Source organism: Saimiri boliviensis, chromosome 4, assembly GCF_048565385.1.
Source record: "Saimiri boliviensis isolate mSaiBol1 chromosome 4, mSaiBol1.pri, whole genome shotgun sequence".
NCBI lineage: Eukaryota > Metazoa > Chordata > Mammalia > Primates > Cebidae > Saimiri > Saimiri boliviensis.
This window is the reverse complement of record NC_133452.1, coordinates 37,173,635-37,317,813: the sequence shown is the minus strand read 5'-3', so window position 1 is coordinate 37,317,813 and position 144,179 is coordinate 37,173,635. Positions and strand designations below refer to the sequence as shown.

The window sequence follows — 144,179 nt, the reverse complement described above, 5'->3', positions numbered from 1 at the left end:
ATAGATGTTTAAACCTATTAATTTATTGGGAAACAAATTCAGTCAACAAAATCAACGTGTGGGTATTATGGGACTTTATTTATTTATTTATTTATTTATTTATTTATTTATTTATTTATTTACTGCTACCCTGTGAGATCCAAGTAAGGGACATTTTGAATCATTAGCTTGTTGCATAAATTTCCTCAGCCTCCTCCCCTCTTGCATTCACTCAATGGAATCTACACATTCACGATCATTCCTTGAATCTCACTATTTCAGCTTCACTTCCCAGCTTTATTTCCTCTGTGGCATGACATCACTGTCCAGACCCTGGACTCCACAACACACACATACACAGAGCTAAAATACATCTGCAAATTTGTAGTATAGTTCACAACCACGTTGTGGAAAAGCCAGCTGTATCTGCTTAGAAAACACACATGCTCACAGAGCATCTCTCTAATACATAACCCATTTTTTGCAGAAGTTAAGACTCAGTTACTGAGTCAGCAGATTGAAACAGAATATAATTTTCAGGAACATAGTAGAAACTGAAACCTTCTACTATGTAGATTCTTCCTTAGATATTGAGAAGCTTTCGAATATCCTGAAAAATGTGAGGAAATAATCTCTTTATTCCCCCACACTCATAGTCTACTAAGCAAATTAAAATGTCTGATTTAAAGCAGATGCAGATTTTAATGAATTGTTTCTCTGTTTTCAAGGGCAGGCACGCTTTGTTTTGCAGTACGTATAAGATTACAGTGGAAGTATTTTTTTTTCAACTGGCACATACTTTAAATGTATCTTTTGAATTAAATAAACCCAGCTTGTGATGATCGTCGTGAAAGTGATTGATCATTGAAATGTACGATTCTCTATTCTCCTCCCGGTCTCTTTCCTTCCTGTCTCCCTCTCTTCCTCCATCCCTTCCTCTTCCTCTGTATCCGTCCCTCTTTTTATCCCTCCCCGTCTCCCTCTCCCTTCTTTTCTTCCTTCCCTTTGCAGTTTCTATAAGCAGAGTATACCCATAAATAACATTTCATTTTTGAGGAAGAAAAAGAACACGGACTTAGGCACAGGGGATTGTCCGGAACTGGATCTCCGCCCTGCCGCTTACCAGCTGTGTCACCGTAAGAAAGTCAGTTAACTTTTCTGTGCCGCATTTTTATCATGTATGAAATGTGGATAAATTAGTAACTATCTCACAGGATTGTTAGAATTAAAGGAACTTGTATTTGTAAAGTCCTTAGAACCTGGAACAAAGAAGTGCTATGTGAGTGTGCGGTAATAAAATAAATACATACGCCTAAAGACAAAACTCTTCTTCATTTCAGGAAATAATTTCTCCAGAACAAAGCATTGGAAAGTGAGTAAAGCACCTGATTTTTGTTTACCTACCACATTGCACCTGTTCTTGCAAAACAGACACATTCTGTTTCAAGAAGCTGAAATGCCTTCCTTTTTGTCCATCTGAGTTTCCTGTTATTTCTATGTCATGGGTCATTAATGAAAGGCAGGCCTTCTGAAATTCAACAGTGGAGAAGTCAACTCGAAAGAGAGAAAAGTGCAGCAGAAGTGACTAAAAGTGAAATGCAAGAAAGCAGAAGAAAACATTTAAAAACCCTGTAATTAAAAGCATGCACAGAGTCCTGTTAACCTCAGCTGATTCCAGTAACACAGTTACAAGAGAAATGGTCTACTCCAGCCTGTCGTTAGCCATAAATACAGAGGTAAAATGGTCCAGGGCAAATAACATCAAAGGCAAAGGGAAAGTGGGATGGGCAAAGGAGCCCCACCCAACCTCCCTGGATGAGCTTAGTTTAACAGTTTTCCAGCAGACTAACCAAACCAGAAACTTTGACCTTAAATATGAATTTTTCACCATCTCTGGCAGATGAGCCTGTAAGTGGCATCAGAGGCGGTTACTCCGGGGACCAAGGGGCCCACTGAAATTAGAGACAGATTTTTTATTCCCCTGTCTCTTGAGTGGTAACTGCTCGGGATCCTTTAATTTGACTTGGATGAATAAAGGCCCTCTCAGACTTGCAGATTCCCCCTAAGGGTTTTGACATCACTTCCAAAGCACTCGCTGTCAGCTGTGTCATGCTGACCTCTGACTAAATGGAAAGACCTAGTTCCTGAGAGAATTCTGAGATGGCTATTCATTTGTAGGGTAGTTCAAACGCAAGTCTGTGGGCTTAGGAAATCATTTCGAACTACTTATTAATTCTGAGAATTTAAAATGTGAATATGTTTTGTTATTTTGCATTGCTCCATAATTGCTACATTTAATAAATTGCAACTTAATATCTACTCTCCTAAAAAAAAAAAAACCACAAATGAATAAAATGAAAGGAGTGATAAAATGTGAAAATGTGTAGCAAAAGGACAAGGAGTATTTATATTTATATTTATATTTATACTTTAAAAGGATAGTGATTTTGTTTGAGATCAAGGCAAATGTGATTTCTCTGTGATAGAGACAGTTGGTTCCGTACGGCTATGCTAACTATGCACTGTCGTTCTTCCCCTTACCAACAGCCAACCACTGGCCTTGCCCTGGTTGTCACTATTATTTAGCATGAAAAACTTCTAACTGATTAATTTAAATTATGAAAACTTTCTGGCACAAAAAAGGATATAAGGAATACTATAACATACTTCCAAATAAAGGTGTTCAGCTGAACACCAGATTTGCAGGGCTCCCTCCTGAAACCACCAACGTAAGTTTTTGGAGCTCTCAACCCGCAAAGAAAAAGACAATATAAGGAGAAAAAGAGCAGCAAACTTTTTGGTATTTATACAGCCTACGGATCGATGGCAACCTATTTGGCAAGTTAAGAAAACTAAATATTAACTTGGGAGTAGGAACGTTTCAGAAGAAAGGTGATTTAAGTCACAAGATTTTCAGATGATGAAATACTGGAAACTCGAGAGCTTTGCGAGTGGAGTGAGGGAGTGGGGAAGTGTTTAAAAACTTCAGAAGCAATCAGGGAACCAAACTGCCCCCTCTGAAATCGTCTTATCAAACATTATAACAGTGAGAAAATTATGACAGTAAAAGAGATCTGATCTAACCAACTCCATGTTGTCTTTATCCTCCAAACTGCCCTTGTTTATTCCTGGCCAAAGACGAAGCTACCTTTGGAAAGAATTTATAATTCCACTTTGAAACAAAGATGATAGCCCTTCTCCAAAACAAACCCCTTGCTTCTTTAGGGACCAGATCGCCTTTGTAAAACTAACAAATTAGCCATAAGATTAGAAATTATGACTTAAGAGTCATACAGCCAGAGACCACAAGATTCCTAACTTCCCCAGTTGCTCCAAAACGTAGCATTACTATTGTAAAACCTAAGATTGGTGTTTGAGTTATTTTTCAGACCCTGCATTCTGATAGATCAGCTAATGCTACCCAGACAGATAAACTGGTTTATCTAGTCTTGTGGTCCCCACCTAGGAACTGATTCAGTGCAAGACTTCAATGCAAATGACTTCAACTTCCTATGATTCTATCTCTGACACAACCAATCAGCATTCACCATTCCTCTGCCCACCAAACTATCTTTAAAACAAACAAACAAACAAAAATCCTTGGTTCCATGGAGACTTATCATTTATATAATATATAAATGTATATATTTATATATTTATACATTTATATATTTATATATATAAATATATATATATTTATATATTTATATATAATATATAAATGTATATATGTATATATATACTATATATAATATATAATATATAATATATTATACATAATATATTATATATATTATATATATAGTTTATATATATATGTAATATTTTTTATATATATATGATAGCCCTAGCCTCAGAATTTTCAAGGAGGCTGATTTAGGTGATAATAAAACTCAGGTCTCCCATTTAGCTAGCTCTATGTGTATTAGGTTGTGTCTCTATTCCAATTCCCCTGTCTTAATTAACTGGTTCTATCTGGGCAGTGGGCAAGAAGAACTCGTTGGGTGGTTACATCTCTATTGGTGCAACCACTCGTTGGGTGGTTACACCTCTGGTCATTCAGTGCTCCAATGAATGACTATTCCATTCAACTGCTCCAATGATTCTTTTCTATTCCAGGCCAAAATGAAAGTTTATTCTGCAGAAAGGATAACAGAGAAATTTTAATTGGGAGAGAAGGGACCATGCAACATGGAAGGCAGGAGTCCTATAAAGGAAAGAGGGAAAATCAATGAAGTGCTGAATGTCAAATGATTGGTGCCGCCTTCTCCACTAGCGCCTAGACCCTGGGACCTAACTTGAGCCCTCCAGACAGGAGATAGAAGATTACTCACTGGAGGATCTACTCAGCCTGAAGATATTAATCCTCAGTAAAAGTACCAAGTCAGACCCCAGGATGAAGCCCACAGTGTACAAGTTCTACTAGGCCCTGGAACTTCCTATTTTACTGTCCAGCTTTCAATATGAGTGAATTTCAAAGGATCTTTAGGTATTTGAGGAAATCTACTATTTTTAAGTGAAAGTCAGAAACCAAAACAGCAATGAAAAACTAATAAAGGAAAATAGATCATCCAAAAAAAAAAAAAAAAGCCAGCTGAAAAGGAAAGTGGGAAGGAGTAATGAAGAGAAGTTCGTTAACAGGTAAAAATATACACTTAGATAAAAGGAATAAATTCTAGTATTATATAGTACAGTAGGAAAATTATAATTAACAATAATTTGTTGTATATTTCAAAATATCTAGAAGAGAAGAATTGTAATGTTCTCAACACTAAGAAAAGATAAATGTTTGAGGTGATGGATATCCCAGTTATCCTGACTTGATCCTTACATGTTATATACATGTATCAAAATAATCACATGTACACCCAAAATATGTACAACTATGTTATATCAATTCAATAAACACAACAATTTAAACTTGAAAAAGTAGGTACTATGCTAGGAAAACGAAACATAACAAAACTCTTTCATTGATATACTCAGCTAAGAAATAATATGGCATCAGTTAAATAATAGCAGGCTACTAGAAGAAAGAAACAATTTGATAATAAAAGGAGTCAGAAAATAACAATAAAATATCAGCAATGGAAAACTCAAAAGAAGATTATGAACATAATGTTGAAAAAAGAAATGCTCAAGAATGTAAAACAACAACAAAAAAAAGACAGGAAAATAAGATTTTAACTTATTGACCAAATTAGTCAAGTAATTTCTATCCAAATAACAGAAGCTCCAGAAAACAAAGCAGAAAGATTTGGGAAGAGGGGGAGAGAAATAAAGTAATTTACAAAATTCTTATGAAGGTGAAGAGAGGAGTCCACTGGGTCAAGAATTAAAATAAAATTACAGAAGATCTTCATGAAATCACTGCACATGGGTAAATGCCAAAGGAAAAATTTGCATTAACAAAGAATCAGATTAACTGGAACCTCTCAAAATCTCATTGGAAGCCCAAATTCATTAGAATAAAGCCATCATGGGCAGCCGCAGTGGCTCACGCCTGTAATCTCAGCACTTTGGGAGGCCGAGGTGGGTGGATCACGAGGTCAACAGATCGAGACCATCCTGGTCAACGTGGTGAAACCCCGTCTCTACTAAAAATACAAAAAATTAGCTGGGCATGGTGGTGCATGCCTGTAATCTCAGCTACTCAGGAGGCTGAGGCAAGAGAATTGCCTGAACCCAGGAGGCGGAGGTTGCGGTGAGCCGAGATCACGCCATTGCACTCCAGCCTGGGTAACAAAAGTGAAACTCCATCTCAAAAAAAAAAAACAAAAAAAAACAAAAAACAAAAAACAAAACAAAAACAAACAAACAAAACAGAATAAAGCCATCATATTTCTTAAGGAAAGTGATTTCCAGCCTAAAAGTAAGCACCCAGCTGAGTTACCATTTAGTCCATTTTCATGCTGTTAATAAAGACATCCCTGAGACAGGGTATTTTATACAGGAAAAGGTTTAATGGACTCACTTCTACTTGGCTGGGGAGGCCTCACAATCATGATGGAAGGCAAGCAGGAGCAAGTCACATCTTATATGGATGGAGGCAGACAAAGAGAGAGCTTGTGCAGGGAAACTTCCCCTTACAAAACCAGCAGTTCTCATGAGACTTACCCACTATCATGAGAACAGCTCAGGAAAGACCCACCCACATGATTCAATAACTTCCCATTGGGTCCATCCTACCACACATGGAAATTGTGGAAGCTACAGTTCAAGATGAGATACAGGTGGGGACACAGTCAAACCATATTAGTTACCTATTAAGTATGAGAGTAAAATAAAGAATTTTTGAATTTCTAAAATCTTAAAACTTACCTCCTATGCATCCATTCTGTTATATGCTAGAGCAAGAAAGGATTATTATGGAGCTGTGAATCAGAGTCCCAGACACACATGCAAAAAAAAAACAAAAAACAAAAAGAGAGCTTCCCAAAAATTTAAGGAAGGGAAATTCAAAGATGATGACTCAGTCATAGAAAGAAACTGATCTACATTTGCACAGAACAGAAGACTTCATGAGAACTTTCAAAACACTGAAATTAACAGTACTGGGTGTGTTTGAAATATTTCATACATCTGGGAGAGTTTAAGGATAGATGAATGCCAAATACAAAGAAAACTAAGCAAACAACACACACAGGGCAAAAATAATAAGACATTTACCTCTTACCTTTAAATCTATGATCTATTTTAATTAATTTTTGTGAATGGCATGAGGTAAAGGTCTAAATCCCTCTTTTTGCAAGTAAATATTCATTTGTACCAGATTGTTTTTTGAAAGGACTATCTTTTCTCCCAAGGAATTGCTTTGGCATCATTGTTGAAAATACATTGACCATAAACATAAGAGTTTGTTTTAGAATTTAAATTCTATTTCATGATCTACACTCCTATTCTCATGCCAATACAACATCATCTTGCTTACTGTAGTTTTGTACTATCTTTTGAAATCAAGAATTCTAAGTTCTGCAAATTTTTCTTTTTTTCTCAAATTGTTTTAATATTCTGGTTTATTTTTGCATTTACACACACACACACACACACACACACACACATATATATATATATTAGGATGAGTTTGGAAATTATTGCAGTTCTTCCGCTTGGGAGAATTTGAAGAGGATTTTCCATCTTGATATTGAGTCTTACAATCCAGGAACATAAACTGTTCCTTCATATATTTAGATATTCTATATATTCTCTCAGCAATGCTTAATATTATAGTTTTCACTTTTTTTGGTTAAACTGACTTCTAAGTATTTATATACTTTAATGTTGTTGTGAATTCTTTTCTCTTCTTTTCCTTTTTATTTTATTTTCTTTTAAGTTCTAGGTTATGTGCAGGGTGTGTAGGTTTGTTACATAGGTAAATGTGTGCCATGGTGGTTTGCTGCACCTATCAACCCATCACCTAAGTATTAAGCTCAGCATGCATTACCTACTTTTCTTGATGCTTTCCCTCCCCCATCCCACCTCTGACAGACCCCAGTGTGTGTTGTTCCCCTCCCTGTATCCATGTGTTCTCATTGCTCAACTCCCACTTATGAGTGAGAACATGCAGTGTTTGGTTATCTGTTCCCGTTAGTTTGCTGAGGATAATGGCTTCCATCTCCATCCATGTCCCTGCAAATAGAAAGGGCATGATCTAATTCCTTTCTATGGCTTCATAGTATTCCATGGTGTATATGTACCACATTTTCTTTATCCAGTCTAGCATTGGTGGGCATTTGGGTTGATTCCATGTCATTGCTATTGTGGATAGTGCTGCAATAAACATATGTGTGCATGTATCCTTACAAAAGAATGATTAATATTCCTTTGGGTATATGCCCAGTAATAACATTGCTGAGTCAAATGATATTTCTAACTCTAGGTCTTTGAGGAACCACCACAGTGTCTTCCACAATGGCAGAACTAATTTACATTTCCATCAGCAGTGTGTAAGCATTCCTATCTCCCCACAACCTCACCAGCATTGGTTATTTCTTGACTTTTTAATAATCACCATTCTGACTGGCATGGAATGGTATCTTATTGTTTTTGTTTTTGTTTTTGTTTTTTTCATTTATCTGATGCTCAGTGATGTTGAACTTTTTTTCATATGCTTGTTGGCTGCATAAACGTCTTCTTTTGAAAAGCGTTTGTTCGTGTCCTTTACCCACTTTCTAATAGGGGTTTTTTCTTGTAAATTTGTTTAAGTTCCTTGTAGACTCTGGATATTAGACCTTTGTCAGATGGATAGATTGCAAAAATTTTCTCCCATTCTGTAGGTTTGCTATGATGATATTTCTTTTTGCTGTGCAGAAGCTCTTTAGTTTAATTAGATCCCATTTGTTGATTTTGGCTTTCGTTGCAATTGCTTTTGGCAATTTCATCATGAAATCTTTGTCCATGTCTATGTCCTAAATGGTATTGTGTAAATATTCTTCTAGTATTTTTATCGTTTTGGGGTTTACATTTAAGTCTTTAATCTACCTTGAGTTAGTTTTTGTATAAGGTGTAAGGAAGGGGTCCAGTTTCAGTTTTCTGCATATGGCTAGTCAGTTCTCCCAGCACCATTTATTATATAGGGAATCATTTCCCCATTGCTAATTTTTGTCAGGTTTGTGAAAGATCAAATAGTTGTAGCTAAGCAGTCTTATCTCTGAAATCTCTGTTCTGCTCTGTTAGTCTATGTGTTTGTTGTGGTAGCAGTGCCATGCTACTTTGGTTACTGTAGCCTTGCAGTATAGTTTAAAGTCAGGTAGAATGATTTCTCCAGCTTTATTCTTTTTGCTTAGGATTGTCTTGGCTATATGGGCTCTTTTTTGCTTCCATATGAATTTTAAAATAGTTTTTTCTAATTCTGTGAAGAATGTCAATGGTAGTTTCATGTGACAGCATTGAATTTATAAATTGCTTTGGGCAGTATGGCCATTTTCACAATATTGATTCTTCCTATCCATGAGCATACAATATTTTTCCATTTGTTTGTGTCCTCTCTGATGTCCTAGAGCAGTAGTTCCTCTTAAAGAGGTCCTTCCCTTTCCTTGTTAGCTGTATTTTTTAGGTATTTTATTCCCTTTGTAGCAATTGTGAATGGGAGTTCATTCATGGTTTAGCTCTCTGCTTGTCTGTTGCTGCTGTATAGGAATGTCTGATTTTTGCACATTGATTTTGTATACCAAGACTTTACTGAAGTTGCTTATCAGCTTAAGATGCTTTTGGGCTGAAATGATGGGGTTTTCTAGATACAGGATCATGTCATCTGCAAACAAAGACAAGTTGACTTCCTCTCTTTCTATTTGAATACACTTTATTTCTTTCTCTTGCCTGATTGCCCTGGCCAGACTTTCCAACACTGTGTTGAATAGGAGTGGTGAGAGAGATCATCCTTGTCTTGTGCTGGTTTTCAAGAAGAATGTGTCCAGCTTTTGCCCATTCAGCATTCAGTATGATATTGACTGTGAGTTTGTCATATATAGCTCTTATTATTTTGAGGTGTGTTCTTTCAATACCTAATTTATTGAGAGTTTTTAACATTAAGTAATGTTAAATTTTATCAGAGGCCTTTTCTACGTCTATTAAGATAATCATGTGGTTTTTGTCTTTGGTTCTGTTTATGTGATGAAAGCCATTTATTGATTTGCATATGTTAAACCATCGTTGCATCTCAGGAATGAAGCCAACTTGATCATGATGGATAAGGTTTTTGATGTGCTGCTGGATTCAGATTGTCAGTATTTTATTGAGGATTTTTGCATTGATGTTCATTGGGCATATTGGTCTGAAGTTTTCATTTTTTGTTATACCTCTGCCAGGTTTTGGTATCTGAATAATGCTAGCATCACAAAGTGGGTTAGCAGGGAGTACTTTCTTTTCAATTGTTTGGAATAATTCAGGAAGAAATGGTACTAGCTCCTCTTTGTACCTCTGGTAGAATTCATTTGTAAATCTGTCTGGTCATAGGCTTTTTTATTGGTTGGTAGGCTATTTATTACTGCCTCAATTTCAGAACTCATTATTGGTTTATTCAGGGATTCAGCTTCTTCCTGGTTCAGTCTTGGGAGATTGTATGTGTTCAGGAATTTATAAATTTCTTCTAGATTTTCTAGTTTATTTGCAAAGAGGTGTTTATAGTATTCTCTGATGGTTGTTTGTATTTCTGTGGGATCAGTGGTGGTATCCCCTTTATCATATTTAGAGTGCCTATTTGATTCGTCTCTCTTTTCCTCTTTATTAGTCTATCTAGTAGTTTATTTTGTTCATTCCCCCCCCCAAAAAAAAAAACAGCTCCCGGATTCATTGATTTTATTGAAGAAGTATTCATATTTCTATCTCCTTCAGTTCTGCTTTGATTGTAGTTTCATTTCTTGTCTTCTGCTAGCTTTGGGATATGTTTGCTCTTGGTTTTCTAGTTCTTTTAGTTGTGATGTTAGGATGTTGATTAGAGATATTTTTAGCTTTTTGATGTGGGCATTTTAGTGCTATAAATTTCCCTCTTAACACTGCGTTAGTTGCATCCCAGAAATTCTATATTTTCTCTTTGTTCTCATTGGTTTCAAAGAATGTCTTGATTTCTGCCTTAATTTCATTATTTACTCAGGAGTCATTTAGGATCAGGTTGTTCAATTTTCATGTGGTTTTTCAATTTTCATGTATTTGTGTGGTTTTTATTGAGTTTCTTAATCTTGAGTTCTAATTTGATTGAGCTATGATGTGAGAGACTGTTATGATTTCATATCTTTTGTGTTTGTCAAGGAGTGTTTTACTTCCAATTATGTGATCAATTTTGGAGTAAATGCCATGTGGCACTGAGATTATTGTATATTCTGTTGTTTATACAATTGGGTGGAAAGTTCCATAGATATATATCAGGTCCAGTTGATCCAGAGCTAAATTCAAGTCCTAAGTATCTCTGTTAGTTTTTTGTCTTAACAATTTATCTAATATTGGCAGTGGGATGTTAAAATCTCCCACTATTATTGTATGGGAGTCTAAGAGATTTCTTTGCAGGTCTCTAAAAACTTGTTTTATGAATCTGAGTGCTCTTGTATTGAGTGTGTGTATATTTAGGACAGTTAGCTCTTCTTGTTGAATTGAACCCTTTACCATTATGTAATGCCCTACTTTGTCTTTTTTGATCTTTGTTGGTTTAAAGCCTTTTTGTCAGAAACTTAGATTGCAATATTTGCTTTTTTTCTGCTTTTCATTTGCTTGGTCAATTTTCCTCGACCCCTTTATTTTGAGCTTATGTGTGTCTTTGCAGGTGAGATGCGTCTCTTGACCACAGCACACCAATGGGTCTTAACTTTGTATCCAGCTTGCCATTCTGTGTCTTTTAATTGGGGCGGTTAACCCATTTACATTTAAGGTTAATATCATTATGTGTGAATTTGATCCTGTCATTGTGATGTTGGCTGGTTATTTTGCAAACCTTTTAATGTAATTGCTTCATAGCGACTGCTCTGTGTACTTCAGTGTGTTTCTGTAGTGGCTGGTAATGGTTTTTCCTTTTTATATTTAGTGCTTCCTTCAGTTCCTGCAAGGCAAGCCTGGTGGTGATGATTTCCCTAAGCATTTGCTTGTCTGAAAAGGATGTTATTTTTGCTTCACTTACGAAGCCTAGTTTGGCCGGATACGAAATTCTGGGTTGGAAATTATTTTTTTTAGGAATATTGAATATTGACTCCCAATCTCTTCTGGCTGTAGGATTTTCACTGAGAGGTCCACTGTTAGTCTGATATGTTTCCCTTTGTAGGTGACCTGGCCGTTCTCTCTGGCTGCCCTTAATATTTTTTTCTTTATTTCAATCTTGGAGAATGTAGTGATTATGTATCACATGGTTGATCTTCTTGTGGAGCATCTTATTAGAGTTCTCTGGATTTTCTGAATTTGAATGTTGGCCTGTCTTGCTAGGTTGGGGAAGTTCTCCTGTATGATATCTTGAAGTATATGTTCCAGTTTGGTTCCATTCTCCCTGTCTCTTTCAGGCACCCCAATCAGTCACAGGTTCAGTCTTTTTACATAATCCCATAGTTCTCACAAGTTTTGTTTGTTTCTTTTTATTTTTTCTCTAACCTTTTCTGCCTGCCTTGTTTCAGCAAGATAGTCTTCAAGCTCTGAGATTCTCTCCTCCACTTGGTCTATTTGGCTATTGATACTTGTAGTTGCATTGTGAACTTCTTGCGTTGTGTTTTTCAGCTCTATCAGGTCATTTATATTTCTCTCTAAACTAATTATTCTGGTTAACAGCTCCTGTAATGTTTTATCATGGTTCTTAGTTTCTTTGCATTGGGTTAGAACATACTCCTTTAGCTCAGCAAAGTTGGTTATTACTACTACCCACCTTCTGAAGCCTACTTGAGTTAATTCATTCACCTCAGTCTCAGCCCAGTTCTGTGCCCTTGCTGGGGAGGTGTTGCAATCATTTGAAAGAGAAGAGGCACTCCTGCTTTTTGACTTTTCAGTGTTTCTGCATTGATTTTTTCTTATCTTCATGGGTTTATTGATCTTCAGTCTCTGAGGCTGCTGACCTTTGGATGGGGTTTCTATGGCGTCTTTTTTGTTGATGTTGTCACTGCTTTCTGTTTGTTTTTAATGGTCAGGCTGCTGTGGTTTGCTGGGGCTCCACTCCAGATCCTATTCACCTGGGTGTCTCCTGCACCTGGAAGTGTCACCAGTGGGGCTGCAGAACAGCAAAGATGGCTGCCTGCTCCTTTTCCTGGGAGTTCTGTCCCTGAGGGGCACCCAGCGGATTCAAGCAGGAACACTCGTGTATGAGGTGTCTGATGACCCCTGTTGGCAGGTTTCATCTAGTCAGGAGGCACAGGATCAGAGAGACCTGCTTAAAGAAGAGTCTGGTTGCCCCTTGGTGGAGCAGGTTCACTGCACTGGGGAGAATACCCCCATCTGGACTGCCAACAGGCAGTAAAGACCAGGTCTGCTAAACTGTGGAGACTACAGTCTCCTGTACTGCCAGGGGTTTCTTCCCAGGGATATCAGAGTTCTGTCTGTAAACTCCTGGCTGGAGTTGCTGAAATTCCTGCAGGGAAGCCCTGCCCAGTGACAAAGGATGGGTCCAGGTATCTAAAGCAGCAGTCTGACCATGATCTGCCAGAGCTGCCGTGCTGCACCATGGGAAATTCCTCCCAGTCAAGACCACCCAGTCTCCTTGCACAGGCAGGGGAAGAAGCCATTGGAGCTGCAATGATGGTGGCTGCCCCTCCCCTAGGAATTTGGTCATCTTAGGCAGTCTCCAGCCTGCTACCACTGGCTAAAACCTGAGTGGGTTGCACAGCCCTGTGCTTGAAACCCAAGGCCCTTGTGGTGTGGGCTCACAAGGCAATCTCTTGATCCACGGGATGCATGGATCTGTGAAAAAAACATGGTTTCTTGGGCAGAGTAACAGAATCACTCACTGCCTCCTTTGGCTGAGGGTGAGTGTTCCTGTTATTCCATGAGGCTCCCAGGTGGGCCGTCACTTCACCCTGTTTTTCCTTGCTGTATATGGGTCCACCAACTGCCTAGTGAGTCTCAGTGAGAGAACCTAGATACCTCAGTTGATGGAACAGGATTAACTCATCATTTTTGTTGGCCACTCCCCTCTTTCTCTTTTCTTTCTTTTCTTTTCTCTTCTTTTCTGTTTCCCTTCCTTCCATCCTTCTTTCCTTCCTTCCTTCCCTCCCTCTTTCCTTCCTTCCTTCTTTCCATCTTCCTTCCTTCCTTTCTTTTTTCTTTTTTCATTTTTTTTCCAAAATCTCCTCTGTTGCCCCTGGAGTCCAGTGGCACAATCACAGCTCACAGCAGCCTTGAACTCCTGGGTTCAAGTGATCCTCCCACCTCAGCCTCCTGAATAGTTGGGACTACAGGCATGCACCACACCCAATTTTATTAGTAGTAGTAGTAGTAGTAGTAGTAGTAGTAGTAGTAGTAGTAGTAGTAGTAAAGACAGGGTCTCACGATGTTGCCCAGGCTGGTCTTGAACTCCTTGGCTCAAGAGATCCTTCTGCCTCAGCCTCCCAAAGTGTTGGGATTACAGACATGAGCCATTGTGCCTGACCTGAAATGGTTTTCTTAATTTTCAGATTGTTGCTAATATAATAAAAATAAATATTGATCTTATAGCCATCCTTGCTGAACTTGTTTATTAGTTCTAATTTTTTTATTTTTGGAATATTTGAGGTTTTCTAAATATAGGATCATGTCATCTGTGAATAAATACAACTTTACTTTCCTTTTCAAATCTCAAAGCCTTTTATTTTTTGCTAGATCCTCCAATACAATGTTGAAGAAAAGTAACCAGAATGGACATTCTTGCCTTATTCCTGAAATTAGAAAAGAAACATTCAGTCTTTCACAATTGAGTATGATATTAGCTGCCCTTTGGGAAGATGAGGAAGGTTCCCTCTATTTCTATTTGTTGAGATATTTTTTATAATAAGTGGGTATTAGTTTTGACAAATCCTATTCTGCATTTACTGAAATATTCATATGATATTTTGTCCAGATTTATGAAGGGGAGAATTGTTTAATTCCTCACTCTGACATGCTTCAAGTAGGACATTTCAATGAAATTATAATCTTGGTGATTATATTACTTCTTCCTAGTTTGTGGTTGGTATTGTTTTTATTTCTTTTTGAATCTGCTTGATCATTTTTTATGTGTTTATGTCATTTTTAATTCTTTCACGATTTTATCAAAAGTTATGCTACATACTTAACAATTCTGTAATCCAAATTTCTGGGTGTTCAATTCTGTGCTTTTTGTTCCCTTTTTACTCTCATTTATAATGCCTTCTTTTCTTGTGTACTTTATAGTTTAGTACTGTAGTGTATTCTGATGTTTGCTAAGCATATACTACATAGGAATCACGGAGGGCATGGCTTGAAGAGAGGATTTATAATTGTGTCTGGGCAGCCGACACCTCAAGGCTACCCAACTCAAGGCCATGTTCTGTGAATTTTTTAGTATGGGATTTTGCAGGAAGGGTAAATCCAAACTTGAAGCCATACGAAGATCTCACTGTGGCTACAAATTCTTAGGGAACATTTTCCTTCCCAAAACCCAGGCCAATATGGATGACACTTTTTATTATTTTCCTTTCTTGGTAGGCAGATTTTTCTAGTTCTTTTTTTGCAATGGACCTAGCACTTTCAGGCTTCCCATTACATTGTTAGGTCTTTATTCCAAATCTTTGTCTCTCAGGGTCTATGCCTTAGTTATTAGTAACTGCTTTGGTTAGAAGACTAAGCCTTACTTGCAGAAAGATGGATACTGACAAATCTTTTGGGGGTAACTATTAATTCAGTGCTGCTTAGCACTAAGATTTTTAGCTTTTTCTACCTGTTTTTCTTCATTTCTTGAGTGTATAACAGTGTTTATGTGGCAGTGTTGTGTCTGGTTTCCAAGATGACCTATAATAACCTTAATTTCCTGGTACTCACATACTCGTGTAGTCCCCTTGAATCACTGCGGACTCATGTCATGTGAGCATTAGGATAATGTGGAAATGACAGTGTGTTTTCCAAAGTGAGGTCATAAAAGCATGGCAGCTTCTATCTTGGCCTCACTTGTGAATAACTTGCTCTAAGGGAAATGAACCTTATGTGTTAGGGACACCCAAGCAGCCGGTGGCAAGGCCCACATGGGGGTGAATTGAGGCTTCTATTAATAACCAGCATCAGTTATTCAACTCTGTGAGCAAGCCACCTTGGCAGTAGATCCCATCTGTGCTTCTCTTGCCTTCCTGACCCACAAAAACTGTGAGTGATAATAAATGTTCATTGTTGTTTAAAGCTATTAAGTTCAAGGAAATTTATTATATGACAATAGAAATCAAATACAGGTGGCATTTATTATATGATATCCAGCATCTAAAGATGTTTCCAAAGAGAGTGTTCACAATTTTTCAGTCTAGTGTATTCTTAGAAACAAAAGTAATTGGCCAAGAAACAGGCACATCAGGCATCCTCCTGCCTCAAGTCTGTTTCAGTAGATAGTACCTTCTCTGGCCACCCTATCTAAAAAGTCAAGTCTTTTTTTTTAATTTTTTTTGCTACTTTCTATTTTCATTCCCTTCTTTTTTTCCTCTGTCTTATTACTTATTACTATTTGAACATACTAATCACTTCATTTATGTTAACTGTCTATATTCCAACTACAACATATACTCTGTAAGGACAATAATTTCGGTCCGATTACTTCACTGCTGCATCCCATGACACAAGGACAATACTTGACAAATAGTTAAGTGTCCAGCAAATAGTTGTAGAATTAACAAAGGAGTAGATGAACTCTTAGCCGGTGCCTCAGTCAGATTATCCTGATGAAACCTTCCCCTATTATACTCTGCTATGCCCCCAAAGCTTTTATGAATCCCAATAGCATCAAGTGTGAGGCCTCAGTCCTCCAGATTTAGGGTGCAGTGTGCCATGCCCTCCCTCCCATTTATTTCTACTTATTTTAATATCTAGAGAACTCAGTTGGCTCTTAATCACTAACAATTTTTGACTCGTCAAATTCCCTGAGTTTCCCATTTTTCTAGACAGAACTTACTTTAGCTCAAGTTTGATATCTCTTCTTTGCTTCTTCAGTCTTATGCAGATAGAATATCATTCCATATTGAAACTAACACTTTCCAGATCTCTAAAATGGAAAAATAAAATAAAAGAAAAAGAAAAAAGAAAAAAGAAAAACCCAGGGTAAATTTCACAACTGCACTTATTTACCTGGGTTCAACATTTCCTCCAGTACCTCATCTAATTTTTTTAACTTAAACAGTATGGACACTGGTCCTCTCATAATATTCGATTTAAAAAATTAGACACATATGCAATGTATCATTGGAAAATTTAAGAAGGAAGAATTAATACGAGGTTTTTAAGAATTTTATTCGTCTTTAGCCAAAAATTGTCTTTTTGCTAAATTTTACAAAAGCAGTATGTTCATTGGTTATTCTTCACTAACAAGAAAGGTGTGTTTGTTATAAATATGAAAGTGGAGAAGAATGCTAGTTTCCTAATAACAAGAATGTGATCTTATTAGAAATATTCCTTGCTCTTCTCTTACTGATTTTTGTTGTGCCAACACAATTCTAATCAAAGCATGGCCACTTATTGTATTAAAAGAATACAAAGGAACAGTTAATTTAAACAATATTGCCCTAAGAAATATTACTAGGAAATATTTACTTGGACAGAGTATGGAGGGGGAGGTTATTTCTGGTTCGTGGAACATATGGATGTTTTAAATATGCCATGCGACTATCATTTGGCTGACTAAAGTCAGATCTCCACACGGCAACTGAACCTTGCCAATTGCACAGAGAACGCTTGCTGCTTTGAGATGAACTCAGCTGTCAGGGTGGTAGAGCAATGAAACATTCAAAAATCACTTGAAATCCATGGTCTACCTACCAAAGTTGAATATATTGGTAGTTTTCCAGGATGTCTTTCATAATATAGAAAATTTAAAAATGAGACGTGTACTGATTTTTGTAGTGTATTCTGTTAATGAAGTCACTACTAGTGTTATTTTCAAGTTAAATAGAACAGTTAATAGTTTTTACAATTCACAATTACCCGTGAAAATCATAAATTCTCCTTTCTTTGAGATAGCCATATGTTGTTTTATTGAGACCAACTCTAAAATCAGTTTAGGGTCTACAATTCACTAGGGAGAAAGTTTTTGCGTGTGTACAGGGGCAAAGAGCAGCATGTATGTGAACATACTTGGAGGCAGGGAAGGAGCATAGATGAGCCTGCCTTTCTTCTGTCCTTCTAACCTGCAGCTCTGAGATTGAGCTGGCAAGCTTGTAACTTCTCAGCACATGGAACCCATTTTGTTGAGTTTGTAAAAACCTAAGTACGTGTGATTTTCCTGAGAAAAGTTTCCCAGGACACCTGTGCCTGCATATGTCATTCCAGTATGCATTCAGGCTATTGTCTTCTGGGAAATCTGAACTACATTAATTTAATAGTAATTAATGCAAGAATATATATACAGATAATAGAGTAATAAGCAGTTGTTTTGAGGTCACAAGGACAACAGTCACTGAAAAGACAAAGAAACTCAGTTCTCAATGGAAGGTAAGAAGGAAAAGACTACGCTAACTTTTAGAGAATCCCTAAACTTGAGGGAGGAACATGAATTTGAGGTGAATCTCTTTATTTATATACCATTGGAGATAGCAAAGTTGTGTAAGGAATAGAGTATTTCAAGTGAAAAAGGAAAGTCTGTAAGACAAGACCAGAGACAAGTAAGACCCCATGTCCTTACATGCAAATAACTGAGTATTTAGCTCTCTGGTCCTCTGCTTCCTCCACACATAAGCCTGAGAGGAGCTCAATATGCTAATTTCTTAGGATATCTTTTGAAATATAGGATAAAAGAGTTAATTTCCTACCCCCAGGGGTGGTAGCCCCTTATACGTACTTATCTTCGCATCCAACATATCTTCACTCCTAACTCTATCTCCTAAACTGTGGCTCCTGGAATGTGAGTGCCTGAGACACTTCATGAATCATCAAACCCACACAGCTGCTCTCTCCAAATGGAAAACAGTAAGTGTGTATCGCCTGTCTGCATATTACTCACTCAATAAACATTTTTTGAATGTAAAGAGTGAAGGGTGAAACTATAAACATGGGATTCAGTCCCTAATTGAGCAACCTTATTCTGCTATGAATTTGTTAAATTTATTTTTATTGACACATAGTAATTGCACATATTTATGAGGTACAATGTGAGGTTTCAATACATGCATACATTGCTTAATGCTCAAACCATTGGTGATCAAACCACCAATTTATTGTTTCTTTGTTGCAAGAACATTAAAAAAATTCTCTCTTCTAGCTATTTGAGATATACAATACATTATTGTTAGCCATGGTCCCCTTACTGTGCAATAGGGTATCAGAACTTATTCCTCTGACTAAAACATTGTACCCATTGACCAGCCTCTCCTCATCTCCCCTCTCCCCCTTCTCCCAGTCTCTGGTAACCACTATTCTACTCAACTTCTATGAGATCAATTTTTTAGGTTCTACATACAAGTGAGATCTACGATATTTGCCGATCTGTGCCTGGCTTATTTCACCTAACAATGTCCTCCAGGCTCTTCCATGTTGTCACAAATGACAGGATTTCATCCTTTTTATGGCTGAATAGCATTCCATTGTGTACATATACCACATTTCCTTTACCCATTTATTTGGTGATAGGCATTTAGGTTGATTCTATATCTTTGTTTGTTTTGAATTTTTAAAATTCCGATGTCAGACTATAAAACTTCTATATTCATGAAGTATCTTCCTGTACACAAGATTTAGTACCCTATTTTACATTAGAAATTCAATAGATTGACTGGATAAAATATTTTTCTGTGTTTCCGTTTTTGTGTATTCTGGCTATAAATTCACAATTTGCTACTCTATTCACAACTTATTACCAAATTATGAACCTCAAGTGTTCACCTTTTTGTTTTAAAATTATTTTTAAGTGGGGAAATGTTTTGAACTCATGTGTAATGCAAATGAGAGTTAAGATTGTTGTCTGCTTTGGACATATGGCTTCATTTAGCATGTTTATAGCTATCAAACTTTTGGAAAAATATAATTGAAGAAAATACGAACATAGAATACAGTTTACTTAAGTGTTTTTAAACCTCTTTAAACCCATTAAAAACAATATCTACAGTGAATTTTCTTAAATGTAAACAATGTTGATTTTCAAATGTCAAAAGTTGCTCACTCAATCATATTCATTCTTCAGATGGAGCGAAATGGTGTAGTCATCTCCACTGTACAATATAATTTTAAACAAGATCTGAGGCTGCAAACAGAAAATGTCTCTTTATTCTATTGTTCTTTAAAAGTTAAGTGTCAAGAGGTTTAGAAAGCAAATTTGGTGTTTCCTAATTTTTTTTCTTTATGGTCCTTATTCTAGATATTCAATGTCTCTTAATTCTGTCATTTACTGGTTTAAAATATGCTTTTCAATATTTAGATACTGTGTTATTTGCTGGACTAGTTGATTGTATTTTTCTTCTGTGAAATCTATTCATCTTTCCTGTATTCAGTTGAATCAAATTAGATATCAAATAAGGTGAAATATAAAAATTGTTAAGTCATTTAAATATTTTGCTTAGGAATAAATAAATGAGCATGCCATTCAATGTTTCAAGTTCTGCTTTAGAGAAAAATCATGGCATTACAGTTGAAACTAAAATGTGTATTAATTATGTGTTAGGCTTACTCTATTCATCCTGCATCAGCTTGATTATTTGAACATAAATATGAATATAAGTATGTTTAAAAATGGTAATACCACAAATACCCTCAAAACCATAAGCCAATTAAAACAAGTTTTCAGATCCACCAATGCTAAGATTATAAGTGAATATCTGTAAGCATAGCTAAACATACCCACAGTCATGTACCTCCACAGAAGCCAGAAAGCATACCTCAAAGAGATTAAAGCAAAGGTGGACCCACGTGACACACAACAGGCTGGCGAACTACATCACCAGTCTGGTGTCTGGATTGAAAGAAGAGTCAATTCACTCATTCAAGCTTTCTAATGAACCAATCACCTGTTAAATTTCTGGGAGACCCCCTACTGCAGCTGAGAAGAGAAAGCATCCTTATCGCTGCTAAATGCACTGCAATTTTCTCTCAAGTGGGACAGTATATTCCACAAAAGAAATTTCAGTTTTGAAACAAAGGGAGCCAAGGGCTACTTTTAGGTCAATGTGTTTGATTCACTTTTTAAAATTGTTGTCTTATTACCATTATTATTTGAGAAATGATAAACTCATTTAACCCATAATCCTAATTGATACGGTTTGGCTGTGTCCCCACCCAAATCTCATCTTGAATCATAGCTCCCGTAATTGCCACGTGTGTGGGAGGGACTCAGAGAATATAATTGAATCATGGGGGCAGTTTTCCCCATACTGTTTTCATGATAGTGAATGAGTCTCATGATATCTGATGGTTTTACAAGGAGTTTCCCCTTTCACTTGGTTCTTTCTCTCCTGCCTGCCACCATGTAAGACATGACTTTGCTTCTCCTTTGCCTTCCACCATGATTGTGAGGCCTCCCCAGCCATGTGGAACTGTGAGTCCATTAAACTTCTTTTTCTTTATAAATTACCCAGTCTCAGATGTCCTTAATAGTAGTGTGAGAACAGACTAATACACCAACCAAGCACCAATAAATAAGGATGTCATAAGAGAGCACATGTTCACACTGGAATGCTCATAAGACGTGTAGGCGGGAGAGCACAAGTGTGGGACCCAGGTGAGTTCCCTTTGTCCCTGGGGCAGGGGAGTATGGGAGCTGCTTACCCTCAGTCACAGAAACTAGGATGCCCAAAAATATTTTGGGTGGAAGAGAAAAATCACAGTCTAATCTTCTGTTATCAAGTAAAATGCTTTTCTAAACGTATTAATAGATGGAGATGAGAAAATCAAATCTCTAATCATTTACTTTCTGGAGTAATGGGCCAACTTTTGGTGAAAGTGAAAACAAATTATGCCCACATTGTGCACCAGTTCTGCACTTGAATTTGAAAGTGGCGTATATTAGATAACCCCTACCATATAAATATGTACTTCCATGCCCAGATATATGGTGTTAATCTTGATTTTTCATGCTGATTTTTACTTTTGTCTTCCCAGAACATGGTGGATACATGCAGAAAATCAATGCCAAATTTTTCTCTCTCTTTTTTTTTAATAGAAAACCTAACAGATGATTTTTCACAGGGAGACTAAAAGGCAGGCCAATTTGGAATTTGTAAAATATAATTGACAGTCTCTTTCAAATAAATACTATTTTGGATGAATGTTTCAATCAAGAAACAGAAAATATGTTATTTTCTGGAGGTTATGTAAATCTTTTTAATATTTTGGTAAATTAAAATAAAGATAACTTTAACGTATAGTTTATTTGCTTGTTTTTGTTTTTCTATACTGAATTGGGGCAAGATACCACAAATACAGATCAAGAGGAAGAGACCACAATCATATGTCCTAAGAGGATTGCGACATAGAGAATGGTGGTATTTTGGCAGGGAAGTCATTAGTGAATGTTCCTGATCCTTCCCAATTCATCATGCCTCTCTCAAAGGTAGGCGAGCAGAGGACAAATGTGGGGAATGTTTGAGAGACATAGGGTATGGGGTCTCGTTGTTGAACTGCAGAGCTGCAGAGCTACAGCAGAAAGTGTCTTACCAGTATTTTTTGAAAAAGTGAAGCAGTGTTATAGAGCATATCGAAAAGCAGAAGTATAAAATTCAGAAGTCTTAGGTTCCTAATGATCATGGACCTTAGATAGCAAACCTGAGGTGCAAAACCAGGGAGGTATGCAGAGCCAGGAAGGCAAGAGCCAGCTCAAGAACTAGTAATGCAGGAGCAAGGGAGGGGGTGAAGCCTGGCAAGGAGAGAATATGATAGGGTAACACAGTTCTGTCCGTGAAGTTTTCTGGGAAGGTTAGCAAAGTAAGATTCCTTGATCACAAACACAGGGATTTCTGATGCTGTAGGTTTCCTGCAATCTCAGGAACATGTTCTCTTTTTTTTTTTTTTTTTTTTTTTTTTGAGATGGAGTCTTGCTCTGTCGCCCAGGCTGGAGTACAGTGGTGCAATCTTGCTCAGTCCAACTCTGCTTCCCGGGTTCAAGGGATTCTCCTGCCTCAGCCTCCTGAGTAGTAGCTGGGATTACAGGTATGTACCACCACGCCTAGCTAATTTTTGTATTTCTAGTAGACAAGGGGTTTCACCATGCTGCCCAAGCTGGTCTTCAATTCCTGATCTCAGGTGATCTGCCCACCTTGGCCTCCCAAAGTGCTGGGATTATAGACCTGAGCCACCATGCCTGACCAAAAACCTGCATTTTAACAAGCACAAGAGGTTATTTCAACTGAGGGTCTAACAACTATATTCAAGAAATCCTAGCTTAAGAAACCAGAGGCAATATGGCCTTGGTCTTCTGGCAACAAGGTATTCACTTAAATATGTGTTCAAGGAGTGGGAAAAGTTTCAGTCCTAGTCCTTATGCATGATCAATTTCCATCTTTTGAGAGGTGTGTGGTCCATACTCCAGGAGTTACAAAGCTGACACCATTTGCACTTATTTGTAGCTCTGACCGTTTTTCAGCATCTGAGGTAACTACCCAGGGAGGAGAAACTGAATTGGGGTGGCAAGGCAAGGCAGGCAAGGCAGGAAGAAGATCAGGAATCAGAGAGCAGTCTTCTCAGGAAGCTCTTCTCCTCCTTCCAGAACATTCAGCTACATAATTTACATTGCTGTAAGCAAAAAGAGCACACCATTTTGCATATATTTTAATCATACCATTTCTTTAACATCATTTCCTACTTTTATGAAACCTTTATATTTGCATAATGTGCAATTAAGTACATTTAATAATTCCAACAACTACACCACAATGTTGAAGATAACTTCTTTTTTTTCTATGACATATGTTCACAACTGAAATATTTCATGATATAGCATTTTTTTTTTTTTTGAGATGGAGTTTCACTCTTGTTACCCAGGCTGGAGTGCAATGGCGCGATCTCGGCTCACCGCAACCTCCGCCTCCTGGGTTCAAGCAATTCTCCTGCCTCAGCCTCCTGAGTAGCTGGGATTACAGGCACGCACCACCATACCCAGCTAATTTTTTGTATTTTAGTAGAGACGTGGTTTCACCATGTTGACCAGGATGGTCTCGATATCTCGACCTCGTGATCCACCCGCCTCGGCCTCCCAAAGTGCTGGGATTACAGGCTTGAGCCACTGCACCCAGCCCGATATAGCATCTTTTCTTGTTTCCTGGAGCAAATTCCTACAAGTCCCAGGACACAAGTTGGGATACTGGTCAAATGTCATAGACGTTTTTGGTTGCATTGCTAAATTGTGATAGTTGTTTCAGAAAAATGCAGCATAAACTTTTTTTTTCAAGATGATTCCATTTGTAGTCAAAAAGGAGTGTCACAAAATTTACTTTAGAAGACAGTGGTTCATAAGTCTAGGAACCCATTTTCAAAGCTTCTGTGACATTACACCAGATTTCTCAAGATACTTTTCAAGCATCTGGGAAAGGGTGGAGGAAAGCTAATATTCCATCTGGACCCGCACATTAATTCACTTAAATGTTAGAAATTTTTTTTTATGGCAGGATGCAAAGGCTCATGCCTGTACTCCCAGAACTTTGGGAGGCTGAGGTAGCAAATCCCTTGAGTCCAGGAGTTTGAGATCAGACTTGGCAACATGGCAAAACCCTGTCTCTACAAAAAATACAAAAACCAGCTGAGTGTGGTGGTTCACGTCTGTTGTCCTAGCTACTCAGGAGGATGAGATGGGAGGCTCCTATGGGAGGATCACTTGAGCCCTGGAGGCTGAAGCTGCAGTAAGCCATGATCTCATCACTGTGGTCCAGATTGGGTTACAGAGGGAGAGACTCTGTCTCAAAAAAAAAAAAAAAAATTTTTTTTATGTCTTATGGAAGAGTTAGAAAAAAACAGATAAGAATGGTCATATCAGCTATGGGTGTCCTTCACACTTTATTTCAAATTTTTATTTATTTATATATTTTTGGGATGAGCTTTTGCTCTACTTCTCAGGCTGGAGTACAGTAGTGCAATCATGGTTTACTGCAGCCTCAACCTTCTGGGCTTAGGTGATGCTCCTACCTCAGCCTCCCAAGTAGCTGGGACTACAGGTGTGTACCACCACACTTGGCTAAGTTTTTGCATTTTTTGTAGAGACAGGGTTTCATCATGTTCCCTAGGCTGGTCTAGAACTCCCAGGCTCAAGCAATCTGCCCACCTTCACCTCCCAAAGTGCTAGGATTACAGATGTAAGCCACTGCACCAGCCCATCACACTTGATCACCGCATCTTTGCTGAAACTTTCTTATTTTGTGAAGTGTCTTTGCGACAAAGCTCTAAAGCATCTGCATTCATGTTCAGGGACTACACTCAGCTAGCTCCTTGCTAATGCACAGTTTTGCCAAAGTTGCCCAGCATATCGCATATAAAATCTCCCATTTGCGATTTCTGTGGCCTCTGGGATTTTCTCATGTTTCACGGAGACTGATTTCCAGAGTTCTTCAACAAGATGCCCTTTTAGGAGAAGAAATGTTTTTGGCACAGGGAAACATGTTTGAAAACGTAACAGAAAAGTAATAGAGCTGAAGTTTAATAGAGACATTGATTTATCTTAATGCCAAGGTGAGTCTTAAAGGAAAAGTAAGGTGGTCAAGCTTATTCAAAATTATTAAAGCTAGAATGGCCACTGGGGGGAAAATGGAAGGAGATTTTAAGAATAAAACCAAAAAAATGTTTTGAAAGATGAATGTCTCAGTTCATTTGTGCTACTATTAAAAAATGCCTAAAACTGGATAATTTATAAAGAACAGAAACATATTTCTCACCATCTGGAGGCAAGAAACTCCAAGATTAAGGTGCCAGCAGGTTTCGTGTCTGGAAAGGGTCTGGTCTTCACTTCCAAGATGGTGCCTTGTTTCTGGATCCTCCAGAAGGGAGGCACACTGTGTCTTTACATGGCAAAGGGTTGCAAAGTCAAGAGAGGCTTTCTTCAACTGGAGTCCTTTTATAAAGGTGCTAATCCTACGTATGAATGACCAAGCTCCCAAAGGCCATCTCCTAAAGACCACATCTTTTAATATTTGTGCATTGAGGATTACGTTTCGACATGAATTCTGGAGGGAGATCATCATTCAAACCATAGCAATGGAGATGTAGCCCACAGTAAAGGCTGTAGCTGCCACATAGGATGTGATCCAAGTGGGACTAATTTTTGTGAAACACATTAATGATCACTAGAATCAGCAGCATTTATGATCCTTATGAAGGCATGAGGGCAGAACAGCATAGCGATTGAGAACGTGAACCTTCAGAGCCAGGCTGCCAAGAATATCACCATCTCAACTAAGCCCCAAGATACAACCTGAGCCTCAAGACCCAATCTTTGACCTTAAGAGGAAGGAAGACGAGCACGCCTCCCTGCTTGTGGGCCATTATGACCAAGGATTAAATATAATTTTTGTTCCTCTCACTCTTTTTCTAGGATACTGCCCAGTAGGAACAGGGGGCAGCAAAGACATAACAAAAGTACCAGCCATTGGTGTCCATAAGCTGTAATATCAGAGTGGCGTTTTCCCCTTACTTTTCTGAGTACTGCCTGTACCAGGAACTCAGATGTGACATTACCAGTAATGAGTGGTGAACCTTCAAGAAAGCTTTCTGAACTCTCCTTTTCCATCTATGTGCTAGAGAGAAAACTGAATTATATTTTCAATCTCTCAAGAGAAAATGTTATTTTTCATATGAGGAGATAAATCAAAGTGTGCAACCCAAAAATGTAGAAAACAATTGTTACAGAGGTGACAGGGAGTTAATTAATAACTGTTATTTTTCTGAATTTTGTGATGCTTGTGCTGTGTGCTTTCTAAAGTGCTGTATGATTTCCTCATTCTAAATACTCATTTTCATAGCTAATTTTGAATTCATTATTTTGTGTTTTTTTTTTTTTTTTAAACAAGGCCCACCCATCTGGCTCTGGTCTGTCCAATACAAGCTGATATCTGGCTCCCATTTGGGCTGTTACGTATTAAAGGTTAAACTTGCTGGGACAGATGCAGAAGGCACATTTCATCTTTATGAGGTCCAAGTTAATGAAATCAATTTATCATAAATGTAAAGATTTATATCTGGCCGGGCGCAGTGGCTCAAGCCTGTAATCCCAGCACTTTGGGAGGCCGAGGCGGGTGGATCACGAGGTCAAGAGATCAAGACCATCCTGGTCAACATAGTGAAACCCCATCTCTACTAAAAATACAAAAAATTAGCTGGGCATGGTGGCACGTGCCTGTAATCCCAGCTACTCAGGAGGCTGAGACAGGAGAATTGCCTGAACCCAGGAGGCGGAGGTTGCGGTGAGCTGAGATCGCGCCATTGCACTCCAGCCTGGGTAACAAGAGCGAAATTCTGTCTCAAAAAAAAAAAAAAAAAGATTTATATCTGCCCTCTCTAGTCTCTTTCATTGATCTGTGCCAATTCCTGTGCTAATACCACACTTTCTCAATTGCTGTGGCTTTATAGTAAATTTTGAAATCAAATGTATAAGTCCATCAATGTCAGTGTTTTTATTCAGAATTATTTTGGCTACTTTATGTCTTCTGCATTTCCCCATAAATTCTAGAATCAGCAATTCAATTTCTACAAAAATTCCTAAAGGGATTTTGATAGTGATCACATGGCATTTGTAGACCCATTTGGAGATATTTACCACCTTGACCACATTTAGCTTTCAATCAATGAATACAAAATATACCTCCATGTATTTAGATATCTTTATAGCTTTCAGTGTACAGGTCTTGCACTTCCTTTGTAAAACTTACTTCTATAAGTATTATACTTTTTTGATGCTGTGAATCGAGAATTTTTCTCTTAATTTTATTTGTAGAATGTTTGTTGCTGGTATACAGAAAGACGACTGATTTTGTATACTGACCTTGTATCCTACAACTTTGTAAAACTCAGTTAATCTATCAGTTTTGTAGACATTTTCCGATTCTCTGTATAAACAGTCATGTCACATGTAAGTAAGTAAGTTCTACTTCTTCATTTCCCATCCAGATACCTTTCGTTTCTTACCTTATTGCAATGGCTATAATCTCAATGACAATGTTAAGTGAAAGCAGTAAGAATGAATATCCTTTTCCTATTGTCAACCTAAGAAGAAAAGCACTTTGTTTTTCACCATTACAGATGATGTTAGTTTTGAGATTTTTGAAGATGCCCTTTATCAATCAAGCTGAAGAAATTCCTTTCTAGTTTGCTGAGAGGTTTTTTTTTTTTTTTTAATCATGAATGATTATTGGATTTTGTCAAAAACATGGGTTTTTGTTTTATTTATTCCATTAATACATTATAATATTTTCAGATACTGGATCAACTTTGCACTCTTTTTTTGAGACAGTCTCACTCTGTCACCCATGCTGTACAGTGGCACAATCTCGGCTTGCTGCAACCTGCCCATCTCAGGTTCAAGCAATTCTTCTGCCTCAGCCTTCTGAGTAGCTGGGATTACAGGAACACTCCACCATACTTGGCTAATTTTTGTATTTTTAGTAGAGATGGAGTTTCACCATGTTGGCCAGGCTGGTCTCGAACTCCTGGTATCAAGTGATCCACTCACCTCAGCCTCCCAAAGTACTAGGATTACAGGCATGAGCCACCAAGTCCAGCTTCTAACATGTGTTTTTAATGGCTATAGTTTTTCCTCATTTTTTCCTACTATAATTAATTTTTATGAGCAAGTACAGAGCTACATCAACTGGGTATCCTCCAAAATTGACAGTAAGATACATGATGTTGCATTTGCAGGCATGTCCAGGTTCCAATATGTATGCATAAATACTGCCATAGTGATAAAGGGCATTCTTCCCAAGATGATTTGACAACAGCAAATCTTTTATAATTACCTGCTCAAGAAGTATTTGGCAATGATCCTGCCACTTCTCTGAATATTCAATAGAAATACAGATGAAGTAGATGATTTAGTAATTAAAAGTATGATCTCTACAGAAAGGCAGTCTCCCTAGTTCAAATTCTTGCTCTAGCATCTATTTGCTGTGTGACTATGGGCAAGTTACTTAAACTCTTTGAGCCCTAGATTTCTCATCTGTAAAATCTCCCTTTCATAATATGGGACAATAAAACCTACTCCAAATGGACTGATGGAAAGATTGCCAGTAAATGTAAGTAGAACATATAGCTCAGTATCTGGCATGAAGTGCTCAACAAACAGTAGCAATTATGACTAAGACAGCTTCAACATTTTCCTCAGCTTGACTAAACTTTAGATAGGTTTCTTTGTGAGTATAGGCCCCTTTTCTTAGATCATTTACTTTAGAAAGCTTGCGATTATAATTTATTCCTCTGTATTTTTGAGAGGTAAATCTACAACCCAAGAGTGTATTTCTCCAAAGCCTAAGAACCATGCCTTTGAAACGTAATCAGGAAGAAAAATTGCACCTCTATCTCTGTATCTGTGGGAAAGGAGAGGTCTAACTTCAGTAGGTGCCAATTAGCAAACATAGAATAGGCTGATCCCATTACCAACCTCATGTCTAGTGTCTTTCAGTACTTACTAACTCACCTCAACGTTTAAAATTCTCCTACCTTCTGTTTCAGTGATGGAGTTCAATTTCTCCCCTATTGCAACAGTTCTGATCTCTTTTGCAACAGTCTTGAATAAAGTCTTCCTTGCCTGCCTAACTCATCCAGTGTAATTTTACTTACATTACGATGGCTATTATAAGAGGAAAAGCATAGGTTCCCCTTCTGGTTGATTCAGCTATATAACTGAGGTCAATATCCACTGGAGAGAATTTTAATAGGTTAAAAGGGAAGGGCATACAGGGGCAAAATAAGAGGCATTGCAGTTCAATTACAGTGTTCGCATTTCTTCCAAAATCTTCTGGTTGAGTATTGTAATTTAAATGGAACGACTTATCTGCTTAAAAGACTGATTTTGAAAATATTTTCTTTTCCCTGTTAATTGCTTTCCCTTCCCAACCCAACAGCCATCATCATTTTTAAAGGAATTATAAGGGCAAAGAAACTAAGAATCTAAGAAAATGTAATACAATTGATGACCCAAAGAAAAGCAGCACATATTAAATTGTGACGTAAGTGCTATTCAAAACATAAAATTGTGCCATTGTAGCATGTGTTTGCCAGCATTTCTGTGAGTGCCTTTATTTCTCAATGACGAATTATGTTTCAATGGAAAAGAATAACGCCTTCCAAGTAATCTATCATTATATAAGACAATTATGTCACTAAATTTAGATAATTTAGAAATAGTCTTAAAGAGAGAAACAAAAATTAGAGAAAAAGTATTGAAATATAAAGTAAGGAACTGAGATGCAGTTTTCCTCAATGAATATTTACCTTTGTTTTAAGATTCAGATATGACAAAAGTTTTTCCAGTTAAGAATTCATCGATAAAGAAAAAAGAAAGCCAACTTTTTTTTTTTTTTTTTTGCTGTATTCCAGAGAGCTCCAGGGGGTTTTTATATTTCAAAAAGAAAACAAAAAACAATTATAATACTCAAATGTCATATTGGAATCCTTAGGCAAGAGCTGTTGGTCTTTTAGTTTGCTCTTAATACCATGATCAAAGAAAAAAAATTTACAAATCATAAACAGCTTTGAGGATGAGGAAAGAGCAGATCTTCAAGCATTCTTTATTTAGTCAGAAATGCTCAGCTTACTTCTCTGAGGCACATTCCTACCAACTCTTGCATATTAAATTTTGCCAGAGCAATGGGCCTGATGTGGCCTTTTGAGTCACAGTGAATCACAGTGACCCTTACCCAACTGAGTATCTCCTCCAGTCATGTTTGATGTAAACCAAGAATTCTACAGTGCCAAGATTGAAACTTGCATTGTTTCCCTAAACCCACATTACCTTGTCATTGTGTAAGAGAAAGATACATTTAGGATTGAAGGGTGCTCCTTATTAGACCTATTCAGGAAGAAAATAAGTTTAGAGGAGCCAAACTCAAAACATACTCTTCACCATATATAATCAAATTCCTCTCAGAAATAATCTTTTTCTTCTCCATCTATATTTTGGAAAATTACATGAAAATCAGTAGATACTTGTAATGCAATCCATGCTGAATTATCACCCAACAAACTGAGTCTCTGAGGGCACCAGCAAAACAGAGGAAGCAGAAATGACTAAGAAAAGTTTAACTTTGATGAATTTATGTAGCGTCTTGAAATAAAATGTAAAAATGAAGCCATTTTCACTTCAGTATTTATGAGTTTTATAATATTTTGAGAAAGCAAATTTTATTTTGAAGATTTTATAAGTTACACATGGGGTTGTTATTATAATCTCTTCAGTGTTCAAGGCTTCTAAAATTCTCAATTCAGCCCTGGATACAAAAACTCTAAACACAGAGGGTTAAGGCATTAAAGATGAAAGCTAGTACCCTTACAACTATTTATATTGCAAAAGCTTTGCCCTCCTGCAAGAACATGCAGTTTCCCAAACAGTAACCTCTCTTTACAAGGTTATGCTTATTAGCTGGGATTTGAAGCTCAATAGCGACACTGTTCATCCATGGTTCAATTCAGATTGTAATTTCTTTTTAAACTACCTGACCCTTATAATCATATGGTGAGTTGGTCTGATCATTCATCTTCTCGAGGCCAAGTACTTGGTCTGAACACAGAGTCACTTGTGTTTCTGAAGCCTCTCTGTATCATGATGATTGGGGTGAAAAACTGTCAATTGAAAAAAGTTTGAAAGAAACCTTTTATACAATGTTTTCATTGTCTTGTTCTTTTTCTGGAACTACAATTTCTGATTGGGAAAACAAAAGTCTTCCTAGATACAAGAATGAGGTTTTAAGAGATAATCTTTGTTTCTAATTAAGTGTGGAAGCTATCAACTATTCCATTGTTCCCAATGTCAGAATGTGCTGAATAAGATTTTGCTTTTTCTCAGGGCCCAGCATTTATTAAGCACTCAGCAAATGCTTACTGAATGAATGAATGACTCTACCCAAGCTTGTGTTTTTGTCTCAAAGCTGTATCTTCTGTCACAGTATTAAAATGTTTTTCATGAGTATCTGGCTTCACATACAGAGTAGCATATTCCACACGCTGCCCTAGCTGGATCACCAAGTGGAGGAAAGTAAGTCACAAGCTGCTTGCTTAGACTGGGTTTTTGCCCATCTCTGAACCAATCTCTGAGGCAAAAGGAATGCTATTAGGCTGACTGATTTACGTAAAGCAGTGCCTATCATTTCTGTAGTTAGGATGGAGTCAATTCCACCCAAAGCCTGTAGCTAACCAGTAGAAGAGAGACAGTACTCTAAAGGAAAGCCTGGGAGCCATGAGTAACTGACAAGGGTACCACAGAGGCTGGGTTAGACAAGCAAGAAATAGTGACAATGTGACTTGGTTTATGATGACTCAGTGGAAGACTAATAAAGATAACCCCTGTGTTACAAATAATTCCATATCTCCTAAGACTGGAAGAAAATCTTCACATTGGTTAAAAAGATACTGGTAAATTTGTGTGTGTGTAACATTTGATAGCATGCTTTTGTTTTTACGTAAAAAACCCTAAGATGCTACTTACCGTGTAGTTAAAAGAGTGTTACACTAACTAGACATTGATTAGCTGACTGAGCTAGAATGTTTCTGAATCAGTCAACAGAACTATTTCCAGAGAGGTTTTAAATAAAACAGTTGACTTCATGCAGTCAACTTTTGCAGATTTTCTAAGAAATCTTTATCTTTTGCAGATTTTCAAAAAAATCTTTCCCTATCAGAGGTCCCAAAAAACATTCCTTTATCATTTTCCTTCTAAATCTTTTACACATGCTTAAGGAAAATGTGCATGCTCTAATTCGGGGGAACATGATCCTTTATGCATTAATTGGATCAACTCTGGTTATCTTGTTGTTCGATTTACTTTTTTGCTGCTTGAGCTATAAATCAAGTTACTTGAAATACAATTTAATAGTTTTCTGTTTTTCTCTATATATTCTATTTTTTATTTTTTACTTTAATAACTATTTTGAATTGCTATACCTACTTCAGTTTAAATTTCTATTATTTGAGACTCTCTTTATTCCTATGAATGCTTTTCACTTAATATTTGCAAGGCTAATATTGATGTAGCTATTCTAACTAGGTATACTGGCTTGTTTTATTTTCCTTAATTCTACTTTTTGTCTTTTTCTGTTCTTGTATTTTCTGTCTTTTGTAAACTGTCTATATTGAACAAGGTAGATTATTTTTTTATTAATCTGGTGAGATAGGCAGTTTATATTTATTGTAACCATTTATTACATACTATGTTGTTTCTTTTTCTATGCTTTTTCTTCCTTTTTGCGTTTTTTTTTTGGGGGGGGGTCTATCAAAGTTAGGATTTCTAAAGTGTTTTTCCCTTATTTCAGAATGTTTTCTCTCTACTGGTTTGAAAGTTATATTATATTGCTATTCTTCAGGTTATCTGAAAAGTTCCTGAAAGTCCTTAGATCAACAAAGTCTAAAGTCATTCATTAATTTCCATCCTAAAGAGTATCAGGATCTTGGAGCACTCACACTAACTTCTAAGTGCTGCCCCACACTTTCCCCACATATACATTTCCTGAGTCACGTAAAATGTTGCTAGCATTTTAATTATGTTCTTCTTTTTTACTCCACAGAGTAAATACTTCTTAATATAGACAGTATTTATTGACATTTCCCAGATGATTACTAATTCTTTTAGCTCACTGTACCTTCTTGCATCTCAGACTTTCCTCCTACTCATTTTGCTCTACTCTAAAATTCATCCTTATTCTTAAGTGAAAGTCCATTGTTTAATTCTCATTTTGAGAAAAAAATGTTTTTAATTTACCCTTGATCTTGAAAGATAATTTTACTGGCATTCATTCTATTGAGTTATTCTCTCAGTACCTTAAAAGATGTTATTCCATTCTCTTTTGGCATCCAGTTTTGGCACTGAAAAGTCTCCGGTCGGCCGGGTACAGTGGCTTATGTCTGTAATCCCAGCACTTTGGGAGGCTGAGGCAGGGAGATAATTTGAAGTCAGGAGTTTGAGACCAGCCTGGCCAACATGGCAAAACCCCATCTATACTAAAAATATCAAAAAAATTAGCTGAGTGTGGTGGTGCATGCCTGCAATCCCAACTATTCAGAAGGTTGAAGCAGGGAATCACTTGAAGGCGGGAAATGGAGGTTGCAGGGAGCCAAAATCATGTCAGTGCACTCCAACCTCGGCTACAGAACAAGACTCCATAAAAAAAAAAACAAAAAAAGAAAGAAAGAGAGAAAGAGAAAGAGGAAGGAAGGAAGGAAGGAAGGAAGGAAGGAAGGGAGGGAGGGAGGGAGGGAGGGAGGGAGGGAGGAAGAGAGGGAGAGAGGGAGAGAAAGAAAAGAAGAAAAGTCTCTGGTTAATTTATCATTCCTTTATAAGTGGATAGTTATTCTGGGTGCTTTTAAGATCTCTGCCTTTATTGTTCTTAAGTTTTGACTATAATGAATATACATTGGTTTCCTTTTCCTGCTTCATATACATTTGTTTCTTGTATATGCGGATCCACTTTTTTTTTTTTTAAGACAGGGTCTCACTCTGTCACCTAGGCTGGAGTGCACCATCATAGCTCACTGCAGCCTTGAACTCCTGGGCTCATGTGATCCTCCCACCTCAGCCTCTTGAGTAGCTGGCACTATGCCTGGCTAATTTTTGTATTTTTTGCACACGTTAAGTTTCACCAAGTTGCCCAGGCTGGTCTTGAACTCTTGGGCTCAAGTGATTCTCCCACCTCAGCCTCCCAAGTAGCTGGGATTACAGGTTCGTATCACCACATCTGGCTAATTCTTAATATTTTCTTTTTGTAGAGATGGAGTGGGGCTCTTGCTTCATTTCCTAGGTTGATCTCAAACTCCTGGCTTTAAGTGATCCCTCTGCTCTGGCCTCCCAAAATGCTGATTATAGGCATGAGCCACCATATGGGGTCCCAAGTTTTTCATAGCTCTGGAAATCCGTCAGCAGTTATCTCAATTTTTTTCTTTATTCTACTCCTTAGACTCTAATTAGCACAAATTAAAACTTCACATTCTATCACTCAGGTTTCATAATCTCTAATTCATATTTTCTATCCCTTTACATGTTTTTGCTGCAATATGTTGTTTCCTCAGTTAAAACCCGATAGTCAACAATTTCTGTAATTGTGATGAATCTGCTCTTAAACCATTCATTATGTTATATATTTCAATAATTAAATTTCATACCTAAGTTGTCTCTGGTTCTAATAACTGCTTTTCAACATATCTCTTATTTCATGTTCATTTTAATTCATACATTATTTATTCAAACATATAACTGTTACTCTATTTCTACTAATTCCAACGCCTCAATTCCCTGAATATCTAAATCTACTGTTTCTCGATGCAAATGGTGTTTCCTTACATGTTTGATTAATCTAGAAGCATTAATTAGGGAGACTTTCCTTCTGACGCGATTTTTATACACTTCTTAGAGTAACCACCAGAGTTCACTGACTCGGGACTACTTTAATGCTTTTATTAAAGCATTCCTGGTTGTACGAAGGAGTCTTAGGTTCACTTTCTTTGCTTTGCCTGGAGTCCATGGCTTAGTCTCAGTGGCACAATTTTCTTGTTTCTCAACTACTTTAATTTTAGCCCACTCTCATTGGCAATAGCCTTTAGTGATTATCTTTCTTTCTAATGAGCCAGGAAATGAACTAAATATAATGTGTGTTGCATTTTATCCAAGAACAAATTGTATTTTAGCAGGAGGTTCCTTGAGCATACCTTATCAACCATATGGCCAGAAGCAGAAATCATCTACTTATTTATTGGTTAATTTTGGTAATGTGCATTTTTCATATAAATTATTCATTTTCTGTTTTGTGATGTATTAGCATAAAGTTGTTTATAGTGTCTTATTATTTTAAAATTATGCTTGGTTATTTATCTGTATTTTCATTCCAAAAATTTTATGTCTTCTATTTTTTTTCCAAATCCGTTTCACCAAGTTACGTGTACTTTACTTATTTAAAGAGACCAACTTTTGTTTAAGTTGATCCTCTCTACTATAGTATAGGTTTATACTCCAGGTGTCAGCCAACATTTTCAGTAAAGCGGCAGAAATTTTAAAACTGAAAAGTGCAGGAATCAATATGAAACATTTAATTGATAGGCTCAATAGCAGAGTGGAAGTTACAGCAGAACAAATCCATAAATTTGAAGATAAAATAGAAATCACACAGTCCGAACAACAGAAGAAGACAGGCAGAACAAAGATGAACAGATCCTCAGGGACTTACAGAACGATAATAAATCTAACATTTGTGTCACCAGAGTACCAAAACAAAGAAGAAGGCACGGCTGAAAAAGTTATCGTAAAAATGGTAGCTGAAATCTCTCCAAATTTGGCAAAAGACATAAACATACAGATACTGAGCAGACCTCAAACATAATAAACCCCTCAAATCTATAAGATATATCATGGTTAAACAACTGAAAACTAAACACAAAGGAAAAAAGAAAAAAGACAAATGACACCTATCTATCTATAGGGAACAAAACAATGTAAAAAACTGGATTTCTCATGATGAACCATGAAATTTTCTTTCTTTTCTTCTTTGAGAAGGAGTCTCATTCTCTTGCCCAGGCTGGGGTACAGTGGTACAATCTCAACTGATTGCAACCTCTACTTATGGGTTCAAGTGATTCTCCTGCCTCAGCTTTCTAAACAGCTGGGATTACAGATGTACACCACCACACCAGCTAATTTTTGTATTTTTAGTTGAGTCAGGGTTTCACCATGCTAGCCAGGCTGGTCTCAAACTCCTGACCTCAAGTGATCTGCCCACCTTGGCCTCCCAAAGTGCTGGGATTACAGGCACAAGCCACTGCGCCTGGCCAGAAGTGGCAGAACAATTTTCAAGTACCGAAAGAAAAGAACTATCAGCCTACAAGTCTATGTCTAGTGTAAGCATTCTTCAGATATAATGGGAAAATCAAGACATTTTCAGATGAAAGAAAACTAAGAGAATTTATTGCCAGTAGAGCTACAATAATAATAATAATAAGACTAAAAAGGTGCTCTAAATAGAAAGGAAATAATAAATGGAAGAGTTTTGCAATACCAGACTTCAAAAGTCTAACCAAAAATAAAACCAAAACCTCTACATACAAATCTGACAGCTTAGATGAAATGGACTTTCCTTCAAAAATACGAACTATTACAACTCAGTGTGAAACAGATAAATTAAGCAGCCATATAACTACTGTAAAAATTGAAACTACAATAAAAATAACTCCCTTCCCAAAAATCTCCAGGCCCATATGATTTCATTGGAAAGTTCTATCAAATGTTTTATAAAGCACTGACACCAATTCTATATAATCTCCTTTAGAAATCAGAAGAGAAAGAAATACTTCCCAGTTCATTTTGAAGCTATTACCCTGATACCACCAACCAGTATGTTTTATTAATACAGATGCAAAAATCCTTAACAAAACATTAGCCAAAAGAATTACGCTATATATACAAATACACAGCATGATCAAGCAGAGTTTATCTCAAGGATGTAACAGTGGTTCAAAATTTAAAAAATCAATCAATGTATCTACCACATTAATGGGCTAGAGAAGAAAAATGACATGATGATATACATTAATGCAGAAAAAGCATTTGACAAAATTCAACACAAATGCATAATAAAAACTTGCAGGAAAAAAAGGAATATAGGATAACTTCTTAACTTCAGCAAGCGCATCGACTTCAAAAACCTACAGCTAACATTATTATTCATGGCGAAACACTGAATCCTTTCCTCCTAAGACTAGAAACAAGTCAAGGATCTCTACTCTTGCTGCTCTTATTTCTGCTACAATTTCCACCCACTGCATTAAGGCAACGAAAGGAAAGAAAGGAATACAGGTCAGAGATGCATAAATAAAACTATTCAATATTTGAAGGTGACATTATTGTCTATGTAAAAACAAAAAAACAAAAACAAAAACAAAAACAAAAAAAACAAAAAAAACAAGGAATCAACCAAAACCTGCTAAGATGAGTAAGTGGGCTAAGCAAGGTCTCAGGATACAAAATACAAAAAAACACCTTATTTAATATACTTACGGCAGACACTTGAACATGGAAATTCAAAATAAAATGCCATTTACAACCTCTCGCAAAAAATAAATTGCTTAGGTGTAACTCTAACAAAACATGGACAGAACTTCTATGTGAAAATGACACAATACTGATTAAAGAAAACAAAGTTTAAGTGAAGAGACAGCCTGTGATCATGAATGGAAGGCTTAACATAGTAAAGATGTCAAATCTCCCAAACTGATATATAGGTATAACATAGTTCCTATCAAAATCCCAGTAAGATATTTGAATAGATACAGACAAAATCATTCTAAAACTTACATAGGAAGACAAAGGAACTAAAAGGCTGAAACAATTTTGAAAAAGAATGAAGTGGAATAAATCAGCCTACTTTAAGACTTATTACAGTAATCAAGACTCTGGTGTTGGTGGATGTATAGACACATAGTTCAATGGAAAAAAAAAAATAGAAAACCCACATTTAGACCCACACAACTATGCCCAACTGTTTCCTGTTAACTCATTTTTGCCCAACTGATTTTTGAAGGAGGTGCAAAAACAATTCAATGGAGAAACGAGAACTTTTCAACAAACATCACGTTGGAGTAACGGAATATCCACAGGCAACAACAACAAAATGAACTTAGACCCAAGTCTCACATTTCATACAAAATTAACTCAAAATGGAATACAGACTTAAAAGTAAAATGTAAACTATAATACTTTTAGAAAAGAACATAAAAGAGAAAATTTTGCGGATCTAAAGGGAGAGGCAAAGTTCTTGATGCCAGAAGCATTATCCATAAAAAGAAAAACGGGTAAGCTGGACTTCATCAAAGTTACACATTTTTGCTCTGTGAAAGGCCCAGAAAAGAGAAATGAAAAAACATGCTACTGACTGGTAGGAAATATTTGCAAATCACATATTCAACAAAGGACTAGTATCTGGAAAAATACACACACACACACACACACGCACACACACACCCCACTTAAAAACCCTCAACCTCAATTGTAAAAAAATCCAGTTAGAAAGAAAAGACATGAAGAAACTAAAGAAGAGATACAGGTGACACGCATGTAAAACAAAGATGCTCAACATCATTGTCATTAGCAAAAGGTAAATCAAAACTGCAATGAGATGTCACTATACACCTATTGGAATGACTAAAATAAAAAAATGGTGACGCCACCAAATGCTGAAAGGACATAAAGAAATGATTACTCATAAACCACTGGTGGGTATATAAAATGGAACAGCTACTCTGCACAAGTTTGGCAATTTCTTAAAAACTAAACATTCAACTACTACATCACTCAACTGCTATATAACTGCTGAGCATTGGACCCAGAAAACTAGATTATATTCACACAAAAACTTGTACACAAATGTTTATAGCAACTTTATTTATAGTAGCCAAAAACTGGCCCAATGTCTCTCAGCAGGTCAACAGTTAAACAACCTGCAGTACATCCATACCATAGGATTCTATTCACACTAAAAAGCACCTGTCGATAGACTTGATACACTCAATAAGCTGGATTAATCTCCAGAATATCATGCTAAATGAAAAAAGCCAATCCCAAAAGGTTACATACGATTATGATTCCAGTTATGTAACTTTGTTGAAATGAAAAAAAACTATAAAAATGCGGAACAGATTATGGTTGCCAAGTGTTAAGAAGGAAGTAGGGATGGGAGCGAAGTGGGTATGGTCATTGAAGGCAAGATGAGGGATCTCTGTGCTGGAAGAAGTTCCGTATGGAAACGTTCTCTAGCTTAGCTATACCAATGTCAATATCCTGGGTATGATATTGTATGACAGTTTTGAAAGATGTTTAGTGTGTGGGAAACAAAAAGGTACACGAAACAGGTCTCCGTATTATTTCTTACAACAGCATGTGAATGTCTTTTCTCAAAAGTTCAGTTAAAAATACCAGCTGCAAGCATATTTTACACTTTGTGAAGAATGGGCTCTTTATTTCAAATGTCCATACCATTCCAAAGGAAAGTATTGGTTATGTATTCCGCTCTAGATTTAAAGAAAATTTAAAACAACACAGAAAATTTTGAAATGACTAAAATGTTTGACCACAGATTAGGAAGACACAAAGACAACCAGGTAGCCTGAATTTTGAACAAGAAATGTCCTATTGCCTCCAAGATAGAACTAACGTGAATGATATATAACTAAGGTTATCTTACCATTAGCAAATTTTGATATATACCCCACTGCAAAATAGTACTTAAATGTTAAAACTATGATAACCTTTATGAGGCTGAATATTAAATCTGGCTCTGGAAGAGACTGGATGTGATCAGGCACATTTAAAATGTCTCGAAATGAACTCAAAACAACCATAGCACCTAGGTTTGAAGTAACAATGAAATAATATTCCCCTTTAAAATCTTGCTTTATGTTTAGAATCATTATGGACAGAAGGGCCAGCTTTGTTCTGGGAGCTTTTCATCATCAAGTTTTTAGTTATGCAAGTTATTAAAAAGGCAAAAGCTTGCATCTTACTTGGATTAAAACCCTAATTTCTAGAAAATAGGTTCTCTTCTTTCTGGTCTGAGTTCAGTATTTCGGATCTCCTATTAAACAATTGGTTAAAAAACTTTCAAAGGGCATTAGAAAGTGAAACTAGGTATCAGAAAAATCTTAGCTGAAGCTAAGTAACTGCATTTGTAAGTTTTCTACCAACGTTATTAGGTTTTGTAGTAACTACTGTTTAACGGTACTTACAGTAAACACTTAAAAATTTGTACTTTGGGTTGGCCAAAGTGGGAATTAATGCCCTTTCAAGTTTATTTAAAGATTCAGTTCAGTTCTAGAAAACTCCCTCTCCAACAAGTAGAGGTGTTGTGCATGTAACGACTGCACAGGAAATCTGGTTTTGCCTTCCACCACTTACATTTTAGGCATAAATGCCATCACTACACAAAACCTACAGGAATCCCACTCCAAGTAATTAAGTGACCAACCTCTTAAAAACTTGCCAGAAGCAACAGTGTCTATAAAAACCTAGTTAGTGTGTTATTTCGCTCTATTTCTGCATTTAAAATGAGGATTATTTGGAGAAAAATATTATGTAACATTCATGTTAACCAAATGACTGCCAAAACAAAGAAGTAAAATTGGTATACTGATACGGTATTTGAATTATGAGAAAATGAGCCAATGGGAGGATTTTCTTCTTGTTCCTATTTGATTTAAAAGAAAAAGATTTGCCAAAGGATGGGGTAGGGTCAAATTAAAAACATTTTAAGATATGTTTGTTATAAGGAGCATACTTACTGTTTTTGCTTTGAGTGTATTATGATGAAATATAGATTCCAAATTCTCCTTGGCTCTCAGCCTTCTGTCTAGTGCTCTGCTCGATATTTGGGGCATAATTCTATACAAACCCTGTAAATATCTGTCCTGATGATCAGGATGCCCAAGCTCTGAATCCAGCTGCTGCCACCAAGAGAACGGCTCCTTTTTGGAGCCCTTACACACAGATCATCACTCAAATCAGTAGTTTCTTTAGAAAACTAGCAATATTCTGGTCTGTCAATTGAGAAAAGAAAATGAAATTCAGTTACTTAGTAAGAAAAATTGGATATACGGAAGGCTGGTCCAAAGGGAGATTTATACTTAGACATTCCCTTTCTTCCCTGCCTCCCAGATATTTCCCTTCTTTTAACACACAGAGTGCTTTTTTTTTTTTTTTTTTTTTTTGAGACAGAGTTCCGCTCTTGTTACCCAGGCTGGAGTGCAATGGCGCGATCTCAGCTCACCGCAACCTCCGCCTCCTGGGCTCAGGCAATTCTCCTGCCTCAGCCTCCTAAGTAGCTGGGATTACAGGCACACGCCACCATGCCCAGCTAGTTTTTTGTATTTTTAGTAGAGACGGGGTTTCACCATGTTGACCAGGATGGTCTCGATCTCTCGACCTCGTGATCCACCTGCCTCGGCCTCCCAAAGTGCTGGGATTACAGGCGTGAGCCACCGCGCTGGGCCCACAAAGTGCTTTTTATATGCCAAATGCCAAAATGTTAAGTTCCCTGAGGGCAGGAAGTTTCTCCTTTTGGTTCACTCTTAGAATATCCTGTACCCAGGCATGTAGTAGCCTGGCAAAAAAACTAGCCCCAAGTAAGTGCCAAATTAAGTCAAGTATCTATTGAGTAACTACTATGGGAGAGAAGGAAGAAGGAAAGGAAGGAAGGAAACTGTGTTACGTCCTGGGGCCCTGGAAGCTTAGTGCATGTATTTTTTATTTTGATTGGAAAAAATGAGTTGCTTACCATTTAGAAGGCATGCTTCTAAATTTTTTCATCAAAGAACCTTTAATGAAAGTGAAGAAAATTCTGAGGCTTCCACTTCATGTGGTTTGAATTGTACATCTCGGTGTTTGTTTCAAGATTATGCTAGACTGTCAAGTCATTGCTTTTTCTAAAATGTCCTCTGCAGTGCAGGTAGACCAGAAACCACACTTCCCACAAACTCCTTCTGTCTCTGGTTCTAAGTTAGAGCTGATCAGTAACAGCCATTTCCATGAAATTTGGAAGGCACGGAGAAGGAGAGGCCATCTTTCCTCAGAGGCTAGCAGGCAGCAGACATGGGTTTCACATCAGTTTCAAGATCTCTTGCAAGGCACTGGCTTTGGAACTATTAACAGCTAAGAGCTGGGGACAGCTCCCTGTGACACAATGTCAGTGCTGCACGCCAAGACAGCACAGGCTTCTGGATGTTCTCAAGAGTCACAGCAGTCCCTGGGCCAGCTCCTGAGATCTACCCACTTTGCAGCTGCAGACACTTCCCTCACCCATCCTTTTGATGTCTGATTCCCTATGTTAAAACACTTTATACTTGTAATGCATCAAGTGGTTTCTGTTTTTCTAACTGAATTGTTAAAATATTCAAAATTAACATTAAAGGGAAAAGTTTCCCACCTATCTTGTGACCTTCAGTGAATGTAATGCTGCTTCTTCCAATCCACTGACTTTGGAAAATGTGCATGTCTGCTTTTGTTGTTACTGTTACAACCAGGTAATTTCTTTCCTATCTCTCATGTCACAGTATTTTGAGGATGCGAATTCCTAAATACTCAGAAAAAATGGTTTCATCTTAATTGATGTATAAATTATGTACTTGTTTATAGAGAATTTTGTCAAAAGAAGCAGTACACTGTAACACTTTCAGGCTCCAAATGGCTTACAATTTGGTAAGTGTATTTCTTTGCTGACAAGTCAAACTGTTCAAATGTATGGAGAACTGAAAAGGTCTGGGATTCACAGGTCCATTTTTTGTTTTAACTTAATCATGAAACTACACACCTTTTTTTTTACCCCCAGATAATGCTATTTACCACAAATAAATTTTTATCACATTTAAATGAACTTGAAAATATCATTCAACTCAAATCCCTCAGTCAACTTACTTCAGCCCATAATAAAACTTTATATTACAGCAAACCAGCCACGTGAAAGAAATAAATTCAATTCTGACTTTCAAAAAAATAAATGAATAAGTTACCTTTGTGAACCTTAGCTATAAAGGTGGACGATGACTTTATTTTCTTTATATAAGTTTTATGTTTTATTATAACATTCATTTTTCTACATGAAGACAGAAATGAAAATTATACCAACCACATAAACTATTTTCTACTTTCCTCGCTAAATCACAGATGTATGTCATGGAAAGAGGGGCCTTTAAAGGCACTTATTTATCATTGTAGGTTTATCTACAAAATTGATATTCAAAACCACAACTTTTCTGTGTACAAAATTTTACAATTTTTAACAGAAGCAGTGAAGACACCAAACAACTCGTGGCGACCTCCTCAAAGTGCAGTGTCCTTGGTCACCGATGCAGATGCTACTGGGGCAGCCAGTGTGCTCAGAGGGTCCAACTCCAGACACTGCATCCATGGCTGTCCTAGACTCAGCTTCATCTGTGCCCATATCTGTACTTTTAAAAGAGATGGTCCCATGCCTACTAAAAAACAAGCTACTCTATATCAATATGACATCACTCTTTTACCATCAATCATATTGCAAGACCATACTATTTAATGACCAATACCACAGCCAAATACTTAATGCCATATTGTCATTCAATTTACCTGGCTGGTTAATGTCAATCTGTATTTGAATATGTCTTTTGAGCACACAAAAACAAATGTATAGTCACTTGATGAGGAAATTCTTCATTTTGACTCAAATGGATTCACCATGCTGTCAGTTACGAAAACAACTCTAATTTTATTCTCCACAGGGCAACCTTCACTTTTCACAGCAATTCTAAAACTGACCTACAGAAAAATTTCAATATACATATACTTTTTAATTTGGCTACCATACTATGTTTTTTATTTAATTTTTTCTAATCAAGACTACTCTTATGTTCCAAATATTTTACCGAAAGTTTTTCCCTCAAAATTAATGTTTCTTAAAAGAACTGAAACCACTAACATTCCTGCTCAAACCACTGATAAGTGCGCTAGTTAAAATAATAATTTATAATTACACTTCAAATAAAGGTACTAAAATCATGCCCCCTAAATTTTTAAGTGCTTTTGTTGTTACTGAATACTCAATGCGAAATGAATAGAAGTAAATTTATCAAGTATAGCAAAAAAACTGAACTGACTGTGGAAGCCATGGGGATGGGACTTTACAACAGCAGCAAGAGGCGAGTTTATCACCAGAAACCTCATGTGCCTCTGTGCACTTGGGGTAAAGGCCACATCCGAGCAGGCCTGGTGGGTGGCCATTGACCTCAGAACTGGTCCTTTTGTGTGAATTCTCCTCCCTGCATTGTCCATTCTGTTCTAGAGCCGTCTGATTCTGGCCACAGGAGTCTCCAAGTTCCAATCACTCATTCACAATAAAGTTTTCTGTAGTCTCTTTTGTGGGGAAAAAATAAATAAATAAATAAAATGGAGTTTTTCTGACATGCAAAGCAACTTCTACCAGTCTGACAAAGTAGGTATCATCGGTGACACCCTAAAATAAAAACCTGGAGTGAACTGTGCTCCAGAAAGACATTGAATGGCCACAGCGCATGTGGTGGTGTCTCCAGTGCTGAGGTTTCAGGCAGCACAGCACCAAGTATCAGGTGACCACTGTGGTCCCACCAGGGCACAGTCCTCATGAAACAGGCCTAACCAGATACTTTATAACTCATCTTTATTTTGGTTGCAAAGATATGGTTTACTTAGCTACTTACTATTTGTTTCCATTTGAAGTCTCAGAGCTTGCCAAGTTAAACACTGCCTTCAATACTGAACTGCTGTACAAAAACATTATAAAATACAAAATATAAACTAAGTTAATCCTCTTTACAGTATTCAGATTAGTGCATTGAAACACTGATTTAAAAAGGCAAGTGAGATAATTGGCAGACAACCAATTGCTTTTCTAATGCAGGATGATACAAAACAGCACAAAAGGTAAACACTCAATTTCAAGTGTCAGGTGCTCAAAAACAGTTAATTGTGGGAAAGTTACTTTCCAAAAGCAATTCTGACCCAAAAGTTGTAACCATTATTCTACAAGACATAAGGGAAGGTAAATAATGGCCCACAAAACCAGATGATGTGGTTAAGATAACTAGTTTGGTGGAATAACAAGCTGGGATCTTTAGAATCCAAACACAATAGGTATTGGTTTGTCATACTTGTCTTCTAAATTACGTTAAACACTTATAGTAACTACACTTTCCCCAGTAAACATCAGACTTAAATAGACCATATGTAACAACAACCTATCCTTAGTATTTTTACTAGACAATCTACAGCAAAAGCTTAACAATATATATACAGCAGTATAAAATAAACTAGAAAAGTATTCACCGACTTCAGAGTAAAAAGGATCTTAAAAGAAAACCAACAACAAAAATTAAATACTTTGTGCTGTTGTGAACCAGAAAAAACAACAACCAATGAATAGACCTTATTTTAAGTTACTGAGAATATTTTCCCTGCTGAAGCAAATGAAAAGAGATTTTTAATTGAAGTAACACAAATCTGGGTGTGTCACATTGACAGGGAGATGCAGACAGAATCCACAGACCTTTAAATTTACGAATTCCCAAAACTAAGTCAAGCAGGGTAAATAAATTATATGTGAAAGGCATATACAATGTGGGCAAAAACTTAACAATTATTAAATTGAAGAGCATGGAAGTTATGTCAGCAGTGATAGAAAATCTTTCAGTATTAGAAAATATCAGATTTAATGCAAAGAAACCACCCCAACCCCCCAATAAAAATAACAAAGAATGGGAACCATCCTTTATACAATAGCTTTAAAATAATAATTAAAAAAAACAACAACCATGATTACAGGAATCTTCCTACATAATTTAGACAATGTAGTGCAAGAGTGTGCTCCTTTATAACTTCAGCGGCTCAACCCCCATATGATGAAACCAATAATCACGACTCCAATGACCAGGATAAGAATGATGATGCACAGGGTTTTTCTGGATTTGCGCTACAGATGCAAAAAAAAAAAAAAAAAAAAAAAAAAGTTTACGGATTTAGTGAAGTATCGCTACAGCAACTAAAAATAATTTGGTTCATTTCTAGAGTAAAACCAGTAGTAGAGGATTGCCCTCAAATTTTTGACTATGTTTTTTGTTTTTCATAAATCTCTTTAATACATATGGCACTATTCTTTCAAAAAATATTTTTGAATTAATGCTACACTAAGGGAGCAATTTTTCAACTTTTGTTGGTGATTTTTCTGAGGGTGTGGCTGAGCTTAAGAAAGAAGACACCACGAAATAAGTTACTGACCCAAAAGACTGAGGGTACCTATATATAAAAACAAAGAACCATTTAAAAGTTAGACATTCTTTACCTTTTATTAAAGTTTTTCTTAAAAATGGGTTCTCTGAAGAGATCAGCAAATATACACTGGCAACGTTTCCTCACGTACATTTCTTGTTTCCAAAATGATTTTGGAATGAGTTCCCAAAATCATTCTCATTCCTTAATATTAATGGAAACTACATTCAAAATCTCAACAAATGAAAACCACAGAGCAAACAAAATCATGCTGCTGTCATTGAAAACTGAATGGTTAATGATTTTGCTTCATTCTTCATTCCTGGTCCAGTTGTAGATTTCTGTATTTCTTTAATAGCATTTGTATCTCACATCAACATGCAGGAATCCTTTTTCTTACAAAGTAAAAAATTTGTAAATTTACTTTGTGTCAAGTAGAAGTATCATGATATTTATCAAAACATATATTTGAGTCTGAAATTACCCTGAAAACCATAAATACTTTGAATATTCCACATATTCACCTAATTATTCAAGTGAATACTTTGAGTATTCCACATATTCACCTAACTATTCAAGTGAATACTCCTCATGCGTCAAACACAATTTCTCTTTTTGAAATCATGCATAAGTATTTTCCCTAGGCACCACTTGGTTATGATAAACTCACATGTAATGTACCTGTGAGTCATCACGGGTATCCCACAACGGTTATTTGTTGCCTAGGGTACTCCCCGTAGTATGGGATAATGAGGCCCTGTGGCAATGTGGTGATAAGCGAATTTATCACCTTCCTTATGCTTATGTTCACCCAAACATATCAAGGCTTCCAAATAGAACTACTGGAAAGCTGCCTCTTTTCTCAGCACTTATGTTGCTTGACCATCCTGTCTCCCTTCGGGGGCTGTGGGAATGAAGCCTGGGGGCAGCTCCCAGTGCTGGGGTATAGCCTGGGACATGTGATTTTTCTTGTAGGCTTCTGCTTCCACAAAGAAGAGGTAAAGTAAAACTTGGCAATATATCCACATTCCCTCCAAATCCAAAAGCAAAATAAAATATCATGTGAACCTAGTCACTGATGGATCTTGTTCAGTTTTAGCAGTTATACACTAACAGCTCCGGAAGACTTCCGTCATTTGCAGATAATCGCGGGTATGCAGGGGTGTGTGTGTGTGTGTGTGTGTGTGTGTGTGTGTGTGTGTGTGTGTTTTCAATTATTCATTAGGGACACCTAAAGTCCATGACACAGTGATATAGTGATAATAATTCCACTGAGCTGCATACCTAAATTACACACACAAAGATGATAAACAGGAGTGACTGTCAGTGAATACAATTGTTTATAACTCAGCTATCTCCGTATAGCTTCATTATTTTTTACTTGTCATTGAATATGCAGTAATTTGTCCAGTAAAAGATAGACTGTGAAATGAAAGGCAACTTCTAAGGTTAGTAAGAAAAACAAAAAGCAATTGAAAATGTCTGAGATGACAGTATCTTCGATATTTTATAAGCAGTTAACAACGGCTGGGCATGGTGGCTCACATCTGTAATCCCAGCACTTTGGGAGATGAGGTGGGTAGATCACTTGAGCCCAGGAGTTCCAGACCAGCCTGGGCAACCCAGTGAAACTCCACCTCTACAAAAAACACAAAAATTAGCCAGGCTTGATGGTACACACCATTCGGGAGGCTGAGGCAGGAAGATGTCTTCAGCCCATGAGGCAGAGGTTGTAGTGAGGCGAGAATACACCACTGCACTCCAGGCTGGGCATCAGAGCCAGACTCTGTAACAAAAAAAATAGTTAAGGGGCCGGGCGCGGTGGCTCAAGCCTGTAATCCCAGCACTTTGGGAGGCCGAGGCAGGTGGATCACGAGGTCAAGATATCGAGACCATCCTGGTCAACATGGTGAAACCCCGTCTCTACTAAATATACAAAAAATTAGCTGGGCATGGTGGCGTGTGCCTGTAATCCCAGCTACTCAGGAGGCTGAGGCAAGAGAATTGCCTGAACCCAGGAGGCAGAGGTTGCGGTGAGCCGAGATCGCGCCATTGCACTCCAGCCTGGGTAACAAGAGCGAAACTCCGTCTCAAAAAAAAAAAAAAAAAAAAAAAAGTTAATAAGATCAAGAAAGTGATAATTATGAATGACAGCAACACCAAACTGGAGTTTAGAAAAGGAAATCAAATGCTATCTGGTATTCAGGGGTTTCCAAAGAGCCTGGCCTTATCCATGTTCAACATCAAAAGTCTACATATTGTATGAGGTAGTAGTAGTTGCTAGTTCTAGTATATGTATAGTACTTGACACATAATTTATATTTGACAAATGCATGTGGACTCCCTATATTAACCCGACTCAAGAAATAAATTCATTCCTGGTGAAGGGTCTGTTGAATGCAAACAGAATATATGATGAACAATGACACTCCAAGCTAATATGATTTCCACAAGACCTGCAGCGATCTCTCTAGAACAAGGAAATTTGCCTCTTTCGTCCAGAGTGCAACTGACAGAAAGAAAAAGTAAAAGGGAGGAGCGAGAAATGGAAGGAGGAGCCTATCAAAAAGAGGTTTTGGGGTAGAAATGTCACAATGACATCAGAGATCCCCGGCCATCAGAAAACCCTGGAATTGTCTCTGCAGCCCAAACACTAAACTTCCTCTTCCTGTGGGCCCACAACTCTGGTTCAACCCTAAGAACACAGGCTAAAATCAGTGCTAAACTGACTGGTACTGTTTAAACAGACTTCTCTTCCATGGGATTTTAAATTTTAACATCTTCAGCCATTTTAAACCTAATCTATCTTCCCCCACCCCATCCCCCCACCCATACACACGTGGAAAGGCTAAGTTTTAAGAAAACTGATCACAGGTAAATTACCTGATAATCTGCTGCCCTTGACAGTTGTTGATTTGCCTGCTGAACGTGCACCTCTGCATTTTCTACATTGGCTTCTATGCTATCTGTAAATAAAACACACACACACACACACACACACACACACACACGTGTTAAATACATATTGATACTCCAGTAATAAATCACCAGATTTCATTCAAGGTATGATTAAATATGGTCATTATTCAAAGGTTAATAGTAGTATATCGTAAAGTTGAATTTTTTTAAGCTGGCTGTAAGAATTATAGCATACGTCTATACTATCTTTCAGGCAATCCAAACTATTCACAAGCATTTGCAGAACAGAATCTTGATCATCTTCATTACAGAGCAACTCTGGTTCTACCTGGCAAACTCTGAAAAGTATGGTCAACCTGACATTATCAAATCAGTCTCAGCACAAGAGATGTCTCAGTCTCAAACTCCACAACTTGTTCTATCGCAAGATCAATGCACAAGAGATCAACCCTCTTCTTTCTACTGCTGCAGATTTTATTCATCACGATAAAAACTGGTACCTCTGACTTTTCAAAGAATAATACTATTTGAATATATTCTTTGAATATATACTTTGAAAATAATAATATTCTTTGAAAAGTCAGAGGTACTGGTTTTTATCATGATGAATAAAACAAACAGAGGGAAACAAACAGAAAAACTCAAATGCTAAAACTTGATCCCTTAATCATCATGTTAATCCTTAATGTTTCTCAGTTTCTTTTCCCGCTTTGTCTTTGTAAATGCAATGTACTTTAAGGTACTACAGCGTAATACCTATGCTCTACTTAGTATGTATTCTATAATGGCCGACTGAATAGCAAGCATGTGACGAAATTTATTTAGGGTAAATACAAAGTGCTGAAAACCATTTACTCTGTGGTCATCAACATACATCTGTGCTGAAACCTAGCCCTCACTGAGAGCCCATGCAGTCTTCTTAAATGGTGGCAGTTGGAATGGGTGTCATTTTGAAGCACAGGACTCGTGTCTCTTCCTATCTACCAACTCTCAGCTTTAAAGCTCATGCTGTCAAACTCAGCCAACCCTCCCTGTTGCAGACATGTATAAATCGTATGGCCTTTTCTTCTCATTCCTTTAATAGTTTAGCCTCTGACTCACTGATGCTCTCTCTAATACTTCTCTTATTATACAAACTGGTGACTTCAAGATCCAACTGCTGACCCTTCTAACACCCTGGCCTCTCAGTTCACTGACCATACTTTTTCCAAAGACTGATACCTTTCCTCACCCACCCATTTCCATGGTCACATCCCGAACCCTTGACATTTACTAAGAACAGTAGTTGTTCCATAATCTCAATTTCGAGGATCTCACTATCTGATCACCTCCTTCTATTTCTAGAGCTCACTCCTTCTAATGCCCTGGCTCCAACAATTTTCAACTTTCATTGATCCTACAACTTTTTCACTGTCTCTCACATATGGCATGTCCTCACTTCCCTCCTTACCTAGCCTTAGAGTCCTTGGACAATCACTCAGCCTCAGCTTGCACTCATCCTCAGCTCCCTTGCTCCTCCACTTTAGTCATATGACAAAACTCCACCCAGTACCCATGCAGCTGATTATGGGTGTAAAAAGGATGAACCAAGTTTTATTTTAGTGTCATGACTGCCAAGCAGGTTTATTTTTCATTTCCTTAACACCTGAAAGACTGTCATACTTTCTCTTCTCTCCTCAAGGTTCTGAGGCCTCCTTGGGCATCATCATTCTTAGCTAGTGACCTTGATTTCCAGCCCTTTGAAACAATAGGAACCATCAGAAGACATTTCCACACGTTTTCATGACCCTGTCTATATGCGTTATCTGTGTGTCCTGACAACTCCCTTGTTGTCAGGAATATCATTCCATTTGTGCACTTTATCACATTCCCTATCGCTTAACTCAAAAACCTCAGTGCAGCAAACTTCCTCTTTCTCTTACTTATCATTAATATTTCTTTCCCTTGTGGATCATCTCCATCAATCCCACAGCTGCCACCTAAAAACTCATTTATTCTATATCCATTTTTGCAGCTATGACTGCATTCTCTTTCACATTCCCTCTTTACTCTTCAAAAGAGTCATCTATACTTGGTATCCACCACTGTTCTCAACCTATCCTCTCTCGAGCCTACTTTTATCATGCTTTCACCTACACCATTTCACCAACACAGCTCTTACTGAGGTCACCTATGCCCTATACATTGTTAAATCCAGTAGTCAAATCCTAATCCTCATTTTACTTGACCTAACAACAGCATTTGTTGTTGACCATCCAATGTTCTTGAAGCACTTTTTCACTTCCCTTCTAGGACAATTCACTCATTTGGATTTCCTCCACATCACTGGCTGTTCTTTAGTCTTTTGTATTTGTTTTTCTTCAACTGCCTGGGCTCTTAATCAGAGGTTAAGAAACATTTTCTGCAAAGAGCCAGAGAATGAATAAGCTTTGTGAGTTGCATGATCTGTTACAAGTATTCAGCTATGCCTTCACTGTGCAAAAGCAACCACAGACGATATGTAAATGAATAAATGTAGTTTGAAGACACTGTTCTTAACATTTAGAGGACGCAGGGCTAAGTCCTAAGACCCCTTCTGTTCTCTATCCAGACTTAATTCCTGGATTATCTCTCCCAATCTTGTGGTGTTAAATGTTATGTGTACACAGATAACTCCTACATTTAGATTTCCTGCCTAGCCTTCTCCCCTGAACTCCATGTTCATTTTACTAATGTCCAGAAGACCTTCACCTGGTGTAAAGGGGACCCTCAAACTTAACATACTCAAAAATTATTGATTTATACCCATCTAAGCCTGCTCCACTGACAGATTTCCCATCTTAGAAAATGTCCACCATCATAGCGGGCCAAGCTAAAACGTTAGCATCACCCTTAAATTAATTCTTGCTTTCAAACCTATATCCAGCCAGTCAGTAAATCTTTTCAACTCTCCACTTAAAAAATACCTGAAATCTATTAACTTTTCACCATCCCGCTAGTTCTCTCTTGATCGAAGCCAACAAGATTGCTCATCTGGATGACTGCAGTGGCCTGTTAGGTGATCTTGCTTTTTGTTTTTTCTCAGCAGCAGGGTTATAATACTCCTCTGCTCAAATCCTCCTTGGCTTCTCATTCATTTGTAAAGATTAAAGTCCTTACACTGGCTCAGGCTCCTACATGACATCATCCCTTGCCCTTGGACATGATCTCCATCTCCTTCTTGCTCATTAAAATGTCAGGTATGCTTCTGCCTCAAGGCCTTTGTACTCGCTGTTCTTTCTGCCTGGAACACTTTCTCTTACTTGCTCCCTGACATCCACCAAGGCTTCACTAAAATGTCACCTATAAGTAAGGCCATACCTGACTACCCAGCGTCAAGGGGCAACACTTTCCACCCCTAGCAGTCCCATCCCTCTACCCTGGACTTATTGTTCCCATAACACTTATCACCATTTACTTGATATTCTCTCCTTTTTAAAAACTTATCTTTCTTCCCATTATAAGATCAATTGAGATAGGGTATTTTATCTGTTATTTAATTTCAGCTGAATCCCCAATGCCTAGATTTGCATCTGGACATAGAAGCTGCTCAACATATTTTGGATGACAAATAAATTGGTTTTTGAAATTTTACCCTGTGATGTACTGGGGATACAGACAGGGGTAATAATGGATAAAAAATAGTTACACTGAAGTAAAAGTGCAAATACTTCTGTCGCACCAAATTCAGAAAACAATAGATAGCTCCAGATTTCAAGATGGTCAGAATCCTGATGAATGCAAACGACTACACTGAAATGCTGTAACATTCAATACTTAAGGGATTCTTTTTTTTTTTTCCCCAAGACGGAGTTTTGCTCTTGTTGCCCAGGCTGGAGTGCAATGGCGCGATCTCGGCTCACCACAACCTCCGTCTCCTGGGTTCAGGCGATTCTCCTGCCTCAGCCTCCTGAGTAGCTGGGATTACAGGCACGCGACACCATGCCCAGCTAATTTTTTTTATTTTTAGTAGAGACAGGGTTTCACCATGTTGACCAGGGTGGTCTCGATCTCTTGACCTCGTGATCCACCCGCCTCGGCCTCCCAAAGTGCTGGGATTACAGGTGTGAGCCACCGCGCCCGGCCAGGGATTCTTAAGTAAAAAAAAAAAAATCACTTCTAAAAAGAACTCCTAACTTCTACAAAACACTACTAAATTCAGCTACCAAAAAGCTACTAAAATGAATGATTAGGCAAATGGCTACCTATTCCCTATAACCTAAAAGACAAGATGTCATGCATAATTAAACATACCACGAGTTTCCCCAAAAGTGCTTAGCATGGTGATGGTTAAAATAGATTAAGACTAAAACCAGAGACCCTGGAAATAAGCTGGAATAATGTTTCAGGATGCCTTCCATGGTTTTGGCAGCAGTAGACCCTGATTAAATTTGGGCTTTTGAACTAAATTAAGCTGGTTATTTTAACCAGCAGGGGTAAAAAATGTGATCTGTTTTCGATAATGCCAAGGGTGATGCTTAGTGTGTTTTACAGATCATGCTTCTGGTTCCAGGGAAACCAAAAGAGGTACAGAAAGTGGTTACTCCTGTGTGAGAGAGATACCGTAGGTAAAGTGCCTGTAGGTTGCTCTCACCTCTAAAATCTAAGTCAGCAGGTCTTACCTATTACATCTCCTTGTTCATGAATCATCATTCCCAAATCTTTAAATATTTCATTAATATCCATAATATCAGCCTAAGAGAAGAAGGAATATATTACTATAATCAGAAATTCAGTCCCCATTCCTCCAAAGAAGAAAAATTTAAAAAACCCAAACCCCTACTCACACATGGGTGAGCATGCATCTATAATATAAAAATATAATACATGAATTTTGGAAAGATCAAGAAAATATTTGACAATAAGAAATCCTAATTAAGAAGACTTTGAACAACAGCCATCAGTTCTCTAAAATAAGTTTGTGGCATTAAAAATACCAAGTGAGTGAGACAGAATGGAAATGAAGGCTGTATAATAGAGAAGAGCCATGGATTACTGAGTTCATTTCATACAATCTGATAGTTTTGATATCACCAGCAGTATCTACTTACAAGAGTGTAAGATATTCTTACCATGTATTTCTAGTAAAAATTTACACATCAATTTGACAATCTAAAATAATAAAGCATTAGATGTAAACGTAAAGTCTCACAATAATTTGAACATGTAATGGATTAGTGATATGTCACTACTGGATAAAGAAGTTATAAATTTAGTTAAGTAAAGAAAATATAAATTTATTTTTCTTTAATGACACAATTAACTACTTCATAGAGTTTTTGTAAGGACTAAATGAGATAATTAACATAAAGAATTCATCCCATAGTGCCTGGCATATGGAAGGTCTTCAATAAATTGTAGCCATTGTTAGCTATTACTACTCTTCGTTCTAGGAACTAAGGAGGTTCCATAAGAACTATGACTTAATACATTTTTTAGATCTCTTCGATGTCAAAAACATAGTAAAGAAATATAAAATACCTTGCAGGCCTTACAAAAAGTCTTACTCATGCAGGTACAATGTGCATCGTGTGCCCGGGAAAGACATCCAGACTTTCTGGACAGACATTTATCTCTACACTGGTATTTTCTCAGTACTAGGGTGGTCCATAGATGACTTAATAGCATAAAAAGAAAAAAGCTGCAACAGGAAGGAGTAGGTTCCCTCATCTTAGACAAACAATAAGAACAATATTTTTTTAAAGGAATTATTCTAACTTATACATTACAAATACTACCAAATTGATACATTAATTTTCTTTGTCTATGTCAGGCCTGGTGTCTCACACCTGTAATCCCAGCACTGCAGGAGTTCAAGACAGGCAGATCAAGTGAGACTACGAGTTTGACACCAGCCTGGCCAACATGGTGAAACCCTTTCTCTATTAAAAGTACAAAAAATTAGTCAGGCAGGTGGCATGTGGCTGTAATCACAGCTCCTCAGGAAACTGAGGCACGAAAATTGCCTGAATCTGGGAGGCAGAGGTTGCAGTGAGCTGACATCGTGCCACTGCACTCCAGACTGGCCCACAGAGGGAGTTGCCTAAAAAAAAAAAAAAAAATTTCTTTCTCATGCCTTCTCTCAGCATTATCCAAGTATCTCGATAACAAACTCACTAAGAACAGAGCAGCAGCCCAAGGCTACAATGAAAGGCTTACTTCAAGTTGCCTGATAGAAGACTCTCTTTCATGAATAAGGCGGAGGTCATCCTCTGTAATTTCTTCATCCTGCAACTGCACTTGAGGTTGAGTTTGGCTAACAGAAAAAAATGAATGCGGAAAAAAACAAAGACCGATATTCAAAACAATGAGACTCATTTCCTAGTTAAGATATATTCATTAAGTAGATTTTATTTTTCAAAGTCACAGAAGTTCTCACTTAAAAAATTCTAAGACTATAACAGATTTATTAATCAAATTTTACTCATTTTTCATTTCACTTATACCATTTTATCTAATATGAGTTTAATATTATTACTTAATTATTGGAAGCTATATTTGGCAACTGGGTATTTCTTCTCAGCTGACTTAAACCTCATATGAGGGAATGTCTACATTAATAATTAAGTTCATAAATATTTATTTGGAAAATTTTATATTTAATAAATACTCTATAATTACTTATTTTTTTTTAAACTTACTCTCTGTTTTCAATGTATAAACAACTTAAGTTATTTATGATATAATATACTGAAAGTTTTAATTCTGTTCCAGGGACTTTATTTAATGTCTGAACTTTGAAAAATTTACCTTTTGATCTGTAAAATATTTTGTTTTTCTTACCTTTCCCAGGATACAAGATTCCTTTCTTTTGAGCTGTCCTCAGGAAAACCTCCCTGAATAATTTAGTAACAGGATGGAATGAGAAGGGAGAAAGAGAGCAAAAATAAGAAAAAATATTTTCCCTTATAATAATCTAAACTGATTTATGTATGTGTGTGTGTGTGTGTGTGTGTGTGTGTGTGTGTGTGTGTATGGAGAGAGAGAGAGATGATCTTGTTCTAATTTTTCAGTTCAACTGCTTCAAGTAATAATATAATTATGAGCAATTTTATATTCTAAGTAGACAAGAAAGGAATTCACTAAATATTCTCAAGGGCCAAATAAATATTACTTGGTTAAAGCTTAATGTAGTCTTGGAATCCATATGTTAAGGAATAAGAAAACAACTCATGATAGTTTGTAAGGGAATTTAAAATTAGATTAATTCAAAATTCTACTGAAAGTTTCCTTTCATTTATTTTCTCCAGGCTCATGTTCATTTTCAATATTCATACAACATACTTGCACCATTCATCTTTGTCATCTTGGTGTAATCCAGGAGGAAATTGCTTTCTATATTAGCGTGTACATAAGCAGAAAGCCTCAGTACCAATACAATATAAGAATACTAATCAGGATTTGATCCCTAATCTTTTCTGACAAAATATGTCTCTAAATTTTTACGTAATCTATAATCTTCTGTAAAATGACACAGAAAAAAATAACCAGAGTAACACATAATTATCATCCTTCTCTAAAAATGGAGCAGAAAAGCATAAAAATAAAATATTGAAGTGCTGATTTCCAAGATATTCACAGATCTTACATAACTTAAAAAGTTATGCTACTACAGACTTTTATGGGCCCCTTAGAAAGTAACCATGTTTATTTCTAGAATGTCACTACATACTTACAGACACTCTGGAACTGGCTCTGACTCGAGCAACAAACTCTTTCTCTCGCTCAGCAGCCTGCCTCTGGACCTTCTGGAAGTTTGTCAGTGATGTTGTGAACTCTGCCACTAAGCGATCTTTCTGTATTTTCCTTTGACGCTAGTGAGAGAAAAAAAAAAGCCAACTAGAATCAAGCTGTGAAGTTCAACAGAATTTGGTAGTTGTTTTATCATTAGCTGGTTCTTTATTTAATCCTGAAGTTTTCACTTACTCCCCAATTACAGGGCCCTATGGATTAACTTTCAATAACATTCTGACAGTATGTCAAACGCTGTACATATTTAACTTGAGGCAAAAGACCCATTGTGCTGGATTTCCCACCTCAAGTTTTCATGCTGCTAAATACTAGCTCGTGATTTTGAGGCTATTTTAAAGCAATTCCTTTTTCGGCAAATAAAGCCTTATGCTTTTAGCTAAGTAATAACTTCCATTGAATAAGCAGGGAAATAAATATGTTCCCCCAGGACACCTCACATGTTGAATGAGTCTGCACGTTGCATGAAGTCGGACCGGGGAGGCCAGGAAATAATAACTCAGGAAGCATTTTCTGAGAACTTACTTAATTACGGGTCAGGGCAAATGCATGGAAATAATTTTTGCTTTATTGAACCACAGGATACTACCTGAGCAATTAAATATAGTTTTGTGTTCTGTGAACTAATCTCAAGCAGAATTATTTTTGATTTCCTTTTTAGCATAAGAGTTCAAAGATCCTACAATGCATTTAATTTTTTTTTTCATATTCAATACATCAACAATGTGTCTTAAAGCTTGATACCTTACCTGTTCACTAGGGGTGGTGGGCAGAGATCCAAACTCTTTAATGTACTTGTCCGTTTCTTTGGCAAGCTGGTTAGTATATTGCTGCTTCTGCTGCCTGAAGTGAGAAAACACACATTACAGACAAAGGACTAATATACTTCTTTAAGCTACAACTCTGCCATTTAAATCAGCACTGACAAATAGTTGTATAAAAATTGCCTTTGCATAAACTGGCTCTACACTTTGTAAAAAAAATTTTCATATCCTATTCTTTGATAAATATTGAGCCAATATTACATGTCAGGTTCTTCACTCACACAGGGTAGCTGAGCTTAGAGAAATAAGTATCAATGGCGATTTAGAAACAGATGACTCAAGTCAGAGGGAACTTGAAAAATAGATTGCTGGATGTCTGATCCTTTATGTTTGAGATATTGGGGATGTGGGAGCCTTTTATCCGCATCTCACACCTGGAAGGTCAGGTGAACAAGAAAAGATTTGTTGCCTTAGACTTTGCCCAGTTCCCAGATCTTAGTTATATCTGGCCTCTCCTATTTCTCTATGTGAACATGTATATGCTATAGATTAAATTAAAAAAAAAAAAAAATGGCCCAGGCATGCCGACTCATGCCTGTCACCCCAACACTCTGAGAGGCTGAGTTGGGCAGATCATTGTAGGCTAGGAGTTCGAGACCAAACTGGCCAACATGGCAAAACGCCATCTCTACCAAAAACAACAAAAATTAGCCAGGTATGGTGGTGCACACCTTTAATTCCAGCTACTTAGGAGGCTGAGGCAGGAGAATCACTTTAACATGGGAGGTGGAGGTTACACTAAGCCGAGATCACACCACTGCACTTCAGCCTGAGCAACAGAGGGAAACTCTGTCTCAAACAAACAAATAAACAAAAAGGAAAGAGGCAATATTGGTACCAGTTTACTATTATTTAAGTTTGCGGTGGAAAAAATAATAGCATTTCCTTGTAAAGGGAAAGAACATAATAAATAAAAGAAGTAAATTACAGTCATCCCTCGGTATCTGCAGGGGATTGGTTCCAGGACCTCTGTGGATACCAAAATCCATTCATGCTCAAGTACTTGATATAAAAAAGGTGTAACATTGGCATATAATCTATGCACATCCTCCCATGCACTTTAAATCATCTCTAGATGATTTTTAAATACCCAATACAATGTAAATGCTATATAAATAGTTGCTAAATTTTATAGTTTGTTTTTTACTGTTTTTTATTACTGTATTGTTATTTTTTCTTAAATATTTTTGACCTGCAGTTGATTGAATCTGAGGATATAAAATCTATGAATACAGAATGCTGAGTACACATCCATATTTTATCTAGCTAAAAGATTTCCACTTTAAAAAACATGATGCTAAAAAGAAGCTCGTATTAATTGTGATGTTTTACAAATTACAACATCAGTACCTTTCATATATATGATCTCATTTAAAATATGGTCTAGTCACACTCAGGGTCCTTTAAAATAATGAAATACTGTATAAGAATATGCTTAAGAATAGACATCTGTATTTGACTGACAAAGGGTAATTAAAATCTAAATTTCTATCTCTATTTACCAAATGCCCTATCTTTAATGCATTTTTGTAAATCTTTGGAAATCATAATATAGTCAACATTTTAAAAGGAAGACCTTAGGCTGGACGTAGTGGCTCACAGGATTTTGGGAGGTTGAGGTGTGTGGATTGTCTGAGCCCAGGAATTGAAGACCAGTTTGGGCAACACAGCAAAACACTATCTCTACAAAAAATACAAAAACTAGCCATGCATAGTGGGTGCGCCTGTATTCCCAGCTACTCAGGAGGCTGGGAGGTCCAGGCTGCAGTGAGCCGTGATCATGTCACTGTAGTCCAGCGTGAGTAATAGCATGAGATCCTATCTCAAATAAAATAAAAATAAAACCCCTTAATGATCACAGATACATATTCAGAATCTTCACTATTAACTCTACCAAAATATTAGAACTATTATAAATTATGTACTTCCATTTTACTTTAGTTTAATGAACTGTGGTTTATTATTTAGATTTGGAGCGTTTTTACCATTCTGACACTTATCCACTGTGGAAAAAAAAAATAAATTAGAGATAACTGTAAGTTCTTCAAATTGTACTTTATAAAAACATGAATTCCTATTACCTATCTTTTAATGTCCTCTTTGCAATTTTCCCTCTATAGCTACTGCTGTTTAGAAGGCATCACTTACTAGATATCTGTGACTTGAAATTTATAGCTGTAACATCACTGAAATAAAATTTAAGAGTTAAGTTCTAAATGACATTGGGCAACTCATTAAGCCCCTAAGAGACATAAACAAAATGAAAACAGTTATTTTGGTCTATCTTTCTCACTCCAATTTTGTAAGGTTTAAATGAGAAAATACGTAAAAAATACTCTGTAAAATCCATAATATACCAGAGGAAAAAAATATTATTGCTATGACTGCCAGTCTGCTAACAGCAAATTAATTTACTGAAATATCTACTACACAATTCATTATAACTTTTTTTTTTAAACAGAAGCTAATGATCTCTGAAATTCAAGGATGTAGGTATAAACCTATGGGAAGACAGCTCATATAGCTGGATATGTATTGGATCTAACCAAATAAAAGTCTGGTGACTGAAGCAATTGTTAGCTATGGAAAGTAAATCACATAAATTGAGATACTAGAGTATCATTTTTCAACAGCTGTTAAAAACAACCTACCTAAAATAAGAAATGCAACTAAAGAAATTCTGCTTTGATAGGGTAAGCCAGATCTTTAAAATAAAAACACATGCCTACTCTGGACAGGGAAAAATCTACACAAAAGCTTGATACAAATGTATGGATAAGGTAGCAGAAAAACTCCATTGTTTTTCCATTTCTTCCACCAATAAGTGTAACACTACATACTGTAAAAGCAACATAATAATAGCAATAGAGCTTTTCTTTCTCTTTCATTTGTTTAACTAGATACTTACAGCTGTTGCCTCAATTCAGGTGAATCTTGAGGTGTTCCAAGTTGATTCAGAGTTCTTTGTATTTCCACAGCTATTAAAATAGAAAATTCATGTATTAATTGTTATAAAAGTTAGGGCAACAGAAACAATAAGTTAAAAATTAATATGTACAAGCAATTGAGCAGTTGAAAAGAGACAGAAAAACTAAAAGTAAAAAATATTAACTGGGAAAAAGAATAAATGGTTTATTTAAATCTACTTAGTAACAAAAAAGAATTAACTTTCAAGAGGAAATTGTGTGGGAATATTAACTTGTGAAACTGCACTTATGACCCAAAAATACTATCTTTTTCCTTATCCCATCAGGATATTAAGTAAATACAACGGCACATAGACTTTCATTTAACACTACTGGCATAAAAATTGTGAGGAAAATAAGTAACAATTACATTTCACTAGAATATAACATAAACAAATTACAGTTAATAAATGAGAAAGGAATAATAGAATTAGAAAAAATCACTTTCAATTATCCATGTAATCACTGATTTCAGCAAAGATCATCAAAGGATGCTAAAATCACAGGACATTCACACAACTTAAATTACTACCACACGGATGACATTAATTATAAAAGATACAACTGTATCATAGATAAATCTCTTATCTGAACACAAGTGACCAAATTTAGCACTGAGAATAGAAAAAACTGACATTATGAACCTCATGACATGCTGCAGTGAGAAAGTCACAATATGATCTATGGATTTTTTTCTTGCCAAAATGTTTAACCTGAATCTAATCAGAAAAAGAAATTATACCCGTCTAGACTGTGTGACAATCTACAAGATAACTTGCCTGGACATATTTTAAAAGTCAATGTCACAAAACAGAAAAAAAATTTGACAAACACAGGGGTACTTTCTAAATTAAAGAATTAAAATACCCAAAAGACACTGTATGATTTTTGACTGGATTCTGAATCAGGAAAAAGCATGCACTATAAAAAAAAAAAAAAAAAAAAAAAAAAAAAAAAAAAAAAAAAATCATAGGGACAATAGGAGAAACTTGAATATGAAAAGTAAAAAACATATTAAACAAAAGTTGAAAAAAGCCCACAACTGGTGAATCCAGGTGAAAGGTTCATCAAACTATACTTTTATATGTATTTTGTGATGTTTAGAATACTTAAAGATTTTAAAATAAAAAGTCCAGGGCTTAAAAGTCATGTTAAACTCACAATCTAGAAGTCTATGACTACTGCAGTTTTTTTTAAAAAGGCTCTACACAGAAGGGGAGGGCCTATAGTTTTATGTGTATAAGGACATAAATAAAATGTCACGGTACATAAATAAAACATCAAGTAGAAATAAGCTGAAAAATCAGAAGAACTATTAACACTCGAATCCCCCCATTCTTTTTATTTAAATGAGTGGTTTATTTATATAGCTTAAATGCTTTAAAAAATATTCATTATTGGCCGGGCGCGGTGGCTCAAGCCTGTAATCCCAGCACTTTGGGAGGCCGAGGCGGGTGGATCACGAGGTCAAGAGATCGAGACCATCCTGGTCAACATGGTGAAACCCCGTCTCTACTAAAAATACAAAAATTAGCTGGGCATGGTGGCGCACGCCTGTAGTCCCAGCTACTAGGGAGGCTGAGGCAGGAGAATTGCTTGAACCCAGGGGGCGGAGGTTGCGGTGAGCCGAGATCGTGCCATTGCACTCCAGCCTGGGTAACAAGAGCGAAACCCCGTCTCAAAAAAAAAAAAAAATTCATTATTTACATACTCAAGGGAATGATAAAGGATTACAAAACGCAGGATAAGTTTCGGTCATTGGGAATGATGTAATAAATACTGCTTTTAAGTCAAAGCTGCAAAACAAAGACTAGAGAGGAATCAAAGCATATAGCAACTCTTCCCATTTGGCTAATTTAATAGGAATTTATTTTTGCTTTGCAGAGGTTGATTTTTCCTTTCATAAGATGGAGAAATTTTGTTTGCTGTGTTTAACTTATGGCTGCTTGTGATCAGTTACATATTCTCTCTCAATCTCAACAGATTTTCTTGAACTGCCTTATAGCTATCTGTCTTTTTAAGCATATTGATAATACAAACTGTAGTATGGGCATCTACAGAAGAGTGGCAGGTATTTATCTCAACTCTAAAGGGTTGTTTTTTAGAAAAAAAATCACAGCAACTGAAAAAAGAAAAATTATTTAACAAATGACACCAGGAAAACTGACTAATCATTTGGGTGTGAGAGAAAGAACCCTACCTCAAATCATATAGGGAAATATATTTTTAATAAATCATTAATTTAAATATTAAAATTGAAAATATTAAACTGCTATAAGAAATATAAATAATGTTTTTATTATATGATCTTATATATAATCTTAGAGTAACAAATATAAAATATTAGCTAAGTGTGATACAAAACTAAAATCCATTAGAAAATATTGACATATTTAACTACATAACTTTGTTAAACGTTTTATGAAAAATGTGTACATATGTCACAGTATCTATGTAAGTGTGTGTTTATATATACACGTGAAACAGTAAGTACAGGATATGATGAGGAAAGAGGTTAAACTACGATGCTAGTTTTCTTGGTAATAGAAAAACAGCCCAATAAAAAAGGGACAAAGATTATAATCTTGCAATTTACAAAAGGCAAATATATATATAACAAAATTTAAACTTCACTGATAATTAACCTTTCACATTTATGGTTGGTAAAAATTATGAAAAGTAGTTGAGAATATAATTACAATCAAAGGCTTAAAAAAAAAAAAAGGTACAGACTACATAATATATAAGAAAGAGGGAACAATAGTCAATGGTAACCAAAAATAATTCAGAAAACATCAGACAATCCAGTAGAAAAATAGGCCAAGATACGTGTACACGTATATAACCAATCTGCATGTTCTACACATGCATCCCAGAGCTTAAAGTATAATTTTAAAAAAAAGTGGGCCAAGAATAGTAACTTTAATAATATTCATGAATAAACTGAATAGCAAAAAAAGGACTGAAATGCGTATCAATCTTGCAAAGTATAAACAAGTACAATACACGAATGCTACATAAAATTACTCAGCCAATTAAAAGAACTGAGTAGAAATGGCTTCTGACAGGCCCAGTGGGAGCCTAGTTCCACCATGTGGTAATTTCCCATTTCTGAACAGATATACTCAGCAATCCCCAGTTCTCACTCATACGCCCTGAGTAAGGACTCTTATGAAAGGAAGAAATCATTGGAAGTCCTGGGGGACCCACTCTAATAAAACAATAAAACTAAGGGTATTAACTGTTCCCCGGGAATTGCTCAGAAATGCCACCGCAAAGGACAGAAAGAGCAGGGAGTAGAGATGCCTCTCATTCCCATTTAACCGATGTATCTGGAGGATGCAGAAGGCTAACGCTCACGACAACTAGCAAGGGTTTATTCAGGTGGTGACTCCAACTGCAATGTTGCTCAAAATGTGATTGATTTCCTACAACACAGCATTGCAATCTCTAACAACTTGTATATGCCTGCTGATACAGCAAATACTTTTCCCTCTATCCTAAAAAACAGAGAACATGAGAAAGTATTTATCAATGGATGGGACATCAGCGAGCCTTCACAGGCATATCTCATGGTTATGTACGTTCTCTATCTCTGTACTACAATTTTGTTATTAAGGATACGGATCATCTCCTCCTGTAGGACACTGGTTCAATACATTGGTTAGCACCAGAAAAGTGGGAAGCAACATGTACTCTTAGATGCCTACAAAGTGTAACTAAGCCAGCAGGTAGAAAATATATTCTGTGAAAATAGAGAGCAGTGTTTCCTTGGTGAAAAACGTTGGCGAATTAATCTGTATGGATAATTGACACACTTAAGTATTGTGCTTTTCTTAGTAAACTCAAGTACAAATGAGAAACAGACTTTTTTTTTTTTTTTTTTTTTTGAGACGGAGTTTCACTCTTGTTACCCAGGATGGAGTGCAATGGCGCTATCTCGGCTCACCGCAACCTCCGCCTCCTGGGTTCAAGCAATTCTCCTGCCTCAGCCTCCTGAGTAGCTGGGATTACAGGCACGTGCCACCATGTCCAGCTAATTTTTTGTATTTTTAGCAGAGACGGGGTTTCACCATGTTGACCAGGATGGTCTCGATCTCTCGACCTCGTGATCCACCCGCCTCGGCCTCCCAAAGTGCTGGGATTACAGGCATGAGCCACCACCCCGTCCTGAGAAACAGACTTTTTAATGCTCCTCCTACCCTTTGCTGAATGACCCAAAGGTTACCAGCTTTAGCTTCAACTCCCAAAAAGAAAAGGCCATCCAGCTAGTTCAAGTGGTGGTATAAGCGGGTCTACTTATACCTACTTATAACTTGGCTTTAATGATCCAGCTGATCCAACAGTACACCACACCTGGGTAATTTCAGGGCACTGAAGAAAACTAGTAGCAAATCCCAACAGAAAAAACATAGGGATTCCTTAGAATGCTTGAGCAAAACCATCCTTTTGAGGACTAGTTCTGGCCTTGCTACTCAGCCCTGGATAGAGCAAACAACGGTATGAGGTAACCAAGTGACCCGAGCTGTTCCCCATGAATTGGGTGTAATCTCGTTGGCATATCCTTTCTACATTTTGCTCCATGTATGTCGGTCAGCCTGCCCTTCACCCCAACTCCTGCAGCACTTGTTCAGTGGGATAATAAACTAGCAATGGCTGTCAGAATAAAATCCACATGTAGGCTCATCAATATGGGCTTCCCCTTATTCAGATTGACATGACCATGGGCATTGCCATATACCAACTGGCAGCAATAGCAATCTCATGTTATACTCTATTAAATTATTTTTGTTTTATTTTTTGTATTAATTTTTTCATTCGTTCTTTGGAATTCTCAGATGCACATCCATGTGCTAGATCTATAGAGATAATTTTACCCATTTTACTTTCTGTGGCTAATTATCTTTACAAACACTTTCAATAATGTGCTAACTTAAAAAAAAAAAAAGCAGACTAGTGGTGTGCCATTGTTAAGGGTTGACCCAACCAGCTGAAGACAAGATAACTATGCTCCTTCCATCTTGGAGGAGGCAGAATTTTATATTCACTTCAAAGGTACTACTGTGGGTTCTGTTATGCATCTTTTAAGCACCCACTGTGCCCCCTGCCGCCCGTCCCCACTTCCCCGATGTTTCTACCAGACTCCTAATCCACCTATTAGTCACAATCAAGGTGTTCCAAACACTGATGCCTCTGATCAAGAAATTACAGAGAAAAAAAAATGAACAATGTTCCAAGGACAATGGGATTCACTGCTCTGCCACGCATTCTGTTACCTAGAAGTTGCTGGACTTCTAGAATGTTTATGGCCTGCTGAAGACTCAATCCTGGCCCCACCTGGGAGACAAGCATCTTAGAAAACTGAAGTGCTATCCTACAGGATCTTTATGGTCTCAAACCACTCCAGGGTGCTGTTTTACCTATAGCCAGAAAGAAACTTGGATTTGGGAAGTAAGGGGCCGACGTAAAGTGCAGCATTTCACAATTACACCTAATTATCCATTTGCACAATGTTTTCCATCTCTCAAGGTGATTTAGAGACAAGATTCAAGTAAGGAAAACAATCATGTTTTCAAGACTACAACTGGTCCTTTAGGGCCAAGGTAGTATGCTGATTGAGGTAATTATTAAGGGGAAGTTGGGGTATACTCAGACACAAATAAAAGGGAGATGAACGGGAGGGGACCTGATAATACTGCCATCTTCAATTGTAAAAGTAGGTACCACACAGCCTGTGAGCAGGAGCAACAAGGACCCAGGACTGAAAATCTGGGTTATCCCAAACAGCTGGGGTGGTGAAAGAAGGCAAGAGGAACGTGGAATGGTTATTACAACAGGAAAATAGTAATACAAACTGCAGCCTGTGATCAGCTGTAGAGTGGCAACTTAGCACCTGCCAATATTCTTTTTCTTGCTCCGCAAGGTATCTATTTAGATGCATTAACTGTTTGTCTCCTTCCCCATCCACTTCCTCCACTGTTGCATATAGAATGTACAGTTTGCGGTTACACTAAGACAGAGTTCCACAGGCTAAAGAACACTGTTGTTCAGTTTTGCTGAAAGAGAGAAGGGATGCACAGGAGATCACCCTGGATTTGGCATTGGATACAGGAACTGAAGAGACCTCAGTTTTATCCCTTCTGTGGAAATGGGAAAGGAGTTCCGTAGTATGAGGGACAGCAGCAGTATGTCAGGCAGGAGCTTTTGTTTTTAAGCTTAGGTATATTTTTTTAAAAAAGGAAGTATGTTCACTGTAGAAAACGAAAGGGATAAATTATAATGAAATTTATTTTTGGCCACCTAATACCAAAAACTATTATTACACTAGGATCTTTTTGCTTATAATATCATGACCACTGAGAAGCAGCATCACAGAGCCAATCTTTGGAGGGGGAGAAACTGGTTGCTAAAGCAATAAACCTGTTTTAAGATTCTTTGAGCATTGCTTATGTTCATTCCAATGTAAGACATGATTAGTAATGAAAGTATCAGTAGCTATCACTAACAATCTAGTTATAATCAAAACCTACATTTACTCTGTGCTTTTGGTTTTGTAGATTTAGGTTTTACAGATACTGAAATTTCTTAAAAATCAAACGCTCTGGCTAACAACTTCTTTGTTACCCTGAAACAATTTTTTAAGAAAATACAATGTCTCATAAATTGAAGCCTCTTAATAGAACACATTTAACTAATGAGAGCAAGTTGCTTCTCAGGAATACAAATGGGAGAAAAGGCCTCCTATACTTACGCAGCATACAATCTAGAAAAGTAAAAAAAAAAAAAAAAAGTACAAACACCATATAAACTCAAAGCAGCAGCAGTAGCAATAAATGCTATAAAAATGTTTCAAACAATGACCTATAATATGTGTGTTCTATTGGAAGACAATCCAAAAAGCTGTAATGAAGGTGGCATTTGTAATGGTTTGAAGGGTAAGAAATAGGACATTTCAGTTTGAAGATGCAAACCTCTAGTACTATACTTAGACATACACTGAAATGATCAGAATACTTACTCGTCACCCTAACAAGAAGACAAACTTCTTAAAGGCAAGGACTAAGTTTTATTCATTTTGATATTTTCAGAATTTATCATATTGCTGACCCTTGATGAATAGTTTCATGAATGAATCATAAAAAGAACACTGGAAAGATCAAAACTTATGCCAGAAATAATACATATTTCTAAATATAAACCACAAATAGAGAGTTAAGAAAGGTAGTTATGCTCATTTCTTATTCATTCAACAAACATTTGCTGGGCATCTACTATGTACCAGGCACAGTGGGAGATCTTTTGAACATCAACATTAATTTGGTTGTATTCTTTTAAATTGAGCAGGTCTATACTTGAGGATCAATTAAAGGCATCAGCTGATCAGGGGCTTATAGAAACGTAAATCTGAAACTACTAAATCAAATTTGGAAAAAATATTATATGGTATTAGTTCAATTCTATTTTCTAAACAAAGAAGTTGAGAACCAGACAGAATAACTAACCTGTTCCAAAAACTACAGCTATTTAGTAGAAGAGCTAGGATTAGAATGTAGATTTCTTGGTTTTCAAAACTTTTTACAACGCACTAAAAGGACTGAAAATAAAAGACCTTAAAAAACATTCAGGTGTGCGACAGTTGACAAAGCAAAGAAAGAAAGAATAAATGTGCCTACATTGAAGAAGTAACCTGAAGGAGTTGAACTGAGATGTTCAGATGTTTCCAGCAGTGCTCAAAGTAAGTTTCAGTCCAGCAGTGGAGCACAAGGATCCTTCTTCCCAGCTGAAAGTGATCAAGAAAGAAATGCCTGCTCTTTTTCTGGGTTTCATGAACTGCCAAGATTCCCGAGACTTCATTTTATATATGACTAGTATTACCCTCCTATACTAAGGTCAGCAAATTATGGCCCGTAGGGCCTGAAACCTGGTTTTGTACAGATTTCCAAGCTAAGAACCGTTGCTACAGTTTTAAAGAGTTAACAAAAAAAAAAAAAAAAAAAAAAAAGAAGAAGAAAATGCAAGAAAGCCTAAAAGAGTCTGCCCTTTACAGGGAAAGTTGGCCAGCCTTTGTCCTCAATTATTCAAAATTACTAAAACCTTGTATTTAAAAACTCAACTTGGCATGTGACTTGAATGTACTGTCATCCTTCACTATCCCTAGAAGATTGGCTCCGGGCCTCCCGTCATCTACCTCCCACGGATAACAAAATCCGCAGATGCTCAAGTTTCTCAAATAAAATGGCATAGCATCTGCATATAACCTATGCACATCCTCCTGGATATCATCTCTAGATTACTTACAATACCTAATATAAAATAAATGCTATGTAAATTGTTATAGTGTGCTGTTTTTTATTTGTATTTGTATTTTTAAAATATTTTTCTTAATATTTTCGTTCCATGGTTGGTTGAATCAATGCAGAACCCATGGAAATGGAGGGCCAAGTGTAGTCACTGCATTATTAAGTCTACCTAGTAAAATGTTTAACAATGTTACAAAATTTCCATTGAACGCATTGCATGAATTGCACTGAATTTCTTTCATTCTCATCCATCATGGATGAGATATGTTATTCATATCTCACATGGATGAGGATGTTATTCATCCAACATAAGTGCTGGCTTGAGTACCTCATTTTCATCTGCTGCTCTTATACTAATTTAGAAACCGAATTACAGTTACTTTTCATTGTTTTGGATAAGTATTTTTATAGCATATTTGCTACAAATATATTTTCTGGTTTTTGGCCATCTCGTAAGTTCTTCTTCTAAAAGGTACAGACAGTAGGATACGTGGTTCACAGGATCTTCTGCCATACCCCAGTTGACCATGTTCAAAAATGCTTGAGAAAAATAAGCTTAGAGAGATAAGAGGTTTCTAGTTAGATGACAAGCAGGATGGTGATCTAGGAAAATGAATAATCCTTCTACTTTCTCCCAAGGCCAGTCTGTAGGATTTCATTTCATTATCTAGTCTTGGGTGCTGTGAATTTATAGGATAGTCATCTTCTATTTTGACTGGCATAGGTCCAATTAAAGAAAAAACTCATGAAACAAGCAGCAATTTTTCCAACCATAAAAAGAATTACTTAAGCATAAACAGTTTCTTTTTTTTTTTTTTTTTTTGAGACGGAGTTTTTGCTCTTGTTACCCAGGCTGGAGTGCAATGGCATGATCTCGGCTCATTGCAACCTCCGCCTCCCGAGTTCAGGCAATTCTCCTGCCTCAGCCTCCTGAGTAGCTGGGATTACAGGCACGCACCACCATGCCCAGCTAATTTTTTGCATTTTTAGTAGAGACGGGGTTTCACCATGTTGACCAGGATGGTCTCGATCTCTTGACCTCGTGATCCACCCGCCTCGGCCTCCCAAAGTGTTGGGATTACAGGCTTGAGCCACTGCGCCCGGCCAAGCATAAACAGTTTCTTAAAGAAAAGTTCATCTAATGCATGCAGGTATGATTAAATCCCCATGTGTCTCTATGAGAATACAAAGAAAAAATTAGTTTTGCATTATCCACAATTTTGAACTATTTGTACCACTACTCACCTCCACAGATGTGACTTCAAAGAGTATGCTACATTTTTCATAACAAAAAAAGAATGCCATTTTCTACACATCCGAAAACGACACACTATTGGGTTATCAAAAACAAAACAGGTTCCCATTGCTGGCTCTTCATCTACAGCACTGAAGACCCATTCTGTTCCACATGGGTCTGCTGCCATCTAGTGGATTATTTAAGAAAAAAAGCTTTACAGCAAATTAAATAGTTCGTCACAAAATTGTAGGCTGAATTTGGCATGGGGGCTATCAATACATGTTACCACCCGTCAGAGTTCACCAGCGAACGGACAGCTCCTGTGAATGCTGTCTGACAAATGAGAGTGGCCAGGCTGTGGGGACATGGCAGATCACCCTAACATAGAGTACCTTCAAAGAACTGTCTCCAAATAACTAAGAATAGCTATCTTCTCTTTTAGCAGAAAACATCTGTTTTCAACTTAAAATAACCAAGTTGTAACAGCCAAACACAGAAAAAATAATGGTTAGTAAAATCCCTGGACAGATGATTTTGAGATTCCAACACAGACTCAGCCACATCACACTGAGGAAGAAGTACAATTGAATGCTGACCAGCAAGTAGAGTTGGAGTCAGACAGCCTGATTTGGCAACCTGATCTCACTTCTTCCTGGCTGCTGACCCTGGGCAATTTACCTAACGTCTCCAAGCTCTAACTGCTTCAACAGTGAGAAAGTACCTATTTCTCAGCTGTCATAAACTTTAATCGAGAACAATATAGGTAGGCACCGTGTACTGGATATAGTAAGAGCTCAAGAGATGGCAACTAACAGTATGAAGTGATGTCCATTGTTCTCTTGAAGGTCAGAAATGAATAAGAATATTCTTATTAGTTTTCTTTTTCATTAAAATACCACTTTATTGAGGTACAACAGACAAAGTACATACATATGAACTACAGTTTTATAAGTTTGGACATATGTGGACACCTGTAAAACCATCATCACACTTAAGACAGTATTATATTCTTCACCCTCAAAAGTTTCCTGGTTGTACTTTGCAATTTCCTCCCTCCTGGATGTCTCTGTTCCCTCCTCCCTCCATCACCAAGCAATCACTAACATGCTTTCTGTTGTTTTATGTTATTTTGCATTTTCTAAAGTTTTATATAAATGTAATCACAGAGCATTTACTCTTTTTTGAAAAAGGGTGGTGTCTGGCAACTTTTACGTTAGCCTAATTATTTTATGATTCATCCATGCTGTGTGTATCAGTAGTGCATTCCTTTTATTGCTGAGTTTTCCACTGTATGATACAACACAATTTGTTTATTCACCTATTGATGGACATTTGTGTTGTTTCCCATTTGTGTCCATTACAAACAAACTCCTATGAATATCTGTCTGCAAGTCTTTATATGGGAATATATTTTATTTTCCTGTAGAAAATAAAATAGGAGTAGAATGCTTGGATAGTATGGTAGGTCTTATATTTAGCTTTTTTAAAACAGCCAAACTATTTTACAAAATTGTATCATTTTACACATCCACCAGCAGTGTATAAAAGCTTCTGTTCCTCTAGATCCTCTCCAGCACTTGATATGGTCAGTCTTTCAAATTTTGCCATTCAGATAGGTTAACAGTGGTATCTTGTACTTCTCATTTGTATTTTCCTAATAACTAATGATGTTGAACATCTTTTTATGTGCTATTTGACACCTGTATATCTTCTTTGTTGAAGTGGCTGTTCAAATAACAATACTGAGTCTTCTGATTCGTGATCAAGGTATACCTTCCCAATTGTTCAGGGTTTCTTTAATTTTGGCAATATTTTACACTGTTCAGTGTTCAAATTTTTCACTTACTTTACACCCTAAGCATTTCATAATGTTTGAGTTATTGTGAATGCCTGCTTTTTAAATTTCAAATTTGTATTTTGATTGCTCATTGCCAACACAGAGACATACAATTTATTTGTACACTGATCATGTATTCTGCAACGTTACTAAATTGACTTTTTTTGTTCTAGTAGGTTTTTTTTAAAATTGTAGATTCCATCAGATTTTCTATATAGACATTTATGTCTACAAATACAAATGGTTTTAATTCTTTTTTTCCTAATGTAAGGACCTTTTATTTGTTTATATTATCCATCTGCACTGGCTGGAGCCTCCAGTAAAATTCTTTATAGAAGTGGTGAGAACAGACATCCCTATCTTGTTCCTGATTTTATAAAGGAAAACATTCTTTCACCATTAAGTGTGACACTCACTGTAAGTTTTCATAGGTGCTCTTTATCAGGTTAAGTAGTTCGCCAAAATAGCCAGCTAACATCAAATGGCAGTATTAAATTTACATATATTATTATTAATCCTAAATTTAAATCGACTAAATCCCCCAATCAAAAGACACAGCCAAAACCCATCAGTATGTGGCATCCAGACCCATCTCACATGCAAGGATACACAAAGACTCAAAACAAAGGGATGGAGAAAGATTTACCAACCAAATGGAGAGCAAAGATAAATAAATAAAAAGCAGGAGTTGCAATTCTCGCCTCTGATAAAATAGACTTTAAAGCAACAAAGATCAAAAGAGGCTAAGAAGGACATTACGTAATGGTAAAAGGATCAATGCAACAAGAAGAGCTAACGATCTTAAAATATATACGCACCCAACACAGGAGCACGCAGATACATAAGACTTATAAAGAGACTTAGACTCCTACACAGTAATAGTGGGACACTTCAACATCAATATTAGACAGATCAATGAGACAGAAAATTAACAAGGATATCCAGGACTTGAACTCAGATCCAGAACAAGTAAACTTAATAAACATTTATAGAACTCTCCACTTTAAATACACAAAATTTACACTCTTATTAGCACCACATCACACCTACTCACAGGTTTAAATGAAATATTGGTTGGCTGCTTGTTATTTTCTTCCCTCATTTTTTCCTGTCTCTATTATTAAGCACAATTATTGGTATAAAAGAGATTTTTCAATACCCATTTTTAGACTGCATTCTAGCCTAGGCAATAAAGCAACACTCCTGTTCTCTCTCCCTCTTCCTCTTTCTTCCTCTCCTTCCTTTTTTTTTTTTTTTTTTTTTTTGATTATTATTCTTTTCTTTCTTTTTCAAAAAAAAAAAAAAAAAAAGGAGTTCGCTTCTACTCCTAGTTTACTGAGAATTTTTATTAGGAATGCAAGTAAAATCTGTCAAATGCTTTTTCTGCATCTATTGAGATGATTATATAGGTTTTCTTTTTAAGTTTGTTAATAAAATGAACATTGATGGCACTTTCAATAGTAACCCAACCCTGAATTCCTAGGATATACTCCACTTGTTATATATTATCCTTTCAAAATATTGGTGAATTTGATTAAATTTTGTTTAAATTTTTGCATTTATGTCATGAGATGAAACTGATGTGTAATGTTCTTTTCTTTTTTTCTTTTTTTTTTTTTTTTTTGACATGGAGTCTCGCTCTGTCATTCCCAGGCTGGAGTGCATGGTGTGATGTCAGCTCACTGCCACATCCTGCTCCCAGGTTCAAGTGATTCCCCTGCCTCGGTCTCCCAAGTAGCTGGGATTTCAGGTGCCTGCCACCACACCCAGCTAATATTTTGTATTTTTAGTAGAGATGAGGTTTCACTATATTGGCCAGGCTGGTCTCAAACTCCGGACGTTAGGTGATCTGCCAGCCTCAGCCTTCCAAAGTGCTGGGATTATAGGCACGAGCCACCGTGCCCAGCCTAGTGTTCTCTTCTTTTACTGTCTTTATCTGGTTTCAATATAAGGATCATGCTAACCTCATAAAATGAATTCTTCAATTTTTTTGGAACAGTTTGTTTTAAATACTTGGTAGATTACGCTAATGAAGATATTTGAGTCTGGTTCTGTGTGGGAAGGTTTTAAGTTGTAATTTCAATTTCCTTGATATACAGCTAGGCAGGTTACTGACTTCTTTTTGAGTGCACTTTGATAATATTTGTCTATCAAGGAATTTATCCATTTCATCGAAGTTATCAACTTTATTGTCATAAAGCTGTTTATAATATTCCCTTAATTGTAGCCATTAAAAAGGATGAGTTCATGTCCTTTGCAGGGACATGGATTAAGCTGAGACTTTATTGTCATAAAGTTGTTTATAATATTCTCTTAATTGCAGCCATATGTCCTTTGCAGGGACATGGATGAAGCTGGAAACCATCATTCCCAGCAAACTAACACAGAAATAGAAAACCAAACACTGCATGTTCTCACTCATAAGTGGGAGTTGAACAATGAGAACACATGGACACAGGGAGGGGAACATCACACGCTGGGGCCTGTCAGGGGCTGGGGGCAAAGCGGAGGGAGAGCATTAGGAGAAATGCCTAATGTATGCAGGGCTTAAAACTTAGATGAGGGGTTGATGGGTGCAGCAAACCACCATGCACATGTATATTTACGTAACAAACCTGCACGTTCTGCACATGTATCCCAGAACTTAAAGTAAAATAAAATAAATAAACCATTTCAAAGGAAAAAACCCTTTAAATACATGACAGATTCTGTAATGTACAGAACATATGTAAATATGTATAGATTTCTACATATAAAATACATAGAATTTGTAATACATCATCTCTCATTCCTGATGTTAGTAATTTGTTTCTTCTATTTTTTCATGTTGTCTGGTTAGAGCTTTATCAGTTCTTTTGATCTCAAAGAACTAGCTTTTGGCTTCATTGATATTTTTCTTCCCTTCGACTTCCACTATGATTTGTATTTCCTTTTTTCTCCTGACTTTGCAGTTTCATTTTCTTTTTCTAAAATTTAGGTGGAAACTAAGGTCATCATTTGAGATCTGTCTTCTTTTCTAATACTGGTGTTTAGCATTCCCTTAATTTCTGAGTTAATATCATCCAACAAATTCTGATATGTGGTAATCTCATTTACATTCAGTTCAGAGTATTCTCCAATTTCTCTTTTTGACCTTCTCTTTGATCCATGGCTTATTTGGAATGTGTTTACTTTTCAAACATTTGGGGATCTTCCAGGGATCTTTCCATTACTGAGTTTTAATTTAATTTCACTGTAGTCAAAAAATATATCTTATATGACTTGAATCTTTTAAAGTGTGCTGAAACTCTTCCTTAATGCCAGGAATATAGTCTATCTTAATAAATGTTCTGGATGTGCTTGAGAAAAATGTGTGTTCTGCTGTTGTTGAAAAGACTGTTCTATAAATGGCTTTCACATCAAGGTGGTTAGTACTTTGAATCTTCTGTATCCTGATTTTGTATCTACTTCTTGTATCAATTATTCAGAGAGGGGTAGTGAAAGCTATAATTGTGGCTTTGTCTATTTTTCCTTGCAGTTTTACCAGTTTTTGCTCCTTGGATTTTGAAGCTGTCTTATTAGGCAGTTCTGCCAGTTTTTGTAAGTGTTCAGCTTCTTATTTACATTTCTTAATTATCTAATGTGAAATTGACTTGAGTGCTAATACTTAATAATATAGAATTATAAGAATTCTAGAGATAATGACAAATATCATTTGATACAAGATAGTTATAGCCCATAATTGGGACAGAGGAGTCAGACTATGTGACAGTGACATGTACCTAGCAGTTGCATATAAGTGACATATTTAAAATAGGACTAGAAAAATAAAACCCTAAATATTAAAAGAAACAAACTCTGTCTTAGACGCCAATCTTTAATTGTCTATAAAACCCTCCATCTTTGTTAAAGGGTGGTTTGGAGTATTAAACAAGATGACACAGGCCAGGTACAGTGGCTTATGCCTGTAACCCCAGCACTTTGGGAGGCCAAGGTGGGCCACTTGAGACCAAGAGTTCGAGACCAGCCTGGCCAACATGCTGAAAACCCATCTCTACTAAAAATACAAAAATTAGCCAAGCATGGTGGGAAGCACCTGTAGTCCAAACTACTCGAGAGGCTGAAGCACAAGAATAGCTTGAACTCAGAGGCAGAGGTTGCAGTGAGCCAAGATTATGCCACTGCACTCCAGCCTGGGTGACAGAGCAAGACTCTGTCTTTTTAAAAAAAAAAAAAAAAAAAAAAAGATGAAATATATGAAAACATTTAAAAACTAGCATAGATCTTCGTAAGAATACAAGATGTTATTACCAGTAAGTCTACTACAATTAGAGTTAGAATCTAAGTTTGTTAGGGTACAATGTACAGCGAAAAATGTATCATTAGAAATACACATGTCTAGCCATTTCTTATATCAAGAAAAACCAAGAAGAGTGTATTAAAATTCTAAAAAGCGTATCACAAGTGGAAAAATTCCCTGGAGAATCTGCAGGATGGCTACTAAAATAATTTTGGCTTTTCTCCCCTGGCATTAGCATATCTCATGCTCTGTCTTAGAACCTGAAGAGAACACTTACCTTTTTTGTGAGCAAAAGCATTGATGCAAACTGCAGAGATAAGAAGCAGGGAAGGGAGATGGAGAAGGACCTTCTAAAGGATGGGTCCTGAGGCTGGAAGCTCAGTGGAGAGCATCCACCCACAGGGCCCAACTCCACTGGCTTCCTGTGCTCCCCTTCCCAGCGCAGAATATCTGAAAGCATAACCTGCTTCCACAAAGCAATCTCAAATTTACCACATATTTAATTTTAATTTTGTCATTAGTTTTCTCCCCTGATACATTACAGGTAGAAAAACACAAAGGTTAAACAAGTGGCAACTCGGGGCATGTTAAAGCTGCTGTAGATTAATAAAGGGTTAAATCTGAGGGCATGGTTCTTTAAAGTACAGAAACAAATCATCTAAAAATTGTATGTAAACAATAATGTGGCCTTCTAGATGGCTGGACCATTACAAGCTGCAACTTTAGCAAAGTTATTCACCCTAACATTTCTCACATGGACCTGCTCAGTTTACCTGCTCTGAGGTAGTCTGGAATCAGAAGCAACAGTAGTTCCATGAAAATGTGATTTCCGAGAACTAAATGGTATTTAGTTCTGGTACTAAGGTGGTGAGAGAATAAAACACCTATGTTAATTATCAACCCCAAATGACAACTTTATGTGTGGTTTCTATTCTAAGGCTTATTTTATTCATGTATTCCATTTAGAATCTTAAATTGGTTTTACAATTTCCTTTAAACAAGAAATAATTCACAAATGGTTAATACAGCACTAAACTAATAAGACAGGTACTCACACCCATCTTGAATTATTTAATAAAGTATTGCCATTGAAAGTGATCTTTTTCCTGAGAAACTCATACTTATTATAAATTTGCAGATAACCACTTGAACCAGGCAAATACACTGAAGGTCATTTCTTTTTTTAGCTTTGAATTTGTCATGACAATTTTAGTCTTGCAGATAGCAGGGCAGACCCTTGGGTCATCAGCCATCCCCTTTAAGAGCATTCTTTTTACAATGTTAAAGTTAATTGTGAGAACAAGCAGAATTTGCAGGTTGCTTTACCAGCATGAATCTCATTTTCCTGGCTTAAAATCTGAGACTGTGAAATTATTCCATAGGAAAGTGAATTTTATTTTGCAGAGATAGCCTCTTAGATAAAAGTAGTTGTTGAAGTGTCTTTAAAATTGCTATCATGAGCAAAACTGGTTGCTATAATGCTTATTTTTCTGTATTTGTTTACACATTAAATTCTTACAAAATTGTGTTCCTTTGTTTTACAGTAAGATGTTTTATTTTGAACTTATTTAAATGTCTATTTGGTAGAGAAAACTAATTTGTTAATACAGATCTTACCTAGTAACTATCTATTGAGCAGGGATGCCTATTACAGATATTCTTGAATAAACTATCACCACAAACAACAAAAAAAAAAAAAAAAAAGAAAGAAAATGTGATTTCCATAAGAAGCAAACAGGTAAGGACTGGGCAGTGGTGAGGCCCTGCACCTTGCAGTTCCCCAACCCTCCTGACACAGCAGTTTCCTTCCTGTCATCCGCTAGAGGGCCCAATAATTCTCCTACTGCCCCAAAAGCAGCTGAACTCCTGTTGCCAGTTTGCCTCTAGTTTACAGGCAGTGATTCCCAAACCTTTACTTCAGTCATTTCTGATCAGTTCTAACTGCCAACACTTTTGGCAGATGTTTTTAAAACACTGAAAATCAATTTCTGCTTCTTACAGAAACACAGTAGAAGCAGGTTTCTTAATTTTCCTCTTTCTTCCTTCCTTGAGGCATATTGTAGAATGGGGCAGCGGGGAGAAAAACCCATACAGAGACATTAACACAAAATGTGTCAATATGGCCAAATTCTCAAAAACCGTGTAAATATGGCCAAAAGCAACAGGAAACAGCAGGTCCGGAGCAGCAAGCTGTATGGAGAATCTGAAGGATGGCTACTGAAGAGAATAACAGGGGTTGCAAAGCTCCAAAATGTCACCTGAAAATCATCAGGAAGAGCTGATCCCACCTGGAGTGGGAATGGGCAGAAGCAGGGCTGAGAAGCACCGGGGACTCCGCTGGAGAAGGCGGGAAAAGGAGACTCGGAACAGATTCAGGAGGCCATGGGCTGCCGACCCTTCTCAAAAACCAGGGGAACACCTTGGAAAGGGGTGTCTGTGCATCTTGGAGCCAATGAAGTGACTGGGATGACATCAGGGATGGAGGAGGACGCCCTCCTACACCAGGCTGGGTGCTGAGAGGCAGCGGAAGAAACGGTCCCTCAGGACTGCACAGCACAGCAGAGAGAACGGAGCCCTTGAGCAGAGAAACGGGCACTTCCCTCTCCCTCCACAGGAACCTCCTGCCAGGAAAATCAAACTCATTCCACTGAATAACAAAAAAATGGGTAGAGTAACCACACAAAAGACTATTTTAATATGTGGAAAAGAACAGTAAAACTCCCTAAAAGAACACGCAGCAGGAAAACATGTTGCCACAAAGTGGACGTGGTAAAAATTACACCCCAAAATACCCACAGGATTAAAAAGAAAAAGAACCCAATGAAGCAATCACAGTTTAAAGGAAGAGCACAAAACTCTTAAGAGATGGCCAGAGAACATTCACTGACAAAGTAGAGACTGGAGGAACTCAGAAAAGAAGGACAAATTCAAAAATAAAGGCCCCATGGCAAGGAGCACGAGAACAGACAGACACGCAGCACACATCAGGGCCCGTGACCACCACCCACTGCAGGCTGAGCCGCTTCTGGTTCTCTGGGCCACCCCTTGCTCTTCACTGGTTGTAGTTTCTGGTTCGCTGCCATCTTTCCAACACGACTACTGTCTTCATTTTTCACGATTTCAATACACAGGTTGACGATCCTTCCACCATCCTGGCTGGCCTCCATTCTTTGGAGGAGGCCAAATGAATGATCATCAGGCACACTGAATGATTCTGCCCTCCACCCTCCCTCAGACAAATACTCCAGGATCCCATCAAACACTGTCGCACTACCAGGAACTGTCACTCTTCCGTAATCTTGGTTTCAGGCAATCCACTTACAAATCACCTCCTGCATGTACATCTCACTCCCCTGGCCCCAACTCCAAGCTGCCATCCATTGGTCCTGCCACTTGGCCACATTTCCTCACCTCCAGTGCCTTCACTGGCTCCCTACCCAACTTAAACTCTGGAGTCAGTCATCATATCCATGCTCTTGCATATATCTTAAGCCCCTCTCTCCCTTCTTAATCACTTGACAAAATCTAAAACTCTGGTTGAGTCCAACACGGCACTGCCTCTGCACCAGCACTGCACTCCTCCCCTCACAACCCCTTGCTCTCCTGAGTCAAAGCCTAAGTCTTTTCACCACCCTGCAAGGTCCTACCTGAGCTGGCCCCAACTCTCTCTCCTTCCTCCTGTCCATTCCTCTAATGGCCAGGGTGCTTACATCTGAGGGCTCATGGACCTGCTATTTCGCCGTCTAAAATACTCTTTCCTTAGATACTGCGGGATACATTCCCTTCCTTCCTTCGAATACATGCTCAACGACGAACTCCTCAGTACAGTCCATCCCGACTCCCCATGCACCCTATTTATCAAATGCAATCCCCTCTCCCGCACACTGGATCCTTACCGGTATGTTTCTGCTATTGTTTCTTTTCGTAACACCAAACACCTCCTTCTAACATACAGTATGATTTATTTGTTTATTTTATGTCTGTCTTCTCTCACTAAAGGTTCACTCCATAAAGGCAGGTATTTTCATTTTGTTCGCTGACATAAATCTAGCATCCAAACAATCCCTAGCACATCACAGGTATGGAAGGAACGAACATAAATGCACGAGTAACGCCCTAGTACAACAGACAGCATGATCCAAATCCACCGTGTTATATGAACCAGACTGTCCTGGGCTCAAATACCAGCCTTGCCACTTAACAGTTGTACAAACTTGAGCAAGTGACAGCCACTCCAAACCTAAATTTCCTCACCTGACCAGGGTGACTGGAAGATCAAAAACAATGCACAAAAAAAGGAATAGGAGATACCTAATAACAGTTAATAAAAGAGTCTAAAAATACTGGCTTACATACCTTCCAGAAAGAGATTATTGAACAAAGCAAGGTATATAGGAAATACCATACAACTGAAATCCCTGGATATACTTCGGCCACCCTGCCCCACTCTTCTCCCATGCCCAGCAGCAAGGCAGTGCCCTGGGTATTCACAAATAAGCAGGCCTCAGCTGGATATTTTTTGAAGGCTTCCATACTCCCAAGCAGGAGAAAGTCCACAAACTAGAACGGGATCTCGGTGATGTCTGTGGGCATTCTCTTTGACTTCACATGGAATAAAAGGCAAATTATCTTAGAGAAGTAGGTGACCGCATTCAATATCATTAATACATAACTTCGAATAATGTTCATGATAATGACACCATAATGAGAAAGAAGAGTAGGAAAAATAAATGTACCAAGATTTGCAGAATAATATTGTGTATTACTTTTGGCTTTTTCCTAGGTAACTAATATAATAAATAACTTCATGAGAATGACACTATAATGAGGAAAAAAAGTAGGAAAAATAAATGTACCAAGACTTGGAGAATAATACCTTGTATTAATTTTGTTTTTTTCTTAAGCAACTAATAGGTAAACAAATTGATAACCACTTTAAGAAAAAACTCAGTTTGGATTAAGTATAAAGGGCAATCACTGATACAGTTTGGGCTGTGTCCCCACCCAAACCGCATCTTGAACTGTAACTCCCACAATTCCCACATGTTGTGAGAGGGACCCAGTGGGAGGTAACTGGATCACCGGCAGGTCTTTCCTGTGCTGTTATCATGATCGTGACTAAGTCTCATGAGATCTGATGGATTTATTAATGGGAGTTCTCCTGCACAAGGCATCTCTCGCCCACCGCCATGTAAGAAGTCCCTACGCTCTTCCTTCGTCTTCTGCCATGATGGTGAGGCCTCCCCAGCCATGTGGAACTGTGACTCCATCAAAGCTCTTTTTCTTTATAAGCTACCCAGTCTCAGGTATGTCTTTATTAGCAGTGTGAGAATGAACTAATACACTGTTTAACAAAAAACATTTCTCAATGATTGGTGAAAACAACAAAAAGGGATCAAAGAGATGAGGATAATAATTGCCAAAATCACTACAGGAAACCAAAACGAAATTGCCAAGCCTAACTTATACTGCTCGATTCCTACTTCAGCACTAAATCAACTAAAATGTACAGAGGGACAGCCTCACAGGGCAGTTGAGTAGTACTACACAACTAACCACAAATACACTGCAGTCAAAGAGAAGCCACCCTGTCATACAATTACTGAGCATAGATTGTGTTAGAAAAAACGAATAATTATTAGAGAAATTCTTAAATAAATGTAGTATAGAAACATACATATGAGGATTTTTATTACATGCTCACCATGACACTGTATTTTATCTATCAAGAACTCAGAGGATTCACTTGTGGAGGGAGCATAATTTGTTCTCAGGTTTTTAAATATATACATTTTAGGATAAAATGTCTGTGAATGGAAGATTAAATGCGGCATAACCACATAAAAAACTAAGCAACCAATAACAAGAGAAAAAAAAGCAAGCACCAAAAAATCTGTATAGTGTGATCTCAATTTCATTTTAAAAAAGGAAAGACTAAAACTATGTGTAAATACTTCTGTAGCTAAGACATATGGAGCCCTTTATCTCTAGAGACCAAGGTTTTGGTGGAAAAGTCAAAAAATAAGTAAACAATAAGAGTATTTTAATTTACTGATAAAAGGCATTATAAAAACAAAACAGGTTAATGAGAAAAACAATGACTAGAGGAAGCAAAATGATAAGGCAGGGAAGACATTGCTCAGGAAGTGAGCTTTGGGCCCTGAGGCCTGAATGCCAGGAAGGAACCAGTTACATGCAGATCTGGGAAGGTGTCTGTAGCAGAAGGAGAGCAAATGCAATGGCCCTGTGGTGAGGGTGAGCTGGACTGTTCACTAAGTGGAAAGAAGGTCTCCCTGGTGGAATGTGGACCAGTGCCATGGGAGAGAGTGGCAGTTGACAAGTGGAGGCAGGGATCAGATCTTGGGGATACTGTGGGGCATGATGGGGATTTACATGATTATAAAAGCCACAGAAGTAACTGTTACATTTCAAGCTATAGGATGACATGATCTGATTTATAGTTTTACAAATTTACCTTGACTACTATTTGGAGAAGACTGAAATACATGGGAATGGAAGCAAGGAGAACAATTTGGAGACCGCAGTCATTCAGAGAAACAGCAGCAGCTGAGACATGGGTGGTAATGGCAGAGATGGAGAGACACAGATAGATTTGACCAGTAGAATTACTAGGATTTACACTTAGATTGAATACAGGGAGTGAAGACACCCACTACTAGGGTTTGGGGTTGGAACCATGGGTAAGAAAGTTCATGTTCAGGGCAGAGGTATGTGTATGGTTCACAGATAGGAGAGTGAGGGATAAAGCTTCCTGAAGCATCCTGGAGCTACATCTTGAAGATTTAGTTCATAAAACAAAGAATTCACTCATATTCGGCCATAAACACCATGTTCAGTCATATAGGAGAAGTCACTGAAGAAAAGTTGTCACATTCTGTTAAAATTTCCTTAGATAAGATATTACCTTCATATCTACCTCTGTTTTATGTCAATACCTCAGGCACGAAGAAAATCACAATGAAATAAAAACTGTACTTTTTCTCCTCAAGGGGGGAAAAAACACCCAACCACATGTTTTCAGATGTGTGATCTTAGATGAAAATATCTCAAACAACATTTTAGGAGGGGGAGGAAAGGACACTTTTTCAACTCTTTTTCTTCTAATAAACTGCCTTCCCATTCCACCAACAGACTACCTCAGAAAAAAAGAAAATATTCTTAATTCCTGAGTAAATACATGGTTCCAATAAATTCATTAACTTCTCAGGACTGGGGCTCCTTTTAAAAAAAGTTTGGCTTATCACCAAAAAAAAAAAAAAAAAAAAAAAAAAGATAAAAAGAAAAAAAAAAAAAAAGCAGCTGACAATATTAGCTTCCCTTTTGTGCAGTCATGTGTTAAAATGCAAAAACTCCCTGCACCAGACCCTAACTAATTAAAAGAATTATGATCATTCTCAAAAGTAACAAAAGGGCTCACACTTTTACATGGACTTTTAATTTCATCTCAAAGTCATAAGAACAATTTCGAAATTGTTTATTAAGTTTGAAAAGTGCACTCACAGCATGGGAAGCTCATTACAACACACAGAAACCAATAGCATCTGTTTCAATTTTATACTAAAGTCCATGCTGAACTAACAGCTTTAATCTGTAGGAGATACATGACACAAAATGAAACAAGTGAAGATTCAACAAAAATATTTTTCAGTCACCTTCTCCTTGTACTTAGAAGCTTACGTTCATACTTTATGTGTCCCTAAAAGGTTCTATCTTTCCAAATTTTCCAGAAAAAAACACACATACACAAGCCCATGTGACATACGATACATACTTTTGCAGAAACTTCTATACTTATAAATTCTGATGAGCAGATTTTTATGTTTCCAATATATCTGTTTTATTTATTTTCTGACTTTAGCCACACCACATCTTCCTCTTTCCAGTTATTATTATTAAAAAAAAAAAAACAAACTCAAATCCCAGAATTCACATTAGCACAGTTGTAAGGCTTACTATGCTATTTAGGTGTTAAGGAAATTTTTATCTCAAGGACTATGTTTCAAGGTCAGCTATTCTCATTTCTATTCACCAATCTCCTTCAACACAAAATTTTGTTAATTCTGACAGGATTCAAACCTCTGTGCCCCAACTTTCCCATCTCCTACATTTAGTAATAATATATAAGCCTCAGTGGAACTCTAGCTAGTTTTACTGGTGATAGCTTCTATTATGAGATTTTATAAACATGCATTATGGATTTAGATATGGCAATTGGCTTCTTAATAACACAAAGAATAATCTTGTACATGTTAGGAGAGTTTCAAGACTCTGAAAAACTTTGGTAAGAATTACTGCTTGTTAAAGTTTGAAGAGACCATAATCTAGTTCACAGAAAATACACATGAGAAAACCATGTCCTGGAAGGTTAGATAGCTTACTCAAGGTCACACTGCTATTTGGATCTGATTTCAGGAAATGTACATGCAATCACATATAGCTTGCCTGATTAGAAACGTTTCCTATAATCTCATTGATTTATTTAACTTAGCTACATTCTAAATACTCCGATTCTAATCAGGGAATTGCAAAAGTAAATCAAGAGAAACGTATAGCTAAAATTGATAAAAATTGTAAATGTCAAATGTTGGCAAGGACTCTGAGTAGCACAAACTCTCATACACTGGCTGTACAATCTTTTTAGGACACTGTTTAGCTGTTATCCATGAAAGCTGAACATACACATATCCTATAAGCCAGTAACCCAATTCCTTCACATGCAACAAAAGAACATATAAGAATGTTCAGGAGTACCGTTCATCCTAGCAAAAAATAAAAACAAAATCAAAAAATGGAAATACTACCAACAGTAGAAAGAATAAATAAATTGTGGTGAATCCCACAAACATAATAAAAGAAGCCCAACATAAAATAATTCTATTTGATTCTTGATTCTATTAGATTTTTTAAAAAGGAAAATTAACCAATGATATTAACAAAGTCAGGACACTGGTCATCTCTGAAGGGCATGGAGGGGTGTCAGCACAAGAAGGACTTTAGGGGAACAAGTAACATTCTATTTCTTGACATTTGTGGTAGCATGATAGATAATTCACTGAGCTACACACAAATAATTTTTCTACTACTCAATATATACATTATACTTCCATTTTTGAAAAGTCTGAAAAAAACAAGCCTGTGTTTACTTATGTGATGAATTTTGATACACTGATTCTGCCGCATTTAAAAACATGAGTTTTCGCCGGGCGCGGTGGCTCAAGCCTGTAATCCCAGCACTTTGGGAGGCCGAGGCGGGTGGATCACGAGGTCGAGAGATAGAGACCATCCTGGTCAACATGGTGAAACCCCGTCTCTACTAAAAGTGCAAAAAATTAGCTGGGCATGGTGGCACGTGCCTGTAATCCCAGCTACTCAGGAGGCTGAGGCAGGAGAATTGCCTGAACCCAGGAGGCGGAGGTTGTGGTGAGCCGAGATTGCGCCATTGCACTCCAGCCTGGGTAACAAGAGCGAAACTCCGTCTCAAAAAAAAAAAAAAACAAACAACAAAAAAAAACAACAACAACAACAAAAAAAACATGAGTTTTCTCTGTGTGTTCAGAAGATACTTTTCCACATTGTTTGTGTTTGGGTGAGGATGAATGGTCCCTGTGAAAATGCCTACTCTGGTTTACCTATATGATTGGCTCAGCCTATCATCCCTATATGATGGCTTTGTAGGTAAACCCACACAGGCTTGTTTATCCTCATACTCCACATCACAGCTAGGAGTATGTCTGACCGAGAACACGGGGAAATGATAGAAGGTAAATGAACAGAGATGTTGCTAATAAAAACTTTTGAACATCTCAATCCAAAGTTTGAAAACGAAATCTAAGCATTTCTTAGAGGCATGATGATCTTCTAGACCTGTGATAACAAAACGTTTTGTTGCCTGCCAACTCCAACCTACTGGGAACGGTTACCTGGAGCCTCCGGTTGAAAAAGACTGGAGGGCATGCTAGGCTATCAACAGAGAATATGGTCTATGCCATGGGCAGAAGATGAAGTGTGGGTGGCACAAGGTCCTTGCTGACTCTGATACAGAGTCAACGCTTTCTCTCACAGGATAAAAATATTTTCTTAATCAGTTTAAACTGTTATAAAACCTGCAATAAAGTCATAGTTTGTTATAACTACTCAACTCTTTAAAAGTTATATTGTTTTAATGTAATTATATTTCTAATGTATTTTAGAATGTAAGCATGTACATGTAAGCATTTACAATATTTAAATATTTTATGCTTAATATAAATTATATCATTATAATATGGTTTAAATGCTCTACTAGTGAAACAAATTCTAAAGACTACAGATTATCTTTAACAAGAAATGTTTTAAAAATATTTTGACTGTCATTTTCTTTTTTTGGCATAAACTAAACCACACAACTTGATATTTTAGAGTGTTCATTTATCTCATCAAAACTAATGTGAAAATAAATTTTTGCACCGCAACATTCAAGAAGAATTTAGTTTAACAGATGCCCATGTTCTAATTACATATTACCTTACTTACAGCATCTTCTTTTTAGGTTTCTTTTGTAAAAACAGATAATGTGTACTGACACAATTTCAAAAGATGCAAATATAGTATGAAAGGAACCTAAATGTGATGCAAAGTATCATTTTAGTCAATCGCACCGAGTGTTACCAGCATTACCAAATGGGGGAAAAAAATGAACTGAAATTTCACACTTCCGTCTTTCACTTCCATGTGATGTCTGCATGCCCTTATCAGTACACATACTTGACAGTAGGTTAGATTTTTAACAATACTTTATGTAAACTCCCCTTCATTTAGACATTTAACCTCAGAATTAGAAAAAAATACAGTGATGACTGGTTTCACTAAATTCATGACCCTAAATCTTAAATATATACTCAACGCATTTGCTAAACTCTCTTCTTCCCCTCCCATTCTCTATCTGATGACCTTGCCTCACATTTCATTTAAGCACAGACCCACTCAAACAGGAAATCTATGTTTGCCCACCATGTTTCCATCTGTACCGCAGTTAGCCTCACCTCTATACAGCGGGTGAAATGTGAACCACTCACTAGTGGTTCATTCCCATATCCTCGCACTTTCAAAACATTTCCTTTGCAATTATACTCTTACCAGAATTTCCCTCTTGCAGTGGAAAATGCAACCCTTTCTTTGATTCTCTTTCTACTTTCATGGCAGAGCCTGCTAGTTGCCTACTAAATATTGATTCTCTCCCCCATTCTTTCTCAGATAGAATAATCCCCAATTTTAGTGAGCACACTGAAATCCTGCTAAGATGTTTTCAGCCTCTCTGGCAGCTAGGTGTAGCCACATGAACAATTACATAAGCAGAGGTGAGTAAGACTCTGGAAAGTCTCTTTAAAATGGAAAGAGTGGGTGCTTCTCCTTCCCTTCCTCCATCTACACTTGGAATATGGCTATGAGAACACTCTTTTCAAAGTCACCAGTTTACCAACTCCAAGTATCTGCTTTTATCTTAGTCTCTGAGTAGCACTGGACAGAGATAATGCCTCACTCATTCTTGAAACATTCTTTAACTTCTAGAAATCTACCACATCTTGATTTTTATCTTACCACACAGGTCACTCCTTAGATTCTTCATGCTATTTTCCTGATTTCAACATTTTTTAATGTTCCAGGCCTCTTTACTTTTATGTGATTACTTCACACCTATGGTTTTAAATAACAGTTATACTCTGAGGACGCTCTGACTTCCAAATTCTTGAGATGTTTGATATCTCCACTTAGATATCTAAATGACATCTCAAAATGCACTTGGTCAAAACAAAACTTTCCCCTACTTGTCCTGAACTGTAATCCCTCCCATCTCAGTACACCCTTGCCACCACCTAGTCAGATGCTCAATGCTAAAACTATGGAGTCATCTTTAACTCCTTCCTTCCTCTATCATCCCTACACACACACATCAGTGAGTCCCGCTGGCTCTACCTCCCAAATACATCACTGCTTCTCTCCATCCCCACTGCTATCGCCCTGGTCCAAGCCAACATCTCTCCTCCCAGACCTCTGTGATAACCAGCATATCTCCCTGCTATTCCCCCAGTGTCTGTTTTCTATGCAGCAGCCAAAGCGATTTTTTCAAAACGCAGATCTGATTATGTCTCTCCCCTGGTTATACACTTCCAGTGATTTCCACTGCCTCTGAAAATGAAATCGAAACTCCGTGAATGTCCTACGAGGCCACAGCTGACCCGCCAGACCCCTCTGGTTTTATCTCCTGGCGCTCTTGCCCCAGGTGTTGTGCCTCAGCCAGGCTGGCTTTTTCCCTATTCCCTATTTTCTGAATATTTTCAAGCCCAGGGCTGCTTTTGAATTTTTAAGACTAGTTATACCTTCTGTCTGAAATGCCCTTTCTCTGAATCTTCTCACTGCCAGTCCCTCCTTGTCCTTATTCAGACCATCTAAAGCAAAGGCAGCTTCCCCAGTCACTTGCTCTCACCTCACTTTCACTGTATTTTCTTTAAAGAAAATTAAGTTACTCATTATTTCTCCTTACTACACTGTAAACTACTATGAGAGCAGGACCTCATAGATTGTTTACTGCTACGTTCCTACAGTTTGGAACAGTATCTAGCAAGTAGTATGTTCCCCCAATTACTCATTGAATGAATCACAATAGAATATCAAAATTAAAACCTGCTTAGTCTGAGCTATGATTCCTATGTTTAAAATTCTTATTAATAAATCTGAGAAATATCTGACCATCTTTTTCTGGTCACTGATAAGCAATCTCATTCCTCCTAAGGGAAGCAATTCTCCCTTAACAACTTGGATTATTCAAAAGCCCTTCCTCCTTTGCAAGTTGAAATCTGACTACCTGTAACTTCGGTATATTTGTGGAGGCCCCTATGTTCATGCAGAACATACGGCTTCTGTTTCACACATGACAGTGACTCAAATATCTGGAGATGGTGACTGTATCTTTGCCTACATGAACAGCCCCAGTCTTCTCAACAACTCTTCACATGGAGCGTGGAGTATCATCGCCATCCCTTCACACACTCCAAGACTGCTCTGCATGTATTCACACTTAGCTAGCAAACACACCATAAATATTCAACTCTGGCTCAATTTGTCACTTTTCATCCATTGTCACCTGATCTCTTTCTTAGGGAAAATGGCCTGATTTAAGTCAACCCCTTTCTCCTGCCAGTTCATGTTCACACACAATCTTCAATCCACGTATCTTTCATACTACCTACTGCTCGCTACTTCCACAATCTCAGTATAGGACAGTCATTCCTCATCCTCAATTCCTGACACTGTTTAGCTTTCCCAACACAGGATGCTTACTTATTCTCTTCTTTGGAGGAAGGCCTCTTGGCCTCCTTTCTTGTATAAAGGTCCTAATTTTCCATACTTGTAATTAGAATTATAAGCTCCCTAATTTCTGCACAGGGAGCCAGATACACCTGGGGCAGACCAGTACTACTATTTCTAACCAGCAGCAAGGGAGCCATTAAAAAAACAGAGGCTCTTCTGTGGCCACCATCAGAACAGATCTGAAGCCAGAGGAGCAAAGCAGAGCCAATGCTATTGCCCTGGGACAAACTGCAGCAGCTCTCAATGTACCATTCCTAGGTTCCCTGCTGTGGACAACACGGTGTCTGACACTGTGCACTTCCCTGTTCTTCTAGGAACAGGCAAGTTCCAGAAATCACCCCAAATCAGAATAAGTGTTATTTTATACCATTGTTCACAGCAGCATCTTTTTAGAGCCACTTGTAATCTAGTTTTCTCTCTTTGCTCCTAAAACACACTAGCATTTCATTTAAATCACTCAGGTAGAGTAACAGCTGTAGGGGAGTGTAACGATTAGAAAAAGAAACACAGTAAGATCATTTGAAAACACTACTTCTGCAAGTCAAAAGAATAGCCTTGTAAGGAAGTCGGCTGAAGAATAAACCTGTATTAACATACTCTGAAGGAAGAAAGAGTTCAGGTACTGAGAGCAAAATGACTAGAATCACCCAAGATACGTGATTAGCTATAATTTAGAAACAAAAAACAAAGAAAAAAAAAAACCTTACAGGCTCAAATCTGTTAGAATGATTTACTTCATACATATCCTGAAGAGGAATAGTTCTGAATGAAATGTCACAGTGCATCAGTCTACTGGTATTCTATCTCTGACAAGTGTAACAAACAATAATTTGTGGGGAATGCATGTCTGATTGTCTGTGCTATCTTCCTCAATAGATTAAAATGTCCCCTTCTTAGTTCCTCTTACTCCTTAATAAGGTACCACATACTTGCCCTTCACAAGATAAACCTAACCCATATCCAGTCAGATTTTATTTTTAATAAACTTTATGCCCCGTCAGCCCTTGGTAGTGCTACCTGGTTCCAAACCTATGAGACTAAGTCAACAGGTATCATCTCATCTAGAACCAGAGAGCTTCAAAGCAAATATAACAATCCATTATCCTTTTAAACCTTTTTTGTATTTAATGAAATAATGTATTATGTGCCTGGCCCTGAATTCCTCTAGAAAAACGCAGTAAATGCTATCTCAAATATAATTCTCTTGCATTCATTCTAAAGAGTTGGAGCCCTTTAATACTTGTTGTTAGAGGAATGCTCCTCCCTCACTCGATCAGCAGAGTTGTCCTTTTATGAACCTCCCCCAAGCTCAGTTAAGAGTGGAAACAAACAGGGAAGTCAATTTAAAACCTTAACTCACAACATTGTGTGATCTTCTGGATGTTGGAAGAGATCCTCTGGGCCAGCTGGGCGGGGTCACCACCAACTCCTGGAGTGTAAGACATGGCTGAGGTGCTTATTCGCTAATTTCATCAGATGTTGGCAGGCTGTGCAGTTTTTGAAGCAGACACCTAAATAATAACATGTCAAACAATTAAAATTGCATATTCCGTTTGAAAACATGTTTGATCTCTTAAAGAAAAATTATTAAATCCCTTTCCTGTACATAATTTTAGTTCCTTACATATTTTTTCCTTAACTAAACTGCAAACAATTATAAGGCAGAGCTCACAAGCTATTTATCTTTCCCCAACATTTAAAACAACTTAGCAAAAAGAGGCATTTAAATATTTATTAAATGGAACACAGACTTTTCAGCATATCCCCAGAAATTTCATTGTATTAGGTTGGTGCAAAAGTAATGGCAGTTTTTGCCATTACAAGTAATTGTAAAAACTGTGATTACTTTTGCACCAACCTTGATATCTAATTTAACACACACACAGGACCTGCTCAGGAACGTATGATTGATAGGGCTCTAATTTTAATGGAAAAGGTTAAATCTGAAAGAGTGGAGCCAACCACTGACAAGCAAATGTTTCTCAAACCTTCCTGGCAGAGGAAATAGAATGGATGACAGAATCCAAGAGACACTGAGATACCCCTACAGGAGGAAGGTCAGACGACATTGTCTACCTCTTCAATCCACACCACTCCAATCAGGGTTTGGAAAGAAAGTTGAAAAGGGATGTCCCTAAGTACAGGACTACGCACAGTAAAGAATTTCAACTACTCCCACCGCATCTTTTCCATGACTATGCACTGGAATACCACAAAGTCGTTGGTGGTCAATTTGTAAAACACTCTCTACTAAGAGCCTGCTACATGCCCAGCATTAAACTAAGCACCTGGGCAATGCAAACACAACAAACAAAACACACTGACACAGTATCTGCTCAAATCAAGTTTGTCATTTAGGAGAGAGGATGAAGTTAATAATGCAAACCGATAAAAATCGCCCACAAATCCGTAAAAGATTATGTGCTAGTCTAAAATGAGAAGAGCTACAAAAAGAAAAAATGACCATCGCCCTTATATAGAAAGAATTTATGGAACAGAAACCTAAGATCTGGATACTTGGTTATGACCAGTATGCAGAACCACAAACACAAGGACACGAAGGTTGGGATGGAGAGACCCAGAGCATGTGGAAAGGGCACATGCAGTATGATGTTTACTAAAGGAAGGGAAGGTTCCTGGCCAACCCTGGATCAGATGATTCACAGCTAGGACAAGGGGAAAACAACACAGAAAGGAAAGGAGAGGAACAGCCTAACATTTCTCGCACATCTGCGACGTGGAAAGTATTTCACACAGACTAATTTAATTTTCACAACTTCCTCCTTAAAGTAAGTGACATTATTCTCGTTTTAATGATGAGCAAACAGTGGGCTTATTATGATTAAGTAATGGTAACACAACCCACCCACAGGTGGAGGTGGGATTAAGTCCCAGGGTTCTGATGCCAAGGCTATCCATGCTTTGCTACCACATACAGCTAATGCCACAGATGATTTCTGGTAAAGGAGAAGAAGCCACAGTGAAATATGTGTCTTTGCTCTAAGGGACAGTATTGGCAGGAAGTACAACAGCTGAACTGGTTCCACGTCTGGAACTCTGGCGCACTCTGAATGTGCCAGGCCACCCTGAAAGTCCTGGCTGCTTTTAGATAGTCTCCAATTTCCTTTTCAGGTACAGTTGATCTATTCTGGGCTCTTTGAGTCTCACCAAATCCTAGAGGCAGATCCAAAACCAATTGCATAAAAGGGTAAATTCAAACTAAAGGCAGACAGCTGGACCACTACAGTGGGCAGATAGAATTAACCTTCCTTCCAGGTAGCTTTGGACTTGGGTCCGGACACAAGAGCAGACCTCAGGATTCAATGACACCAACACCATCCAGAACATCCTTGAAACCATGCAATTTTAAATGCATTTCCAAGTCACTTAAAATAAATAAATAAATAAATACATGTTTTCAAATAGCCAAAGCAATTTTAAGCAAAAAGAATAAACCTGGAGGCATCACATTACCTGACCTCAAATTATACTACAACGGTATGGTAACTAAGACAGCAAGATATTCTTATAAAAACAGACACATAGAACAATGGAACAGAATAGAGAACTCAGAAGTAAAGTCACATATCTACAGCCAATTGATCTTTTTGACAAAGTTGACAAAAACATACACTGAGGAAAGGACACCCTTTTCAATACATGGTGCTGGGAAAATTGTATTGCCACACGTGGAAGAGTAAAACTGGACCCTTATTTCTCACCATTAAAAAAAAAATCAATCAGGGTAGATTAAAGACTTAAACATAATACGTGAAAAGATTAAAATACTAGAAGAAAATCTAGGGAAAACTCTTCTGGACATTGGTCTAGGCAAAGAATTTATGACTAAGACTTCAAAAGCACAAGCAACACCACCAAAAATAGACAAAAGAGACTTAATTAAACTAAAAACTTCCACACAGCAAAAGAATAATAAACAGAATGAACAGACAACCTGCAGAATGGGAAAAAAAATATCTGCAAACAAGACTAATGACCAGAATTTACAAGAAACTCAAACAACTCAACAACAACAACAACAAAAAGACCTCACAAATAACCCCATTAAAAAGTGGACAAAGCGTATTGACCAGACATTTTTCAAAAGAAGACGTACAAATGGCCAGGAAGCATATCAAAAAATGCCTGACATCAATAAGCATCAGAGAAATGCAAATTAAAACCACAATGAGATATCTCACAACAGTCAGAATGGCTGTTAAACAGTCATCCAGAAACAGATTTTTGAGCAGGAAAAAAAAGAAAAAAAGTCAAACAAGTACAGATGTTGGCAAGGATGCAGAGAAAATGGAACACACACACTGTTGGTGAGAGTGTGGAGTAGTATAACCTCTACAGAAAACAGTAGGGTGAGCCATCAAAGCAATAAAAATGGAACTAATATTTGATCCAGTAACTTCACTACTAGGTATCTACCCAAAAGAAAAGAAACCATTATACCAAAAGGGTATCTGCCATCCTGTATCTCTTGTAGCACTATTCACAATAGCAAAGATTTGGGGTCAACCTAAGTGCCCATCAAGTGTCTATTAACATTTCTGAATGGATAAAGAAAATGTAGTGTATATAAATGTAATGGAATACTATTCAGCCTTTAAAAAGACTGAAGTCATGTCTTTTGCAGCAGCACAGTTGGAACTGGAGGCCATTAAGTGAAATGACTCAGAAACAAAGTCAAATGCTGCAAGTTCTCACTTGTAAGTGGAAGCTACGATGTGTACGTACAGACAAAGTGTGGAATAATAAGACACTAGGGAAACAAAAGGATAGGAGGGTGAGGGATGAGAAATTACTTAATGGGTACAATGTACATTATTCAGGTGATGGTTGCACTAAAAGCCCAGGCTTCACAACTATGCAATATATCCATGTAACAATACTACATTGCACCCCTTAAATTTATACAAATAAAATGGCTTTATTGAGATACAATTTACATGCCACACAATATACCTACTTGAAGTACACAACCTAATGGTTTTTAATATATTCAGAACACTGTACAATCATCACTTTTAGAACATTTCCATTACTCTAAAACGAAAGCTTGTAATCATTAGCAATTATTCTTCATTTCTCCCAACCTCACTGGCAAATGGCAACTACTAATCTACCTTACATCTTTATAGGTTTGCCTATTCAGGACATTTCATAGGAATGGAATCATACAATGTGTTCTTCAAGACTAGCTTCTTCGTCTTAGTATGTTTCCAAGGTCCATTTGTGTTGTATCATATATCAGTACTTCATTCCTTGTTATTGCCAAATAATATTCAAAGACATGGACAAAGAAAATTTTCTCTTGGTTCAATGACATCTTCCTTTCTCCTTTCCCTCTATCAAGTAGATTTCTGGAAAAACTGGCTTACAGCCAAAACAAACACATTGAATGAAAAAATGTTGTTTGTTATTCATGTACTCTCCAGGGAGGCTCCTCCATACACATGGTTCCATTTTAGCCTATACCTGAATAAGTCTCACATCCATGTCTCCAGCTCATACCCTTGGCTCTCTCTAGTGTCTACATGTCTGTGAAAGCTACAAGAATCCAGCCACTGCCTGTGTAGCACACAGTGGAACTAGCAACTGGAAATCTCTACTTTGGGCAAGACATTAGGCATTTGGGCCTGCTGCTAGGATCAAAATGAGACAGTGCACATCCAGATACCAGATGCTTTTCTGCCCTCCACAGAAGAAAGTTATGATCGGTTCTTGCAGCTGCAAGACCAACATCAGCACAAGACCATGACAAACTCACCTGTCTCAAAACCACACAACCACACCTGAGGCCTGATCTCTCTCCCATGAAGAGTTCTATCAAGTCAAACACAGTATTCAATCGCATCTTCCTTATCCTCAAACCAGTGTAGCCCAAGTCTTCTCACTGTTTTCTTTCAAGGTCACCTTTTTTTTTCCTCTCTAGAAAATCAACCACTCAGTCACAAACACAATCAATTTTCTTCATCCCTCTCCCAAGCTACTAAATGTGAGAAAGTTCCTGCTGGGGAGACAACTGGCAACTGGCTTCATTCACCCAAAGAGCTGCTACTTAGATTGACTGGAATCATGAGTTTTGTTTTAGTTTTTCTTTGTTTGGCATTACTGTTGTTGTTGTTTGTGGTGTGATCACGACCCACTGCAGCCCTGACTTCTGGGCTTAAGCAATCCTCCCACCTCAGCATCCCGAGTAGCTGGGATTACAGGCGCCTGCCACCATATCCCACAAATTTTTTGATTTTTTTTTTTGTTTGTTTTTTTAGACAGAGTCTCCCTCTGTCACCCAGGCTGGAGGGCAGTGGCGCAATCTCAGCTCACTGCAACCTCTGCCTCCTGGTTTGAACTCCTGGGCTCATGCAATCCTCTCATCTCAGTCTCCCAAAGTACTGGGATTATAGGTTTGAGCCATTGTACCTAGCCAGGAATCATGAGTGAAGAATGAAAAGCAATTTGCAAAAGATGGAGAAGAAAGATATGTAAAATAAAACAAGGTTAACAATGGCCAACAATCATCCAGGACTTACATTTCCTAAGCATGTGCTTAAGACTTTTAAATTTATTTTCTCAGTTAACTCTTATAAGTCTATGACACTAGTATAATTACTAATGTCATATTTTTTACATGAAGAAACTGAGGCATAATGAGAATAAATAATGTGCTTAAGCAAAGGAGCTGAAATTTGAAAATATCACAGAGCCCACATTTTTCAAACACTAAACCATACTGCTTCCTTGTACAACAAAATTGAAGGCAGGTGAACTCATTCAATTAGAAAAACCAAATTTACCACTTTTCTGCAAGCCCCTATTGAGGTTTTGCTATTCCCACTCCCAGGATGAAGGAACATGTTTGGGATAACTACATGAGTTGATAAAGCAACACAGAGGACTAGCTCATTTCTTTTCTCTATTATTCTGCTAAAAAGTGGTATGGTTGGCTCTTTTGATAATGAGATACCAAAAGTAAAGGAACCAAATGGCTGTCTTAAAAAAATATGTACACAAATACACGCATAGACAGATAGGTAACTACAAATTGATTAAAAGCTTAAGATGTCTGCATATAGGCTAAATGGATGATGAGTTGTTCAGATGTCTGCTTTCCACGTCAGTCTCCATTACCTAGCCCAGAGCTGCTATGCACTAAAGTACTCTTGCTGAATATTTTTGAAAGCCCATTCAGAATTACTATTTCATTGCTTAGAATAATAATTATATAATTCATTATCTAGACCTGCACTAATAGTGTAGCCACTAACTAAACAGGCTGTAAAAATTAAAATTACAGTGGTTACTAGAAGCAGGGAAGGACAGGGAAGGGGATAGCCAGAGGTTGGTAAACTAATATGAAAATACAGCTAGGTAGAAGGAATGAAGTCTAGTGTTCTATACCCCTAAAAGATGACTATAATTAATTACAGTTTATTGTATATTTTCAAGTAGCTAGAAGAATAAATTTTGAATGCTCTTAACACAAAAAAATGTTAAATGTTTGAGGTAATGATATGCTAATTACTCTGATTTGATCATTATGCATTGTATACATCTATGAAGAATCATATGTATCATACAAATATGTATAATCATTATCTGTCAATTAAAATAATAAAAGCAAAAAAATATTATCGCAAGTTATTTTAAGTTGCTAACAATGTAACTGATTGCATTAAGAAACTACACTTTTACTCTACATTTCATTTTTTGATGTGACAATTCACACCTTTTTATATTGTGTATCATATTGTAGCTCTCATTTTTATAGAATTAAAATTATGTTAAATGAAAAATCCAGTTCTTCAGTCACACTAGACACCTTTCAAATGTTCAAAAATTCTGTGTGGCTAGTGGCCAACAGCTTGGACAGCTCATTCATAGACCACTTCCATTATCACAGAAAGATCTAGTGCTAATCACATCTCAATAATCGTCTTTCTATGAAGATATATAAACACTATAAAGAGAAAAACGGGAAGGGAGAATGGAAGTACAACACTCAAATGAGGGTCTTCTCAAGACTGCTTCTAAAGAACACAAAAGAATGAACAAAGGAATGTTAAAATTTCATCTTAAAGTGTCATACACTACTCCTAGTTAAAATCAGATACATTGTAGAATCCTTAAGATTTCCATTTCGCACATATCTCAAGCTCTATAAATCTAATCTTGGCAAAGAAGTGGTCAATTTCACTTTCCTAATCATTAGCATCAGCATAAACAACTGAACCTCTCTCTACCCTCTACCTCAAATAAATTTTGAGGGGTGAGGAGGTGGGTATTGTTTTGTCTGTTTTGTGAACTGTACTATTCTCAGTGCCTGGATACATCATAAGTGCTTAGTAAATATACGTAGAATGAATGCATGTACCCACTTCCTAAGAACACACACCAGCCTGAGGGTAAATATTACCATTTCTAAAACATAAAATTCCAGCGCCTTCTTTCAGATCCTGAAGGTCCCAGGCTTCTTGCTGCCTTGGGCCTTTGTTGGGTGCCACTTCCTATTTCTAGAAGGCTATTCTCATAATCTCCATGTGACTGGCTCCTTCTCCCCAGCAAGGCTTCATCACATGCTAGAGAAACCTTTGCGGCCACTCTGATCTGAAGTGAGAACTCACCACTGTCCACTCTTTGTCAATTTAACTTATCGCTTCACAGTGCTCAATAGCCTAATTAGTAGACTGTTTATTATTGATCCGTACACCTCTGGAATACAAACAGGAGCTACTTCTAGAATATAAACAGGAGAGAGACAACCTTGTTACCCTGTGTAATCTACAGTGCCTGATGCATAGTAAATGCTCAAGCAATGTGAGGGTGCTCTGTCTAAGTATTCTCTGCACAAAATACATTAACCGCATTCTTTGGCCTTAGCTCTTCCATCCACTGAACTTTTGCACTACTTGGTTTTAGTTCACAAACCTAAGGATTTTTTTTTTGCTCACACTTTCACACATGAAACTTGCAAATTAAATGTAATCACAGGAAACTTTACTCAGACTTACTGTGGATATTTTCTATAATTTACTTTTGCTTTTCCGTTTTTTGTTTTTGTTTTTTGTTTTTTGTTTTTTTTTGAGACGGAGTCTCCCTCTGTGGCCCAGGCTGCAGTACAGTGGTGTGATCTCAGCTCACTGAAACCTCTGCCTCCCAGCTTAAAGCAATTATCCTGCCTGCCTCAGCCTCCTGAGTAGCAGGAATTACAGGTGTACGCCACCATGCGTGGGTAATTTTTGTATATTTAGTAGAGACGGGGTTTCACCATGTTGGTTAGGCTAGTTTCGAAGTCCTGACCTAGTGATCTGCCCTCCTCAGCCTCCCAAAGTGCTGGGATTACAGGCGTGAGCCACTGTGCCCAGCCTTTATAATTTACTTTTCAACCATCAGCACTTAAAAGTTTGGGGTCAAAATCAAAGTGAGGATGACTTTGTTATCAAGAGCAACATCAGTAACATAGCTGAGGAAAAATGATGATGTTAATGAGTTAATGTGGTATCATATTAACCTCTGCAGAAACTGTTAAGAGCATAATTCTTAACTAGTCACAAGTCTGACGCCAACTTCTCCAAGTGGCCTACAAGGTCTGTCCACATCACAAGACACAATTTAACACCATTATCAGCCTCTCCCCAGGTGTGCTCTGAGCACCTGCAGAAGAAATGTCCACTTCTAACATTATTAAAAGCAGAGCATTTCATAATTACTTGTTTTTTTTTTATTCCAGATTCTGGACAAGTTTTATATATAATTATAGTCAGAATACAATGATCTGATGTAAACAAAAATTAACCTACATATAGATAAGAGCCAAGGAAATGTAAGAAATTTGTGGGAAAAAAACGCACAGCATTTGATCAGAAATGCAACTTTTTTCTTTGTCTGAATTTAAAGCAACCTAGAAAACACGGTGGAGGAAATACTTGAAATATTTTATGTATGTTTAAAGATTTATATGTAAATTAATTAAAGGTGTATGCTAACAATGTCAAAGAAAGTATGTTAAAGTCATCAAGCCAAATAAAAAACCAAATACTATGAGCCACTGAATAAACATACACGGTTCGTTTGTTACAGCCATACATTTTTCAGTTCCTCTAATAATCGGGAAGTTTAAAGCGTGTTTTTCAATCCGTGAGCTGAAAAGAGGAAGAGGTCACTTGATCGTGTCTGGATTCCTGCACTGGGCCCCAGCCGGCCCTGGCGCCCGCCCCGGGGTGAGCTCAGCTCGCCGCGCGCCTCGGGAGCGCTGCCCAGGGGACCGCGGCGGGTGCCAGGCTGGCCGGGCCCACCTGATCACAGTCGCGCGCGCCAGGAATGCGGAACTCGCCGCGCCCTTGCACCGGGCCGGGGGGCGTGTGGAGCCGCGGGCGCTCCGGGAACCGGGGCAGCCCGGCCCTTCCTAGCCTCCCGAGTGCCAGCTGCAGAGCGCAGGGCGGCGGCCACCAGACCACGCGCACAAACAAGGAGGCGCAGCAGCCGCAGTGGCACCGCGCCTCCCTGTCGCTAGGCCAGGGAGCTCCCCTCCCCAGGGTCCTCTTACCTGGAACTCCGCGGCTCCCTCCTACACCTCTAGCCACCGTCACCCACCTACCCCGGAGACTCCTGTAGAAATTATCAGCTGATGGGCGGCGGCGTGGGGACGCCCAATGCGCATGCCCACAGCACAGCACAAGGAAGAAGGCGGGGCTCACCCCTTTCCTATTGGCCCAGGGGGCTGAGTGACAGCAACCCTCACCGCCCCCTCCAGTTTCAAGCTAAGGAATGAGGGTATCAGCAAAATTGCAGGGGAGCTGTTCTATGAAGCCTGACGTAGAAATGGTGAACGCCTCTTAGCCTGCGTGCAAAAAAGCAGAGGACGGAATGGAGGATAGTTGTCTTCTTTATCTGGTGAAGACAGCCTCCCTGCACGCGGGGCTTCACCCCGCCCCATTAGCACTTGCCTATCTTGTTAGCTAACCTTTAACTCTGCAGTAGATCGCGTTCACAACTCCATCGAAAAATGCAGACGCGAATACACAATCCTAGCAAGAACAATGAAGGAATAAGTGAAGAGTCTTCTCTGGGTGCTCATTTAGTAAACAAGTTTTCCTAGCACATACGAGTCATTCTAAGCATTCCTGAAAAGCAGGGCGTAGTTTTCACAGGATTTTAAAAAAGCAGAGACGGTTCCAGTGATAAATATCCAAATATAATGTAATTATTAGATGAAAAGCATCAATTGCTACAAGTGAAAGAAAGCCCTCACCAAATAATTAGAAGATAGATTGGCTTAGCCTTTGCCTGTTTTCTAAAAGAATCACTAGGATACGTGATATCAAAAGTCCAGATGCACTTAGGTGGAAAAAAAACAAAACCCCGGATAGAATTCTGGTTGAAACTCACTACACTAAGTGTGTAATGTTATCTGTTTAAGAGAGATTGACAGAGAAAGAATAACCCTGAAAGGGAGTAATCCACAAGACAGGAAATAAACCAGGAAAAGATAAACTAGAGAATGAAAGAAGGAAAGAGGGAATGGTCTATGATTGTCACCTGTCACAAAAAGGTCAAGTAAATAAAGAACCGAAAGTGGTGCGTCGTCGTACTTGAGAATTAGGAAGTGGCTGGTGAAATTAGGAAGAGACATTTCAGTCATTGAAGGAACTTGTGAAAGGATCCTACATCCGTGTGAGGTTTAGTGCACTTTCCAAATATCCATTCATATTACCTTTAATAGAACTCTGGGCTCTGGGAAAGGAAGGGACAATGCACTAGAGAAGAAGAACCTAAGATTAAGTGGCCTCTTCAAGTTGCCCTGATAGTTACTGACTCTGCTGGTACCAAAACCTAGCTGTCTGAGCCCTCATCCTGGGCTCATTCCAATTTCTTGTTTTAAAATATGAGTGAATTCCATCCAGGTCTTTTGAAAACTTAAGAGTAAGATTTCATCCCTTGGTATTCGAATAAATTTTTAAAAAGTACAGTCTAGACAACCTTGCAATATTTAGAAGTATTAAGGTAAATAAATTACAAAGGGTTCCTGACATACAGTATTTCATATGCTAACCTAGCTGCTACCGAGTTAAATTCAGCCAGATGCCCTGAACCCTTAGGGCTTAAAAATTCGCCCAATTTGATGTGATAATGTCACATCTCCCAAAATAAATCCTTTCTATGTGCAGAAGTTACCTATGACTGAAGGCTTGTCATTTAGATTTTCAGAAATAGTAATTTGGGAGATTTGGGCCTTCTTGGAGAGAATTTGAAAAAAAACCAGAAGTTCTTGAGTGGAAAATGTTATCTGCACACTTGTTGTGTCCTTATTAATATAAAAACCTCCTATGTAATGTCTCTCATGTAGGATGGAGAACTGTCCACTGCTGTATCTCCAGTGTCTGGCATAGCAATTCCAAGGAATAAAAGGAGATAATTGCTGGTTCATTTAATAGTTACTGAACTAAAAATATTTTTCACATGACCACTATATGATCTTCTTGGAAAGCATTAAAAGACACAAAAAGGTAAATAGAGCAAGACAGGAACTTACTGGTAAATGAGAGGTACAAGCTGACTTACGAAAGTTTGTTTTTTATTTATAGTGCAATGGGAAAACCACTACTGGTTTAATAAATCCGTGGTAGAGGCCGGGCGCGGTGGCTCAAGCCTGTAATCCCAGCACTTTGGGAGGCCGAGGCGGGTGGATCACGAGGTCAAGAGATCGAGACCATCCTGGTCAACACAGTGAAACCCCGTCTCTACTAAAAAGACAAAAAATTAGCTGGGCATGGTGGTGCGTGCCTGTAATCCCAGCTACTCAGGAGGCTGAGGCAGGAGAATTGCCTGAACCCAGGAGGCGGAGGTTGCGGTGAGCTGAGATCGAGCCACTGCACTCCAGCCTGGGTAACAAGAGTGAAACTCCGTCTCAAAAAAAAATAAAAAATAAAATAAATCCGTGGTAGATTAAAAGGAAACTTAAATTAATACTTAATAAACAAGAGTTAGCTCAGTTGTGCCTTATTTTTAAGCACCTTCCATGTCTCTCTACAGTCTACTTGTTTTCTGTTTAAGATCACATAAGTGCCTAGTCATATGCTAAGCACAGAATTGATTTTGCTGTAGCTCTTAAACATAGAAGTAAGAAACAGGTATCCCACGGAAATCTTACATGGACCATTACAGCATGAAGACTGATATATTTGTTTCTAATTTTACCTCCTGATGACTGGTGTATTTGTTTCTAATTTTATGTTAAGTGTTGTTCTTATGTGCCCTCTTCTCTCTGTCCCTCATGGTCGACATCCTGATCCACTGCAACAGCCTCCTTCTTGGATCTTCCGTCTCCAGGTCTACTCAACTTCGTTACCTTCAAAGCCACCACTGAATATTTGAAGCTCCAATCTAGAACTTTGCTCTAGGCTTCATGCCGTTCCTATGATTGTAGCATTCCCTGAACTGTATCTCTTAAAAATAATAATAATAATTCAGATTGGGCAGAGGTGGGGAATTGAGTGGGTTGAGGTAAGGAATCAGGGAATTGGTCTACAAAGAAATGTTCGGGAAACATATTACATTCTTGAAGATTCATAGAGTGCATTTGTAAATTAAAGGCACTGAGAAATGGTTCAGAAAAAAAAACAAGTATACATTTATTTTACCCCGTATTTTATGAGTGTATTTGATGGTTGAACTTGTCTGTAAATATGCATTATGGAAAACACTGCTCTCAAAATCAAGTCCAAGCCCCCTGCATATAAACAGGGTGACCATACATTTAGTCTGCTAGGACAGTCCTAGTTTATGCTTGTCCTGGCCACCTGTCTTCTGAGCATGCCCTTTCATTCTCAAAAGTGCTTCAGTTCAGATGATGCCTCATATGGTCCCTATACATATGAGGACCACATGGTCTGAATCCTGCCTTTCCAAGCATCAAAATTTATGCTTGGAATATGTTGGCTTAAATAACTTCTCTAACTCTATCTGCTTTTCCCTCCCTCCCAGCAGCTAGCTCCCCAAGCATAAACTAGGGATTTTCTTATTTCTGTGCTTCACACACGTAGTTCCCATTAACTAGAATACATTTTTCTTCTTCCCCATGTTTTACATACATTCTTTATATTGAAATAACTTCAGATTTGCAGAAGAGCTGCAAAAATAGCACAACATTCTTATATATACCTTACCCAGGTTCCCTTAATGATCCCCTAGTGTTAACATCTTATATAACCATGGTCCATTTGTCAAAACTAAGAAATTAACATTGGCATGGTAGTGTCAACTAAACTAGCTTGTATTTCCCCTGCTCTAGCTCTAGAATCAGTCATTTTACTATTGAACCCGTCTTCCTTTTACTGGAAAATGTTATTTAGAAATCAATGGCCAGGGCCACCAGGCGCAGTAGCATGGCTCACGCTTACAAACCCAGCACTTTGGGAGGTGAAGACAGGAAGATCACATGAGCCCAGGAGTTCGAGACCAGCCTAGGCAACAGGGCAAAACCCTGCTGTGATGGTTAATACTGAGTGTCAACTTGATTGGACTGAAGTTTGCAAAGTACTAATCTTGGGTGTTTCTGTGAGGGTATCGCCAAAGGAGATTAACACTCGAGTTAGTGGACTGGAGAAGACAGATCTACCCTTAAGCTGATGTGCACCATCTAATCAGCTGCCAGCAAATATAAAGCAGGCAGAAAAACATGAAAAGGGGAGACTAGCCTAGCATCCCAGCCTGCATCTGTCTCCCATGCTGAATGCTTCCTGCCCTGAACATCAGATTCCTTAAGTTTTAGAACTTGGACTGGCTCTCCTTGCTCCTTAGCCTGCAGACAGCCTATTGTGGGACTTTGTGATCATATAAGTTAATACTTTATATATATATATATATATATATATATATATATATATATGGGAGTTTATTAACTCATATATATGTTCTCTCTATATATATGTACATAAATGAAACATATATGTGTGTGTGTGTGTGTATGTATATATATATATATATATATATATATATATATATATATATATTTCATTAATTCTCTTCCTCTAGAGAAGCTTGGCTAATACACCCATCTGTACAAAAATTAGCTAGGTGTGGTGATGTGCACCTGTACCAGCTACTCAAGAGGCTAGGTGGGAAGATTGCCTGAGCCCAGGAGGTCAAGGCTGCAATGAGCCAAGATCGTGTCACTGCACTGCAGCCTGGGCAACAGAGTGAGACCCTGTCCCCCACTCTACCAAAAAAAAGAAAAGAAAAGAAATCAAGATCAAGGCACTAGCCTCCTCATTGTTACTGGGATGTCAATGATTCTATGTTCTCTCAATGGAGAAAGCTAGGAAATAAATATACATATACTAATTCGTGTATGTAGAATATTTACTCCAGGCTTCATGCCATCCCCATGTTTGTTGCATGCCCCAAAACATATTTGGTAAAAATAAAAGTGCTTAAACTGGGCAGAGATGGGGTTGTGTGAATTGGGATAAGGAATCAGGGAATTGGTCCATGGAGAAATGTATATAATATATATTATATGCAGAATAAGCCTCATATAAAATATGTCTATATATTTAATTTTATGAGAAATGGCCAAATTGTTTCCCATTTGTTTTACATATTCATAACTATATTGGATTTTATCTCTCTATATACATAAACATAAGTTCACCTAAGTATTCCCAACTCGAATCCAACATTACAGGGGTTATTCTAGCCTTCTCTCACACTAATTTGTAACTTCTTTCTCTAGAAGTGAGAAACCTAGCTCCCATTATCTACAATTTCTGTTCTTATTTGTATAATTTAAAAAATTAGATTGGTGCAAAGGTAATTGCAGTTTAATTGCAAAAACTGCAATTACCTTTGCACCAACCTAATAGCTTCAAAATTGCTAATTCCTACTCTGTGTGAGAAAAACATCTTTAGTGCAGTGTTTATGGACAATTCTTTTTGTCTTTAGCCTTGCAATACTGAGTCAAAACAATGTTTCCTTAAAATCACTAAGATCAGTTCTTTCCCCATCCCCTTCAGTGAAATTAGGTTATGTTTGCTTTGCAGTTAAATTCATTTGTCGTGGGTCTGCATTCTATCCTGTGATCCACGAATATACTGATTGACTTTTTAAAAAATTTGTACGAAGCTCATTGTTTGTGGTATACTGTTCTGTGGATTTTTGACAGATGCATAGAGGAATGTATCCATAACTCCAATATCACTTAGAACAGTTCTATCAGCAGTTGTACCTTTTGCAACCATCTTCATTCAACCCACCCCCCTCCTCCCACCCTTGGCAACCACTGATGTTTTCTATCTCTAGAGTTTTGCCTTTTCCAGAATGTCTTATAAATTCAATCATACAATGTATAACCTTTTGGGTCTGATTTCTTACACTTAACATAATGCATTTAAGATATAGCTACATTGTTGTGTAAATCTATAGTTTGTTCTTTTTATGGTTGAATAATATTCCATTGTTTGGATATAACACAGCTTAATTATCCATTCATCTGTATGTTGTTTCCAATTTTGGGCAATTATGAATAAAATTTCTATAAATAAATATAGATTTTGATAAAATAGAAGCTTTCAATCATTTGAATGAATATCTAGAAGTAGTAGAAGTAGGTTTGTTGGGCTGTATAACTGTATATTTATTTATTGATTTTTGCTTTAAATATTGCTCTGTGGGAGGGGCCGCTGCACTTCCACTCAACGAAGAAAAATGTTTTTGTTTTTACAGTCTAGAGGTATTTTTTTTACACCTATTATGGCACAAATTCATAGGAAATAAGTTCCAGCAGGCTCCTTCCTATTGGTTCTCACAAAGTGTGCTTGTCTGAAGAAAGTAGGCTGCTGGTCAATTGAACTCAGGTACCTTTCTCCTTGACATCCTTCTTTTTCTGATCATTTTCTTTCACATGTTTCAGGACGCTGTTTCAGCACTTAGAGTACTTAATATGCTCAATATGCACATTAATGACCTTGGCAAGAATCATGCCCTTAACTTGTTTGCTTACAGCAATGCCAATAGCATGCTGGGTCACATTGAAGACTCTTCCAGCTTTGCCATGGTAACACGTGTGGGGCATTCGTTTTTGAACAGCAACCAACCTCTTGATGTCTACAATATCACCTTTCAAGTAGATTTGCATACATGTGGCCAAAGGAACAACTCCAGGTTTTCTGAAAGGCCTAGAGACCATGTATTGGGTGTCTCTCCTCTTTCCTTTGTGTTCCTCATTTTGGCAAATTACTGGGAGATGGCAATTCTGGGTGAAAGGCTCTACATTAATTTTACAAAATACTGTCCAATTGTTTTGCAAGGTGGCTGTATCATTTTGCATTCCCATCAGCAATGATAGAGGATCTCTGTTACTCTACTTTGTCCCCTTTTGATATTGTTGAATTGAAAAAAAAAAAATTTTAATTCTCAAGGGTGGGTAGTGGCATCTCATTGTGATTTTATGTATGCTTACTTGAAATCCATACGTCTTTTTAGTGAAGTGTTAATTCAGATCTTTTGCCTTTTTATTATTGGGTTGTCTTTCCACTGTGGAGTTTTAAGAATTCTTTTTGTGTTCTGGTACTTTATCAAATATATCATTTACATGTATTTTCTCCTAGTCTGTAGCTCTGTAGCTTATCTTTTCATTATCTTCTTTTTAAAATTTTTGAATTTTCTTTTAGAGATGGGATCTGACTATGTTGCCCAGGCTAGAATGCAGTGGCTATACATAGGCCTGATCATTGGACATACGACTTTTAAACTTCTCGGTTCAAGCAATCCTTTCTTCTCAGCCTCCCAAGTAGCTAGGACTGTAGGCACATGCCACCATATCCAGCTCATTCTCTTAATGATGTCTTTCATGGAGAAAAACAGCTTTAATTTTGAGAAATTTCAGTTTGCCAAATTTTTCTCGTATAAGTCATGCTTTTAGTGATGAATATAAAAAATCATCACCAAATCCAAAGTTACAGAGATTTTTCCTATATTTTATTTTCAAAGTTTTAAGGTTTTATATTTTGCATATAGGCTTACAATTAACTCACTTTAATTTTTGTAGAATGTATCAGGTATCTGTCGAGGTTCATTTTCTTTGTTTTTTTTTTTTTTTTGCATATGAATGTCCAATTGTTTCAGTACCTATGTTGAAAAGTCTATCCTTTCTCCATTGAATTGCCTTTGCATTTTTGTCAAAAATCAGTTGACTACATTTCTGTGAACCTCTCTCTATTTTTCATATTCTGTTCTATTAATCTGTGTATATATTTTCTCCAACATCATGCTGTCTTGATTACTGAAGCTCTAGAGTAAGTTTTGAAATTTGATAATATGAGTCTTCTGATTTTTTTTGTTTTCCAGAATTGTTTGATTATTTCAGTTTTTTGGCTTTTCTATAGAGATTGAAGAAGCAGCTAGTCAATATTTACAAAATCATGCTGGAATTTGATTGGGATTGTTTTGACTCTACAGAACACACTGGTAAGAATTGACATCTTAATATTGAGATTTTCAATTTATGATCACAGTATAGCTCCACAACTATTTAGATTTTCTTATATTGCTTTCATCAATGTTTTGTAATTCATAATACAAAATTAAATATTAATTTCTACTTGTTCATTGCTAAAATACGGGAATATTATTGGCTTTGTATATTGTCTTTGTATTCTGTGATCTTACTAAACTATTAGTTTTATGAGCTTTTGTGTATTTTTTTGGAATTTTCTATATAGATAATTGTTCTGTGAAAGGGTATATATACAAAGTGACCCCCAAATACCAAAGAATCTAGTTCATTGGTATTGGGTGACTTATTAGAGGGAACTTACAGACAGCAGCATGGTTTTGGATGGCCACGAGACAAGCAGATCTCTGTACTGCAATCCCCCAGACCCAGGGCATGTATCTTAAGGGAAAAGTATATGTGCTCTGGAAGGAATGTGTAGGTGGCTATGAGCATCAGGGCCTAAGATTTCTGTAGCAGCATCAAGGGAGGTTTTGGAGGAAACTTACAATAAATAGGCATTTCTACATAAAACCTAATACATCAACAAGACATTTTGGTGACATTCCTGGGCTTGGGGTTAGTCAGAAGTCACATGGCAGATTAGCTCCCCACAACAAAAATATAATCTGTGAATATAGTTTTTTTCTTTTTCTTAATTCTGTATGCGTTTTATTTCTTTTACTTGCTCTGTCAAACTAATTAGAACTTCCATTATGACACTAAATAGAACTAATGAGAAAGAACATCAGTGCTGAGTTTCTGATCTTAGGAGGAAAGCGTTCAGTTTCCTCTTAGGAGGAAAGCATTCAGTTTCTCACCGCTAAGCAGGATAAATAGCACGATGTTTGCTATAAATGTTTTAAAGACTTCTTTTCCTCAGTTAAGGACGTTTTCTCTTAATTCTAGTTTGCTGAGAATTGTAATCACTAATTAATGCTAAGTTTTGTCAAATGGTTTTTCTCCACCTGTTGACTACATACTTTTTAGTCTGTTAATATGGTGAATAATAGTAATTGATTTTCAAATATTGAGCCAGCCTTGCATTCTTAGGATTAATCTTACTTGGTGGTGATATATTATTCTTATTATATGTTGCTGGATTTGATTTGCTAATATGTTGTCAAAAATGCTTGTATTTGTATTTTTGAGGGCTATTGTCTGGAGTTTTTCCTTGTTTTTTTCTTATAATGCTTTTGCCTGTTTCAGCATCATGGCAATGCTGATCTCATGTAAGTAGAATGTGTTCCCTCCTTTTATATTTTCTGAAAATTATTTTGTAAGATTGCTGTTATTTTGTCATTAAATATCAGTAGGATTCACAAATGAAGCCATATGGGCCTAGAGTTTTACTTTGTACGTTTTTAAAAACTTTTAACTATATAGTACATTTATTAGATGTAGGACTATTCAGCTGATCTATTTCTTCTTGAGTGAACTTTGGTAGTGTGTTTCTTTTAAGAAGTTTTCCCATTTCATCTAAGTTGTTAAATTTATATGCATAGGGTTGTTTGCAGTATTCCTTATTCTCTCTTTGATGTCTCAGGATCAGAAGTAACATTCCTTCTTCTATTTCTGATACTGTAATTTGTATCTTCTCTTTTTTATCTCTTAGCCTGGAAACAGGTTTATTAATACTATTGATTTTAGGCCGGGCGCAGTGGCTCAAGCCTGTAATCCCAGCACTTTGGGAGGCCGAGGCGGGTGGATCACGAGGTCGAGAGATCAAGACCATCCTGGTCAACATGGTGAAACCCCGTCTCTACTAAAAATACAAAAAAAAACTAGCTGGGCGTGGTGGTGCATGCCTGTAATCCCAGCTACTCAGGAGGCTGAGGCAGGAGAATTGCCTGAACCCAGGAGGCGGAGGTTGCGGTGAGCCGAGATCGCGCCATTGCACTCCAGCCTGGGTAATAAGAGCGAAACTCCGTCTCAAAAAAAAAAAAAAAAAAACTATTGATTTTATTAAGCTTTTGATTCCATCATTTTTTTTCTATTATTTTTTGGTTTTCAATTTTATTTATTTTTGTCCTAATATTTATTTCCTTCTTTCTGCTTGCTTTAAGTTTAATTTGCTCCTTTTTTCTCTTGTTTCTTAAGCTGGAAGCTTACATTACTGACTTGAGATCTTTCTTTTTTCTTATATAAGCATTTACTGCTATATCTTTTCATTTAAGTACACATTTTGATATATTGTATTTTCTACTTTCATTTAGTTCAAATTATTTTTTAAATAACCCTTGAGACACCCTCTTTGGCTCATGGTGATTTTTAGAAATGTATTATTTAATCTCCAAATATTTGAGGTGTTTAAGGTATTTTTGTTTTTATTAATATTCAGTGTATTTTTCATGGTCAGAAAACATGCTTTGTATGATTTCTATTCTTTTAAATTTGTTAAGTTTTGTTTCATGGCCCAGAATATGATCAATGAATATTTCATGTACACTACAAAAGAAAGAGGAATATTGCTGTTGGGTGGAATATTTTGTAAGTGTCAATTAGTTCAAGTGAATTGGTAGTGTTTGGGGGATTTTGCTAATATTCTCCCTACTTATTTTATCAATTACTAAGAGGGGAGTGTTAAAGTCTCCAACTATAACTATAAATTTGTCTACTTTTTCTTTTATATCTTTCAGGATTTTCCTTATGTATTTTGAAGTTCTGTTGTTCTGTATACATGTTTAGGCTTGTTATATCTTCCTGATGAATTGACCTCCTTTATTATTATGTAGTATCCCTCTTTATCTCTAATAATTATTCTTATCTTGACATCTATTTTGTTTGAAGTTATTGTAGCTACTTAAGATTTCATTTGATTAAAATTTGTAAGATATATCTTTCTCTATCTTTTTCTGTTTGTCCTATCCATGCCTTTACATTAAAAGTGAGTATTTTGTAGACAGCGCAGAGTTGTGTCTTGCTTTTTTTCTGTTCTAAATTCTCTGTCTTTCAACTAGGATGTATAGATCATTTATGTTTAAAGTTATTGACAATTTAAATTAAAATCTGTCAATCTTTCTAGCTGCTTTCTGTTTGTTCCATTTTTTCTTTATTTTTCCTTTTTTTCTTGCTTTCCTGGGTTTAATTAAAATTTTTTAAATGATTCTATTTTATCTTCTCTATTGACTTATTATGTGTATTCCTCCTAAAAATTATTTTTACCTCTTTAAAAAATTAACCTAAATCTACTTTCAAATGAGATATTTGTAAGGACATTATAATAGTATATTCCCAAATCCTTCTCATTCCTTCTGCTATTGTTATTCATATATATCACTTTTACATATAATGCACTATTTACAAAAATAGTCATTCGTCTTTTAGAGTAACTTAGAATAAGAGAAAAAAATTTATTTTACTTTTATATATTCAATTTCTAAAACTCTTCAGTTCTTTGTGTAGACCCAGGTCTATGACCTATATCATATTCCTTCTATCCAAATAATTGCTTTTCTATTTTGAGTGAAAGGGCAAGAAAAGCAGAAACTTTAAAGAAGATTTGTATTTATGACACAAACATTTATGATGTCTTATTAAAAGCATAAACAAAGTGAAAGAGAATGACAAATGAAGAGAAAATGCTTTCAAGTTCTAACACAAATGTTTTATACCCTGTTATAAAGTTTGAGATAGACAATAACATCTCCTGTAGTAGATGTTATTGACACCTCAGCCAGGTTCCCTTTGACTACCTCAGTAACCAATCCACAGTTGCTGTGAGTAACCAGCTAAGAACCAATCACAGTTGCCTTCTTCTCTAGAAAATTGTGTCTTGGCCCAAGGGGAGCTGCCCTACCCAGAGTCAATATCCACTTACTTCCCCCAACCTCAACCAATGACAAATGGGCATCTGTCCCTGGACTTATGTTGGAATTCCATGGTGCAACTTGTGCTCCAGAGCTTCCCTGTGGGATCCAACCAGAAGTCTCCAGCCAAGACCACAGCCTTGCTCAGTACATGCTGAGCAACCAACTTCTATTACTGCCCTACTCTCGTGAGCATTTCTTCCAAATTCTCCCCTTCTGAGTTTCAGACTCTGCTTCTGTAGAAACCAAACCAAGGCACCATACTAGAAAACTTAGCCAGGTGTAGTGGCACGTGCCTGTAGTCCCAGCTACTCAGGAGGCTGAGGCAAGGGAATCACTTGAACCTGGGAGGCGGAGGTTGCAGTGAGCCAAGATCATGCCACTGTACTCCAGCCTGGCAACAGAGTGAGACTCCATCTCAAAAAAAAAAAAAAAAAAGGTAACTTAGGATAGAATGTGGGCCTAAGATCCCATAAGCTCACTGTCAAGCCAGCCTGGCAAACTGGTCAGGTACAAACTTTACTGCAGGTCCCTGAAACAAAAAACTAGTTGAGATTTCCCTCTCATCTTGTTTTATGTCTCTGAGAGCTTGACCCTATAACCGCATGGCGGTACTTTCTCTTGGTCTCTGCCATCCAGGAAACAGAAATTTTGAGCTTCATCTCATAGTTAACTCTAAAAATTATCCTAATCAGTTACAGCCATTACAAGCTCAAAACTGACTGCTTTAAGCTCCTTCTGAGAAAAGCAATGGAAACTTCCCAGTGCTATAACTTATTGGCTGAAGCCTTGATCTCTTCACAGTGGTGGCCAGGGTTCAATTCCTGGCCTAGGGAATGCCTCCTTTCTAGTTTGATATCTCTGTGACTTTTGCCATTTGTTGATTCTCTTGCCCTCCATGAACAACTTCTGATTTCCCATATTGAATTTTCCTTTCTCTGAGCACCTGGGAGGTGACCTTTGGTAAGTTCAAAAGCCAGAAATATTTTCTGTTTGTTCTGGCTAGAGTCTGGCAGTAAGATATTTGGTTAAAAGTCAGCTTAATTAAAAGCAGATATTCAAGCTATAGGTATATTTTAAAGGCCTCTTATGTTTTTTTTTTTCTATTCTTGGATCTTGTTTTTTTGTTGTTGTTTTGTTTTTGTTTTTTAAATTCAGTCAACTGAATTGATTTTCCCCATTTGTTTTCTTGCCACTCTTGCTCCTCACATGAGAGAACCTAAGATTAACTTCTGAAGGCCTGGGACTCCTTGGGAAAAACAGAGGAGTTGCCACAGACCCTGTTTTAGGAAAAACGTCTGTTTTCCTCATGAAATGCCAGGAATTAAGGCTAAATATACTTTTGGAGATAGCTAATGGCAGTTACAGGGAAAAATGTGGCTCTTTGCACATTTGGATCAGAGAAGCATGCTCTTGGCCACCTAGAAGGTATGGAAATGTTCCCACTTCACTATGGGAGATGAATTGATTCTCTCTATTTTGGGTGGGGAAAAGAATCCAGGATCTGGTATAAAAATAAGAACTTTAATTTTGGAGGATCTCTTTTGCCTTCAAGCTGTGCCTGCTTATTAGGCCCTAGAGACTGATGTCCTCCTAGCCCTGTTTCTTCAAGGACCCCATTCTGAAGCCGGTAATCGAATTAAAATACTTGAAAACTGGCAACTGAAAAATAACACCATGACTGGATCTTCTACTGTTTCTCTGTGTATTTATATGTGTTGTGTGTGTGACATTTATAAATAAAAGAGCTTTGATTAACTGGCTGAATAATAAGCACTTAAATCAAATATGTTTTCAGAAAAATGAAAACTGTAATACTGTTTACATGACTGTAGTAAGCTTTGGGAAATAAAGAGTTTTGAAGAGTATTGGTAAAATAAAGATAGTTGGTCTAAATTAAGCGGGTCAGATATTAGGTTTGCTAAATGCTTTAAGGTAATAAACTACTTCTTTAACTTAAAAAAATTTTTCAACTTACCTGCTTTGGAGCCATTAGATTCTAGGTAAGGTCTGGAGATGTGTGGAGATAGCCACACCCCTGGCTATGCTAGAAAAAGTTAGACTTTATCTGTCTGTGGTCCGGCTTCCCACCTAGTACATAATTAAAATCACTTACTTGCCAGGTTTTTCACCAAAAACAAAAACTGCTAAGAGTTAACATTGTAACGTATAATTAAGAGTACTGAAAAAACAGTTTTGCATGCAAGCTGTGTGAGGAAGGTGAAATGTGCTTTTGGTAAAAGATTATAAGAAGGCATGGGAATGTGGTTTTGTCTGTTGGTTTTTTGCTTGCCTAGAGTAAAGGGCTAATGAGTTGTTTTAAGTTAGAAAGGATAAAGGTGAAGATTTGAGCAAGTTGTGGAAGGTTTGTGAAAAATTCATCTTGGAAATGAAATTCTGTGTGTGAACATATTGGCTAAATTTAAAGGGGTATTATTCAGTTATTTTGTAAATTGAATGTTGGAATAAAAGCCTGACAGGGTTCTCTTAGAGCACAGATCTCATTAACAAAAAATGTGTAAAGGGTTATAAAAGGTTTATGAAACTCTCACTTTATGGTCAAACTAATTAAAATTGGAAAGATTTGTCTATAAGGTGTTATTAAAAATTGGGGTTGACATTAACAGTACACTAATGCAACGGTGAAATTTGATTTTCTCTCTTGAATGAGATTTTCATATAATATTAAAGGATAATGAAATATTTTTGTTTGCCTTTTGAATAAACTACAGGAAAAAGAATGGAAAGAAAAGAGATTGTTTAGAAAGTTAAGTCTTCCCTCAATCAATGAGTGAAGGTTTATGCCTTTAAAAAAAAAATTTGGAGCCGGGCGCGGTGGCTCAAGCCTGTAATCCCAGCACTTTGGAAGGCCGAGGCGGGCGGATCACAAGGTCAAGAGATCGAGACCATCCTGGTCAGTATGGTGAAACCCCGTCTCTACTAAAAATACAAAAAATTAGCTGGGCATGGTGGGGCTTGCCTGTAATCCCAGCTACTTGGGAGGTTGAGGCAGGAGAATTGCCTGAACCCAGGAGGCGGAGGTTGAGGTGAGCCAAGATCGCGCCATTGCACTCCAGCCTGGGTAACAAGAGCAAAACTCCGTCTCAAAAAAAAAAAAAAAAAAAAAAAAAAAAAATTTTGGGTAGTCATTTTGTCTAAATGAATGACCTATGGTGACCTGGTATTTTATTTTATAATAACAAGTGTTTTAAACTTTTAACATATTTGACAGGCTTCCCAAAATCGAATTTCAACTTCAAAGTGGTCTTTTCTGATCTCTAACTTTTGGGGTGCAACAGAGGACCCCTAAAGCATCCCAAAAGAGTGGCAAATAGGATTATTTGACATGTAAAATAACATGGGAAGCATTGTCAAAGTAAAAAGTAATGTTTATCCCTCTTTAGGTTACATTTTAGTGAACGTTATTAATATATGTTCCAAGTTGAATGGAATATTTAAAATTCTAATACGTCCAAGCATATGCTATCAATTATAATTATGGTTAAGTTATTGCAGACTACAGAAATAACCAAATTTCTTTGTAAATTGGGTCTTTAACTATGATTATTTAATGTCATTTCCACAGTTAATCGCTTAATGCTGTTGCAGTTTCTGAAAACTTCACGAGCTTGGAAAAATCCTAGAATATTTTGTCTTTTAGGAGGTTCATAAAATGACAGAAGGGAACCTCAAAATCACTTTTGAATACAGGTTTTTTTCTTTTTCTTTATCTTTTCTTTTTTCTTTTTTTCTTTTTTTTTTTTTTTTTTTTTTGAGATGGAGTCTTGCTCTGTCACCCACGCTTAAATGACTGAGAGTCATATTAAGGCCTTAAGTTTTGGTCACACTCTTACCTAAGTGAGAACCTGACCAAAAAAGGGGAGTTTTTAGACAAAATTATATGAGGCTATTATTTTGGACTGAGCTCAAGCACTAGGCCCCAACAGCTCAGACCAAACCAAAATGGAGTCACTCGTGCTAAATGTGACATAATCAAACTAAGACTTTAAGGAAACAAATAGATTCTAGAACAGATCTGGTTTTGTTTTTTCTCTTCTAAATAGAACTTTCCAGTATAAGGAGGTACTCTCCACTTCGACCTTGAAAAAAAAAAAAAAAAAAAAAAAACCCTAAAGTCCTTGTTCCCACCTTGCAAAACCCACTATTCTACTGTTTCCAGTGAGTTTCAAGACCAAATAAGTAGATTTACAGTAGTGATAATGACATCATTGACTAAAGCTTTGGTCAATCTCTCAAAATTGAGAAGATGACTGAAAGGAGGAAATTGTTAAATCAAGTTTAGCCTGAAGCTGCCTGCTTACGTATTTTAAGTTCAGCCTAAAGGTTTCTCTGCACATTATGAACCAATAACAAGCGGAGGTGTAAACAGATTGTAGCATACACTTGCACTGATCACTGAGTTTAGACCAATCAAATGTAGCCAACTGTTCGAAGTGTGTTCAATCAAGGCAAATGCTGATCTGTAACCAATCTGGCTGTTTCTGTCCTTACTCGCATTTTCTGTATATCACTTTCCTTTTTCTGTCTATAAATCTTCTTCTACCACATGGCTGTGCTAGAGTCTCGGTGCCTACTTTGGCCCAGGAAGCTCCCTGATTTGTGAATCATTCATTGAGAAATTCAATTCCTTTAAATTAAATTCGGTTGAAGTTTGTCGTTTATCAAAGGTAAAAAGAAAATGAGGCCAGAAAGGAGGGAGAGCAAATACACAGTGGCATATCTGCAAGGAAACATGGCTTAGTCGCTTAGGACCAGTGACCTGGAACATCTTCCAAACAAGCCTTATAGAACCATTTGGAACCTTGGAACAAAATTTGGAGGGATATGCGGGAAAGGGGAGAAAAGAAAGGTTTTCCTGTTGTTTCCTTTTCTTCTCTTGATTTTCATGAATCAAATTTCATGGGGGCAGATGGGAAGAGGGGGTGGTTGGGGGGAATTAAGTTCTTTCTACTTCCAGGTTTGTCACCCAGGCTTTTTGGAAAGTCAGAGCCAAAACAAATAACTGTGCATTGTTTGAGGTGGAAAGTAGGGGAGAAGCTGTCAGAGGCATTTGAACCAGAGTGACTCCATCTTGAGTGAGGGCTAGGAAAATAAGGCTGAGACTTGCGGAGCTCCATTCCCAGAAAGAAATCTATTCCTAGCTTCTAGATGTTTATGGTTCAGGGAACGAATTAATACTGCTTGCTAAACAGACCCAAACTTGGGAGTATTCATATATCCCGTTATCTGGAGAACAAAGACATTACTTATTTTGCTTTAAAGATAATAGTATCGATTATTGCAAAATATAGGAATTAAGAAAAGTAATCCTTTATCACAAACCCTTGTAGCACAGCACATCTCTCATATATATATATATATATATATATATATATATATATATACATATATACTTTTATCGTATATATGTACATATATACAAGCATTATACCTAGGGTGGATGCGTTTCTCCTCTTTCAGGAACGTCCTACTCTGTCTATGGAGTAGCTGTTCTTTCGCTTCTTTACTGTCTTGATAAACTTGCTTTTACTTTGTACTGCAGACTTGCCCTGAATTCTTTCTGATGTGAAATCTAAGAATCCTCTCCTGAGGTCTGGATTGGAACCTCTTTCTTGCAACAAAGCCGCAGCCTCTGGGGATGGGATTGGTTTGGAACTGTGTGCTGGTGCTGCTGTGGGTCACAATGAAAGCACACGATGGAGGCTTTGCAGAAACCCAGCCTCAGTGTAGGGGAGGCAGAGATCCAGCGGTGTTAACAAGGCATGAAAGAAAAAAGCCTTTAATCTGAGGAATGCAAGCCTCAAAATGTAATAGTAGTCACATCTCACTCCCCCTTAAGCTAAAGAATTACCTCTTGAAGCCACTTGCTTTGTGGCCATAAAATGCCATAAATTGGACACCATAATTCATACCCTACAGTTAAACAGTGTAGAACCAATCACTAACCAGTGTTATTTCTTCAAACCAATGGGAATTCCTGATGAACAACTTTTGTAATCATCTCCTCTCCTGATATGTCCTTTTTTCTCCAAAACTTAAACTTCTCTCTTTTTTTCTCCAGAGCACCACTCCCCAAGGCAACTTGGAAGTGTACCCTGGGCTGCAACCCTCAGCCGTCTCAAATAAACTCTCTACATTAATTTTGCCTTCTTCCTTTTAGATCTTCCTTTTAGTTTCTTCTTAGGTTGACAAAAGCAATATCTCTGGTGACGGGAATCTCCTGGAACCAATGGTTGAAGTCCTGGGCGCACCTGGGGGCTGAGTTAATCTGGGGAGATCTATAAACTCTATGGGAAGGAACCAAAGTGGCAAACAGTCACATGTGAAGAGCATACAAAAGTGCGTACATAAAAATAAAACAAAAATAAAATAAGCTGTTTTGTTATTTTGGCTTGTTAAATAAAAACCAAATCTGAATGGTGTAAGGAGAGACTTAACTGCAGTGGGGGAGGGGCTATTGCAATAGGGAGACCACTTTGACCATAAGATCTGCAGGTGTCTCATGGGTTAGGTGAAAGGAGTTTTCTCCTGTGAGAGTGAACAAGGCTAGAAAGAACTGGGCGTGGGGAAGTGAGATAAAAGAGAACGACAGACAATAGATTTGAGAACCTTTTACCCTGAATCCTGCCTATTCTCAGGAGGGGCTGGCTGTTTGCTGGCTCAGGGTGTGTGAGGACCAAAGGTCAGGGATGGGGGAGGGAGAGAGTCTTAACTGAAGTTTCTTTAACAAGCATTTTGTTCTTATGTATCAGTGGAGAACAGAAGTCCAGCTAATCATTTAGGAGGCAAAGAATGGGAATTTGAAGGATGTGTCTGGCCTTGCCATAGGAAAACAAGGGAGGCATCCATGAATCTTATTTAAGTCACATGAGGCGAAGGGGGGTTCTTTGCTATTGTCATTTCTCACGACACAAAACATGGGGGGATTTCCTTAACCATCTCTGTTTTCCAGGATCACAGGGCTCAGGAGAAATTCAGCATTGTCAGATTTAAGAGGGTGGCAATACAAGAATGGATGGTCATACCCAGTGTGGACAAGGGATAGGTATTTGAGGGAATGGACATTCTCTTACAGTGTGGCAGCCCTGTAAATTGGTACAGTAAACCTGTAAATGTAATGGACTAACTCTCCAAGCCCATTGACCTCACCTCACCTTTAGAAATGTATACTAAGGAAATGGCTTGGACAAGCATGCTGAAATGACATGTCCCAGTATCATTTTAAATACTAAGTATTCAAGAACACCATACGTATCTGCCCACAAAATTCATTAAAGGCATCTGCACACAAAAAACAACCTGGCCATGAACAGAAGTAACAGAACGATCATGGTGACTAAGAGTGTGCTTTCTGGAGTCAGACTGCCTGGGTTCAAATCCCAGCTCTAGTACTTACAGATGAGCCATTTACTTAAACTCTTTGGGCCTTAGTTTTCTCCTTTGGGAAGTAGAGATGTATATACCTCACAGCCTCGATGGAAGGATTGAATGAGTTAATACATATAGCACCTCACATATTGTAATGTAAATATAGTAGTATAGCTAGTATTGTTAGCTTTATGTTATTTACATTCAAAGCATCTACCATACACTTAAATTTAAAAATTCAGTTAATAAAACGAAATATGTATTATGATAGCATTTCTGAAAAAAATGTGTGTAGAGAAAAAACACTATCTGGGAGAATATACCTGCACAATTTAACTTTGTAAATTTTTACTTTATATACTACTGAACAGACCAATTTTTTCTTTTAACAAAATAGATAAGAGAAATAAAATTATCTCTTATTTGAAAATAAGTAAAAGATATGTTGATAGTCACAGAGTGTGGCAAGATTAGAGCAGCCTTCAACAGCACAAATTTAAAGTTATCAAAGGGCTTCCTCTAACAGCTAATCAGCTAATCCTCAATCTAAAGGTTCTGAAATAACCAGGGGAGATTTGGTCTTGACTATTTCTGGTTATTCAATGACCTCCGATTAATATTCTCCTCAAAACTTGCTAAACCACTTGCCTTCTGCTTTAGTCGGGGTTCTCTAAAGGAACATAACTAATAGGATACACACACACACACACACACACACACACACACACACACACACACCGGAGTTTATTAAGTATTAACTTATACTATCACTAAGTCCCCTAACAGGCTTTCTGCAAGTTTGAGGAGCAAGGAGAGTCAGTCTGAGTCTCAAAGTTGAAGAACTTGGAATCTGATGTTCAAGGGCAGGAAGCATCCATCCAGCACAGGAGAAAGATGTAGGCTGGGAAGCTAGACCAGTCTCGCCTTTTCACATTTATCTGCCTGCTTTATATTCACTGCAGCTGGTTAGACTGACCAGGTTAAGAATGAGTCTGCCTTCCTCCACCCACTGACTCAAATGTAATCTCCTTTGGCAACACCCTCACAGACACACCCAGGATCAGTACTTTGTATCCTTCAATCCAATCAAGTCTACACTCAGTATTAACCATCCCATCCTCCAACTCCTTTTTTCTCTTACTTTATTTTATTATTTATTTGTCTGTTTGTTTTTTAAAGATGGGGTTTCACCATGATGGCCAAGCTGGTCTTGAGCTCCTAACCTCAGGTGATCCACCCACCTCAGCCCCCCAAAGTGCTAGGATTGCAGGCGTGAGCCACCGTGCTTGGCTTTTCCCTTACTTTAAATCATGAATCTATTTTTGGTGTTTCACTTGTCACAAGCCACTGAATTGAGAAGCATTAAAAAAAGAGGAGACTGAAAAGTCTTTGCCTTCAAATAGCTTTTGCAGTAAGGGCAGAAGACACAAGCAACCAGGTTCAAATCCTAATTCTGCCATTGCTTCTCTGAATTTGGGCAAATTACTCTAAGACTGTATACCTTCGTTTTCACAAGTCAAATAGAGAATATAATGTTACCTTACACGCTTGTGACAATTCAATGAGTTAACAATGTAAATATTTGCAAGAGTACCTAGCACTGGGTTAAGTACTTAACAAGTGTTAGCTCTCATTCTTGCAAGAGTCATGGGCAAGATAGAAACGCTATGATGCATGGATGGTGACATCGCTTCAGGAAGGACTCAGGCATGACCACAGGAAGAAGGAGGTATTTATGTTGCTAGGCTCTGCAGAAGGAAGAATTCCTGGCATGGGGAGGTGGGTGTGGTGAGGAATCACTTTTCTCTCTCCAATTGCCTCCATTCTTTGCTTTGTCTCTCTGTCCTTTTCTTTCCACCTTATCTCTGTCTGCGGATCCCATCCCCCCTCTCCTCATGTTATTTCATCTTGCTTGCCATTGGACTTTACTTAGTTTTAATAGAAATTCCATGATCAATGTCAAGACTAAGCCAAAGTGTATTCCAGATTTCAGGTTGATAGTTGATTGTGACACGAACAACGAAATTCGATGAGTAGTTAGGATCTTAGCTGCTTCATTTGGAAGAATGGCAAACTGCTCTTCATAACACATGTGGATCATAAGACCATGGAACACTGAACTGGCACTATTTGGAGTCAGTGAATGGCATCTTGAATCAGTTATTTTTACCTGTTACAAAGACACTGTTATAATGAGAAACCGTAAAAACACTGCCAAGTAAAAGTGAAAAGGACCAGAAACAGCTGAACAATTATAAATCCGCATGCATGTAACTTGTTCTTTTCTTATACAAAAGATAAATCGAAGCTCAGAGAATTTGAGGATGTGTGCAGGGTCACATAAATTAGAAACTTAAATGCCACTTATCCTTGAACAGCTTGATTCAGAGTCCCTTTGACTGGAGACTGTTGTGGCTCTCCCCAAACCCCTCCTCTCTCTGCCTCCTAGGAGTTCTCTCTCCAGAGTACTTATTTCAAGGCATTGTAACTGTTTCTTTGGCCTCTGCCAAACTAGACTATGAATTTACTCAGGCCAGAGACTGTGGCTTTTATCTGCACTCTTAGCACTTGGTGAGAGATGCCTGACTTTAGAAGGCAACTAGCAAGTGTGAATGGAAAGAAAGCACCTGATTTTTCTAACTCCGAGTTTAGAGCTCTTTTCTAGAATTTCTAACAGTGCTCCTGGAGTATTTCTCAAACAATGGGGATGCTAGAATAATTTGTGATGTTTGATTTAAACAGCATATTTTACATTTTACTTTAGACCTAAAGATGAGAACTTCTGAATGTAGGAACCGGAAATGTTAAACAAGCACTTCGTGTGACTCTAATGAAGACAACAGTTCAGAAAGGTGGCAAGGAAGGGAGAGAGCATAGAGAGTAGCCATACGTTAAAGTATTAGGCCTGGGGATCATTTTAAAACAGACATTTCCCCATTGGGCATTTACCTGTTTAACTTTGGTGTCCCCTCCTTTGATCAAACCAGTATTGTTCAGATTGACCACTAAGGGGCAACAGAGTATGGGAAAATAAGAAGGCCATAAACTAGAATGAAGCTTAAAAATAGTTCAGCCAGAGCAGGGGCCTCAGAGGCAATGCCACACATCTACAACCATCTTATCTTTGACAAACCTGAGAAAAACAAGCAATGGGGTAAGGATTCCCTGTTTAATAAATGGTGTTGGGAAAACTGGCTAGCCATGTGCACAAAGCAGAAATTGGACCCCTTCCCAACACCTTACACTAAAATTAACTCCAGATGGATTAAAGACTTAAACATGGGCCAGACGCGGTGGCTCACGCCTATAATCCCAGCACTTTGGAAGACCGAGACGGGTGGATCACGAGGTCAAGAGATCGAGACCATCCTGGTCAACATGGTGAAACCCCATCTCTACTAAAAATACTAGGCATGGTGGCGCACGCCTGTAGTCCCAGCTACTCGGAAGGCTGAGGCAGGAGAATTGCTTGAACCCAGGAGACGGAGGTTGCGGTGAGCTGAGATCGCGCCATTGCACTCCAGTCTGGGTAACAAGAGTGAAACTCTGTCTCAAAAAGCAAAAAAAGACTTAAACATAAGACCTAACACCATAAAAACCTGAGAAGAAAACCTGGGCAAAACCATTCAGGACATACGCATAGGCAAGGACTTCATGACTAAAACACCAAAAGCCTTGGCAACAAAAGCCAAAATAGACAAATGGATCTAATTAAACTCCACAGCTTCTGCACAGCAAAAGAAACAATCATTAGAGTGAACCAGCAACCAACAGAATGGGAAAAAATTTTTGCAAACTACCCATCTGACAAAGGGCTAATATCCAGAATCTACAAATAAAACAAATTTACAAGAAACAAACAAACAAACCCATTCAAAAGTGGACAAAGGACATGAACAGACACTTTTCAAAAGAAGACATATATGAGACCAACAAACATGAAAAAATGCTCATCATCACTGGTCATTAGAGAAATGCAAATCAAAACCACATTGAGATATCATCTCACACCAGTTACAATGGTGATCATTAAAAAATCTGGAGACAACAGATGCTGAAGAAGATGTGGAGAAATAGGAACACTTTTACACTGTTGGTGGGAGTGTAAATTAGTTCAACCATTGTGGAAGACAGTGTGGCGATTCCTTAAGGACCCAGAAAAAGAAATTCCATTTGACTCAGCAATCCCATTACTGGGTATATATCCAAAGGATTATAAGACACATGCACTTGTATGTTCATTGTGGCACTGTTTACAATAGCAAAGACCTGGAACCAACCCAAATACCCATCGATGATAGACTGGACAAGGAAAATATGGCACGTATACACCATGGAATACTATGCAGCCATAAAAATCGATGAGTTTGTGTCCTTTGTAGGGACATGGATGAATCTGGAAACCATCATTCTCAGCAAACTGACACAGAACAGGAAATCACACACCACATGTTCTCACTCATAGGTGGGTGTTGAACAATGAGAACACATGGACACAGGGAGGGCAGCATCATACACTGGGTTCTGTTGTGGGGGAGTAAGTGAGGGACAGTGTGGGGTAGGGAGTTGGGGAGGGATAACATGGGGAGAAATGTCATATATAGATAATGGGGGGATGGAGGCAGCAAACCACATTGCCATGTACGTACCTATGCAACAATCCTGCATGTTCTGCACATGTACCCCAGAACCTAAAGTGCAATAAAATGTATATATATACATATATATAAAGGAAAAAAAGTTCAGCAATAAAGAAATGCCAAGAAATAATGAGTAATACATCACTATCCCCTTTATATTTTTATACCTGCTACTTTAAAAATCTTATTTTCAATCATCATAATTTATAATATTGTTAAGTAAATTATGAATAAACTTTCCTCATAAAATAGTATTTGAAAATATTCTTTTTAAAAAATTGAGAAAACTATCATGACTAAAGATTTCTTCTGATACTGATTAAGAAGTGGAAATTTGTTTAAATTGTTGAAAAAACTATTACATCATTTGAACTCTGTGATTAAGAATATTAATTAGATTTTGATCAAGAAATAATCTAATAATATAAATTTCAGAATCATTGCTATATGATAGGGTTGGGCTGTGTCCCCACCCAAATCTTGTCTTGAATTGTAGCTCCCATAATTCCCATGTGTCATGGGAAGGATCTAGTGGGAGGTAACTGAATCATGGAGGGTGGGATTTCCTGTGCTGTTCTCTTAACAGTTTGGGTTTTATAAAGAGAAGTTCCTCTGCACACACTCTCTCTTGCCTGCTGCCATGTAAGACATCCTTTTGCTTTTTCTTCATCTTCCACCATGATTGTGAGGTCTCCCCAGCCATGTGGAAGTGTGAGTCTATTAAACTTCTTTCCTTTATAAATTAACCAGTCTTAGGTATGTCATTATTAGCAGCATGATAATAGACTAATGCATTATACCTAACTTGTTCCATGAGTCATAAAATAAAATCCAGCATGTTGAACAATTTTGTTCAGGCCATAGTGCAGGATTGTAATTATTTGACTTCCATGTGACATGAGAAAAGCAATTCCATTACTTTACAATAATATTTGGTAGATAACTGACACATAGTAGATTCATAATGAATAACCATTCCCTTAACTCTTAGTTCCCTGGGTGATTAATTGTGACATATAGGATGACGGCCCCCAAATAAATCTCTCTAGTCTTTTGAGCTCTACAGAGATCTATCCATTTGTTTGTTAAACCATTCCCAATCTGATTGTTCAAAAGCATCTCAACATCAAGACATCCCAACTGGAAATCTCCCCTTCAACCCTCTATCCAGGCTTTTTCTTCCACCAGCTTATGTACGCCAGAATGTAAAAAATCATCCTGGAATTTTTATTCTTTCTCATCTAAAACATCAAATCCATTTTCATATTGTTTCAGACAGGAAATTAATTTATTATAAAGATTTCAGGAAGATCCCATAATTTATAGGAAGACATAAGAACCAAGCTCAGAGAGGAATCAGGTGAGAATTCCACCACTGAATGGTCTACTCAGAAAGCCACCATAGGAATTTGCAATCTTAGCAGAATCCTGTCCTTATCCCCATGGAACAGCATCACTGCAGGTGCTGGGAAGGATCTCTTACTCCCACTCTGCTTGTGTCACATCTTCACTTTCTGAGTGGCTGTGGAGACAAGAATGACTCTACTTTAAATGCTAACCTGCTGACTAACCCCAAGTCTGGGAATACCACCAAAATGCCTCTTTGATGTTTAGAAATGCCTGTTCATTGTTAAATTTCCTCTAAAGAAATCCGTGATGCTGCTTCAGAAATCATAGAGGTGATGCTCACAGCCACTTGAATATTCCTTCCAGAACACATATACTTTTTCCCCAAGAAAGATGCACTGGATCTAGCGGGGTTGCAGTGTGGAAATCTATCTGTCTTGCAACTGCCCAAGACAATGCTTCTATCTATAAGTTCCCCAAATAAAATATCCTTTATTGACAAACTGAATTTCTCTGCCTCTTTCTTTGATTTCTTTGTTCCTTTGGCATCTGGGTGCTCCTTTGCATATGTGGCATTTTCGTGGACCCATGTACATGCATGCATCTCGTAGACACAGGAGAGGCATGGTGCATGGAGAGGGCCAATAGCATACCTTGGGCTCTGATTTCCTCTCTCTTGATATTCCTCACCAATAGGAAGAATATTTGAATATTGGGCAATCAAATTAATACATGTCCCCTACAATCCACATACTTTACCTTCCTCTGTTCACATCTAAATGTTCTTCTTTTTCTCTTTATGTAATAATTCCATGTATAGCCTCAAACACACTAATCTCTTACCCAAGTGGCAACTCAGTCCTTCCAGTTATTGCTTCAGCTTCAAGTTAATGACTTCTGGGTACTGTATGTTCCTACTCTAGTTCTCTTAAGATCTTCTCTCAATAATCAATAACTTATAGGCTAAATTATACTGTTACATACCACTACAGGCTGAGCATCTGAAATCTGAAAATTTGAGACACAGAATTTCAAATCTGAAACTTTTTGAGCATCACCATGACACTTCAAGGAAATGCTCATTGGAGTACTTGAGATTTTGAATTTTCAGATTTGGGATGCTTTATATGTAAGTACAATGTAAAGACTCCAAAATCCAACAAATAGACAAACGAACCCAAAATCTGAAACACTTCTGACCTCAGAAATTTCAAATAAGTTATAGTCAACCTCTAGTACACTCTATAGAAAGTAGTGAAATAAAGGGAGATTTTTAAAATGATAAAGTTATGAAAGTAATTACCCTATACAAAATCAAAAATTAGGAACATTTAAAAATTATGTTAAATAAACAATCCCTTTTCTATGATGGGTCATGGGGTTAGACTTTGTCTTTTCCTTCTCACCACCTAGGCCATCTTCCTGCAGTCGGTACTTCAGGTTTCAGGTTTCTCTATTCGGCGGGAGTGTTTCATTTCTAAGAAAACTGAGGCTTTAGAAATCCCACCTTTATTGCACTATTACGAAATTCCTTTAACATTCCTTTAACATTCATGAGTTCCAGTTATATAGCTTTTTGTATTCACTGCACAGCAGCAAACCAGGATTATTGCAACAGCAACAAATGTTCTAACACAAATAATCTAACACCCTTTGGTGCTAATTTGCATAACAACATTAAGTGCTCAAATAAATACATGGCATCTCAGCTTTTAATTCAATAGAATTATTGCACACATCCATTGATATCATTGTGGAAGCATTTCTCTATTGGTTAATAACTCTCTAAACTAGCAGAAATCACAGTTATTACAATGGGAAGAAAATTTTTTCAGGTGGGTACTTCGGAAATACCAACTACATTTCTATCCTTGACTCTAAGACTTGTGATGCGACAATGGATTATGAAGCAGTGTGGGTTGACAGATGGTTATGAGCATAGACCACTTCCCTAGGATGACACCTTACCCTCCAAAGTGGTGTTTTCAACCAACACTATGTTGAAATCTTCAATAGACCATTCCACCATTTTATAAGGTGAACTGCTTCTGGGCTTTTGAGTATATGAGTACAAATCCCATAGCATCAGCCTACTCTTCCACTTTTTTCAACATAAAGGGCTTCTCTTGATTAGAAGCAACGTTGTGTGGGTACCATGATAGTAATCTCAGCTACCCCACAGACTGAGATTCAGATGCAAGGTTGCACTTACTAAACCCAAAGCTAATCATGGTGTTTATATATGTGGTTAAATGAAGTAAAACTATTCACTGTTGTTAGGTGAACTCTAAACATTCTTAAGACCATATGCCTCAGTATAAGAACAAACTCATACACCTAGAGAAGCCAACTTGGTCTCTGTTTGCACCTTGGATGACTTAGCATGAATCTATCCTTCAAGGATATGGCCTATCTAAAAACAGCTCTCCTCTCCACCCCAGTTTTTGTCTATTCTTCTGTGATAGGTTTAAAACTACACTGTTTTTCTAAGGATGGGAAGGTGAGATGTTAGGTGAGTTATTGTTTATTTTGATAAATTCTTATTAATTTAAACACCAAACACTGCCTATTAGCCTGGAAAATACTTTCACACTGACAATATCAATTCAATAAGATTTGTTCTTTAAATCACCTCAAGTTGTCTGAATCATGAAAGAATATAAAAAGGAAAACTCACAAATTCTGAAAACAGAAATAGTACAAGAAATGTATTCCTAAAATAAGTTTAAAGTTATTGTGAGGAAACTTTCCCTCAGTTTTCACACTCTATACCACAGGGATTTTGAGGGCATAGCCTGAAGGAGATGTAATTTACCTCTTCCGTCATGAAGAAATGAAGTATAGTTTGTCATTACTGCTAAAGTGCTGCTCAGGGGAGATAATGTAATAAATATAACTCAGTCTTTGATAGTCTAATTATTTCTCAACTGTGTGGTTACAGATGAGATTTTAAGAAGATAAAGTAACACACAAAAAAGGATTTTTTTAATGATTAGCAAATTATATCTATATATCTCAGTGGACTAAATGTATTGCCAGCCATTTATTTAGAAATATATTTGACTATATTTTAAATATATGCAGATTTCTGCAACACATTTCCACTCTATATTAAAATGTGAAAGTGGGAACACTTTTTGGAAAGATCAAGAGGTTATAGTTAATATGGAAATATATTGGTAGAAGAATCACAAACTTTTATCATATTAACTGGAGATTTTTTTCCCCTTCTAGAAGATTTTGAAATTGCCTCGTTTTAAAAAATGTTTTGAAGGCAGGAATTTGAGAACTGTAAAACAGTTCAAGCAAGAAAGTAATGGTGACCAATTTCTCCCAAGCTGAGGCTGTGGAACTGTGTTACAAGAATGTAAATGGATCCTGCATTAAAACTCCTTGTTCGCCTGGTCCTCGAGCTATTCTCTATGCTGTCCTTGGTTTTGGGGCTGTGCTGGCAGTGTTTGGAAACTTGCTGGTCATGATTGCTATCCTTCACTTCAGACAAGTGCACACACCAACCAACTTTCTGATCGCATCGCTGGCCTGTGCTGACTTCTCGGTGGGAGTCACAGTGATGCCCTTCAGCACAGTGAGGTCTGTGGAGAGCTGTTGGTACTTTGGGGAGAGTTACTGTAAATCCCATACATGTTTTGACACATCCTTCTGTTTTGCATCTTTATTTCATTTATGCTGCATCTCTGTGGATAGATACATTGCTGTTACTGATCCTCTGACCTCTCCAACCAAGTTTACTGTGTCAGTTTCAGGAATATGCATTATTTTTCCCTGGTTCTTTTCTGTCACATACAGCCTTTCGATCTTTTACACGGAGTCCAACGAAGAAGGGATTGAGGAATTAGTAGTTGCTCTCACCTGTGTAGGAGGCTGTCAGGCTCCACTGAATCAAAACCGGGTCCTACTTTGTTTTCTTCATTTCTTTATCCCCACTGTCACCATGGTGTTTATAAACAGTAAGATATTTTTGGTGGCCAAGCATCAGGCTAGGAAGATAGAAAGTACAGCTAGCCAAGCTCAGTCCTCCTCAGAGAGTTACAAGGAAAGAGTAGCAAAAAGAGAAAGAAAGGCTGCCAAAACCTTGGGTATTGCTATGGCAGCATTTCTCGTCTCTTGGCTACCATACATCATTGATGTGTTGATTGATGCTTATATGAATTTTATAACTCCTCCTTATGTTTATGAGATTTTAGTGTGGTGTGTGTCTTATAATTCAGCTACGAATCCCTTGATATATGCTTTCTTTTACCCCTGTGTGTTTCGGAAGGCAATAAAACTTATCATAAGTGGCAAGGTCTTAAGGAGCGATTCATCAACAACTAATTTATTTTCTGAAGAAGCAGAGAGAGATTAAAAGGATTACTGTAGAGACTTCAAAACTAACTTGAAATTAAGGTCAAGTACAAAAACAAACACTTGGATAGAGAGAAGCAAGCATGATTATTCGCCAAGTAAGGAGGACAATACATGCAACAGTTGTTCTAAGGCATTTGTTGTCTTTATGTATTTTGACATTTTTTAGATTTAGTGATAGTTGAATAAGATTTGTCCATTCTTTTCCACTTAGTGTTCTTTCATGGTTTTCTGGTTTCCTACTTTCTTCTCTGAGATTCCTGTTTGTTTCTTCAAATATCTTGAAGTTTTGTAGTCTCTCCCATACTCATTCATGATCAGTATTCAGCTGTCCAAATACACAAAGAGGAAAATAAAGCTCCTCTGTACTGGTAAGTTAGGTTCTCTGAGGACAAAAATCTTCCTTGAAGTAAGCATATCTTTCTAAAGAAGTAGACACAGGATTATAAGCTCTTTAGTAAAAAGACTACAGAGAGCTGGAATGTAGAACTTTCTAGTGATTGGAGATGAGCTGAAAAACTCTTGAGTGCTTATATTTTCTGAACCCTGGCAGTTCTTCCCTTTCATTTTACAAAGACTGTGTTAGCAAAGAAAGTGCTTAACAATTATGTGAATACACACTACATCTTATTTTTGGAGAATATAATTGATTATTATAAAATAAGCATGTGAACAAAAAGATGGTTTCTGTAGTTCTTAAGTGATTTTAAATAAAATAAGAATTTTTAAAAGCCAGTTAAAATGAGCAGTTTTTCACTTTAGAGTTCTTACTTTGTCCCAGATATTGTATTTGGCATTGAAGCTGTATAAAGTTGAGTAATACAAATATAACCAACGATTGTTTCAAAATAACAAATATCCAAATTGTTAGTATACACTCTAGGAACAGCTTCAGTTCTGTCATCTGATTTCATGGTTACCGTATAGCATTGATTCATTAATTGATGCCTTCATGGGCTTTATAACCCCTGCCTATATTTATGAGATTTGCTGTTGGTGTGCTTATTATAACTCAGCCATAAATCCTTTGATTTATGCTTTATTTTACCCATGGTTTAGAAAAGCAATAAAAGTTATTGTGCCTGGTCAGGTTTTAAAGAACAGTTCAGCAACCATGAATTTGTTCTCTGAACATATATAAGCAGTTGAATTGAAGAAATTCAAGATACCTTTAAGATTTCCAAGTGAAATGAGTTTTAAAAAAATCAGTAAGACTATGAATGAATAGCAAATAAACTGCTCTTCAAACAAAACAAGATAAATCAGTGTTTTTCAGTCTTGTCAAGATGTGCACTTTCCTGTCTCTTCTCCAAAAATATTTACTTGACTAATAAATGTTAAATTTCTATTTGTTAACTGCTTTAGAGCTCAGCATATCTCACTTCCCGCAGACACTCTCTTTCCTCCCTTCGTCTTTTAATCCATTGACTCTTCCCTCTGCTCTGTTCTGTTTTCTGAAAATACTTCTGTTTCTTTTCTGAATCCCTTTTCTCTTTTCTTTACAAAGCACACTACTCTTTCCCAGCCAGCCAAAAATTTCATTTGAATAGCCTTTATCGAGTTCTTGCTTTCTTTTGCTTTGGTTGGTTTACCAAAGGAGCCCTTTTAGGTATCAGCTTATTCTGTTCAATCTTGGGAGAGATTTCAGGGTGTATGGGGCAATTTGCAAATGCAGACATCATCGTGATCAAGCAGTTGTAATTATCAAGCAAGTTACTGTTGTTCTCGTAATTATTTCCTCCCCCAAAATAGGAAGCAGAAGCCACTGTACTTCCCAGAATAGGATGATTATTTGCCTGCTGTTCTTGCTATTGCACAAAACTGTGGTATGAATAGAACCCTGTGTTACATTATTCAGTCCGTACACATTGAATATTACTTGCTCCTTTAGGGAGAATATCTTTCTAGTGCAGTCTCTAGTTTTCTTTCTTTCTTTTTTTTTTTAATAGTGAAACTTAATTACAGCAAGGAATTTTTTACAGCAAGGAATTTGCAAGTTTTAGAAGCAATGTGGAATATACATCAATAAGAAGCATTCAGGTATTTATCCATGTTTTTCCCATTTACCAAACACGAGACCTATACCTATATTGTATTGAAATCAGTGCTAGATGCCATAGACACAGACATAACATCCCACTTGTGTCTTTGAAAGCTGAGATTCTGGCAAAAAGCAATACTGGTCACTGAAAATTTTTAAAAGGGCAAACACTAGCTCAACCAGGTAATTAAGGTTCAATATCAGTAGTAGTAAGTCACGTGGCAATTGTGTGTTTTTGACATTATGTAATGAGAATGGCTTTTATCTCTATAACCTTTCTTCCCCAAATCCATAATTCCCACATAGGTATGAGAAAAACATCAGACAAAACTTTATTGAGAAATAGTCTATATAATATTTGACCACTATTCCTCAAAACTGTCAAAGTCATCAAAAATTAAGTACGAGAAGCTGTCATGATTGAGAGGAAAAGAAGAAGACATGACAACCAAGTGTAGTGTGGCATTCTAAATGGAAAGCTAGAAAGAAAAATGACAAGAAAAATGAGGAAATCCAAACAATGAATGGAAATGTTCTTCCTATATTGATAACAATACTGGATCATTAATTATCACAAATGGACCATAATAGTTTAAGATGTTGATAAAGGGAGAAATTACTTACAGGGTATACAGGAATTCTCTGCACTCTCTGCAATTTTTCTGTATGTCTACAACTATTCTAAAATTAAAAGTTTATTTAAAAAATATACAGTATAGAATTCCTGCTTGATAAAGTTTCTAGCCTCTCTGTGTGAAGACAGCAATGTACTTATCCTTACAGTCATTCATTTAGTCATTCTAAAAATATCTTTGAAGACTTAGTGTGTACTAGATTCTTGGTTCAGTGTGATTGGGAATAGAAAACCGGGAACTTAGAATATGTTGTGGCAAAACCCAAAATAGCAGTAATTATGACGCGGAATGGGAGTTTAAGCTGTAAGAGGATGTGTTTCAGGAACACAGGAGCAAGGAGAATTCAGAGCTGGAGGGAAAAGAAAGGAGATGTATTAAAGAAATGACATTTAAGGAGGGCCTAAAGTTTTAAGGAGGATTTTATAGGAGGGAAAGGGTGGGACGGGATTTTCAGGCATGAGCAAGGAAACTGAGAGAATGCAGTGTTCAGGGAATACGAAAATGAAACAACTAAATAACCACCAAGAAGTAGTCACACTTTAAATCCCTCCCAAGGTTGGCCTCCAAACTCTGTACCTCTGCCTCTCCTGGGCATCCTCCATTGTGGTTTGGAGACATTCTCATCCCTCTGCTCAAGTTTCAACTCCCATAATTTTCATTGTTTTCTAGGAAACATTTCTCAAATTAAGTTTTATAAAACAGTCATCACATAAAATGCTCCAAGGAATAAAAACTTCTGATTCAGCAATGTTTTGGAACTGCTGCATAGTGTTTCTGCTCTTGGAGAATAACACTCTATATTGGCATATTAAAGACTCTGAAAAGTCCTGTTTTAGCAAAACCTGTCCAATTTGGTTTAAATATGCATTCTAAAAATGTATTAAACCATGAGGAGTGGTTTAATAAATTTATGTGAGGAGCTGAATAACAGAGCTATTGCCCAAGGAAAACATTTAAGGAACACCATCTCTATCATTGATTTGATTCTTTTTTTTTTTTTTTTTTTTTTTTTTTTTGAGACGGAGTTTCGCTCTTGTTACCCAGGCTGGAGTGCAATGGTGCGATCTCAGCTCACCGCAACCTCCGCCTCCTGGGTTCAGGCAATTCTCCTGCCTCAGCCTCCTGAGTAGCTGGGATTACAGGCATGCACCACCATGCCCAGCTAATTTTTTGTATTTTTAGTAGAGACTGGGTTTCACCATGTTGACCAGGATGGTCTCGATCTCTTGAGCTTGTGATCCGCCAGCCTCGGCCTCCCAAAGTGTTGGGATTACAGGCGTGAGCCACCGCGCCCGGCCTTGATTTGATTCTTACCAAATGTATTCCTAATTTTGTATTGGTCTTTTATACTTTATCAATTTATATTTCTAAAAGGTAGAGGTGGTTTTCCAACCTATGGTATAATAATGAGTAAGCATTCATAACATGTTTTTTGTCAATTATGACATTTAAGATAAATTATACAGTATGTAAAATGGGATAAATGATGTGACTTTGAAGGAGGAACAGGATGCTGTGGGCTGAAAAATCTCAGAAAGTTCCATGGAGAATTCAGAATACCAGCTAAGCAGTGGATGATTGGTTTAAATAGAAAAAAAAAAAACAAGTAGAAAAGGAATTTTTAGGCAGAATAAAAAGTTCATGAAAGGTATAAATTTAGTGGCACGTCAAACACAATTAAGCATGCAAAAAAAGGATAGCCAATAACATCTGTCTGCCTGAAGCACACCATTTGAGTAGGAGAGTCACAACCAATCAATCCGTCAATCAAGATGCTATTTTAAGCCCTATATCTTCACTGTCCAATATAGTAGCCATGAGCAATATGTAATTACTGAGGACTTGAAATGTGGCTACGCTGAACTAATATATACTTTAAGTTGAATTTACACATCAGATTTCCAAGACAAAATAATACACAATGTCTCTTTTTAAAATATTGATTACATGTTGGAATTATCAATTTTGGGATATATTAGGTTAAATAAAATATATTATTTAGATTAATTTCTTTTTTACTTTTTAAAATGTGGCTACTAGAAAAATGTTAAATTATGTATGTAGCTTAAATTGTATTCCTATTGGACAGTGCTACTCTAGAGAAAATAAAAATGAGACATAAGACAATTCCAGCCCTTCAGGATGTAAAAATCAGGGTGGAGAGACAATGCATAAACATAAACAATTAAGTAAATACACATGAACTATGGTAAAAGTTAAATGATATTTATTTAGCAATTGATGTTTAAAAACAGAGGTACAAAACTCATATTAATCCTATATTCTGTCCTTTTAATAAATGAGGAAATTGGGACTCAGCGAGAAACAAATTAACTTGCATGAAATTATACTGCTAAGAGGCCAGGTGCCATTGTTTATGCCTGTAATCTCAACACTTTGGGAAGCTGAGGTGGGAGGCTCGCCTGTGTTCAAGAGTTTGATACCAGCCTGGGCAACATAGTGAGACCTTGTCTATACTAAAAATAAAAAAGTTTGCTAGGTGTGGTGGTGAATCCCTATAGTCCTAGCTACTCAGGAGGCTCAGGAGGGAGGATCACTTGAACCCAGGACTTGGAGGCTGCAGTGAACAGTGATCGCATCTAGAAACAAAATGAGATTCTGTCTCAAAAAGAAAAAAAGAAGGTGTACAGCTAGCAAAAAATCTTTGCTATACTTTGAACCCAAATTATTTGAATTCTAAGCTCAATTTTTTTTCCTTGACATGGAAATGAGAGTTTAGGACAAACAAGAAGGGATATTACAGAGAAGTCCAGTTAAATGAATGCTATTCACAAGAAGATATTTAGCACTTAGAGTTTAGCTCTTAAGTCAGTGGTCCTTGATAATTTTTAGATCATAGTCACATTGAAATATGCTGAAATTGGCCAGGTGCAGTGGCTCACTCCTGTAATCCCAGCACTTTGGGAGGCTGAGGTGGGCAGATCACAAGGTCAGGAGTTCGAGACCAGCCTGGCCAACATAGTGAAACCCAGTCTCTACTAAAAATACAAAAATTAGCTGGGCATGGTGACGGGCACCTGTAATCCAACTGCTTGGGAAGCTGAGGCAGGTGAATTGCTTGAACCTGGGAGGCAGAGGTTGCAGTGAGCCGAGATCATGCCATTGCACTCCAGCCCAGGAGACAGTGCAAGACTCCACCTCAAAAATAAATAAATAAATAAATGAAAAAATAAAAGAAATATGGTGAAATCTATGTATTCTCTCTCTAGAAAAATGCACACAATCACATATATACAAATTTAGTGTACTATTCTGGGGTTTTCATAACCTTCGGAGCCAATTATAGGTCGTGGATGCACTGTTCCCAAGTTGGGCATAGACTAGACTTGACTGAAATGAAAATGACATCAACTAACTCTGGCTTAACACAACAAAAGTTTATTTCTTGCTCACATGAAGTCCACTGTGAGTCTGAGGAGTTTTCAAGGGCAGTTGTACTCAACGTACTGCAGGCTGCTTTGATTTCATGGCTCCATCTTTTCAACAAGAGACTTTTTCTATAACTTAACCTGAAAGAACACATGAACACTTTAACCTATCCATCAGAACCAAGCAGACAGTCCATCTAATGGCTTGAAAATTGCAGGACAATAAGGAGAATGTTTGATCTACACTATGGCCTCTTTGAAATGCTGCTTTACTGAATGGGACATGACACTGTGTGAATAATGTATCTTTCAGGGTTTGAATTTGGCAGAAAATGTTTTAAACACATTATGGTTTATTTTAATTAATATTAAGTCTAAGTAAGATAGTTGCTGGCTTTGGATGGATGACTCAAGTATGTTACAGTAGAGGATGCTGTACAGATTTTCCTGATGTAGTCCAAAGTGACTACAAGAGTTCTAAACAAATCACACCTACTCCTGGAAATAGGGAGGAGGAAGACCCCAGAAAAGGGGGCTGTCTGGAACCCTACTTGACAACTTCAGCTTCATCAAGGGAGAGAAGATACTATGATGCTATGGAGGAAATGAGCCCAATGGTTATTAGGTGAGAAGTAAGTATTTCTGCCACATGAAGTAATCTGGAAAATGAAATCTCACAAATGAACATAAAACTTCTTACCAAATTCTCCCACAGGTGTTTGCTGTACAAATCCATAAGAAAGTCAACTGAGAAAAAGAGAGTGGATAAAAATAACAGGTTTTCTCAAAGACCTCTATGCCATCTTTTTCTTAAACTTCTCCTTTGGTATTATTTAGTATTATTTTTTCAGCCAATGAACATGTACTAGATATGTGTTACATAGTAAATGCCCTGTTGATGAGGCAGAAGTCATGAGGATGAACGAGTCTCAGTCATTTTAGTAGAGTTTTCAATATTCCCCAAAAGACTGTGGTTACAAGCCAAAAATAGACAGCCAGTCCTATTTTGGGACAAAGACGTCTTGCTGGAGATCACACAGTGGGTCAGCACCAGGGACAGAGTCCCCAGAATTTGCAATAGCTGGTTGTTACAGTCTTGGAGCAATTAGTAGAAACATGTAAAAGCATATTTTTTATTTTACATTTCAGGGTACATGTGCAGGATTTGCAGGTCTGTTACACAGGTAAATGTGTACCACGGTGGTTTGCTGTACCTATTAACCCATCACCTAGGTATTAAACCTGGCATGCATTAGCTATTTTCCTTAATGCTCTTTGCCCCCACCCCACCCTCTCCCAACAGGCCCCAATGTGTGATGTTCCCCTCCCTGTGTCCATCTTTTCTCATTGTTCATCTCCCATTGAAGAATCAGTATCATGAAAATGGCCATACTGCTCAAAGCAATTTATAGATTCAATGCTATTCCCATTAAACTACCATTGACATTCTTCACAGATTTAGGAAAAAAAAAAAAACTATTTTAAAATTCATATGGAACTAAAAAAAGAGCTCGTATAGCCAGGGCAATCCTAAGCCAAAAGAACAAAGCTGGAGTGTCATGCTATCTGACTTTAAACTGTACTACAAGGCTACAGTAACCAAAACAGCATGGTACTGGTATGAAAACAGGCACATAGCCCAATGGAACAGAACAGAGAACTCAGAAAAACACCGCACATCCACAACCATCTGATCTTCAACAAAACTGACAAAAAATAAGCAATGGGGAAAGGATTCCCCATTTAATAAATGGTGCTGCAAGAACTGGCTAGCCATATGCAGAAAATTGAAACTAGACCCCTTCCATACACCTTATACAAGAATTAACTCAAGATGGCCTAAAACTTTAACGTAAGAACAATTAAAATTTCACTAGTAGAGCTTCCCTTTATCAGATGGCTCATGGAGTCACAATGCAGGGGTAGGAAATGGAGGGCAGAGGATGCTGCAGTTAATGTTAACCACAGCAGTAAACAAGAAAAACCCACCAGGTCCTATAGACTCTTGGCTAGCCCCAGTATCAGAGTTTGGTCTCTGTGGGCTGTGATGAGCTCATAATTCAAAGCCCAAAGCCTAAATTCTATTGTGTTTAGAATCAGATTCTAACTCTGATTATAATCTATGAGGCTTTGCATAGTCTAACCCCTGCATAACTCTCTACCCACTACCTATTTTGTTCTCCCCTTCCTTGTCATGCTCCAGATGTATTCGTCCAATCCCAGCCCCTTGGCTACCCCCGCAGGATGCCTCAGGAGCTGTGCACAGACTATCACATTGTTGTGTTAGGTACTCAGGATATTTGCACAGGCTATGTCATCTCCTGGATCACTCAGTCCTCAGATCTTCACAGAGCTCGTTCCTTATGCAGGTCTCAGCTTTAATATCACTCCATCAGAAAAATCACGATCTCAGCTAATGTTGGTATCTCTTTTCTATCCTTTTGTTTACCTTGCTTTTCTATCATTTCCTTAGTTGTACATATCAGAATGCATTACAATCTTATTCATCTGTTAATTTTCTCATGTTTTAACTGTCTGTCTCCTAATGACATGTAAGCTCTAGGAGGTCAGGTACTTCCTGAAGTATCACTACGAGTAAATCAGATAGCTCGTACTGGTGTTTTATTTCTTTGTTCCTTTGGTAATATTTTACTTCGGTCACTTGAGTACACAAGTGAGTGAATAAATAAAATAGAAATCAATGCCCCAGAATTGGGATGATATATTAAATGTATTCTTCTTCTTTTTTTTTTTAAGTTCCTGGGTACATGTGCAGGATGTACAGGTTTCTTACATGGGTAAATGTGTGCCTTGGTGGTTTGCTGCACCTACCAACTCATTATCTAGGTATGAAGCCTGGCAAAATGCATTCTTTTTCTAGTTTTGTTTGTTTGTTTGTTTGTTTGTTTGTTTTTTGTGTGGCAGAGTCTTGCTTTGTTACCCAGGCTGGGGTACAGTGGCATGATCATAGCTCATTTCAGTCTCAGACTCCTGGGCTCAAGTATACTTCTGTGTAGCTGGGGCTATAGGCATGTGCCACCACGCCTGGCTAATGTGTGTTTTTTTTTAATTATTTTTGGAGAAAAGGGATCTCGCTTTGTTGCCCAGCTTAGTCTCAAACACCTGACTTCAAGCAATGCTCCCATTTTGGGCTCCTGAAGTGCTGAGGTTACAGATATGAACCACTGTGCCCAGTCTTAGATGCATTTTTAAAAGAATAAAATAGCTAAGCTGGCCTTATCTGAAGACTTGTTGAATGTGCCACTGAATTTCTTAACATCTAATGTTCAACAAGCCCTTTCATTCTCAGAGCCCAATCAATAAATCTCAACCATGGAAAACTATTTCAAAAGACTCACTCTCAGATGGTTTAAGTCTCAGCTCTTTTCTTTGCTGACTGTATGAATTTAGAACAACATTACTAACTTATCTGAACCTTGCCCCTTTGCAGAGATTTTTTGAATAAGCATTCAAGTTTAATAAAGGCAGGGTTGTTTTTTTTTTATAAAGTAGCTATTAGTTTGTATACTGCTCTTTTAGTTTAACTCCAAAGTATATTTTTCTACCTTTTATACCCATTGTGAAGGGACCTAAAACCCAGTTCAAATTCCACTTCTTTTTAAATTAAGTCTTTCTGGTTTTGACAATTTATGGAGCACTTACTATGTGCCAAGTACTATGACAACTGACTTATTCACATGATTATCCCACTTCATTTTCACAACACAATGAGGTAAGTGCTATTTTCTTATTTTATAGATGAGAAAACTGAGGCTAAGGAGAGGTAAGTAACTCCCCTAAAACACAGGAGATGGGAAGGGTCAAATCTGTAACCGGCCCAGCCTGTCTGGCTCCTTAGCCCTCGCTTTTGAATACTGGCCTCTACAAATAAGCCACAACTCCTTCCTATGGTCACTATAGCTCTTTGTTCTACCTCTGTTGAGAACTGATTTTATACTGTTTTGTTTGTTCTTATAGTTATTTCTAATCCACTGGACTGAAAGCTTTTTGGGTGCAGTGTTGACGTTTCTGGAATTTTGGATTCAACAGATTTTAGCAGCACACTCTGCACATAGAAGGTTCTCCGTAAACATAGAGAGGCTGATGAAAATCACATCTGAAGTATTTGAAGTAATATTACACTTCTTTGAACTTAAAGCCTGGGAGAAGGAATTTAGGGCCATGAACGCTGGACCTTTGGCCACATATGCAAGGCTTTGAGAGTGCCTGGGCCTGCTGTTCAGAACCCAGGTCCACAGTGGATGTCTAAGCCCTCCCTAAGAGGAAATAATTGAATAGGCATGCAGGAAAATATTTGTCCTTAAGAAAGCCTGCCCTGTGATTTCAGACTATTCCAGGATTACTGGCGTTTCCCCTCACAATACACTTAGGTGAGGTCAAGGTGTGGAAATTGAGAAAGGTCACTCTTAATGCTGGCAGGTACTTTCAATGTTAGGAAGACAGAAACGGAATAGGCAGAGGGCAGCATGGGACAGACACAGGGATTTTGCCTCTATTACCCGACCGTCCTGCACAACAACAGACTTTCAGTGCTTTGTGACAATAAACATTTATTTTTGCTCACGTTCCATGAGGGCTGCAGGGGGCGCTGCAGCTCTGCTCTAGCTGTGGGTTAATTGTCTGCTCTACTCGTCTGCTTGCTGTGGGACCCAGGCTAAAGGAGCAGCTCCGATTGAGACAATCTGTTCTCAGCGGTGAATGAAGTGTAAAAGCTGGACCGAACCACTCAATTACATTTAAAGCTTCTGTTTGAACACAGCAAGTGCCGCATCGGTCTGTGTTAATCGATCGAGGCAAGTCACATAACCAAGCCCCACATCAGTGAGTCTGAGACATTGGCTCCTTCTAAGAAAGCAGAGAGTGAAGGAAACCACAGTGGGAAAAGAGCATAAAATAGAGGTGGAGAGTGTAGAAAGCATACCTCTCAGTGGCAACATACGATAGGTGCCCAGGGCCAGATCTTAGGACAGTGAATCCATTCTCTTTGGTAGTCAGGCGTTTCTTCTACATTTCCGGCGTTGTAGCCATCAGAGTTCCAGAGACAAGGTATGCAGCCTACAAAGCTCTGCACAGGAGAATGGGCCTCATTCCCTCTCCCACTTTGCGGGCTGCTGTTAGTGTGACCTCTTGATTTTCAGAGCTTCAAAAAGTTACAGAACTAACTTTTTGAAGCAGCATGAATCAGAAGCAATACGGAAGGGCCCTTGCTAAGGAAATTGCCTTCCTCAGAACTTTTGTCCATCGATATGACATATAGGTCATACAGTTCTACTCATACACATACACAGCTGTTTCTACTCATACACACATACACTCAAGTGTGTTATGTACTTACACACGCTGTCAACTGGGATGAGCTATAATGTGGTTTGACTAAGTTGTAAGAAAACAATATAGTTAAGTTGAGAGGTCTTTGTAGAAAAATATAATGGTCAGGTTTATATAAAACAAGAAAGATGTATCATGAAATTTAAAACCATGCTGATACATTTAATGAAGCAGGAAATTTTTAAAAAGACCCCAAAAATTCTAAGCAAGCACGAAAGCACCAAGAAATGATTGTGCTTGCCAAGCAATCTTCCAGTGGGATTCTCTTGATAAAGATGAGTTTTTATTAGGCTTCAGACTTTCGGCAGTTAGTGGTGAAGTGTAACTGTCACTGCCTTCTGTTCACATCTGATCACAAAGCTTTCATACACCGAAGAACGCTCCAATGTTCACATTTAAAGGAGATTCTGAAATCAGGAGGTCCCTCAACTTATACAGGAAAAAATTCTATCTTTATATTTACTAATCTCTATGTGAAATTTTATCACTTCCTTCCATTTTAAATATAGACAAGACCACAGTGGTATCAGCACTACCTCTGATATTTGTTACCAATAGAAATTGTTTTATATCTCAAAATCGTTGTTGCAGATACTATAAAATTTCATTTATGCTCATTACTACTTTGAAATTATAGTAGTTTTATTGCACCTGACAGCAGATCTTGTTATTTCATGCTTTCAAAAAGAAACACACATATGATTATATCACAAATTTGACTATTTCTAAGATATTTATATAATTATATTTTAACAACTGGTTTTCTTTATCATTCCATGTTTTTAAAAAACCTTCATTCTGTCAAAAGTTTTCATCATGAGTAGGGATCTGTGGTTTTCACCAGAGTGTCAAAAAAGTCCATGGCACAAAAAATTAAGAACACTTGTCTTACATGTGGCTAACTTTGACTCAGCTAGAGAGAGTGAGTAAGGGTTATTATCACCACCGACACACTACTAAGATCTCAAGAGAATGTCATTAAGTACAGGCTTTCATTTGTCCAAGGACCTAGCCCAGTTTTCTGGGTGCAACAGATTTGCTTCTTAAATTCCGTTCTCCTATCAAAGAGGATGAAAGAGCTGAGCTTTAAATCCTGGAGTCGGGCACCTCCCCTCTCCACCCATCAGCTCACCCTTCCCTTTGTGGTTCCACTGAAGGTGCGATTCTAGTTCTCATTCTTCTCTGGTTCTTTGGTGATACAAACATTGTACCATGACATGCATGTCCATGTGTTTCTGTGATTCATTGAAAACTGAAGTCTCCTACCTGCTTTTTAGTGTTAGTCCTATTCACAGATTTATTCACTATCCAGGTTTCCCTCATATTTCAGAGAAATAGGAGACAGGTTAACAGCTTTCAAGTAGAAAGATAGGTTAAGAGCTTTTAAGTAAGACCAAGGTAGATTACCAAATCTTTGCGTGTCTCATCTGTGTGCCCTGTAAGGGTGATAATATCCACCTCTCAGGTTTATAGTCATTAAGTGAGATGCAGAACATCATACGTTCTCAGTAACTGTCAGTTCCTTCCCTTCTGTTCATTGGGGGCCTCTCTGGATAAGGCAGCCTTCTCCACCTAACAGGAAACAGTAGTAATATGTGCAAAAAGTAGAATCAGTTCTTTGTCCTGTGAAAGTGACTAGTTCAGAGCTCCACCTTGTGAAGCAGCAACGTCTCTTACTTCCAAGATAGAGACTGCTATGCCCAGTCGATTGGGAATGGGGGGCTTATTTCTAGAAAGGCAAGGGAAAAACGTGCTTTTTAAAGGAATGACTCACTTATAGGTTGCAAATTGTATTTATTGTTACATAAAAGGCACGTTATTTCTAGCATCTTACTAATGGAAAACTATGTATACTAGGATAAGTTTTAGTTTATAATTCATCGGTAATTTAATTATTTAATAATGCCTAAGAGTTAACAAAAAAAAGAAACTATAGTTAATTCCAAAGAAAAATTAAGTGCTAAAGAATACATAGAAAATATTTTCATGACAATTTTTTTTTAAATAAGGAAGAAAGTTTGGGGGTCAATATCACTTCTCTCTCTCTCCATAAATCTTTATATAAATAAATGGAATAAACCTATTTTAGTTAACTTCATTGACAAAATAAATTTTTACTCCTTTACTGGTTATTATTACATGTGAATGGTTGTTTTAAGTAATTTGTTTAATGGCTGCTTATCTGAGTATTGACAAATGAATTGCTACACTCCTTCCTTCATTGTCTAAGTTACGCATTGAGATTGATACACCTGCATCTATATCTATAGCTACACCTAACTGTGCATCTGTAGTTGAGAGGCTTTGAACTAATTTATAAATAAGTTTTTCAAATAAGCAATTACTAATTGAAAAACATCAGTAACTAATATAAAGGAACAGTGATTAGGGGCTTTAGGAAAATATTCAGAAGATAGGCAGGGTGTGCATAAAGGTGCCAGTGCCCTTATCAGTGATCGCTGCTGAGAAACCTTTGTTTCAATTCTGAGCAAGCAGGTGGCACAGGGGCTTGTTTCTACAAAAAACAAAAACAAAAACAAAAGCAAAAGCATGTCCCAGTGTCCCTGGGAAGATAGCAGCTCTAACTTGTGTGAGAAAAATTTAAAGGAAGAAATAATAAAATTGCAGGATATGGATAATTCTCATTTAACCAAATATTCCAAGTATTTTCAGGTTTAAATTATTCAAAAAGATAAGAAAAAACATTCCTTCAAGAAGATGATACTTTTACTGAGTGGTTATTACAA

General features: G+C 37.5%; 2 protein-coding genes across 4 annotated transcripts; one reads left to right on the top strand and one right to left on the bottom strand.

Annotated features, from left to right (window-relative positions):
- Positions 1–43,244: 43,244 nt before the first annotated feature.
- STX7 (syntaxin 7) lies at positions 43,245–100,630 on the bottom strand. Of its 2 annotated transcripts, none has more exons than XM_003932440.4 (10): positions 100,524–100,630; positions 91,329–91,479; positions 60,890–60,959; positions 57,907–58,000; positions 57,085–57,222; positions 56,192–56,244; positions 55,568–55,664; positions 54,031–54,103; positions 49,355–49,437; positions 43,245–46,175 (listed from the first exon to the last, which is right to left on the bottom strand). In XM_003932440.4, the coding sequence occupies exons 2-10, from the start codon at positions 91,411–91,413 to the stop codon at positions 46,083–46,085; spliced, it is 786 nt and encodes a 261-aa protein (XP_003932489.1). In that variant the 5' UTR covers positions 91,414–91,479; positions 100,524–100,630; the 3' UTR covers positions 43,245–46,082. The 2 variants fall into 2 exon arrangements, with proteins under 2 accessions (XP_003932489.1, XP_074253550.1); XM_074397449.1 differs by lacking the exon at positions 43,245–46,175 and adding an exon at positions 46,184–46,866.
- A 28,326-nt stretch (positions 100,631–128,956) lies between these two features.
- On the top strand, positions 128,957–131,159 carry TAAR9 (trace amine-associated receptor 9). Of its 2 annotated transcripts, XM_039467838.2 has the most exons (2): positions 128,970–129,773; positions 130,914–131,159. In XM_039467838.2, the coding sequence occupies exons 1-2, from the start codon at positions 128,970–128,972 to the stop codon at positions 131,157–131,159; spliced, it is 1,050 nt and encodes a 349-aa protein (XP_039323772.1). The 2 variants fall into 2 exon arrangements, with proteins under 2 accessions (XP_003932490.1, XP_039323772.1); XM_003932441.4 differs by lacking the exon at positions 130,914–131,159 and having other exon boundaries at positions 128,957–130,019.
- The last annotated feature ends 13,020 nt before the right edge of the window (positions 131,160–144,179 follow it).

Excerpts from the sequence above, each read along its gene's own strand:
- STX7 (XM_003932440.4), bottom strand. The coding sequence starts at position 91,413 with ATGTCTTACACTCCAGGAGTTGGTGGTGACCCCGCCCAGCTGGCCCAG. Across the intron at positions 60,960-91,328 it reads CCAGAAGATCACACAATGTT|CTGTGGAAATACAAAGAACT; the intron begins GTGAGTTAAGGT and ends CTATTTTAATAG. Across the intron at positions 55,665-56,191 it reads AATCTTGTATCCTGGGAAAG|CCAAACTCAACCTCAAGTGC; the intron begins GTAAGAAAAACA and ends TTTTTCTGTTAG.
- TAAR9 (XM_039467838.2), top strand. The coding sequence starts at position 128,970 with ATGGTGACCAATTTCTCCCAAGCTGAGGCTGTGGAACTGTGTTACAAG. Across the intron at positions 129,774-130,913 it reads TTGCTATGGCAGCATTTCTC|TTCTGTCATCTGATTTCATG; the intron begins GTCTCTTGGCTA and ends GAACAGCTTCAG.